The sequence below is a fragment of the Salmo salar genome, chromosome 02 (assembly GCF_965601325.2).
Source record: "Salmo salar chromosome 02, fSalSal1, whole genome shotgun sequence".
NCBI lineage: Eukaryota > Metazoa > Chordata > Actinopteri > Salmoniformes > Salmonidae > Salmo > Salmo salar.
This window is the reverse complement of record NC_138292.1, coordinates 38,595,845-38,698,242: the sequence shown is the minus strand read 5'-3', so window position 1 is coordinate 38,698,242 and position 102,398 is coordinate 38,595,845. Positions and strand designations below refer to the sequence as shown.

The 102,398-nt window shown below is 42.5% G+C and overlaps 5 protein-coding genes and 1 pseudogene across 8 annotated transcripts; 5 read left to right on the top strand and 1 right to left on the bottom strand.

The window, feature by feature from the left end:
- Nucleotides 1-456: 456 nt before the first annotated feature.
- Nucleotides 457-5,219, top strand: LOC145864102 (uncharacterized; annotated as a pseudogene).
- Nucleotides 5,220-11,828: 6,609 nt separating this feature from the next.
- Nucleotides 11,829-27,905, top strand: LOC106582304 (BAG cochaperone 6). 4 transcript variants are annotated; one of them, XM_014165262.3, is made up of 25 exons: nucleotides 11,829-12,046; nucleotides 13,270-13,363; nucleotides 13,454-13,571; nucleotides 14,086-14,303; nucleotides 14,429-14,500; nucleotides 15,837-15,959; nucleotides 16,187-16,365; nucleotides 17,988-18,117; nucleotides 20,235-20,435; nucleotides 21,125-21,356; nucleotides 21,671-21,727; nucleotides 21,869-22,224; nucleotides 22,469-22,541; nucleotides 22,709-23,025; nucleotides 23,222-23,513; nucleotides 23,722-23,891; nucleotides 24,123-24,176; nucleotides 24,326-24,428; nucleotides 24,542-24,666; nucleotides 24,886-25,023; nucleotides 25,230-25,277; nucleotides 25,390-25,584; nucleotides 25,937-26,044; nucleotides 26,335-26,481; nucleotides 27,156-27,905. In XM_014165262.3, exons 2-25 carry the CDS (start codon nucleotides 13,283-13,285, stop codon nucleotides 27,249-27,251), a joined length of 3,633 nt encoding a protein of 1,210 aa, XP_014020737.2. In that variant the 5' UTR covers nucleotides 11,829-12,046; nucleotides 13,270-13,282; the 3' UTR covers nucleotides 27,252-27,905. The 4 variants fall into 4 exon arrangements, with proteins under 4 accessions (XP_014020737.2, XP_014020752.2, XP_014020733.2 ...); XM_014165277.3 differs by having other exon boundaries at nucleotides 11,854-12,042; nucleotides 21,125-21,224; XM_014165258.3 differs by having other exon boundaries at nucleotides 11,855-12,042.
- Nucleotides 27,906-31,224: 3,319 nt separating this feature from the next.
- LOC106584540 (tetraspanin-13) lies at nucleotides 31,225-34,246 on the bottom strand. The gene is made up of 6 exons (XM_014169954.1): nucleotides 34,060-34,246; nucleotides 33,208-33,375; nucleotides 32,720-32,800; nucleotides 32,356-32,469; nucleotides 32,125-32,238; nucleotides 31,225-31,333 (listed from the first exon to the last, which is right to left on the bottom strand). Exons 1-6 carry the CDS (start codon nucleotides 34,120-34,122, stop codon nucleotides 31,259-31,261), a joined length of 615 nt encoding a protein of 204 aa, XP_014025429.1. The 5' UTR covers nucleotides 34,123-34,246; the 3' UTR covers nucleotides 31,225-31,258.
- Nucleotides 34,247-35,713: 1,467 nt separating this feature from the next.
- On the top strand, nucleotides 35,714-40,540 carry LOC106582298 (ankyrin repeat and MYND domain-containing protein 2). The gene is made up of 11 exons (XM_014165247.3): nucleotides 35,714-35,758; nucleotides 35,845-35,916; nucleotides 36,389-36,453; nucleotides 36,802-36,940; nucleotides 37,068-37,166; nucleotides 37,382-37,542; nucleotides 37,933-38,147; nucleotides 38,470-38,605; nucleotides 39,003-39,131; nucleotides 39,316-39,445; nucleotides 39,692-40,540. The coding sequence occupies exons 2-11, from the start codon at nucleotides 35,850-35,852 to the stop codon at nucleotides 39,844-39,846; spliced, it is 1,296 nt and encodes a 431-aa protein (XP_014020722.3). The 5' UTR covers nucleotides 35,714-35,758; nucleotides 35,845-35,849; the 3' UTR covers nucleotides 39,847-40,540.
- Nucleotides 40,541-45,215: 4,675 nt separating this feature from the next.
- On the top strand, nucleotides 45,216-47,638 carry LOC106582291 (sclerostin domain-containing protein 1). The gene is made up of 2 exons (XM_014165226.3): nucleotides 45,216-45,525; nucleotides 46,606-47,638. The coding sequence occupies exons 1-2, from the start codon at nucleotides 45,318-45,320 to the stop codon at nucleotides 47,052-47,054; spliced, it is 657 nt and encodes a 218-aa protein (XP_014020701.1). The 5' UTR covers nucleotides 45,216-45,317; the 3' UTR covers nucleotides 47,055-47,638.
- A 2,307-nt stretch (nucleotides 47,639-49,945) lies between these two features.
- Nucleotides 49,946-65,296, top strand: LOC106582287 (D-ribitol-5-phosphate cytidylyltransferase). The gene is made up of 8 exons (XM_045703523.2): nucleotides 49,946-50,354; nucleotides 50,875-51,124; nucleotides 52,009-52,158; nucleotides 59,265-59,369; nucleotides 59,702-59,747; nucleotides 60,459-60,556; nucleotides 64,068-64,143; nucleotides 64,315-65,296. The coding sequence occupies exons 2-8, from the start codon at nucleotides 50,930-50,932 to the stop codon at nucleotides 64,335-64,337; spliced, it is 693 nt and encodes a 230-aa protein (XP_045559479.2). The 5' UTR covers nucleotides 49,946-50,354; nucleotides 50,875-50,929; the 3' UTR covers nucleotides 64,338-65,296.
- The last annotated feature ends 37,102 nt before the right edge of the window (nucleotides 65,297-102,398 follow it).

Sequence of the window (102,398 nt, the reverse complement as noted above, 5' to 3'; positions counted from 1 at the left end):
CCACGAGGACGGGGATATTGGAAATTTAATCAAAGTTTACTGGAGGACAACTTATTTTTAACTAAGACAAAAGAATTTAGAACCTAATTTTTCCAGGATAATATAGGTTCAGCAAATCCCCTTATTGTTTGGGATACCTTTAAATGTACCTTCAGGGGTCATTCAATTCAATATTCATCAATAATAAAAAAGCAGTTTCTGGCTAAAGAAACAAGACTAACAAGGGGAAACCATGAACTAATAGTACAGGTAGATAGCAATATAAACGATACTACAGAGATACAAAATAAGTCAGAGGAAAAACAAAAAGAACTCGAGGAACTTATTCAAGAACGATCTAATGTAATCTATTACAAAAATAAAGCAAACTGGATGGAATATGGAGAAAAATGCACAAAAGCTCTCTACAATGAATTTTAATAGAAAACTTGTAAAAATAGACAAGATCCTGCAACCATGGAGAGGTAAATACCTGTCGATTTATGAATAAATTGCCCTGATTAACTCCTTAGTCATATCTCAGTTTACTCACTTACTTATGGCGCTGCCTTCTCCTGATGATTCGTTTTCAAATCATATGTGAAAAAATATTTAGCTTTATCTGGGACGCTAAACCAGACAAAATAAAACGAGCCTATCTATATAATGAATATGAATTGGGTGGGTTGAGATTATTAAACATAAAAGCACTAAACCTCTCTCTAAAAGCTTCACTCATTCAAAAGTTTTATTTGAACCCTAAATGGTTCTCAAGTAGATTAATAAGAAAAGCTCATCCATTGTTTAAAAATGGCCTTTTTGCCTTTGTGCAGATTGCCATGTCTCATTTTCGATTAATTGAAAATTATACTTTTTTCAATGTATCTGTCTCTTTCAAACAAGCACTGCAGAGCTGGCTACAATTTCAATTTCATCCCCCTGAAAAGGTATAACAAATATTACAACAAATATTATGGCTGAACTCAAATGTGCTGGTTGATAAAATAACTGTATTTATGGGAAAGATTTTTGAAAAGGGTATTTTGTTCTTAAATGATATTGTAAATTGTAATGGTAGAGTTATGTTCTTCATGGAGTTATCAGAATTGTACGGGAAGGTCTGCTCAATCCAAGAGTACAACCAATTGATTACAGCATTGCCCCAAAAATGGAGGAGGCGGGTGGCAGCAGGAGGAGGTGGGATAGCATAAATAGGAAAGTATACCAGTTTCATTTGAGGACCAGGATGTTGACAACTGTGCCATACAGATTGCAAAATAGTTGGGAAGAGATTTTTGATGTACCGATTCCATCGTATAGGGTGTATGAGTTGATATATAAAACAACGCAAGATTCAAGACTTCGTGCTTTTCAGCTAAAATTATGATATAGAATTATTGCCACCAACAAAATGTTGAATATTTGGGGCATAGAATCATCGAAGCTCTGCAGATTTTGTTGTGAGGATATAGAATCAATAGACCATTTATTTTGCTATTGCCCTCAGGTAGCCTGATTCTGGTCTCAGGTTCAGGAATGGCTGAAAATATATAGCATTGATCTAAAATTGACCCTAGAAATAGTACTGTTAGGAGATCTGGAGAGACCGAGTCAGTCAATTACTAATATACTAATACTCTTTGTAAAAGTATTTATCTTCAACACGCAATCTGTATATTCTATTCGATTAGATAGATTGAAATTGTACGTTAAACATCATAGCATAGTTGAAAGATATGTGTTGCGTAGAAACACGAAGTGGGTGGCCAGCAGAGATAGATGGGATGGGCTGAGGGAAGCTGAAGGTTGGTATGTGGAAAAGTGGGAGTGGGAGTGGAGTTGCTGTGTGAGAGAGAGAATGATGGTCAAAAGATAAAGGGAAAAAAGTCAAAATAAAACATAATAAAAGTACATTTGAATGACACTAAGTGGCAGTGATTTTACAACTAATGCCGGTTTGCCTGTTTGTTGTAACCAAGTATTGGTGCTAACCGTGTGTTATTGGATGCTAGCATGCTAGTTAGCTACGGCGTCATAGGACACGGTGCACTGGAAGAAGCTGGAAGAATACTGTACCAAGTTATCTAGCTGAATAAACTAAGTTTGAGCCTATTCCTGGAAACATTGAACCACTGTAGTTTACATCAATTATAATTTCTAAGTGGAAGTTGGAATAGTTATATTTGAGTGTTTCAGCGAATGGTTAGTGAGGGAGGCCCTGCTCTCTCGCTTCCCCAGTTGTTTAGTTAATTTTCTTTCCAATCTCCTTTGCATTAGCGTAGCCTCTCCTTTAGCCTGTCAACTATGTGTCTGTCTATCCCTGTTCTCTCCTCTCTGCACAGGCCACACAAACGCGTCACACCGCGTGGCCGCTGCCACTCTAACCTGGTGGTCCCAGCGCGCACGACCCACGTGGAGTTCCAGGTCTCCGGCAGCCTCTGGAACTGTCGGTCTGCGGCCAACAAGGCAGAGTTCATCTCAGCCTATGCTACCCTCCAGTCCCTCGACTTCTTGGCTCTGACGGAAACATGGATTACCACAGAAAACCCTGCTACTCCTACTGCTCTCTCCTCGTCTGACCACGTGTTCTCGCATACCCCGAGAGCATCTGGTCAGCGGGGTGGCGGGACTGGAATCCTCATCTCTCCCAAGTGGACATTCTCTCTTTCTCCCCTGACCCATCTGTCTATCTCCTCCTTTGAATTCCATGCTGTCACAATCACTAGCCTATTCAAGCTTAACATCCTTATCATTTATTGCCCTCCAGGTTCCCTTGGAGAGTTCTTCAATGAGCTTGACGCCTTGATAAGTTCCTTTCCTGAGGATGGCTCACCCCTCACAATTCTGGGTGACTTTAACCTCCCTACGTCTACCTTTGACTCATTTCTCTCAGCCTCCTTCTTTCCACTCCTCTCCTCTTTTGGCCTCACCCTCTCACCGTCCCCCCCTACTCACAAGGCAGGCAATACGCTTGACCTCATCTTTACTAGATGCTGTTCTTCTACCAATCTCACTGCAACTCCCCACCAAGTCTCCGACCACTACCTTGTATCCTTTTCCCTCTCGCTCTCCTCCAACACTACTCACTCTGCCCCTACTCAGATGATATTGCGCCATCGCAACCTTCGCTCTCTCTCTCCTGCTACTCTCTCCTCTTCCATCCAATCATCTCTTCCCTCTGCTCAACCTTCTCCAACCAATCTCCTGATTCTGTCTCCTCAACCCTCCTCTCCTCCCTTTCTGCATCCTTTGACTCTCTATGTCCCCTATCCTCCTGGCCGGCTCGGTCCTCCCCTCCTGCTCCGTGGCTTGACGACTCATTGCGAGCTCACAGAACAGGGCTCTGGGCAGCCGAGCGGAAATGGAGGAAAACTAGCCTCCCTGCGGACCTGGCATCTTTTCACTCCCTCCTCTCCACATTTTCTTCCTCTGTTTCTGCTGCTAAAGCCACTTTCTACCACTATAAATTCCAAGCATCTGCCTCTAACCCTAGGAAGCTCTTTAACACCTTCTCCTCCCTCCTGAATCCCTCCTCCCTCTCTGCGGACGACTTTGTCAACCATTTTGAAAAGAAGGTTGACGACATCCGATCGTCGTTTGTTAAGTCAAACGACACCGCTGGTCCTGCTCACATTGCCCTACCCTATGCTTTGACCTCTTTCTCCCCTCTCTCTCCAGATGAAATCTTGCGACTTGTGACGGCCGGCCGCCCAACAACCTGCCCGCTTGACCCTATCCCCTCCTCTCTTCTCCAGACCATTTCCGGAGACCTTCTCCCTTACCTCACCTCGCTCATCAACTCATCCTTGACTGCTGGCTACGTCCCTTCCGTCTTCAAGAGAGCAAGAGTTGCACCCCTTCTCAAAAAACCTACACTCGATCCCTCCGATGTCAACAACTACAGACCAGTATCCCTTCTTTCTTTCCTCTCCAAAACTCTTGAGCGTGCCGTCCTTGGCCAGCTCTCTTGCTATCTCTCTCAGAATGACCTTCTTGATCCAAATCAGTCAGGTTTCAAGACTGGTCATTCAACTGAGACTGCTCTTCTCTGTGTCACGGAGACTCTCCGCACTGCTAAAGCTAACTCTCTCTCCTCTGCGCTCATCCTTCTAGACCTATCTGCTGCCTTTGACACTGTGAACCATCAGATCCTCCTCTCCACCCTCTCCGAGTTGGGCATCTCCGGCGCGGCTCACTCTTGGATTGCGTCCTACCTGACAGATCGCTCCTACCAGGTGGCATGGCGAGAATCCGTCTCCGCACCACGTGCTCTCACCACTGGTGTCCCCCAGGGCTCAGTTCTAGGCCCTCTCCTATTCTCACAAGTCACTTGGCTCTGTCATATCCTCACATGGTCTCTCCTATCATTGCTACACAGACGACACACAATTAATCTTCTCCTTTCCCCCTTCTGATAACCAGGTGGCGAATCGTATCTCTGCATGTCTGGCAGACATATCAGTGTGGATGACGGATCACCAGCTCAAGCTGAACCTCGGCAAGACGGAGCTGCTCTTCCTCCCGGGGAAGGACTGCCCGTTCCATGATCTCGCCATCACGGTTGACAACTCCATTGTGTCCTCCTCCCAGAGTGCTAAGAGCCTTGGCGTGACCCTGGACAACACCCTGTCGTTCTCCGCTAACATCAAGGCGGTGACCTGATCCTGTAGGTTCATGCTCTACAACATTCGCAGAGTACGACCCTGCCTCACACAGGAAGCGGCGCAGGTCCTAATCCAGGCACTTGTCATCTCCCGTCTGGATTACTGCAACTCGCTGTTGGCGGGGCTCCCTGCCTGTGCCATCAAACCCCTACAACTCATCCAGAATGCCACAGCCCGTCTGGTGTTCAACCTTCCCAAGTTCTCTCACGTCACCCCGCTCCTCCGCACACTCCACTGGCTTCCAGTTGAAGCTCGCATCTGCTACAAGACCATGGTGCTTGCCTACGGAGCTGTGAGGGGAACGGCACCTCCGTACCTTCAGGCTCTGATCAGTCCCTACACCCAAAGAAGGGCACTGCATTCATCCACCTCTGGCCTGCTCGCCTCCCTACCTCTGCGGAAGCAGAGTTCCCGCTCAGCCCAGTCAAAACTGTTCGCTGCTCTGGCACCCCAATGGTGGAACAAGCTCCCTCACGACGCCAGGACAGCGGAGTCAATCACCACCTTCCGGAGACACCTGAAACCTCACCTCTTTAAGGAATACCTGGGAAAGGATTAAGTAATCCTTCTAACCCCCCCTACCCCCCCCCCCCAAAAAAAGATATAGATGTACTATTGTAAAGTGGTTGTTCCACTGGATATCATAAGGTAAGTCGCTCCGGATAAGAGCGTCTGCTAAATGACGTAAATGTAAAAATGTAAATGCCTGAGGCTGATGCCGTGCAGGTGTTTGTACACATGCATATAAAAAATATATATATATTTTTTAAAGCAATGCAGATGTAGAAGCACGGTGCTAGGAAAAACTCCCTAGAAAGGCAGGAATCTAGGAAGAAACCTAGAGAGGAACCAGGCTCTGAGGGGTGGCCAGTCCTCTTCTGGCTGTGCCGGGTGGAGATTATAACAGTACATGGCCAAGATGTTCAAAAGTTCATAGATAACCAGCAAGGTCAAATAATAATAATCACAGTGGTTGTAGAGGGTGCAACAGGTCAGCACCTCAGGAGTAAATGTCAGTTGGGTTTTCATAGCCAATCATTCAGAGTTAGAGACAGCAGGTGCGGTAGAGAGAGAGTCGAAAACAGCAGGTCCGGGACAAGGTAGCACGTCCGGTGAACAGGTCAGGGTTCCATAGCCGCAGGCAGAACAGTTGAAACTGGAGCAGCAGCATGACCAGGTGGACTGGGGACAGCAAGGAGTCATCAGGCCAGGTAGTCCTGAGGCATGGTCCTAGCGCTCAGGTCCTCTGAGAGAAGAGAGAAGAGAGAGAAAGAGAGAGCGTTAGAGGGAGCATACTTCAATTCACACAGGACAAGACAGGAGAAATACTCCAGATATAACAGACTGATCCTAGCCCCTGACACATAAACTATTGCAGCATAAATACTGGAGGCGGGGATGGGAGACACTGTGGCCTCATCCGACGATACCCCCGGACAGGGCCAACCAGGCAGGATATAACCCCACCCACTTTGCCAAAGCACAGCCTGCACACCACTACAGGGATATCTTCAACCACCAACTTACTACCCTGAGACAAGGCCGAGTATAGCACACGAAGATCTCAACCACGGCACGAACCCGAGGGGGGTGCCAACCCGGACAGGAAGATCACGTCAGTGACTCAACCCACACAGTGACGCACCCCTCCTAGGGACAGCATGGAAGAGCACCAGTAAGCCAGTGACTCAGCCCCCGTAATAGGGTGAGAGGCAGAGAATACCAGTGGAGAGAGGGGAACCGGCCAGGCAGAGACAACAAGGGTGGTTCGTCGCTCCAGTGTCTTTCCGTTCACCTTCAATCATAGGACCTACTGAAGAGATGAGTCTTCAATAAAGACTTAAAGGTCGAGACCGAGTCTGCATCTCTCACATGGATAGGCAGACCATTCCATAAAAATGGAGCTCTATAGGAGAATGCCCTGCATCCAGCTGTTTGCTTAGAAATTCTAGGAACAATAAGGAGGCCTGCGTATTGTGACCGTAGCGTATGTGTAGGTCTGTACGGCAGGACCAAATCGGAAAGATAGGTAGGAGCAAGCCCACATAATGCTTTGTAGGTTAGCAGTAAAACCTTGAAATCAGCCCTAGCCTTTACAGGAAGCCAGTGTAGAGAGGCTAGCACTGGAGTAATATGATCAGATTTTTGGGTTCTAGTCAAGATTCTAAACTGAAGTTTATTTAGTGCTTTATCTGGGTAACTGGAAAGTAGAGCATTGCAGTAGTCTAATCAAGAAGTGACAAAGGCATGGATACATTTTTCTGCATCATTTTTGGACAGAAAGTTTCTGATTTTTGCAATGTTGCATAGATTGAAAAATGCTGTCCTTGAAAGAGATCAGGGTCCAGAGTAACGCCGAGGTCCTTGTTACGAGAATTATGTTCTCAATGTTAACTTCAATTAAAATACTCAGTCTGTCACCCAGAATGTGTGAGATTCTGGTTGAATGAAACAGACGGAGGCCTAGCTTACAAGAATCAGAAGTGTTTATTCACGAGGGCGCTCTGAAGTCCATTGTACAAAGACATCGATTATATACCACTCCTTATTTACACACACACATACACACAAACATTAAGGCCCCAGATCTCTTAACACTGTAGATCATTACTCAGCCGACAGTTTCATTCCTCTGAGATTAGGGAAACCTTGAGGGGGACTCCCTCTTATATCTTAAACCCTCAGAGTTCAAGCTAGGGCAGGTCAACCACAGTTTAACAGTTCTTGGTGTTTACTTAAACACACAGACACACATTCTTCTCGTTCCCAGTCCAACCTTGTTAGATTTATGCTTAACCCTTTAGTTACTCATTCTACATGCTATATAGACCATATCCCTAATAGTTAAGTCTCAGGGTAGAATTATTTAATCATTACATTAAAACATATAAATCCCTTTACAGTCCTTCACAGTTTTATTTGAGACAACTGTACAACTATCAAGATTAATTGTCAGATCCAACAGCAGATCTCTTTGTTTCTTGGGACCTAGAACTAGCATCTCTGTTTTGTCCGAGTTTAAAAGTAAAACATTTGCCGCCATCCACTTCCTTATGTCTGAAACACAGGCTTCCAGGGAGGGGAATTTTGGGGCTTCACCATGTTTCACAAAATGTACAGCTGTGTATCGTCCTCATAGCAGTGAAAGTTAACAATATGTTTCCGAATGACATCACCAAGAGGTAAAATATATAGTGAAAACAATAGTGATCTAAAACGGAACCTTGAGGAACACCGAAATGTACAGTTGCTTTGTCAGAGGACAAACCGTCCACAGAGACAAACTGATATCTTTCCGACAGTTAAGCTCTAAACCAGGCTAGAACTTGTCTGTGTAGACCAATTTGGGTTTCCAATCTCTCCTAACGAATGTGGTGATCGATGGTATCAAAAGCAGCACTGAGGTCTAGGAGCACAAGGACAGATGCAGAGCCTTGGTCTGACGCCATTAAAAGGTAATTTACCACCTTCACAAGTGCAGTCTCAATGCTATGATGGGGTCTAAAACCAGACTGAAGTGTTTTGTTTACATTGTTTGTTTTCAGAAATGCAGTGAGTTGCTGCGCAACAGCTTTTTCACATTTTTTGGAGAGGAATGGGAGATTCGATATAGGCCGATAGTTATTTATATTTTCTGGGTCAAGGTTTGGCTTTTTCAAGAGGCTTTATTACTGACACTTTTAGTGAGTTTGATAAACATCCGGTGGATAGGGAGGCATATATTATGTTCAACATAGGAGGGCCAAGCACAGGAAGCAGCTCTTTCAGTAGTTTAGTTGGAATAGGATCCAGTATGCAGCTTGAAGGTTTAGAAGCCTATTTTCATCAATGTGTCAAGAGATATAGCATTAAAAAACTTGAATGTCTCCCTTGATCCTAGGTCCTGGCAGTGTTGTGCAGACTCAGGACAACTGAGCTTTGGAGAAATACGCAGATTTAAAGAGGAGTCAGTACTTTGCTTTCTAATGATCATGATGTTTTCGTTAAAGAAGTTCATGAATTTATCACTGCTGAAGTGAAAGCCATCCGCTCTTGGGGAATGCTGCTTTTTATTTCGCTTTGTGACAGTATCAAAAATAAATTTTGGATTGTTCTTATTTTCCTCAATTAAGTTGGAAAAATAGGATGATTGAGCAGCAGTGAGGGCTCTTTGATACTGCACGGTACTGTCTTTCCATACTAATCGGAAGACTTCCAGTTTGGTGTAGCGCCATTTCCATTTAAATTTTCTGGAAGCTTGCTTCAGGGCTCAGGTATTTTCTGTATACCAGGGAGCTAGTTTCTTATGACAAATGTTTTTTGTTTTTAGGGGTGCGACTGCATCTAGGGTATTACGCAAGGTTAAATTTAGTTCCTCAGTTAGGTGGTCAATCGATTTTTGTACTCTGACGTCCTTGGGTAGGCGGAGGGAGTCTGGAAGGGCATCTAGGAATCTTTGGGTTGTCCGAGAATTTATAGCACGGCTTTTGATGATCCTTGGTTGGGGTCTGAGCAGATTATTTGTTGCCATTGCAAACGTAATAAAATGGTGGTCTGATAGTCCAGGATTATGAGAAAAACATTAAGATCCACAATATTTATTCCACGGGACAGAACTATATGGCCCAGGAGGCCTGTAAACAGTAGCTATAAAAAGTGATTGAGTAGGCTGCATAGATTTCATGACTAGAAGCTCAAAAGACAAAAATGCAGTCTTTTTTTTTGTAAATTGAAATTTGCTATCGTAAATGTTAGCAACACCTTCGCCTTTGCGGGATGCGCGGGGGATATGGTCACTAGTGTAACCAGGAGGAGAGGCCTCATTTAACACAGTAAATTCATCAGGCTTAAGCCATGATTCAGTCAAGCCAATCACATCAAGATTATGATCAGTGATTAATTAGTTCATTAACTATAACTGCCTTGGAAGTGAGGGATCTAACATTAAGTAGCCCTATTTTGAGATGTGAGATATCACAATCTCTTTCAATAATGACAGGAATGGAGGTCTTTATTCAAGTGAGATTGCTAGAGCAAACACTGCCATGTTTAGTTTTTCCCAACCTAGATCGAGGCACAGACACGGTCTCAATGGGGATAGCTGAGCTGACTACACTGACTGTGCTAGTGGCAGACTCCACTAAACTGGCAGGCTGGCTATTTCATTGTGGAGCTCGAGGAGTTAGAGCCCTGTCTATGTTCATAGATAAGATGAGAGCACCCCTCCAGCTAAGATGGAGTCAGTCACTCCTCAGCAGGCCAGGCTTGGTCCTGTTTGTGGGTGAGTCCCAGAAAGAGGGCCAATTATCTACAAATTCTATATTTTGGGAGGGGCAGAAAACATTTTTCAACTAGCAGTTGAGTTGAGAGACTCTGCTGTAGAGCTCATCACCCCCCCTAACTGGGAGGGGGCCAAAGCCAATTACTCGATGCTACACATCTTTCTGATTTACACACTGAAGCCATGTTGCTTCTCAAAAGCAATCACTATTGCATGGGAAAACAGATCCTAATAATTACTACACGTGCTTATTACGTCACTTTTGTTTCGAGCCGACTTCTCCATCAGACAGAGCCGTGCACCTGGCTCACGCCCCCAAATCGAATGCCTCAATATTCCGCCGGTGTAAAACATGCCTACACGGGCGTACGCGCGAGATTAATCGAACCTCCTCAAACCAGCACCTGCGCAGATTCGTGACTCCCGTCCTATTGTTCAATTGTTGTCTAATTCAGGTGGGTTGTTTGATTTCATTGGCTGTTACCATCTGCTACAGTTCCCGCATCCCAGACAGCGCGGATGTGTGCCCTCCCCTGACAACTTTTTGGTATTGTTGTCAACCAGCCACTTTGGTGCAGGTGAAAGGATACAACCCGAGGAAGACCTGAAACTTTTGAGTAGAGATGCACTGTACTCCTTTTCAGCTGTGTGTTTTCCCCCTGCCTTTCTGAATAACGTCAAATTATTTGTAAATGTAAACTGGTTTATGAGTCTGAAGAGGTGGCTATCTGCAAAATGTCTCATTAGTTTTATTCCTAACTATGTAAAGCTAAATATCTAGCAGTTTCCACTTAAATTCAAATCATTAAGTTAGCTGGCTTGCTGAATTCGCACGTGGAAACATGGCAGACAATGACACTTTGATGTCTCGGCGGATGAAGATTTAACAGACACTGGCAGCTACACAGATGATGGGGATTCGTCATCCTGGGCAGAATTTGTCCAATAGACACTCTAGTTTTTGTTTCAAAACGTTTTCCGTTTCGAATAAACGTTTTCTGTTGCAAAACGTTTTGAAACAGAATATGTTTAATGAATACACCCCGGGTCTTAATTAACCCTCGGTGTATGTTGTACTGCCGTTGCCCAGAGGCTCAGGCTTTTTGTGGGACGCCTTGTTGCAGCTCTGATCTCTGGATGCACAAGGATGTTTTTAAATGTATGGTTCTGCACGGAGCTGGCTTGTGTGGCAGTGCCTATTAGATGCTCACCTGTGCTGTAGGAGCCACTGTTCAAGTCCCAATTTCAGCTCTCCCTCTCAACTAGTTCCTGGTAGTCATCAACCATATTACATACTAGAAAATACTCTAGTGGTTAGTCTCTTGGTTATAGTTTCTGTTCAATTAGTAAAATAAAAATGTAGGAAAGGAGATAAAGAAGCCAGGATTATTGGCATGCACACAGCAATAGGCTTTTCTCCCACAAGTGTACCATGCCCATTTTGGCTTTAGCCAAAACATGCAAACTCAGACAGCATTTATTTATCAGCAGCATTTATTTATCACATCTTTCTGCTTTCCAACCCCTACCTATCTTGCAGTTATCAAACAAGTTTCAAGAAAGGAAAAAAGGAGAACTTTGTTTCCCTTTTATAATACTGTCACCTTACAGTAATATGAACACAGGGTTGCTGGTTCAAGCCCCACTCAGTTTCGTCTTCCTCTCTCAATCACTACATAACTGTGAATTGATAATCTCAGGTCTCAGGCCTTTGTTGGAACTGGAAGCCCTGTTCACTTTGGTGGGATTCCTTTTAAAGAAAGGAAATCATGTCTCACTTTGTTAATGAGGTCTTGAACCTCTTGGTTCCCCAAATTTCCTACAGGCCTGGTTTTAACAAAAACATCCTCACATCCTCTATAACTGCACTGGGGATATTATCTAGCTGTCTAGCAGATCCATTTTTAACAGATATAAGCAAAACATGTTGAACTGACTTCATGACCACATCCCATTTGTTACTGTATGTTTGAAACGTCACAGCTGTTGTAGAATCATATGTCACGTTACTTTAACTGCAGTTGCTATCATCAAATGAGGAACTGGCTAGCTTTACATTCAACACTGAATAATCGGTGAAGAATTGGCAAATATTCTGGTGAAATCGGAAGATTTAACTTCACAGGTAGGAGCTATCAAGTAAGTAAGTAACTAGCTAGCTAACTTCATACAGCTAATGTGAACTTTAGCTCAAGGCTAGCTCGCGAACTGCTTGCTAAAAGCTAACGTAGCTGTGAGCTACCTAGCTACAAGTTTCACTGTCGTTTTTTCGTCAATATTCGTGTGCAATTTATTGGACCATCACTTTTGTAGACGTTCCATTTACAATTAATATGGATTTTCATCAAGAGAACGCTGACATGAAAAGGTTTTGTTTGACCATGTTTGCTTCAAGGCAAGGATGTTAGCCAGTCAGCTAGCTAGCTAGATAGCTATGGCAGCTTCCATGAGCGTTAACGTTAGACCACATATTATCTTTGTTTAGGCAGTAGCTAGCTAACGTTAAAGTTAGGTAGATAACGACACAATTGAAATTATATTAGCCACATTATACTATGGATATTGTTGAATACTCGTTTCTGATTGGCTTCAAGAGCATTCTAGACCGTACATTATTTTCCTATAACGCACGGTACATCAGCATGGTAGAATTCAATGGCTATTTTCTACGTTTGAGCTGCTTTTTGATAGCAAAAGTCGAATTGAAAACATTGAAGCTAGGACTGATGGCTTGGTTAGCTTAACTAGTAACTGTTTCGTTACCAAGGCAACTACTACAGCAATATAGTTATCTTGCTTGCTACTTCAGTGGATGTTGAACACATTTCTACCTGCAAATGAACACATTTCTAGCGGCAAATGTGTTAAAGGTGCACTATGCAGAAATCACTGTGCCATTTCCTGTTTGCCTAATTTAAGTTTTGACAAAACAGTTTAGAGAATCATTCTATCATCTAAACTGCTGTGAAATGTATTTTCCATAACCAAACATATTGTATTTTCAGCTGTTTGAAGCTGGTGTACTAAACCGAAAGTAAAAGATGCCAAAAAATTACTTAAGAAAGGAAGCATAGAAATAGCGCACATAGAACATTTACTGCATATACTTGCTTTCAATGAGAACGACAGATCTATAACTCAAATTTCTATGTGAAATTGGTTAGGTCGAAATGCTGTTATAACCATGGTATAAAAGAGGTAATCAACTCAGGGCTCTATGCGTTCTCAGGAAAATATTGCAACTCTGTGGAAGATTAGTTCCACTCCGCTAGCCGTAGCCCCTCATTGATTATCCCTTACATAATGCTATTCATGACAGCATTGATATGATACTCTATTCTATTGCCCCTGTTACTTGACACACAGGGTGAACGTAACCATGGAGGAACCGGGTGCTGATATAGAGGTGACTGTCAAAACTTTGGACTCCCAGAGCCGAAGTTACACTGTAGGCGGACAGGTATGTTCTCATTTCCAACGGAGCGCTTTCACAGTAGCCTTACATGTACTGGATATAAGCCTAATCTTCACACCAGTGTCTTTTTATCAGTTGACAGTGAAAGAGTTCAAGGAGCACATTGCCACTTCAGTTGGGATTCCTGTGGACAAACAGAGGCTGATCTACCAGGGCCGAGTCCTGCAGGATGAGAGGACCCTGACAGAGTACAGTGAGTAATGCTGTTGGCGGAGCGGCCTGGAATCGATACAAAACGGCCACATGCTAATAAACATGAAATTAGTCCAGACAGTTTGATCTGGAGCAGCACACAGCTGCAGCAAAGCATCTGTCAACACAGAACAGAAACACAGCCAGACATTTGTCTCAATCAAATCTATTTATAAAGCCCTTTTTTTTACATCAGCCGATGTCACAAAGTGCTATACAGAAACCCAGCCTAAAACCCCAAACCGCAAGCAATGCAGATGTAGAAGCACATTGTCTAAATGTGATATATAGAATAACTCTCTTATTCACTTATTCCATGACTTACAAGGCCAGTAATGCACAGATGTAAGCCTATTATACAACTGCACACCATCAGAACTCTTGCGTACCCATCATGTAATTGCTGTAAGCCGTTTGGCTGCTATGCACATCACCTGATAGATTGATGGAGCACCAGTGTCCTCTAACATGAATAGAGATGATGTTCCTTGCTCTCTGTTTCCTCTGTGTCTCAGACGTCGGTGGAAAAGTCATCCACCTGGTGGAGCGGGCCCCCCCTCAGCCCTCCCAGCCAGGCTCGGGTTCAGGGGTAGCGGAGGCCGGAGCGACGCCCTCCTCTACCACCTCCCAGGGAACGTCCCAAGTGCCCCCACAGGACCGCAACGCCAACAGCTATGTCATGCTGGGGACCTTCAACCTCCCGGTTAACGTCATGGACCCTCAGCAGATCCAGGTACAGCTTTTGTGTGTGTTTTGGATCAAATTTGTCTTTGTTCCATGGTTTATAATGATATCCTGAGTGCCTGGTGTGGAACAGTGCTGATATCTAGCCTGTACTGTCTACTACACTCTTCTTAGATGTCAGTCCAGCAAATGATGTCAGGCTTGGGAGAGAATGCAAGGAATGCCAGAGTCAGCACCAGCACCGGGGTAAGAAATCGAATATATGATTTATAACATAGTATGTATCCTCATTTATGGATTATCTATCTATCAATTTCTATACAGTTGAAGTCGGAAGTTTACATACACCTTAGCCAAATACATTTAAACTCAGTTTTTCACAATTCCTGACGTTTAATCATAGTAGAAATTCCCTGTTTTAGGTCAGTTAGGAATCACCACTTTATTTTAAAAATGTCAAATGTCAGAATAATAGTAGAGAGCATGATTTATTTCAGCTTTTATTTGGGTTAGAAGTTTACATACACTCAATTAGTATTTGGTAGCATTACCTTTTAAATTGTTTAACGTCAAACATTTCAGGTAGCCTTCCACAAGCTTCCCACAATAAGTTTGGTGAATTTTGGCCCATTCCTCCTGACAGAGCTGGTGTAACTGAGTCAGGTTTGTAGGCCTCCTTGCTCGCACATGCTTTTTAAGTTCTGCCCACAAATTTTCTATAGGATTGAGGTCAGGACTTTGTGATGGCCACTCCAATACCTGACTTTGTTTTGGAGCAGTGGCTTCTTCCTTGCTGAGCGGCCTTTCAGGTTATGTCGATATAGGACTCGTTTTACTGTGGATATAGATACTTTTGTACCCGTTTCCTCCAGCATCTTCACAAGGTCCTTGCCGTTCTGGGATTAATTTGCACTTTTCACACCAAAGTACGTTCATCTCTAGGAGACAGAACACGTCTCCTTCCTGAGCGGTATGATGGCTGCGTGGTCCCATGGGGTTTATACTTGCATACTAATGTTTGTACAGATGAATGTGGTACCTTCAGGCGTTTGCTCCCAAGGATGAACCAGACTTGTGGAGGTCTACACCTTTTTTTTCTGAGGTCTTGGCTGATTTCTTTTGATTTTCCCATGATGTCAAGCAAAGAGGCACTGAGTTTGAAGGTAGGCCTTTAAATACATCCACAGGTACACCTCCAATTGACTCAAATGATGTCAATTAGCCTACCAGAAGCTTCTAAAGCCATGATATCATTTTCTGGAATTTTCCAAGCTGATTAAAGGCACAGTCAACTTAGTGTATGTAAACTTCTGACCCACTGGAAATGTGATACAGTGAATTATAAGTGAAATAATCTGTCTGTAAACAATTGTTGGGAAAATTACTTGTCATGCACAAAGTAGATGTCCTAACCGACTTGCCAAAACTATAGTTTGTTAACAAGAAATGTGTGGAGTAGTTGAAAAACGAGTTTTAATGACTCCAACCTAAGTGTATGTAAACTTCTGACTTCAACTGTATGTACAAAATGCTGTGAATTAACATGTTGAGTAGCTGTCAACTAATACTCTTGCTGTCACAGAGCAATGGTTCCATGAATGTGCACATTGATATGGACCAATCGGTTCAGAGTGAGCCCAGGCTGAGACTGCTATTGGCTGAGAACTTGCTGAGGGACACCAATGCTCTCATCGAGAGGATGGAGGTGAGGTTTTAAATTATAAAGATTATAACAACTAGGATACCCACAGTATAGACCTAGTTTTTAATGAATAAACTGTCTCAACGTGAAACATAAGTATTTTGACCAAATGTTATTTGAAAATATTCTAGGCAGTCTCAGGAAGCAGGTCTATTTGAGTTCGAAGTAATTCAAATAAGATGACTGAGCAACGTTCTCCCCTTACCTGCTACCTTGTCGCTCAATCTCAGGGTCAACCAAGCGGCACCTCAGCCCAACCGGATTCTGCTGCTGCTGCACCTCCTCCCTCTTCCTCCTCCACTCCCTCTCCCTCCACCCAGCCCATGGACACGTCTCCACCTCCATCTACTTCCCCTCCATCCTTCTCTTCCTCCACTCAAACAGAGGGAGCCGCCCAAGCTGGACCCAAGTAAGACATTATTGCTAACTATCACTGTCCTGCATTTGTTTAGTTTTTTTGCTCTATACTGAATAAAAAGGATGCTGGGTGAATTAAAAATGTACCAAACTTGTTTTGGGCATTTCATGTGAAATAAGAAGAATAGGGCTTAATCCGGAACTTGAGACATGCACGCAAAATGTTGTTTCGCACAGAATTTCCCACTGACATCAACACATGAAACTTGACTTTAGACATCGTGGTTGCAGACAACACCATTCTGTATACTTCTTGCCCTTCTTTGGACACTTTAACAAACCTCCAGACAAGCTTCAATGCCATACAACACTCCTTCCGTGGCCTCCAACTGCTCTTAAATGCCAGTAAAACTAAATGCATGCTCTTCAACCGATCGCTGCCCGCACTGCATCGCAGTGCTAGCTGTGCCACCAGAGATTCTGGGTTCGAGTCCAGGCTCTGTCGCAGCCAGCCGCGACCGGGAGGCCCAGCGTCGTCCGGGTTAGGGGAGGGTTTGGCCGGCAGTGATGTCCTTGTCTCACCGCGCACTAGCGACTCCTGTGGCGGACCGGGCACAGTACACACTGACCAGGTTGCCAGGTGTACGGTGTTTCCTCCGACACATTGGTGCGGCTGGCTTCCGGGTTGGATGTGCGTTGTGTCAAGAAGCAGTGCGGCTAGGTTGGGTTGTGTTTCGGAGGACGCATGGCTCTCGACCTTCGCCTCTCCCGAGTCCGTACGGTGTTTCAGCGATGAGACAAGACTGTAACTACCAATTGGATACCACGAAATTGGTGAGAAAAAAGGGGAATAAAAAAATAAAGCATCTCCAATCCAACAGCCTCCTTCACTCATGCTGCCAAACATACCCTACGGCGATGCCATTTACAAAATAGCCCCCAACACTCTACTCAGCAAACTGGATGTAGTCTATCACAGTGCCATCCGTTTTGTCACCAAAGCCCCATATACTACCCACCACTGCGACCTGTGTGCTCTCGTTGGCTGGCCCTCGCTTCATATTCGTCACCAAACCCACTGGCTTCAGGTCATCTATACGTCTTTGCTAGGTGAAGCCAAGCCTTATCTCAGCTCACTGGTCACCATAGCAACACCCACCCGTAGCACGCACTCCAGCAGGTATATTTCACTGGTCATCCTCAAAGCCAGCACCTCCTTTGGCAGCCTTTCCTTCCAGTTCTCTGCTGCCAATGACTGGAACGAATTGCAAAAATCACTGAAGTTGGAGACTTATATCTCCCTCACTAACTTTAAGCATCAGCTGTCAGAGCAGCTCACAGATCACTGCACCTGTGCACAGCCAATCTGTAAATAGCCCACCCAACTACCTCATCCCCATATTGCTATTTATTTTTGCTCTTTTGCAGCCCAGTATTTCTACTGGCACATCTATCACTCCAGTGTTTAATTGCTAAATTGTAATTATTTCGCCACTATGGCCTATTTATTGCCTTACTCCCTAATCCTACTACATTTGCACACACTGTATATAGATTTTTTCTATTGTGTTATTGACTGTACGTTTGTTTATCCCATGTGTAACTCTGTGTAAAAAAGGTCAAATAAATAAACCTGCGATGCATGTAAATAAGGATAACTTCTCCCCTTGACAGTCACCCCAGCCCAGCAGAGCTGGTGGAGATGCTGTCAGAGCTGAGGAGGGTGGAGCAGAGACTTCAGCCATTCGTCCAGAGAACACACACTATCCTAGAGTCTGCTACTACCGCAGAATACGCCAACGCTGTAAGCTTTTCACTGCTGCATTCCTCATAACTTAGTGCTTTGTGGTTAGGTACAATTCACACAAACGTCATGGGCGTTTGCTGTATTGCCTTGAATTGCAGTCGGACTCTTACAATACTTGTCACTTTCCCCACAAGACTACCTGAATAAAATATCAAAACTAGAGGTCGACCGATTATGATTTTTCAACACCGATACCGATTATTGGAGGACCAAAAAAGCCGATACTGATTAATCTGCCGATTTATTGTTATTTTGGGGGGGGGGTAATAATGACATTTACAACAATACTGAATGAACACTTATTTTAACTTAATATAATACATCAATAAAATCAATTTAGCCTCAAATAAATAATGAAACGTTCAATTTGGTTTAAATAATGCAAAACAAAGTGTTGGAGAAGAAAGTAAAAGTGCAATATGTGCCATGTAAGAAAGCTAATGTTTAAGTGCCTTGCTCAGAACATGGGAACATATGAAAGCTGGTGGTTCTTTTTAACATGAGTCTTCAATATTCCCAGGTAAGAAGTTTTAGGTTGTAGTTATTATAAGAATTATAGGACTATTTCTCTCTCTACGATTTGTATTTCATATACCTTTGACTATTGGATGTTCTTATAGGCACTTTAGTATTGCCAGTGTAACAGTATAGCTTCCGTCCCTCTCCTCGCTCCTACCTGGGCTTGAACCAGGAACTCATCGACAACAGCCACCCTCGAAGCAGCGTTACCCATGTAGAGGAAGGGGAACAACTACTCCAAGTCTCAGAGCGAGTGACGTTTGAAACGCTATTAGCGCGCACCCGGCTAACTAGCTAGCCATTTCACATCGGTTACACCAGCCTAATCTTGGGAGTTGACAGGCTTGAAGGGGTGGGTATCATTTGTGGAACGTTCCAACAGGAATCTGTTCCAAAAAACGTAAAGTAAAAGGTTGCCAACCAACAACGCATACAAAGTAGCAACGCATACAAACCTAGCTAACTAGCTGCAGAATAGGCATCAACTCACCACGTAGCTTATTCTTAATGTTTGTCCATAGGCAAACAAACATGTGAGGAGAGACATTTTTCGGAATAAACGTGATGAGTGAAAAACGCAATGAAATAGACCACTCCCTACCCGGTATCTTATTCTGCCGCTATACAACTTTGTATGCGTTGTTTTTTAGAAACCTTGTTATTTACAAAGTTTTTGGAATAGATTCCTGTTGGAACGTTCCACAAATTATACCCACCCAGGTTGAAGTTATAAACAGCGCAATGCTTGAAGCACAGCGAAGGGCTGTTTGAATGAATGCTTACGAGCCTGCTGCTGCCTACCACCGCTCAGTCAGACTGCTCTATCAAATCAGACTTAATTATAATATAATAAACACACAAATACGAGCCTTAGGTCATTAATATGGTAGAATCCGGAAACTATCATCTCGAAAACAAAAGTTTTTTTTCTTTCAGTGACATACGGAACCGTTCCGTATTTTATCTAACGGGTGGCTAAGTCTAAATATTCCTGTTAGGCATTGATGTTTATGGTTAGGTACATTGGTGCAACGACAGTGCTTTTTTCGCAAATGCGCTTGTTAAATCAACACCCGTTTGTCGAAGTAGGCTGTGATTCAATGAAAATTAACAGGCACCGCATCGATTATATGCAACGCAGGACACGTTAGATAAACTAGTAATATCATCAACCATGTGTAGTTAACTAGTGATTATGTTAAGATTGATAGTTTTTTATAAGTCTAATGCTAGCTAGCAACTTACCTTTGCTTCTTGCTGCCCTCGCGTAACAAGTAGTCAGCCTGTTAATCCTTGTGGAGTGCGATGTAAGGCAGGTGGTTAGAGCGTTGGACTGGTAACCGAAGGTTGCAAAAACGAATCCCCCCTGAACAAGGCAGTTAACCCCCGTTTCTAGGCCGTCATTGTAAATAAGAATGTGTTCTTAATCTGACTTGCCTAGTTAAATAAAGGTGTAAAAAAAAATACTGATTACCGATTGTTATGAAAACTTGAAATCGGCCCTAATTAATCGGCCATTCCGGTTAATCGGTCGACCTCTAATCAAAACACACGTTCTCAGAAAATGTCTTAAACCCTCTTCTTGTCACACACAGGAAAGAGAGGAGGACCAGCGGATTCTCAACCTGGTGGGGGAGGCCCTCCGTCTCCTGGGCAATGCCCTGGTTGCCCTTAGCGACCTGCGCTGCAACCTGCTGAGCCCCACCCCACGCCACCTACACGTGATCCGGCCAATGTCTCACTACACCTCCCCAGTCTCCATGCCTGGAGCTGTGCACCATCACATCCCGCTACATGTTAGTTGGTGTTGTATCCCATTGTCAAACTAATTTTATTGTCACCTATCAGAAACTTAAGACCTATTACATTATTTCTGTCTTACGTACACTACCGGTCAAAAGTTTTAGAACACCTACTCATTCAAGGGTTTGTCTTTATTTTTACTATTTTGTACATTGTAGAATAATAGTGAAGACATCAAAACTATGAAATAACACATATGGAATCATGTAGTAACCAAAAAAAGTGGTAAACAAATCAAAATATATTTGAGATTCTTCAAATAGCCACCCTTAGCTTTGATGACTGCTTTGCACACTCTTGGCATTCTCTCAATTAACAGGTGTGCCTTCTTAAAAGTTAATTTGTAGAACACCTGTTCATTGAAATGCATTCCAGGTGACTACCTCATGAAGCTGCCATCAAGGCAAAGGGTGGCTATTTGAAGAATCTCAAATATAAAAAATATTTAGATTTGTTTAACACTTTTTGGTAATTACATGATTCCATATGTGTTATTTCATAATTTTGATGTCTTTACTATTATTCTACAATGTAGAAAATACTCAAAAGAAAAGAAAAACCCTTGAATGAGGTGTTCTAAAACGTTTGACCGGTAGTGTATTTAGTTACATTGGTTAGTTTAAACTTCATTTGATATCGTTTGCCAATGGAACACAAGTTACATTTTGAAACTCATCTGCAGATGAACCTGGGAGCCACGGTCACAATGGCGTCCAATGGCAGACCAGCTACAGAGGAACAGGCCCAGCCCAGTCAGGCCGCCGGCCAATCGGACCAGCCAGGTCAGGGACAGACCTCCCCCTCACAGCCTCCCCCGTCCAATCAGCAGGCTGGACAGGGACAGCCCGGCCCCCGGGTCATCAGGATCAGCCACCAGACAATGCCGGTGGTCATGATGCAGATGAACACGGACGGTGTGTTGTACCCTACCCGCCACTGATTGAATGCTTTACCACTACGTGTCCATCCGTTTCTCGTCCACAAATGGCCCATTGGAAGTGAATAGCTCTACCGTTGCATTTATTCCTTATTGCAAATGGTATTTTCTGAGAGAAAGTTTTCTTTCTTTGACCGATAGTCAAATTACTGTACTGGTCCCTGTACTGCTCAAATCGATAGGTCTCGTTCAATTTTGGAAGGGTGTTTTTCTTTTACGTGCTTGTTAAACCAAAGTCCATTTGTTTTTACACACTGTTTACAGTTCAAACATTATGTTTCGTGTGTACAGACTCTGGTGTTCCTCAGGCAGCTGGACAGCCAAACGCTGCAGGAATGGGTCAGCCAGGTGAGTGTTGGTAACACTTCATGATAATGGTTTACTACCTCTGGTTGTATAAATGGGGACTGGAGGAAAGCCCAATATACCAGAGATCCTGAATCCAATAGTCAAGGCTCAAAGAAACCTTTTCTTATCCTCTCTCCCCAGGCTTCCAGATGCCCCCCGGTGTTCAGATGAACCCAGACTTCATGCAGTCCATCGTGCAGCAGATCGCCCAGTATACAGAGGCTGTGGCTGCTGCCACCGGGGGCGCCATCCCTGGCCAACCCCTCCAGCCTACCCCCCCAGGCTCCACCGCTACCTCTTCCACCACTGGCCCTAACACACCCACCACCACTCCCACGGCCCCCCCTCCGCCTTCTCCTGGGGCACCCCAGGCCAGGGTGGTGTTCACCCGGCCCACCTTTGCCCCCAGGGTCCCTCCACCCGCCTTTGGCACGCGGGGGGCCACCATCAACCTTAGAGCTAGCGTGCCCCCCATGATGGGTCAGCAACCAGGACAGGTGAGCATGTTTGTGATAGGGGGTTTGGTGCAGGACTGAGGTTAATGGCTTGTAGAGTTTTGACAAGAAGTTGTCCGACTTGGAATTTCAGTCGGAGGCTTTCGTGTTTTGCTAGTCATTGTGGGCATTTTCCATCGACAGTACCAATTGTCTTAAGCTGTAGTGCTCTGAAAGTCTTAATGGCATAGCCACGTTTGTATTATATGCTTATAGAAACTGTTGACCTATGACCTGTCCCCCACAGCCCTTCCCTCCTGCTGCCCTCAATCAGATGATCAGTGGACTGGTGGGACAACTCCTGATGCCTGGACAGATGGGTATGCTGTCTTAGAAATACCATATACACCCCACCTCTTTAGACTGCTTTTTTTGTTGGTGGTTTTGCTTAGTTAACCATCACACTTAAAGTGAATCCTCTGTTTGAAGTGTTAAGTGTACTATAAGCCCATTGTAATTTCTTTCCTCTCTTCCTTTCCCCCCCCAGCTGGTCAAACAGCCACCTCCTCTGCCTCTCATACATTCTCCTCAGCTTCTCATACGTTCTCCTCATCCTCCTCCAACTCTTCTTCTTCCTCCTCTGGCCCTATCCCCACCCCTGCTCCTGCTCCTGGCACCACTGTTCCCCCGGGCCAGTCCGGAGCCATCCCCACCATGCCCCAGGGAGCTCCCCCTGACCTGGCCCAGCTCCTGGGCTCTCTCCTGGGGACAGCGGGGACAGTTCCTGGGGCCATGGGACCCTCCATCACTGTGGCCATGCCTGGAGTGCCTGCCTTCGTCCAGGGAGTGTCTGACTTCATGCAGGTCAGTGTCTGGATTGGAGTTTGTTCCAAGTGTATTTTGTGGATTAGGACATATAGCCGTAGTGCCTGTTAGAACCGAATGGTTGAAACCAAGATTACATCATCCTCCAGTGTTACCATAATGGGTTCTTAACTACATATCTTTCATATAATACATTTTATTTTCTACCTGTCCATCATCTCGCTCTCTATCACAGGCCTCCGGACCAGTCTTCCCACCACCCCCCAACGGTGCCCCCCAGCCCCCTGCCTCTGGCACCCCCACCCCTCCACCCGGGACCACCCCTAACCCTCCCACGGGGGACGGTGCTGGGGCCCAGGGAGAGGCCCTGAATCCGGAGTTGTTCACTGGGATTGTACAGGGGGTTCTGTCCACCATGATGGGCTCCCTGGGCTCTCCTCAGAGCAACACTGAGAGCATCGCCCAGTTCATCCAGAGGCTCTCCGAGACCAGCAACATCTTCACACCCAGCACAGGGGACGCCATGGGTAAGAGTTTCTGTCTTGTTTGCTTTTTTCTTTCTTCCCTTTTTTCTCATTTCTCTCTTTCCCTTTTTCTTGTACCTTGCTCTCTCTTTCTGTTTCTGTCTATGAAGTGTCATCTCTTTCTCCCGCGTTCCATCTTTTTCTTCCGTGCTCTCTCTTCCTCAATGTTTTTTTTTGGTTCCATGTCCACACAGTTGTCTCTCTCCCTCAGGTTTCTTTGGAGATCTACTGACCCTAGTGTGTCAGAACTTCTCCATGGTGGACCTGGTCTTGCTGCTCCACGGCCAGAACCAGCCCCTGGGCCGCATCCAGACCCAGCTATCTCAGTTCTTCACCCAGCATTACCTCAACGGGAGCGAACCCACCGACCACAATGTCGCTGTGAGTGGGCCACCGTCTATATAACCGTTTCTATCTGGGATGTTACTGTCACCTGTCATTACTGTTATGCGTCCATTACTGTCAACTGTCATTACTGTTATACGTCCATTACTGTCACCTGTCAATTAGTGTCACCTGTCATTAGTGTCACTGCACATGGGGCTAGATGAGCTACTTGATGAGTCTCATCTCTCCCTCTTTCTCTCTTTGGTTCTTTCATTGTGATCATAGGCTGCTGCTGATGGTCTCGTCAATGAACTTGAGGAGTATATTACCGAGAGCTTTGTAAGTACCGTAGTTCACTAAAGCTGCCCCCTTTATACTCAGTGCTCTTGAAATTGCTCAATATCAGTCACGTTTGAAATTCTCCCCGCGGCCAGTTGGTCAGACGTGAATCAATCCCTCCCATTTCTCTCTTTGTCTTGGTCCTTCAGTCTTCAGTGGCAGTGTTGGAGGGTGTCAACATCACTCAGACCAACCTGTCCTTCTTCAGACGGCAGTTAACGCGTATCGCCACACACATACTCCACTGCACAGGTAACATTCTGTCTTTTATTGTGCCAAATTCTTTTATTTGACGCAATTCATCAGACCTGGCCTATGAACTTCAGTGCTTTTGTCACTTATTGCTGTGTTTTCACCGCCTGCAGACAACACGTTTGGGCCGCAGCTGCTGCAGATGTGCAACCAGGGGCTGTTTGAGTGTCTGGCCCTCAACCTGTACTGTCTGAGAGGAGAGCAGAGTGCCCTCACTTCTGTCATTAACCACCGCATAGTCAGTACACACACACACACACTCAATGTTCCTTATGACATGATATACAACCTCCCACTCAATGTCTCTCCTCCTTCCCTCCCGTTTTTTCTCTCTCTCTCTGGCAGATGATTTGCAATACTCTTTCTATAGATTAGGGGGAAAAAATTGCTAAATGGATATGACTAGACTGAAATCTGGTCAGTAGGTTGTGATTGACCCCCCCCTCTCCCGTTACAGAGGACGTTGTCGACTGACATGAACCCCAGCCTGGTGAACTGGCTGACCAGTATGATGACCATGAGGCTGCAGGTCATCCTGGAGCACATCCCCGTCACAGAGGACCAGATACTGCATTATGCCGTCCACACACAGCAGGTAATTACACAGACCATCTCACAAACAGATCAGTGTGTTTTTTTAAATAAGCCTTCTAGTGCTCTAGAAGGCTTATTTACTGGACTACTATCTAACAATGCACATGGAGACCATCATTTTCTAATCAAGTGTCCGTTACGATAGCTGTCATTGATTCATTACCAGATTCCACTCAAGCAATATATGTTAAATGGTTTCTTTCCAAGGGGGAGGCTTCTAATGCACTGGAGCCTCAACGTGCCCAGATCATAGAGGTGAGCGTTTCAAATGTATTTGTAAGATTCATTTTGTTGTCCTCAATATACCTTGGTGTGTTGTCTCTTTTTAGTTCCTCACCATAACTCTCTTTTCTCCATCCCACCTTAGATGGAGGACACCCACTCCCCAGCCCCCACAGCTGAGGAAGCCATGGCGTCGTCACAGGAGACTAGGGCAGAGTCTAGGGAAACTGGAGCCACCGGAGGGGCTGCGCCATTGGGTGGCGCCATGGCAGCAGCTGAAGCCAGCAGGAGGGAGGAGCCTGGTAGAGAGACCGAAGCCTGGGCTGCTGCCGTCCCTGCTGTAAGAACACTGTTCAGCTCTCTCCCACTACTTGTCCAGTCCTTCTCTCGTCCATTTTATTTGCTTTGCCATTCTCTGTCTTCCACTCTGTCCCCATGTTTTCTCCTTTCTTTTTACATACAGGCTTCTAGTTGAATTTATACTGAATTTTTGCAAACCTGTCATTGACTTGTAGTTTGGATTCTTGGGGAAAGAAAATATGAAAGGAAATGATCCAACAACGGAAGTGTAATCGCCTAATCAGATCTGCATCCAAACCCATTCAAGTCTTAAAATCCAATGTGCAGTTATGGCTCTCGATAGTGAGTTTAACTGTCTGTCATTCTGATCATGTCTGTCTCTGTGTGATTAGGAGTGGGTACCGATCATCAGACATGACCTGATCACCCAGAGGAAGATGAAGGCCCAGCCTCCCATGTCTGACGCCTATTTACATGGGATGCCTGCCAAACGCAGGAAGGTAAATAGGTTGCCTGTGCGGCCATATGAATGAAACTTATGTACAAAAGACAAGCCCTGATCTCACTAGTCTTCCGTTATAGGAGGCATCCTGCAAGCTTTGTTGGCAGACTGATTCCAGGCTGTAGTTGACCCTCCATGGCTAAAACATGGGAGCCTTTGCTGTATCAGGGCTAACGTAAACTCTGATCACATTGTAGTATCAGCATGCTATGTTCAACATCTGAGTGCAAGGGCTTATTCTTGCACTGAAAGTTGGATTGGCCGTATGACCAGGGTGTGTGTTGTCAGACAGGACAGGGGGACGGCGCTCTTCTCTCCCTCTCCGACGCAGTGAGCAGGGCGGCAAGGACGGCCGAAGTCAGGCCGGTCACTTCCCCAGACAACCTGCAGGAGGAGCTTGACAGCCCTGAGCTCCAGGAGGCCTATGCAGAGCAGGTACAGTCCTCCACTAACACTCACTGACAGAAAAACAAGCTGTTCCATCATTCCATGGCTTCTCCTAATATTACAGATGTGTGACGGTTCTAAATGGTCATTAGGGAGCTGCTACTGACTGTTATATGCAGTGGTGGGAAAAGTACCCATTTTCTAGTCAAGATACCTTAATAGAAAATGACTTAAGTAAAAGTGAATCTCGCCCAGTAAAATACTACTTGAGTAAAAGTCTGGTTTTAAATATACTGATGTATCAAAAGTAAATGTAAATTCCTTGTATATTTGGCAAAACAGATGGCACTATGTGTTTGTTTTTCATTTGTGGATAGCCAGGGGCACTCTCCAACACCCAGACATCATTTACAAACGAAGCATGTGTTTAGTGAGTCCACCAGATCAGAGGCAATAGAGATGACCAGGGATGTTCCCTTGATAAGTGTGCGAATTGGACAATTTCTGTCCTGCTAAGCATTCAAAATCTAACGAGTACTTTTGGGTATCAGGGAAAATGCATGGAGTAAAAAGTACATTTTCTTTAGGAATGTAGCGAAATAAGTTGTTAACTATAAATAGTAAACTAAAGTATTTTGCACCACTCGTTGTGATTTACGAATATTGAACGATGATGGCTGATGCATTTTATATGTTGAACGACCCTTTGTCCTCTGTATCAGGTGAAGAAAGACATAAAGAAGCGCGTGAGAGAGGACCCTGACTTCAGCTCTCAGCAGTTCCCCAACACACACAGAGCTTTTTCATCAGACTCCTAACCTAACCACAACTTGTTTTGCAACCTGAGGAAGTTTTACACATAACCAACCTGTGCACATCCTCACCATCCTTCCCTTTTACTTGTGGATTGCTCAGTATCACAACTGAATGCAGTTAAGCCTAAATCAAATGTATTTATAAAGCCCTTCTTACATCAGCTGATATCTCAAAGTGCTGTACATAAACCCAGCATAAAACCCCAAACAGCAAGCAATGCGGGTGTAGAAGCAGTGGCTAGGGAAAAACTCCCTAGAAAAGGCCAGAACCAAGGAAAATCAGGTGCCAACCAATTTTTTTTTTTGTATCATAGACACCTTAGCATCTCCTTTTGACTAAATTACTGACCGATTTATTTTTTCCAGTGCCTATTTTTTTCCCGCCCTCCCCATAATGGAACACACCTGATTTGACATGTTCGTTTGTCCTTATTTTATGGATGACTTACATGTTACCTTACATCTGCAATGCTCCGTTTCGTTTAGTGTTATCATGTTAATATTATCCTGCCTATACATCTTACCTGTTTTGTGTTTTTCATTAGCTTCCCTGAAAATAAAAACGGCTTATTTCAAGAGTATGCTTTCATGGGATGAAAATAAATGCTGTTTTGGTACATGAATGTAAGTGTTCTGAATAAATAACTTGGTACACAATGTTGTTTAATGGTGCTTGTGGAGAAACAACAAGGACCAGCCTTTCAGTTGTTGGTGACCACTGCCCTAGACCTTTTCTGAGTCAAGATCACTTTTGTAATCAAAAAGCAAGCAGAGCTACCACTGACTCTTTTTTTTTTTTTTACATTACCCTAATAAAAACAGTTCTGTAAGAATGAGGTTTGTGCAACAGGCCTAATACATTATCACAGCATATTGGTTATATTTAACCTTATTTTAACTAGGTAAGTCAGTTAAGAACAAATTCTTATTTTACAATGACCACCTACCCCAGCCAAACCCAGACGACCCTCCCCTAAATGCCTGCCCTGCCAATATTGTTCTTCTCAGACCAGATTATTACATTTTCGAGCTTTGAATAGAAAATAGATCACCAATAGATTGGTGTAGCAGTTGGAAAGCACAGCTGAGCATAAATTGAAATAAATGGCTTTTTTATTTTACTGGGCTGATGGTACCTGCTTCTGATGGTCATGGTGCTTTCAGGTCGGAGGTTTAGAAATATGCCAGTTTGAGATATGGGGATTTTGAGTTGGATGACCGTTCTAAACGATCTTTCCCAGTCGGATCTAGATTTTTTTTTCTTCTCCTGAATTCCCAATTGTCTTGGACGCACTGAAGTCGGAGATTTCCAAGTTCCCAGTTGTTTTGAACATGGCATTAGTCTCAGCTGAGGGAGAGCGCAGCAGCTGGTGCGCCTCTCACTGTCCCTGCTCTCTCCTTCCTTTCCTCCGGTGACACTGTCACCGTCTTCCACCCGATGGCGAAACGCAGTCGCACCACATCTAACTCTAACACAAATTCGTGTTGTTCCTATGACCGGAGAAAGTTAAATATTAAAAATAGACTACCTAATAATAAAAACAAGGCTGTCGATACACTTGGCTACTCATTCATTACAGCGGGAGTGGAAGCATGGAGAAGCGCGTTTTGTTTGCAAGTGTTGAATAAAGATTGACAGTGCTGAATCAAAATGTTACATTAATTCAGTCATAAAACAGCAGCTCTTTGCTGTATTCATTGATAGTCTCTGTAGTCATGGTTTTGAACGTTATGAAATCTTACGTAGGATAGTACTCAACTGTTGCCGCTGGGGTCGTGGAAGCCCGTAAGCACCGTGATTTGAGCTATCCGATTGGCCATCACAGTAGGCAGATTCGATTTAGACCCAGATCTCCCGGTCAGGTGGAGTTTGTTTTTTCAGACAAATTAAATGGTTCAAAATTGGAATACGTTTCCTCTCGGTGCGCAGGGCTTCTGAATCAAGTGCACATACCGCCAACAGCCCTCGCTTCATATTCGTCGCCAAACCCACTGGCTCCAAGTCATCTACAAGACCCTTCTAGGTAAAGTCCCGCCTTATCTCTGCTCGCTGGTCACCATAGCGGCACCCACCAGTAGCACACGTTCCAGCAGGTATATCTCACTTGTCACTCCCAAAGCCAATTACTCCTTTGGCCGCCTCTCCTTCCAGTTCTCTGCTGCCAATGACTGGAACGAACTACAAAAAATCTCTGAAACTGGAAACACTTATCTCCCTCACTAGCTTTTAGCACCAGCTGTCAGAGCAGCTCACATATCACTGCATCTATAAATAGCCCAAACAACTACCTCTTCCCCTACTGTATTTATTTTGCTCCTTTGCAGCCCAGTATTTCTACTTTGCACACCCATCTGTCAAATCTACCATTCCATTGTTTTAATTTCTATATTGTATTTACTTCGCCACCATAGCCTATTTATTGCCTTTACCTCCCTTATCTCACCTCATTTGCTCACAATGTATATAGACTTGTTTTTCTCCATGTAACTCTGTTGTTATAAGTGTCGAACTGCTTTGCTTTATCTTGGCCAGGTCGCAGTTGTAAATTAGAACTTGTTCTCAACTTGCCTACCTGGTTAAATAAAGGTGAAATAAAAATATAAAATAAATTAAAAAAACAGCACAGCACAACACAAACAAACGGAACGCAAGCCTTTATCATTGGCTCTTCTACAGAAATGTTTGATGATCGACTATGAATGCCTTGAAGATCGACCGGTTGGTGGCCACTGGTCTAGGGGATTGACACCGGGCATTCGCATGGTGAAACATGTTACCAGTGACAGCTAGTGGTACGATACACTAGCAACACATTACTATCACAGAACAGCTCACATTTGTTCCACATGTGCTAAGTTGATCATACAAATATAAAGAGCCCATTTGTTTAGCTTTAACATTGTGTTAAGATTGATTTACGTATGGTGATGCCTCCATGAACAGGTTGGGCAGCCTATAGAAGAATGAAACAGTCGGTTCCTGGTTCCTATCCTGTTTGGAAGGCAGGAATGTAGCCTATGCGTGACTAACATGGCACTGAGTTACATATTCTTACTGGGTCATAAGACTGCATTGCAACTCACTGTGTTCTGTATCTAAAGTAGATCTTGGCCAAATGAGGCAAGGAAAGTTTCTATGCAAACCCCATTGTTCGCTGGAGAACAGTTAAACTAGTGTGAGTTGGAGGAAGCATTGAACTCACACTACCCCATTTCCAGTGGGGAAAAAAAAAATCACCTCAGTAAATTATTTTCTTCCTGAATCTCATTTTGAGAATTATATTTTTGGTTGTGACATTGTCAGAGTGTGAGTGATAATAGCCTAAACGAAATGGGTTGTAATATGAACTGATACGAAATCAGTTTGTGTAATGCTTGACACTCAGATCTCAAAATAATAGGATGATATAGCCTAACCGCTTAGAAATACAGACACAAAAGCTTAATGTTTGTATTGGTACATGTCCTGTGAAGTGATCAACTCTATCTAAACTTTAGAGTTTAATCTGAAAAAGAGGCTGAATCTGTTGGCATCCGTGTGACATCTAATACACAACACCCCCCCCCCCCACACGCAACAAAGACGGCACTGTGTAGGTACACAAAGAATGCCGGGTTTGAAACTGGGAATCCACAGACGGCTTACCATGAAACATTGCGCTCTGTCTTCACCCGATGGCTGTGCTCTATTCGCATAAGGTGTGCACAGTAAGTGTATGACATTTGATCACAACTCCAATCAGTGACCTCAGTCAAATTAAACCTTAAAGTAACTGCTCTCAATTTCAGTGTCCTTCACTCAAGATTCGAATTGATTGGAATTGTTTGTTCACTAACTTTCTCAACAAAAAAAAAACAGTCAATAGTATTAGTTATATCAACACAGTTATATTATCACAGCAATGGAAATATCTGAATAAGAAACAGTCATAGATAAGTCTCAGGATCTAAATACAAAAATCTAAATACAAATGCATGATAGTGCAAAGTTGACTTTATGAACAGGCTAGTTATAGAAATGCACCAGAGTTTGGACGGGAATCCTTCTGATTTCTGTATCTGTGTGTTAGCCACACTCCCAAGATCTGAAATTAGATGGAAAAAAAATATGGCTGAATGTGAGATTAAATGAATACTAAAGCACAATATACACAGTGTACAAAACATTAAGAACACCTTCCTAATATTGAGTTGCACCCCCTTTTGCCCTCAAAAGCCTCAATTCATTGGGGAATGGAATTTACAAGGTGTGACGTGTTCCACAGGGATGCTGGCCCATGTTGGACTCCAATGTGTCCAAACGTTGTGTCAAGTTGGCTGGATGTCCTGGTGGACCGTTCTTGATACCCATGGGAAAGTGTTGCGCATGAAAACCCCAGCACTGTTGCAGTTCTTGACATACTCAAACTGGTGAGCCTGGCACCTACCACCATACCCCATTGAAAGGCACGTAAATATTTTGTCTTGACAATTCACTCTCTGAATGGCACACAATCCATGTCTCAAGGCTTAAAAATCCTTCTTTAACCTGTCATCTACACTGAAGTGGATTTAACAAGTAACATCAATAAGGGATCATAGCTTTCACCTGGTCAGTCTGTCATGGAAAGTGCAGGTGTCCCTAATGTTTTGTACACTCAGTGTAGATAAACAGATTTGGAATTGTTGAATTCATTTCTGAAGCCAAAGTCAAAATCAAAAGTCGAAAATGTAGAGTGTGTCAATGACATAATATAAAAATGCAGACAGTAAAAGTCCCCACTACAAAGTGTTATATTTTCAGTTCCAATTTACAAAGGAATCCCACAGCCTTTTACTATGTTACACAGCAAATTATAACCAGTGCATTGCTATGAGGCTACAGCAGGTTGCTAACCTCTGTGAAGCTGAAGAAGCATCCAATCCCACCCACAAAGCGCAAAACCTCCTCAGCATGACTTTGGATGATTGGAGCACAAGGGTTGCAGGATAATGGGTTGGAGAAACAGTCCTGTAGTGTGAGGAAGCAAAGTAGACAGGACAGAATTGAAGTAATGTGGTCATCACTCAAGATACTATCTGACAAACATGTTGCTGGTTTTTACTGATAACAAGCCAGTGTCTTTACCGCATCACAGGTGCCATTATAGTTTGGATGGAAGAAGCCACAGCAGTTTAGAGTTTTCTCCACATCCTTCTGAGTGGCCTCGGACTTGTTCCAGCCCACCTCTAGGAGTTCTTTCTACAGTGGGGGAAATGGATGAAGCGGTGCAGGGAGATTTGAATTCTGTGACCAGAGCCTCATTCAGCATGTCATCAATCTCTGGAGATCAACTGGAAATCATTCACACTTTCCATTTATGTTGTGCCTTATCCATTTGTTAAATATCTAATACAGGTCACAGAAGTAAAGTATGAATGATTTCCAGTATTTAATTAAGGTGTTCTACAGATTAAGTGGTCATGAATCACATTATACATTTGTCACGTACCTGCTGCTCATTATTGATAGCCAGACATGCGGCAGACACTGACAGCTGCACCATGAACACCAGGAAAAGGATAATCATGTACTGAGGCCAACTAAGGAAGCTCACATGTGACAACCCTCTGGAAACAAACTAGGTAACATTAGGCAGTAATTTGAAAGAGAATTGTTCATAAAGTGAGAAAATAGCAGTTATTAAGAGTAGTCTGGGTACACATTGAGACTAAGATCCTCTAGTATACAACAGTCCTCTGTGTTTGTTTCGATAGGTCTTGTGTTGTAGTAGTTTGTATTCACTTAACTATGTAATGATAGGGAATAAAACACATTACAACCACACAAAACCAATCATATCACATGAAGGTGATGAAAAGTAGGATCAGCTTCCCTTCCCCAATCCTAATCTTAACCATTAGTTGAGAAAATGCAAAAAAACATGACCCAAGTTCAGTGTCTAGGGGCAACTTCACCCTACTCCTGATTGAAGGATACAAAGAACAGCAGGACCTGGTGGTGCAGCAGAGCTCCACAGAGGCCCACGAAGGCCACAAATAACAGGAAGATGCCCACGCCAATGACTCCAGCCACCAACCGAATACTGGAGACCAGGCCAAACCATTTCCCCCAAGCAGCTACTCCAATCAGCAACAAGCTCACCATCTGAAGACCAAGCACAATAAAGTGATAACAGAAGTCCACTAGGAACTGAAAAGTACTTAAAGGACACTTCATGCTGATTTCTTTGATGTGGGCAAAGTCAACACCATCTCATATTTAGGCTACAACCTTCAGGTAGATTAAAGTCTTTAGACAGATGTTAAGATGAAATAAATAATAAATATTGTATTAAATCTATGTAAGACATTTAGAAAGTATCAGAGTATTTTGATTATATTATACATTAATTGCAAGAATTGTATGACGATAATTTATCACGCTATACAGATACGGTTTTGACAAGTGGTTCCCAACCTTTTTCGGTTACTGTACCACCAACATAAATTTGCTCTGCCCCGAATAACCCTGAAGTAATCCCATAAGTACATTTTACAAGTAGGTTTATGGTATCATGAGGCTTCTTAAATACCCCCAGGGGTCCTAGTACCCCTGGTCGGGAACCAATAGTTTAGACTTTACATTAACTGAGAGACATTTTGGCAACTGTTTGGAATGTAGCCTACTATCATTTTGATAGGGGTCACAATGACTTAATTTGTATGATAGCCTTCTTGCCCTGGCTATATCATTCTTGACTAGAATCATGTTGGCTTTTGCACTTTCATTAATAGCCTATCATCAAAAACAATTCGTACCCATATGGAAACATCAATGCGTGGTACTTACAACATAAAGTATGTTCAGAGCGCATAAGGAATTCTTCGTGCAAACATATCCTCCGCAACCCATTGTCGATATTCGTTTTTTATCCTCTAAAACAAAGCAATTCTCAGACTGAAATGTATCCGAGTTGGAAAAGTAAGAAGTCTTATCATTCAATGAAAAACACTGACTGTGGCGTTTTACAGGTGTGTAGGATTCCAAGGAGGGACAAGTCCAGGGAAATAGGTTTTAAACTTACCTGATTGGTCGTCTTGAAGTGATGACATGCATATGTGTAACCGATGTGAAATGGCTAGTTAGTTAGCGGTGGTGCGCACTAATAGCGTTTCAATCTTGCGTTGCAAGGGCCGCGGATTTTGTGGCGCGATGGGTAACGATGCTTCGTGGGTGTCAGTTGTTGATGTGTGCAAGGGTCCCTGGTTCGAGCCCGGGTTGGGGCGAAGAGAGGGACGGAACTGTTACATATGCAGTTAAATACATGTGTGATAGCTGAGCCAAGTGTTACTTTAATCACCAGATACTGTGTATGTTTATTTATTCATCATTTATCATTTGTTCTTAACTTACTTTCCTAGTTAAATAAATGAACATACACAGTATCTTTATTTATTCATCATTTATTTAACTAGGAAAGTAAGTTAACAAATTCTTATTTACAATGACAGTCTACCCCGGTCAAACCCAGACGACGCTGCCCTATGGGACTTACAATCACGGCCGGTTGTGATACAGCCTGGAATCGAACCAGGGTCTGTAGTGACACCTTTAGCACTGAGACGCAGTGCCTTTTAGACCACTGCGCCACTAGGGAGTTTTACAAGGACCAGGCTGTACTGTAAGACATTTCACATAAAATATTCCCTTACGAAAAAAGATTGCAATCAAAGTGCAGTATGCTGCAAATACTGCGTCCAAAAATTGCATTTTTTTAAATAGCATTTTTTTTACTGCAGTAATTTTGCAGTGTAACTGCAGTTAGAGTGCAGTATAACTGCAGTTCAACTGCAGTAGTACACTACAGTTATTCTGAAATTAATGCTCCAAAATACCACAGGGACTGCAGTTTCTGCACTTTTACTGCAGTTTCAAAACTGCAATCTTTTTTTGTAGGGGTTTGAACCTACAATGATGAGGGAAAATACTTTTGAAACAATGGGAGCATATAATGACTGGTTATGACACTAATGTATCTTTAACCTTTATCCTCTAATTTGGACATTGATAAACAAACAACACTTGCTTTTCAATAAAACACCTTAATATTTGTTATTCAAGTTATGAAAGTGTGTTTGTGCTTATGGACAAATGTGATGAATTATACCCCACTAAAACATATTGAAGAACACTGACGGCTAGAGGAACAATGTATACAATACGTACAGTCTAAACCCTTCAACATATCAAGAATGAACTTTCTAGACTTCCGTGGAACTGCTAACAAATGTTGAAAAGGGGGTGGGATGGGCTTTGAAAGCGGTTCGTATTATGATAAATAATTAAGGTGTTGAAATTTTGTATACTGTAGTAATATCTATGCATATTATTTACTTTCTGTGTTAATGTCTTCAATGGAAGAGAAAAAGTTGAATGAATTAATATGAATTTCAATGCCCACCCCTATACTAAACACGTGGTACAGTCTGAAAACACTAGTTTAACCTCAACAGCCTGCAAGCAAGCTTCAGAGTGAAAACCAAACAACGTGATAGTCTATAATTTAGTTTCACTCATAATTATCCATATTTGTCTTATGTCATTGACTGATTTTTTTTTTACACACAATTCTAGCCAATATGTCAGCTCTGAAGAAGGGAGATCTATCTTCCACCGAGAGGGAATTATTCGTAGTTATTGCTGCAGGTAAATCCTCTTTACTTTAATGCTAATGCTAGCTAGCTAGACACTACGCTTGCTACTGTAGTCTAGATAAGATATCTGAGATTGCTGTACCATTTCACTTTTAACTAGTACTTTATGTAATGGGTTAAATTATGTTTCTAATGATGGTGGCTATATGGCTAACTTGATAGCTCAATCCAGCAAGTTGCATTGGAAGGGAACTTGCTAACTACTGTAGCTAGTTAGCCAAGTTAGTACAGATAGTTATAAAAGTCTCTAATCTGCTAACGTTAGTATTGTACTACTAGACGTTATGTTACCTAGCTAGCAAGTTCACGAAATTGCTGAAACAGTTTTCTAGACAAGACAACTGTTGGTTGTTTCAAACCTTGGTTAACTTGTGGCAGTGTTCATAACTTTTAATGCAATACAATCCCTTGAAGGTATAGCATGCATGTACAAGTAATGATTGACCTTTGATGCTTTTTCTCAGGAAATGTTCAAGAAGCCTCAAGATTATTGGGCTGCAAGGATGTCAGAGTCAACTGTTTGGATGAGGTTTGATTTTTCAACAATATTCTATTGTAACATTTAGTTTTTAGTTGATTTATGCTCTTCATAATTTGTCTGCAAACAGGACAGTAAGGAAACCACAGGCAGCATGTCTCTCTTTGTTTCATAACATTGCCTATGTCTGCTGTCAAGAGGAAGGCAGTCCAGACACTCCACAGTTTAGCAAAGTCTATTTCCCGCAATCTCATTGTCCTGTATTGTGCATTCTACAATGCTGTGCAATGGGAAATATTTTTATATAGATTTAATTCAGCATCATTTGTCTATAATAGGCTACTTAAATGATGCATATCTACAACATGCACTACTGACAGTTCTGTTTCTCCTCCTCAGAATGGGATGACTCCCCTCATGCACGCTGCATACAAGGGCAAGGCAGACATGTGCAAGCTGCTACTGCAACACGGGGCAGATGTGAACTGTAATGAACACGAGCATGGATACACGGCACTGATGTTCGCCGGGCTGTCAGGTAGGCACATTTTCTCACAGTTCATATTGCTGAGAAAGGATATCCCTGTGTAGATCAGGGTGCCCCATGGTGAATTCATTCATTTGACTGTGTGCGGTAACTCTTTTCTCCCTGCCTTGTCATCTAGGTAAGACTGATATCACCTGGATGATGTTAGATGAAGGAGCGGAGACAGATGTGGTCAACTCCGTCGGGCGAACAGCATCTCAGATGGCTGCGTTTGTCGGTAAGTACAGAGTGGATATCACACATAATAGGAAGTGTATGTGATGTCTGTGACGTAGAATAAACATGAATGACTCCATATTGGCATTGCCACCCATTATTCTGATCGTGTTCATTAGGACACATTCTGTTTGGAGCCTTATGAATGCAACCTCTGTCACAGTGAGACATCGGCACTTGTTTCTCACCCAGGTGTATCTCCTTTCCTCTCCCCAGGGCAGCACGACTGTGTGACGGTGATCAACAACTTCTTTTCGCGGGCCAAGCTGGAGTATTACACCATACGCCAGGGGCTGGAGAAGGAGCCCAAGCTGCCCCCCAAACTGGCAGGGCCCCTCCACAAGATCATCATGAGCACCAACCTTAACCCCGTCAAGGTAAATACCACCACCGCTGTCTCTGAGCCACAATATGGAATAGTGGTTTTGGAGTGAGATATTAAGTGATGCATATTTGATCAAAGCAATGTGTACACCAGACCACTCAGACCAGCAAGGATATCAGGCCAAAAAAAAAAGTAAGCAGACCTTTTCTGACTAAAGACAAATCTGTTGGAGAACTGTAAAAGGCAAAACAAAAAGACAGACCACCACCATATAACCCTATCCGTGCGTTATGTCACCTTTTTATAAAGCTTAGCTTTTTGGGGAATAGTGGGTTATGTGACCTTTGGCAATCCATCCAACATAGGGAGCTGTTATGTCACCCTTTATAGTGTATGAGAACCCCCCCCCCCCCCCCCCTCCTTCTCGCTCTGTCTCTCTCAGATGGTGCTTCTGGTGAAGGAGAACCCGGTGCTGGCTGAGGCGGAGGCCCTGGAGAAGTGCCGGCGGGTGATGGAGCTGATCTGTGAGAAGTGTGTGAAGCAGCAGGACATGAACGAGGTGCTGGCCTTGAAGATGCACTACATTAGCTGTGTGCTGCAGAAGTGTGCCTCCTTCCTCAAGGAGCGCGACGACAAGCTGGAAGGACTCATCAAGAGGTGGGCGAGGGGGGGGGGTTGGACTGTATGGGCTGGTTTCCCAGACATGCATAGAGTATACACATATGAACATGTAAATACATATGGGGCTGGTTTCCCGGACACTATTATTACTATAGATATTTTTTATTAAACTGGACTGACAGAGGATGTCAGTGCAAAAAGTTGGTAAGATAAGGAAGAAATTGCTATGAAATGTGTATATATCTGGCTGCACTGATGATGTGTAGAAATACTCTGACACACTAAATCTGTTTTTGATTGTTGTATATACTGTATTGCAATGCATACAACCCCAGATGTCATTGCTGTCCCCATACAGCTTGTTGAAGGGCCGGGACAGTGACGGCTTCCCGCTGTTCCAGGAGAAGTTCATCAGAGAAAGCATCCGCAAGTTCCCCTACTGCGACGCCACACTGCTGCAGCAGCTGGTCCGAAGTATCGCTCCTGTGGAGATTGTGAGTCAATCAGTCATCAATCAAATTGATTTATGAAGCCTCTTTTCCCATCAATATTTGTCACAAAGTGCTTTTACATTAATGCTCTCTCTCGTGATGTCTCTCTGTGTCTTTAATATAGACTCATTTTGCAACGTCAGTTTGAGTGAAGCACCACTCGTAATAGTTTCATGTTATGGGCTTAATAACCTTTTCAACGTTTATACTGTTAGGACTGATTTCCCGGACAAGTCATGGACTAAAAAGCATGCTCAATGAGGAATTCCCTTTAAAATAGCTTTTTAGTTCATGACTAGGCTTAATTTGTTACCCTTGGTGTCATTTTCAATTGTTTGTACTGTATATCTTGTGTATATTTAGAATTTTCTCTACCATTTCCCCTTTCTGTCCTGGTCAGGGTAACGATCCTACAGCCATCTCAGTTTTGACCCAGGCTATAACAGGACAGGTGGGCTTCATGGATGCAGAGTTCTGTACCACCTGTGGGGAGAAGGGAGCGGAGAAGAGGTGCTCCATCTGTAAAATGGTAGGCACAATGCGCTTTTCTACAGTAACTCATATCAATACAGTCAAATGCTATATTCATATATCCACTGTCATCATTCATTGACCATTGCTATTGCAGTTCTATCTGTCATTATGTATCCTTGCATCCGATGCATGGGCCTCTCTTCTTACCCAACACATGCAACGTTTTTGTGTTCCTATAGGTGATTTACTGTGCCCCAGCCTGTCAGAAAATGCACTGGTTCACCCATAAGAAGGTCTGCAAGCAGCTTCAGGAGCAGAGAGAAAAGCACGAGGCCGAGTCAGCCAAGTTGATGGAGCGACAGAGGAAAGGTATTGGAGAAATATTCTTGGGCCGTACATTTTCCTGTCACCTCTTGTTTCATTTGTATATGTCTCATTGTAATTTTAAGTGACCAAGGATGACATGAAACACCTACTGTACATTGGTTACAAAACGATGCTTGGTTTTGAATAGGATGCTTCAGCTTCAAAAGTGGTAGTTAGGTTAAATCGTCTTTCCATTGCGTCGTGTTACAAGGAATCATGTTAACAGTGGGCTCCTGATGTGTTTCTCAGAGCAGAGCCAGGCGGTAGATTCGGCGACAGGCTCCATGCAGGACCTCTCAGTGGGACCCAATGAAGACTCTCCGTCTTCTTCGTCAACCTCTGACAACCAAGCAGTCCCCCCTCCCCCCAGCCCTGTCTCCACCACTCCAGCCACAGAGAACTGAAGGGGGGGCCTGTAAAGGATGTCCAACACAGGTGCACAATGCCTATACACCCTGCTGTCTCCCCTACTACAGGTCTACCCTGTTGTCCTAGAAGGTCTAAGGGAGGCCTGCCATGTAAGGCCCAACAGTTAACCTGGGGATCAAGTACGCAGGAGCTTCACACAAGCTTAAGGCCTGAACCCATGGGAAAGGATCCCTTATTTATTGATGATCTGACATTGTTTTCCACCAAAGCAACGTAACACTATTGCACACGATGGAAGAAGGGTTAGGGTCACGAGTGTCTATGCTTTTTTTATTCCATGTTTTTATTTTTATTTTTTTTCATCATTCATGTCCAATGTTAAATTGTAGACTAATATAATTATGTCGGTGGTTTTTGTTCAAGAATAATGGAAAGTGCTTCAGGGAGTGTGATGTAAAGAAGTAGTAGTAGATTTAATTGGTATTCTGTTTGTTCATGTCCTTAATTTCCCTAGTTAATAGATAAAGGACATTGTTTCCAAACATACAGTAAAGTGGCTTGAATTGGCCAAGAATAAAATGTATTTTCAAGTTACTGTAACCTCCTGAAAAAGCAACTTGGCAAATCCCTCTAACAATGTGGCTTTTTTGTTGTTGTTGAATACTGATGTTTCGAAGATGTCAAATGACTGTGATTGCAATACAACAGAATAAACACCACAGTACTGTCTCTGTGCTTTTGATTGTATGACAGATTACTCACCTGGGTGTCAGTCTGTTTGTATCAGTCATGCCAAACAATGTTTCGTATGACACCGCGTTGACATGATAGCACAAACAGATCTGGGATCAGGCTAAGACTAGACTCCACTCCCATGGGAAATGTGCTTAACGTAGACCAGTGAGGATTCAGACTCCCAGAGTTCTTCCTCCAGTTCATCCTGTACTGTGTAACATTGAACTGGGGTGTCTGTTTGTTGTGTAGTAGTAATGAGAAAACTGTGATTCTATTGACTGGTATAATTCAGCTAGAGCTCCCTCTACAGGCTCATACAGCATGACACCACAGTGGTATGACCTCCAGGTGAGAATTTCAATTGTATTTCCTCACATCCTCCTCCTCTTCTCAAAGCATATTGGAGCAGAAGATCTGAGGTTCCTCCCCTGGGATATTCTCCTGCAATGCATTTTGAGAAGAAGCCAAGGAGAGAGGACATGAAGAATCAGTTAAATACAATTGAGATTCACCCCTCTTGTTTCTGGTGCAGTTATCTGAACATGACAGTGAGGATGTTGGCCCCTGGCTGGTTCCATTCCCCCAGTGGTGGAAATTGCCTTCCAGTCCACAGTGGAGAACTGCATGATGGATCTCTGCATGGCTCTGTGCACACTGGGATCTGCTATCTCACCGAATGGGCTCCTGGGCAGAGATAAGCATCCATCACAGAGAAGCACATATAAATAGACATTGAAAACGTTCAATACTTTAGCAGTCATACATTCAATTGTAACATTGCAGAATTTGTATCAAGAGATAATCACCCATATCCCTTATTTGTGACTTACTTTAAATGTCTTGAACCATAGTGAACTGCAAGTCAGATGAAAATTATCAAATTGATTGCATATTATCTCAATTTTCAAGTCAATATATTAAAAAAGCTGGTGAATTGCAATATAAGCCAAGTGTTCTTCTCCTTTGGTACAGTACAGTATTTTACCTTGAGCAAGGTGTCATCACTCCCCACAGATGCCAGTCTCTCTACTGGCAGGAGTCTCTGCCCGGCTGCCAACTGGGGGACACAATGGTGTTCTACACTAAACGGCTGTAATGAACTGTTCCTCTCATCCTGCTTCATCTCTATCAACTGGGAATCACTTTAGGTTCAACAAGGATCCCAGACTTGACACAGCAATGTATTGTAACAGTTTCACTAGTTAGTTGCTTATTTTCACATTTTTGGAATATGATTTCAATATTTGTTGACATACGTCTTCTATCCAATAACTGCACTGATGGCAAGTTATGGACCACATATTGACGATATCCGGTCTGTTGTGAGTAGCGATTCAGGGAAAAAAGCTGCAAAAAAAATGGTCAAACAAGCTTTCATCTACAATACTGTGTCAAATCTAAAGGAGGCTGGTGGGGGGAGCTATAGGAGGACAGGCTCATTGTAATGGCTGGAATGGAATTAGTGGAATGGTATCAAACACATGGAAACCACGTTTGACTCCGTTCCATTTGTTCCATTCCAACCATTAAAATGAGCCCGTCTTCTTATACCTCCACCCACCAGCCTCCACTGGTCATATCTGTTGTTCCTCATATAACCATGTCAAATGTGAGGGCCTTAGACTGTACAGTATCAGTGGAATCCCTATTCACTCACTGACAGTGTGGAGATGCTGCAAGTTCCTCAACTCAGCCACGCAGTCCTCCAGCCTCTTCATTTGGTGTTTGTGCAGAAGAAGAACCCAATGACAGGTTAGGTGTCCCAGGGCGTCTAGGAATGGAAAACATACAGTAAAGACAGTAGCCTGGGTGCCAGCCTGTTTCTGCTCTCTTAACAACTCCATGTGAAATTGTCAAGCCAAGTTTGGCATGACAATTTCACATGGACTTGGCAAGAGCACAAACAGATCTGGGAACAGTCTATAAACAGGACAGGCATGTGTGCACTTGAGGATGGAAATCACAGATCCACAACAAGACAAACTCACACAGAGAACATGCAATGCAATGTTATAGCATATGCTTAGGAAAACAAAGATGGTAATATTTACCTGAAATATATGTTATTTTATTATTTTGGAGGTCATTTTCTGTCATGCAACAGTTGAGGGAATGGTAGGAGAGTTTGGTAATTTGAAACATTTACAGAACATTATGAATTGGAAATGGGAAAATGATATTTTTCCTTTCTTGGCTATTCTGATATGATATGCCTAGTGTTTGATTGTCACACATTCCCACATTTAATATAACTGTATGCAGTATCATTATCTGTTTGTGATGTTGGCTACAGTACCTTGTTAAGTATCACAGCATGGAGAATCTTGAAAAGTCTGGAATATTGAAGAGTCCTCTATAATCAAATTGTGTTAATTTGCATTCTGTGCATTTTGTATAAGATAATACTGGCATATACTGACATGATTGGTATTTTCCAACAAATTATAATTTACAGGTCACATCACATCCACAGCCTTGCAATGAATAGGGCCTCATTTGAAATACTTAAGTTCTAGATTCCATAGTTAGAAGTTATGATTCCATACTTCAGGGGAGCATCATGAAGGCCCTGTAGGAATATGCAGTGAAATTCTAAATATCATTACATCTTCAAAATACTTGAGCAATCTTTTAGGTGAGATAAATGAAGTATAGTAATTCAGACATGTCTATCACCTATGAAGGACAAACCAAACCAACCACCCTACTAGATCTACCTGCAGCCAGGAAACCCTTGTTTTCATTTTTTGTCATAACAAACAAAGAAATCTGTTCTCTTGCCTCATCCTCAGATTGCACAGGTTTCTGAAATGTATATTTTTTTTTGGGGGGGGGGGGGGGGGGGGGGGGGGGCAGGTGTTTATAATGTGAGGCTAAATGATAACCTTCATGATATTTTTTGATTTATTGTTATTATCTTTTTAACATTCATGATATGACATTATTACTCATGCTGCAATTCAGTTCCTTCAACAATGGCAACGACTGGTCAGTAGATGGCATACTATCTCTACCTAGTGTATTGACTGTAGGGTGACAAAGGTTTCCCTGTATTGCATGCATTTATTTCATTACATTATCGTGGGCCTATTACTGAACTGTAGCCCAAGTTCACAATTCTATTCTTCACAGTAAATTGGGATATTTCACAATTTTGACATAATAATTCATATCAATTATAATATACAATTGGGAAAATGAAATCAGTACCTTGAATCTGGTGGCTAAAGGCAAACCGGGAACAGCTCTCTCTAGGGTAAGACACAAATCCATTGTCTGCATTTATACAGTGGGCTTCCTTGGGGATTCATAGTGAATTCTACTCACCCATGAACTTTTTCTCTTGGCTTTGTTCCCATGTTATGCATTTCTTTTGTCCCTCTCTAGTCCCCCCCCCCCCCCCCCCCCCCCCATTACCACATGAGGGTCCTTCCTGCTAATACACACACTCCTGTCATGTTGCTTGTCGATATGTTAATAACTCACTGTGTGTGTGTGCATATTTGTGCGTGCAGGAATGTGTGTGGGATTGTGTACCTGTCCCTTTACTTCCCACAGGATTCTGTCACCTGATCTTCTCCTACATGTCACCGTCTCCATGGTCTGGACACATACAGAGGGGCTATCTCAGCTTTCTGCTCCTTTAGATGGGAGAAACATGACAGTGGTATATCGTATGAACTTCTGCATCATTCACCCCATCACCTAAAGGACTGTAGACGGGAAAGCCATCCATGTATTACTAGTCTTCTGGGATAAAATGGTTTGATTGTCTTTATTTAGTGGCGGAAGTGAGGTAGGTGAAAGAGCTTTTTAGTGAAATATGCCTTGCATTAAAGTAAAAAGAGACAAAGCCGTTAGTTACAAAACCAACAATAGTATAAACAATATATTATGGCTTCACCTTTACATGTATTCAGGCAGATATTATATCACAAGTTACAGTCATCTGCTTTGTTTTCAATGCTTTGTGGTATTCTACACAGGAGGAAGGAGGGCCCTATATTTAAGGTTCATATGATAATGACACTGAACAAAAGTGTATCAGATTTCATTCACATGAGCAACAATTAGTGTCTATGTGTGACACTTCTTTTCAAATCTGGAAGACAAGGCAGAAGTGAATGCTCCCACGGAAGTAATTATATCTCTCCTTGCCATGAGTAGCACACACAAAGACTCCAGTTAGTCTAGGCACTCCAATCATTAGGTATAAAAATGACAAGGGATTGAGAGGAGAGGAAGAGAATGACAGAGACCGAAAGCAAATTACACAGACCGTGTCAGCTTTCATTTTTGAATTAAGAGAATAGGTGAGACTGCATGTCAGAACATGGAAGATGATTAAATGAGGGAATATTAAAAAAAATAACATTTAACAGAAGAAGAACACATTGCAGAGACCAAAAGTGGAGGTTATTCTATTATTTTTAATAGATTAAATGTGATGAATAGATTTCGATTTGAAGAAGCAAAAATGACTCAATAGCACCAAATCCCATCAATTGGAGAGACGGGAACAGGATCACTCCAGATGTTGTAGTCGCGCTGGCTCTCTAGCGCACACACAAATGGGCGTGGTTATCCAGTTACGCCCAGCCTTCAGTCAAGAGATCCCATGATGTGCACCTGAGCGGTTGCCAAAACAAGACCCGGGCAGGCCTATATAAAACAAGCTCAGAACGTAGTATCTCTGCCGCAGACATCAGAGGCACAGAATCAATTTACCTGACACGGGATCTGCTTATTCCCTAAATCCCCAGAAGCAAATATGCACTTGAGCGCATGCAAGTCGTGCCACCTTGTATTCTTGTTTTGTATTCTTGTGAGGAGTTGCCAGGCGTTCAAGAATGATGCTACGGAGATCCTATACTCGCACGTGGGTACTCCTGTGCAGGATGCCCGGAGCAATGTCTCTTTAAATCGGGCAAGAAACGGCGGGAGAGGCGCGGGAAATACTGCTGGGAACGATAGAGTTGGTGAGTATTGTTCAGTATTCTTTCTCAAAACATTGAGAAATTGTGCTTTGTTTTTAACTATTTTCCTTCTTTTTTTAAATAATTGTTTTTATTTCAAGACAAGTGCATAGACATATTTTTTTCCAGCGCAAGCAGGTTTATAGAGGCTTCTACAATTAGGTTGTTGAGATGGTGTTCTCTAAATTATATTTGAAATGTAATATACTACATTCTTAATTTGAAAATGTTACTGCTAAAATGACATATGATCAGCTCTGGTGAGTAGCTAAGTAGTGACACTCTCCAGAGACAGTATCAGATGCCCCCACTGAGTGAGACCAGGCAAAGCTTGGCACAATGATCTTCAATACACACAAACACACACATATATATATATATATATATATACACACACACACACACACACACACACACACACACACACTCCTGGCAGGCGTCCAAGCAGGGCAGCAGAGATGAGTCACCCAGGGCAGCCAGGCTAGTGTTTGGGGAGTGATCTTGTGTCAGCGCCACTGAATAGAGGTGTGTTCCTATACACAGGAAGTCTGTGATTGTGGCGCTGTTTGACTTGAGCTCTCTCAGGACCCCGAGCATGAAGGAGAGAAAGGGAGCCTCTCCTCTCTTCATTCATCAAACTCTGTCATAGAGAAGGGGGCACATTGTCACAGAGGTGTATGGCAGTCTGTGAATGGGGCCCTGGCTTGGATTACAGGGTGAGTGAGGAACTGTAGCCTGGAGCAGAACAGTGCTGATAGTCCTACCAGTTGCCCGCTGATAATCCTATAAGAAAGCCAGCTTCATTGACATAGCTCAGAACACTAAAGCCCTTCCTCTCATGCAAGAGCAATGCACCATTTCCTCTCTACAAGCCAGTAACCGGTATAGGTTTACTGTCTGTGCCAAAAACCTACAAATGAACCAAATAGATGGCTGTGCTTGTAAGGTTTTCTGATCGAAAACCCTTTATGTTACCTGCAGTAGGATTCAAAGTGAAACCAAATAATTTGTGGTCACAAAAGGACATTTTTAATCTTAAAAGTGGTTTGATTCTCATCGTTTTTCTGATTCTCTCTTTAACAGACCAGAGAACCCAAGTTGGCTGTAGAGAGCTGAGGTCCACCAAGTACATCTCTGATGGCCAATGCACAAGCATCAACCCCATAAAGGAGCTAGTATGTGCTGGCGAGTGCCTCCCCGCTCAGATGCTTCCCAACTGGATCGGCGGCAGCTACGGCAGAAAGTTCTGGAGCCGGAGGAACAGTCAAGACTGGCGCTGCGTCAACGACAAGACGCGCACCCAACGCATCCAGCTGCAGTGCCAGGACGGCAGTACAAGAACGTACAAAATCACCGTGGTCACCTCATGCAAGTGTAAGAGGTACTCCCGGCAACACAACGAGTCGAGCCATATGAAGTTTGAGGAGCCTGCCTTGTCTCGGCCCCAGCTTCTCCACAAACACAAAGCCAAAGCCAAAAGGAGGCTAGGGAAGATTAAGCTAAACGAGAATTGGCATGAAGCAGAGCCCTAAGGCAGGACTGCAGAATGCCTCAGTGACTGTGGTCTTGGATGATCTCTTTATTGGGACTGGCTTGTTGTGAGGAGGACAACAAAGTGACTTTGTAAAAGCGAATGGCATTGGTTGCTTGCTACATCTGAGGACCAATGGGCACCATTGAGTCATTATCTAATAAGATGAAATGAACCTAAATGGGGTCATCATGACCAATAGAACTGTCTGGAACTTTAAGATAACTCGCATCATTTAAGTTCTTGTATGACAATGTAAACCTGCTCTTAACTCCATTATACAAACAGTTTTACAGCCAATATAATGAAATAAAATAAGCTCTGCATGAAAAGGGATTCCCAACACAAAAGCACCACAAATACACAACACAATGTAAATATGTGTACATATATAATATGATATCACATGTCCTCTGAAGTATGATAACATATGTATAAACGATTTCTATAAGATGTATATGATGTAATATATATGTTGTATTGCTATTCATTTGATAAACCTTTTTAATATGCATCACACATATTTTGCAAAAATCTGTAATTTCTCATGCTTTCAGTTGAATAAATAAAAAATGTTAACACAAATCTCTCCTTATTGTATGTTGATTCTTACTTTTGAGACCTAATTTACCACTTTTAAAATAGACTATTACCCAGTATAATTTTTTGCATACTTTATTGATGTTCCCCCTGCAATTATTTTATGTCCTGGGGCCATTTTCAAGTTCTTGTTTCATTGATGTAAATCCATGTCCTGTGGCAGGCTACTTACACATAGTAATTTAGTTTTAAACATATCTTGGGTGGCAGCGCATGTCGACCACCTACAAATATGTAGGCCTACCCCAAATTGTTCTATGGAACACTAGATGGCATTTCAATGTTGAAGCATGTACAGTTGAAGTCGGAAGTTTACATACACCTCAGCCAAATACATTTAAACTGAGTTTTTCACAATTCCTGACATTTTATCCTAGTAAAAATTCCCTGTCTTAGGTCAGTTAGGATAACCACTTTATTTTAAGAATGTGAAATGTCAGAATAATAGTTGAGAGAATGATTTATTTCAGCTTTTATTTCTTTCACCACATTCCCAATGGGTCAGAAGTTTACATACACTCAATTAGTATTTGGTAGCATTGCCTTTAAATTGTTTAACTTGGGTCAAATATTTTGGGTAGCCTTCCACAAGCTTCCCACAATAAGTTGGGTGAATTTTGGCCCATTCCTCCTGACAGAGCTGGTGTAACTGACTCAGGTTTGTAGGCCTCCTTGCTCGCACATGCTTTTTCAGTTCGGCCCACACATTTTCTATAGGATTGAGGTCAGGGCTTTGTGATGGCCACTCCAATACCTTGACTTTGTTGTCCTTAAGCCATTTTGCCACGACTTTGGAAGTATGCTTGGGGTCATTGTCCATTTGGAAGACCCATTTGCGACCAAGCTTTAACTTCCTGACTGATGTCTTGAGATGTTGCTTCAATATATCCACATAATTGTCCTCCTCATGATGCCATCTATTTTGTGAAGTGCACCAGTCCCTCCTGCAGCAAAGCACCCCCACAACATGATGCTGCCACCCCATGCGTCACGGTTGGGAGGTGGTCTTCGGCTTGCAAGCCTCCCTCTTTTTCCTCCAAACATAACAATGGTCATTATGGCCAAACAGTTCTATTTTTGTTTCCTCAGACCAGAGGACATTTCTCCAAAAAGTACAATCTTTGTCCCCATGTGCAGTTGCAAACCGTTGTCTGGCTTTTTTTATGGTGGATTTGGAGCAGTGGTTTCTTCCTTGCTGAGCGGCCTTTCAGGTTATGTCAATATGGGACTCATTTTACTGTGGATATAGATACTTTTGTACCTGTTTCTTCCAGCATCTTCACAAGGTCCTTTGCTGTTGTTCTGAGATTGATTTGCACTTTTCGCACCAAAGTACGATCATCTCTTGGAGACAGAACATGTCTCCTTCCTGACCAGTTTGACAGCTGCATGGTCCCATGGTGTTTATACTTATGTACTATTGTTTGTACAGATGAACGTGATATCTTCAGGCGTTTGGAAATTTCTCCCAAGGATGAACCAGACTTGTGGAGGGCAACAATTTTTTTCTGAGGTCTTGGCTGATTTCTTTAGATTTTCCCATGATGTCAAGCAAAGAGGCACTGAGTTTGAAGGTAGGCCTTGAAATACATCCACAGGTACACCACCAATTGACTCAAATGATGTCAATTAGCCTATCAGAAGCTTCTAAAGCCATGACATAATTTTCTGGAATTTTCCAAGCTGTTTAAATGCACAGTCAACTTAGTGTATGTAAACTTCTGTCCCACTGGAATTGTGATACAGAGAATTATAAGTGAAATAATCTATCTGTAAACAATTGTTGGAAAAATTACTTGTGTCCTAACCGACTTTCCAAAACTAGTTTGTTAACAAGAAATGTGTGGAGTAGTTGAAATCGAGTTTTAATGACTCCAACCTAAGTGTATGTAAACTTCTGACTTCAACTGTAGTTCACCTACAGTTGAAGTCAGAAGTTTACATACACTTAGGTTGGAGTCATTAAAACTCGATTATAGTATAGGCCTACACATACAATTATCATATCATACTAGCTATACATTTGCACCAGATCAAGCAAGCTTGAATAAATAAATATGCGGCAGGTAGCCTGGCAGTTAAGAGTGTTGGGCCAGTAACTGAAAGGTTGCTGATTCAAAACCCTGAGCTGACTAGGTGAAAAAACTGTCAATGTGCCCTTGAGCAAGACACTTAACCCTAATTGCTCCTGTAAATCGCTCTGGATAAGAGCATCTACTAAATGACTAAAATGTAAATGTATGCTCAATTGCATCAAGCAGTCAAAATAAAAAGGCATGAAAGGGGTTCCTTGACAAGCGCAGCGCAGTGGCTACAGTGTAGCAGGATACATATCGAATCAATCACTCGTCTACGCCCATAAAGGAATGAATGAAACGGTACACGGGGATACCGGTAGGATATATTCGTGACATCAATGTTAGTCCGTTTTAACTTCAAATGAATCAATTGGCCTGAAGCATGCAAGACGAAACGGGCGACATGACCAGTAACTGGCCAGGCCTGTTGAACCAGGGCATTTCTCAACATGCGAAGCCCGGTTGGACAAGCACATTGCGGGACTTTGCAGTGTCGATTTCCCGGTAGCTGTGGTTCTTCCAGCCGGTGGCAGTGGAGAAAGAACGGGGCTATTGACACCTAAACAGTTCTGCACATTTCTCAACAGACCTCTGATAAGCTACACAATTCAAACTTTCGAGAGGTAACACTTGAAGTGTCGAATGTTTGCATGCGAAAACATATCTGTCCCGTTTGTAATACTGTAGTTTTATGGCCCTGCCCCTTAATCTTGTCACTGCACAAGACAGTAGCCACATGTAAACAAACCATTTCACTGGGGTGTCAAGCTCTTTTATGTTATCGCTGAATAAATGTGAGGTTTTGTAATGTCTCAAATTATCCCATTCAACAGATCTTTTCTGAATCCATCAGGTCATACATTACAATTTTGAGTCTTTCTACAACTTCCAACAACTTTCTACAACGTCCAAAATAGCCTACTTGTTCTTGATACTACCATGTATTTTTGTTTCAATGTGACCATTTCAGTGGAATTCTGTTGAAATAATGTATGCAAATAATTGCACCCGAATGTGTTATGTATGGTAATATAACAAGTCATGACACAAGTAATGAAACAAATATACTCAACAAGAATGATATGTTCTAACCACAGTGCGAAAGCTGTTGACTTATGACTAGACACACTGTTTCTTTGACAGAGTGCCATGGATCCAAAGCATCGTTGTAGTGGTTGCCAAGGAGAGCTTAGATTTGATGATGGACATTATCCACCGCTTCCACCACAGAAATGTCCTAGTGGTACATGGCGGATCTACTCGCCACAGATCTATATTCAATGGGGTCCGGGCCCTCAGTGAGGGAGAGGGTGGTACGGCCCGCGTCAAACCAAAGGTGGTCGTCATTCATGATGCAGTGCGGCCCTTTGTGGAAGAGGACTTCCTCCTGAAGGTAACAATGGCTGCCAAAGAGCAAAGGGTTTGTACATATTCAAAGTCCTCCATCTCTTCCACCGCGACACAGTCAGTGGAACTCAGACGGAGCGATTCATTGCTCTCAACTGTAGCCATGTATACCTACTGTAAGCCAGGACAAATGTAAACCACATTGGCTGATATTAGTGGCTAAGGAAGACACCGATATGTTTAGATGGCGATTCATATTTACATTTTACTAGCTGTGACATGATATTTTTGAAGGCTGGTCACAAAAGTGAGAAGTGAGAGCAGGAGCTCTTTGACATTGGGGCTGACATTTACTGTGTGTGTGTGTGTGTGTGTGTGTGTGTGTGTGTGTGTGTGTGTGTGTGTGTGTGTGTGTGTGTGTGTGTGTGTGTGTGTGTGTGTGTGTGTGTGTGTGTGTGTGGTGTGTGTGTGACTGACTCTCAAAGCCAGCAGTCTGGTCTTCATTAACTTGCCAGTATCCCCGATCATGATTAAATGTCAGTCTCCTCCGAAGAGCATGAGATTAATTTTGATTTTAACAACATGTGTAACACACATAACACATGTTTGCTTTCATTCCATTTGCAAGTAATTTTGCCCCCACTATCTCATTGACCATACTTGTTCTTGGCACAATGGGGATTTTCATCCTCAATCATGTCATGGTCACAAGAAAATTGGATCTCAGGAATGTTGTTTAAAAAGCATTGTGAGCACAAGCTGTTGTTTAGCTAGTATTTATTGTTGTTATCCAGCCATGGCTAGAACAATTGTGGTAAGCCTCAAGACACAATAGCATCGGAACCATTTGATACATTTTGGATTGATATGTGTGTTTGCCATAAAGAGTAAGGAAGAATGACATATTCTGTTCCGTTTATTATTTTGCAGGCTGCTGGGGCTATCCAACCTCTGGTTTCCACAGTGATTGCTACCACATTGGAGGGCTACCTGGACCATTCTCTGGAGAGAACCAAGTATAGAGCCAGTGAGATGGCCCAGGGATTCATCTATGATGTCATCTACCAGGCTTATCAGAGGGTAGGTACTTCTAGGCAGCTCTTGTACACAAAACATCACTTGTAGTCTACCCAAAGTCCAGTTAATAAAAACTGGTAGCCCGGGTTTGGGGCTATGTAAAAAATACATAGCCCCGTGAACCCAGCCTGATCTCACGATAACTCACATTTTGTTTCAGTTAAACAGAAAGTAAATGCACCAGTCAGTCTGTTTGACCTGGCTGAAAATTACTATGTTTACCGTGCACATTTGAATTAGAGATGTGACTGATAAAACAACAAACTATTGAATGATTTTCTTAAATGGAAATATGCCAACAAGGATGCATCTTGAAACAAAGTCCAAACCACGCCTTGTACAGTAGTTAGTTCTCACGTTTAGATTAATGTTTTTGTGAAGTTGTCTCCACTTCTGGTCAGGGAAATAGAGAACCTTGGATGTCTGCAAAACCTTTTTCCAAATCGAGCACTGGTCATGTCCTGCAGGTTTTGAATTTTCCCTCTCAATGTCAAATAATTGCTTTAAAAGGTCCCTTAAATCACATAAAATGACAGTCTGAGAGAGATTTATGCTTAAGAAATAATTAATCCCAGCAATGCGACTAGATGACAAAAGACTTTATGATTCTCATACATCACACCAAGTCTTTACAGTCGTCTATTGTTCACCAGATGTGCTCGAACCTGCAGGGTTTCAAGCTGAAGAGTTTGTGGTGTGGGTGCCATCATTTTCACTATGGCATGGTTATTTCTGGGAAAGAAATGACACATTAATATACTTTGGCACTGTGCAGCGTATCACTCTGTCGAACAACAGAAAAGACCTCTTGGCTTGGTAAAGGTAACGTAAAAATAACATTGAAGTAACATGGTTACTACAGGTCTAACCGTCTGTGATTTTTTTTTTATTTACATGTGAGAAGATTTGAACATCCAAGAATACTTGCGAAATAATAATGGAAATAATTTCACCTTTGGGTGATATCTCACAAAACTAGAACAAAAAAAAACATGATTTTGGGGATTTTCACAACATTTAATCACAGAAGGGTCCTTTGGAGGAAGGTTTGTTGACATATATTTGACATTTTTTAAGTATAATTCATATGAAGCTTTACCTCTTGCTCTGTACTGTAGTATTTTGATTTCAATAACAATTTTCTAACAATAATTAATGAAAATTAAGAAATATAAACATGAACAGTGTGTTTGGATTCGTTACATGGAAAAACACTATTACATATAATCTATTACATATTACTCTTTATTTGGCTTTTTTTACGCTATCCATTCAGCACGAAGCTATAGGCCTGTCAGATGATCGAAGGTGTAGATTTTCCTTTGGTACTTTTTGCGTTGTTTCGTCGATTTCGTTTGACTTAAATACTGTAGGTCTTTGATGATAAGTAATCCCTTTGATTGTATGCCTTTTATTTCAATGCATTATTATGTGTAGGATTTATTTGACATAGTTTGCATTTGCGCGGCGGTCAGTTAAATGCGCGGGTTATTTGAATTTTGAGGTCGGCGTTTGAAGTCGGCCTTGTTGTGACTTGATAGCCGGTATTTAATGGCTTTAATATGTAGGCTATGAATCTTTTCGTAAAGCTGCCAGAATGTTTTTGGACAATATTCCTTTGATGTGTTAGATTTATCAAGACATAATTTCGTTTTGATAAAAGGCACTTTTTTGAATTGCGTTTGTCAGATTTCGATTGTTTATATGGAAATTGTATTAGAACATATTAAATATGTATGTTTTATCGTAATGAGTATAAATGTCTCTTTCACACATATTTGTGGAACAATTCCATATAGGGTGAGTATTGGTTAAATGGGACACAGAGAAAAGTGGGACTCTTAAGCTTTGTAATAGATATCTTTAAATATGTGCAATACCATAATCAACAATCAATACCTATGTGTTAGTGAGGAAGCATTTGATGATAAACAATGGGTTCAATGGGTATGACATCATCATTGTGGGTGTGGCATCCCGTGGAATAACAGAGGCATAATGGTAAGTAAAATTACAGTGTTCTGAGGTAAATAATGTTAAGGTTATAAAACATGAAGGAAGGATATTCACTGTCTCAATGCAACATATTTTGTAATGGGATGTAATTGAGAATGACTGTAAGTGGTTTTTGTACTACAGTACTCTCACCATTTTAAAATATTACAATTTTGGCAGTGTCCCATTATTTTTACAACAATTATTTTATCAGGTAAGTTGACTGAGAACACATTGTCATTTATAGCAACAACCTGGGGAATAGTTACAGGGTATGAATGAGCCAATTGGAAGCCGGGGATGTTTAGGTGGCCATGACGAGGTCCAGATTGGAAATTTAGCCAGGATGCCGAGGGTTAACACCCCTACTCTTACGATGAGTGCCATGGGATCTTTAGTGACCACAGAGAGTCAGGACACCTGTTTAACGTCCCATCCAAAAGACGGCACCCTACACAGGGCAATGTCCCCAATCACTGCCCTGGGGCATTGGGATATTTTTTTTAGACCAGTGTAAAGAGTGCCTTGTACTGGCCCTCCAACAGAGCTTCCAGCATAATCTGGTCTCCCATCCAGGGACCAACCAGGACCAACCCTGCGTAGCTTCAGAGGCAAGCCAGCAGTGGGATTCAGGGTGGTATGCTGCTGCCAATTGCCTACTGTCAAACTGGGAGACCCAGTTACTTTCAAACTGACACTCCCCTAGGTCATTTCAATGGAGAAATACCATTTTGAAATACATGTTTCCTTAACAGATATCCATTTTCTTAATAGGATCAAATGTTCCATTTCATTTTCCTTAAATCTGCTATCGGCTAGCTTGCTAGCGAAAGCTAGCATAGCTTCATTTTACTTGGAAAGATATGACCTCACCAACATTAAAAACCCTAGCTATCTATGTTCATAACCTTACAAGAACAGTTCCTTCAGAAAGTGTTCACACCCCTTGACCCTTTTAAAAAAAAATTGTGTCACTGGCCAAGGCAATACCTCATATTGTCAAAGTGGAATACTGTTTTTTGAATTGTTTACAAATAAATAGAAAATAAAAAGCTGAAATGTCTTTTCAATAAGTATTCAACCCCTTTGTCATGGCAAGCCTAAATAAGTTCATAAGTAAAAATGTGAATAATACATGGACTCACTCTGTGTGCAATAATAGTGTTTAACAATTTTCTGTACGGTCCCTCAGTCTAGCAGTGAATTTCAAACACAGATTCAACCTCAAAGACCACAGAGGTTTTCCAATGCCTTGCAAAGAAGGGCACCTATTGGAAGATGGGTAATTTTATTATAAAAAGCGGACATTGAATATCCCTCTGAGCATGGTGAAGTTATTAACTTACGCTTTGGAGGGTGTATCAATACGCCCAGTCACGACACAGATACAGGCGTCCTTCCTAGCTCAAAAACAAAATGTTTAGCTCAGTTGCCGGAGAGGAAGGAAACTGCTCGGGGATTTCAACATGAGGCCAGTGGTGACTTTAAAACAGTTACATAGTTTAATGGTTGTGATAGGAGAAAACTGAGGATGGATCAACAACATTCTCCATCTCTTCATTCAAAGACTCAGTCATGGACACGCTTACTGACAGTTGTGGCTACTTTGCGTGATGTATTGTTGTCTCTACCCTCTTGCCTTTGTGCTGTTGTCTGTACCCAATATTGTATGTACCCTGTTTTGTACTGCTACCATGTTGTGCTTCTACCATGTTGTTGTCATGTGGTGTTGCTACCATGCTGTGTTGTCATGTGTTGCTGCCATGCTATGTTGTTGTCTTAGGTCTCTCTTTATGTAGTGTTGTGGTATCTTTTCTTGTTGTGATGTGTGTTTTGTCCTTTTTTTATCCCAGCCCCCATCCCCACAGGAGGCCTTTCGCCTTTTGGTAGGTAGTCATTGTAAATAAGAATTTGTTTTTAACTGACTTTCTTAGTTAAATAAAGGTTAAAAAATACATATAAAATAATAATAATTGTAATTACTCCACAATACTAACCTAATTGACAGAGTGAAAATGAGGAAGCCTGTACAGAATAAAAAATATTCCAAAACATGCATCATGTTTAAAACAAGGTACTAAATTTAATGTGGCAAAGCAAATCACTTTTTGTCCTGAATACAAAGTGTTATGTTTGGGGAAAATCCAAAACAACATATTACTGAGTACCACTTTCTATATTTCCAAGCATAGTGGTGGCTGCATCATGTTATGGGTATGCTTGTAATCTTTAAGGACTGGGGAGTTTTTCAGGATAAAATAAATACGTAATGGAGCTAAGCACAGGCAAAATCCTGGAGGAAAACCTTGTTCAGTATACTTTCCACCAGACACCGGGAGATAAATTCACCTTTCAGCAGGACACTAACCTAAAACACAAGGCCAAATCTACACTGGAGTCAAGAAGACAGTAAATGTTCTTGAGTGGTCGTTTTAAATCTGCTTGAAAATAAATGGCAAGACTTGAAAATGGTTGTCTAGCAATGATCATCAACCAATTTGACAGAGCTTGAAGAATTTTGATAAGAATAATGGGCAAAAGTTGCACAACCCAGGTGTTGAAAGCTCTTCGAGACTTAGGCAAAAAAACTCACAGCTGTAATCGATGCCAAAGGGGATTCTAACGTATTGACTCATGGGGTTGAGTACTTATTTAATCAAGATATATTAGTGTTTTATTTTTCATATTTCCTTTTACAAATGTTAGATTTTTTTTCCACTTTGACATTGCAGATTATTTCATGTAGATCATTAATTATTAATGTTCCACAAAAATACCTAAAGTGTTTTTAATACATTTAATTTATCACAAATATATATTATTCATGTACACTCTCAATTATCCTTCTTTACAATAAATAATTAAGTGTCCAGCTTTGCCAATCAAGGTGGCCCAATTTGCCAGTATCGGATGCGTTACTTGAAAAAGTAACTAATAGTATTACAATATTTGAACACAGTAACTTGTTATATTATTCCATTACTGATACAAGTAATACATTACTGTAATGCGGTACTTTTGTAACGCATTACCCCCAACACTGAAAATGTTTTGATTTGCTACATTTTTCAATATATTGTTGAACATAATATACTCTTTGGGCATTTCAAAGTTCCAGAGTGGGATCTCTTCTACTGTTAGAGTTATGATCCAATTTGTAAGCATTACAAACAGTGATTGTGAAAATCGATTCAAAACAGTTGCCCTCTGCTGGTGATTTGCAGGATGTGCAATGATACAAGTAAAAGGAGGGCTGTGATTGGTTACATTCTCTGTATAAAATTGTCCATAACATTAAAACTAGCAGAGATCCCACTTTGGAACTTTGATATGCCTGTAGAGTATACTATGTTCAACAATATATTGAAACATTTGCCAAATCAAAAAGGGTATGTTTTCAATATTCATGTTTCTATTTTTAAATATTCATACATTAATGAAAGAAAATCATTATTGAAATCAAAATGTTACTCATATTACAGAGCAAGTGGCAAAGCTTCATATGAAACACATTTTTCTTTGTAGCACCTACCGATGAAACATTATAAAGTCTTAAAGGAGGCCTGGGTAAGGCCATAATGTCACAAAGGTTCCAACTTCAGTTCATTATTTCTCAATTGGGCTTTAAGATACAAATGTAAAATATGTCAATAATCCTTCCTCCATTGGACCCTTCTATGGATTAAATGTTGGGAAAATCTCCCAAATCATTTTTTCTTCTAGATTTGTGAGGAATCGCCCCTTTGACCAAAATCATAAATGTGTGGATTCTTATACATTTACATTTTAGTCATTTAGCAGATGCTCTTATCCAGAGCGACTTACAGTAGTGAATGCATACATTTCATTTCGTGCATTTTTTTTTGTACTGGCCCCCCATGGGAATCGAACCCACAACCCTGGCATTGCACACACCATGCTGGCATTGCAAACACCATGCTCTACCAACTGAGCCATGTAGGCGTATAACTTTTACATTGTAAAATTTTCTGTCTATCACAAATCCGTCACTGCAAAAATTCACCATATTTATTTTTCAACCATCCCAGATACTTCAGAGCTCTGCTATTTGAACCTTGGGTCGATTTAGATGGTGATGCAGATACCAGTGTTTTGAAGGACGTAGGAAGCCCTGACTAAGAGCCGAAGTATGGGTCCAATTGGAGCCCCATTTGTCTGCAGTTATTTTGGTTCCTGGCACATACGAATTTTAGATTACCAGGAAGCCCTGTTGGTTTTGGCTTTGACTCTGAAAATGAGAGCACATTTACTATGCAAGTGAAGTGAAGTGTCAAGGCCAGTCAAGTAGCATTTCACTGACAATTAAGACAAATTTGATGTGATGTAAGTGTATTTGTGAGAACGAGGGACTCTGGCGCGATGGGGAGTGCCCCACCCCCTCTCCGCTTGTGTCCATCGAAGTTGGGGAAGTGTAAGGTGTCTGTCAAGTTAGCACTGTAGGACATATTCTAAAATATCTGCGTGAGCCTCACATTTGTAGTTTGACATGCATTGAGGCTGGCAGAACTCTGGGCTGAAAAGACAAAGGGGAGACACGCTATCCTGTCCCCAGTGCACGCCTTTGTACTGGGAGAAAATTCTACAGGTTCAATTACCACAGGACGCAGTCATATTTCTCCTTCAGTTCCAGGGTCCTGAGAAAAAGGCCCTCTCTTTTATAACTCTGATAAAATATTGCCCGCATATTATCTCAGGTAGCATGAGTTTACACACAGTATCTTAAAAGCCATGAGCTCATCGCTTATGTCACTTTTTCAATGCAATGCGATCTACAGCGACGGCAATCTGATTCCAATGTGTTCTCACTGCACTGGACCAAAGGGTTATGAACTCAACTTTCCTCTGATTTGGGGTGGCAGGTAGCCTAGTGGTTAACAGCGTTGGGCCAATAACTGAAAGGTCGCTGGTTAGAATCCCTGAGCCGACTAGGTGAAAAATCTGTTTAGATGTAACTATGGTCGATGTGAATTTGTGAGCTATCCTCTTTTGTTTGTCCCTAGAAGACTTTCTCAACTCTGTTTATGAAATAGGAACTAACTCAGTTTGTTATGCATCATCAACAATACCACGTCTCTTGTGTCCTGTCCTCATAGTGCAGCGAGTCGGACTTTGAGTTTGGCACCGAGTGCCTTCATCTGGCTCTGCAGTACTGTGGCACCAATGTCAAGCTCATCGAGGGCCTGCCAACCCTGTGGAAGGTGAGCAAGCCTGGGACACTGGAACTCAGTTTGGGACAATGCCTTTAAGCCTAAATTAGGCAATTGTCGTAGCTCTAGCTGTATTCTTATTACTAGTTTGTTATACAGGGATAAGTACATATCTGAATTTATACGTTGTGTATTGTATTTAATACTACTTGATATGATGACTGAAAGTAAACTTTTTTTTAAATGGTTTTGATAGCATTGAAATAAGCCAGTAATGGGCTAAAGGCCTATGAATCTAAATATATTTGCACTAAAATTAACAATGCTTTTTAGAACAGGTTTGATGCTAACATGTTGTTAAACTAAGTTTATTTCTACTGTAGGTGACCTACAAAGGAGATTTGGCTGCAGCAGAGTCCATTGTCAAAGGTATGACTGTGTATCTGTATACATTTTTATACACAACTTTAACATTGTACTGTTTTTAAGTGCAATATTTCCATGATCGTTGTTTATCTCGACAGTAAAACCACGTACTTTATAGACCTAATGTACGTTAGCACTATTTTCTATACCATGTAAGTGACGTAAAGGTGTTTTGTCCTGTGTGAGACAATGCCCGTTTAGAATGGAATAGAGTGTAGATGAGAAATAGAATAGTCTTTTATTGCCCTCCCAGCAAGATATTCTACGAAGTCTTGTTTTTAAGTTTGTCAGAAAGTAAGGGAGAGTGTTTGCAGTCTGTGATGTGAATGCCATCTATACAAGTCAGGGCAGGGTAGAGCCATCATGTTCTCTACACAGTCAGGGAAATATTCATAAAGTCATCAGTCCTACTCTTTACCTCTGTATGCACCTGGGCCGTCCAACTGGATTATGACATATTGAGCATAGTAATTATACCACGAGAGCTTTGTGTGTGAATGAATTCATTGTTCGTGTGTGTTGGGAGCATATGCAAGAATACATATTCATTCATGTGTGTGCGTGTGTCTTTGGCACATCACTTTCCCACGTAAATCAAGTTGAATTCCGAGTGCTGCTGATTTCAATGAATTCTCGCTATGTTTAAAGATGATTAGCATTGCTAAGTAATGGAGATTTGCAGCAAAAGTGGTCAAAGTACACTTTCTTTTTCAGAGACTTTCTCCCAGTCGGCCTGTGTTGTCACAGGTGGGTCTGCACAGGCTACAGAGCTGGCCAACGCTCTGCAGAGGAGCATGAGCGCTTTGGACATGGTATGGTGATGATTATGATGATGATTACAATTACAATGTTTGTGAGATTTTACATTCGATCATCACATTGATGTTTCTTCCACCCCTTCAACCCCCCCCCACCCCCCACCCCCCCTCCCAGACCATGTGAGCTCCACTTGGGTGGGCCCCGGTTAGACTTGCCATCTGCTGTTAGACCTATAATGGAGCTTGTCTGAAGGCTTCCAAACCCTCCTCCCTCCATCCCCCCTCTGCCTCTCCACCTCTCCACCTCCCCGGCATGACGGAAAGCAGATGGCAGTCATATAGTTCATGCCATGGGAATTATCTGATTAATTGAGTGTTCAGCGATGACTCTTCACTACTGCCCTTCGCCCATCATGTTGAAGGGCAACCAGTGTCCCCATACCGTCCCCGTATGACATATCTCCCGTTCATTCTCAGTCATGGTGAAGGGCTCACAGGTTGCCATATCGTCCCCACAAATCACATTGCACTTCTCCATTCTCATGAATTATATAACAGACGCCCCCGGCCTCTTACCATACCGTCCCCACATTGCCGTCGAGAGTCTCTTCCTTCCTGCGCATATCGAAAAGTATATACATCCTCCCTCGGTAGTTGACAGCAGAGGGGGGAAATGCATGGCGGATGAAGTGTTTTGGTGATACAGGGAGAGCACAGACACACCGACAGCTCATCCTCCTGTGAAGCAGTGCCAAGCCCTTCATCAGGCAGTACGCGTCACACAGGCAGCGGATCTAGCTGTCGTGGTGCTAGGCAGACCCCTGAGACGTATGGGATCCTAGGAACCTAAGGCTTTGGCTCTGATTGGAACCATGGTTCCTTGCACTCGGGTGCCCGGTGGGGTCGTGTTGCGGTGCACGCGTCTGGGACCAGATACATCCTTCCCAGGGGGTTCGAGGGAGATGAAAGGCGAGGAAACGGAGGAGTTAGCGTTGTGATCAGTGCCATTAATGACTTTAATACAGGGGATAAGGGAGGTAGAGCCTGAGCTGAGCTGGAGCTTGGAGGCGAGCACACAGTGTGGTGTGTGTGCAGGTGGAGGATTTGGCAGCATGTGTGTTATTGTGGGGAGAATATGATTAGGGGATTCTCATAGAAGGATGAATATGGACGTGATCCCATAATCATAGTGGAAGATACATAATAAACATTAAGTTGTATTAATATGCAATATATTGTCACGTCCTGGCCAGTATAAGGGTTAATTGTCATTGTAGTTTGGTCAGGACGTGGCAGAGGGTATTTGGTTTATGTGGTTCCTGGTGGTGTTTTTGTAGTAAGGGCATTTGATTTATTATTCCGGGTTTTTTTGGGCACTGTTTGAGATTCATGTATTCTATGTTTAGTCTAGGTAGTCTGTTTCTATGTAGAGTTAATTGGTTGTGGACTTCCAATTGAAGGCAGCTGTGTGGTGTTGCCTTTGATTGGAAGTCCAATATTAGTTGGGTGTGTTTGTCTGTGTGTTTGTGGGAGATTGTTCCGTGTATAGCGTCAAGCCTTACAGGACTGTTTATTGTCGGTGTGTTTCTTTTTGTATACGTGTTTATTTTGGATTTGCCTTCTTTCCTTATAATAAAGAAGATGAGTATACACATACCTGCTGCGTTTTGGTCCTCCATTACCAACGACAACCGTGACATATATTATAAACAATGTTCTTGTTAGCACTTTTATTTCTTGTTCTGTACATAATGTTGGTCAAATATTTTTTGGGGGGGGTTTTATTTATTTTTTAGTTGCCACAATAACCCCAGATCACTTGTCCTTTAACAGTATTGTCCTTTATTTAATAAGTAAACCTATTAGTGCCACATTTATTTCAGTGTCTTGAGACAAAGGAATTGAAATTTTGCCACAAAAACATAATTCTAATATTACAGTAGAGCTGCAACTGAAACATTTGCATGTTTTTTTGTTTTTAATTTAGGCTCTGAGTCAATTTGTGTCGGAGCCCAATCTGACAGCCATTAGTGTCATGATAGGAAGGGAGGATCTGATGAAGGGAGAACACCTCCAACCCCTCCTTATCTTTAACATTTTGAGCTTGGCATAAAGTAGTATTTCATATTCAGTCAAGACTAAGTACAATCTTGGAACACGTGAATTATATCCCTCCTTTTTCAAAAATATTAACCTTGACCTACTAGATATTTAGTCATGGACACAGCCAGATAGAGGAACAGCTAGAGCTAGGCCGGGACAAAGCTCACTGAACTACACTTTGAGCACTATATTCAAATCATGTCTATCCTTTCTCTTTGTCTGAGTTTCTCAGCATTTCAAACAAGCAACTCATAGCTTGAAAAAGTAATAGGTAACGCTTTATTTTATAGCCTGCTTTAAGCTGGGACTTGGTATTTCTATGGTCTTTAATAGGAAACAATGCGGTAACATCTTACCACTTTCTGAATTGAAACACTACCCATAGTTTGGGGCAGTTCTCTTTTTTCCTCTGGCAGACTGGAACTTGATTTCTGCCTTCGGTCACGGACTCTGGTGTGTCCTGTAGTTGGTCCTTGACCTCCTGTCTCCTTGGCTCTCCCAGACAGACTTCTTGAACAAACATCCCATTTCAGAATTTCATGCCCAACTAACCTTGTTTAAATCATGTCAGAAAATGTAATCTCGCAAATCTACATTTCTGACTGATACTTTTCCCTCAGAACCCACAAGCAACTTATCTTTCTGGATCAAATAACCCTCCACATGTTTCCCGTAACCATTTCATATTTCTAATTGTCGTTGTTATTCTAAACGGTTAAAATCGTACAAGTCCCAGTCAGTGACAAACACAGAGCGTGGATGTTTGTTTCTGTGTTTATTTCCTCTTGTGTATGAAATGTTAGACAGGACCAGGGAAGAATTACTGGGGAAACAGAAGAGATGAACATGAAATGAACACACTTGACTGTAGCATGTTGTACAGCTTAATTCCATTTGTATTCAAGGGCTAAATTCGTTGAAAGATACTCAGTTAAAATGTGGTTACAATTACAGTGAACAAAAATGCTTTTACTATTTTGGACTGTACTGAATTTTGATTCGATTTACAGTGTAATGTAATTTAACTTGGCTCATCCACAATTCTGTCCCCAGGCTTCTTTGTACGCTTTATCATTCTGCCAGCTCAGAGAGACAAAGAGAGCCCAGCAGTACTTCCCTGTCTCTTTCATTTGTTCTAATGAGCAATCCAGCCATGGAGAGAATTTAGCTTAAGATCAATGGTGTTCAACTCCAGTCCTGGAGCTACGTAATGTATGCTGGTTTAATCAGGGACTAATTTATTATTGGGTAACCAGGTGTGTGGACTGAGACTCTGCGGTTGAAATGAATTGATTAAGTGCCAGGGAGAAATGAATACCTGCATGGAAAACCCTCTTGGACTGTAGTTGAGCTCCCCTGCATTCCAATATAATTGAACAGCATTAACTAACATCATCATTTGGTTTATTTCACATTTTAATAAAGTATTTCTGTGAAATGTTTCTTTGTATCTTTCTTCAAGGAGGTGGATGTGATCTCAGACTTGATAGGAGACAATGCCAAATCTCTGTCAAGAGTGGAACTTTATTCAAGTTTCTGTAAGTTCACACTTCAGGAGTTTAGGAAAACAGAATATAAGTAAGCCTGTTTCAACACTATGAAAATTGTTTATGTTATTGCCAATATGTTTATTTTTTTTGCTGTTCAGATAGCCAACTCAACAATACTCCACTCTTTTCTGACAATTGCTTTTAATTTGTATCCTGTAGGTGAACAGTTCTTGCTTGTCTGAAGTTGGAGAAACGCTGAGTGCGTTGGAGGAGGCAGACTGAGCACTCCTGCATCCAGTTGTCATTATTTGGGTGCGTTGAGTTCACATGGGGATAAATGTGTGAATAGAGCCTCATATGAATTCCCAGTTGCCTTACCAACACTCTTGTTCTGGCACTGGAAATTAGACTCTTCAGTTCTCTATGCTTGGGGCTCTTTGCACCTTACTGTTCACTTTGCTTGACGTGAGTTGGCCCTGTTGCTTTAAGGATGGACTGTAAGCTTGCGAAGGCCATGGAACCCTCTGATGTTTGGGTATCCCAGTATCAATCACACACATTCAGAACAAGGTGAGTTAGCAGAGTTAACAGAGAACATTGTGTATATGGGTGTTGTCTGTGCTTAGTGGACTTAGTGGACGTTATCATGTCTCAGTCAGGTTTCCCACACTGTGAATGAACTTGTGTTGGGTGTTTTCTAAAGCACACGTCTGGCCCGGCTAGGCTCTAGTTTCCTCCAGGTACATGTACTACATGGCCAGCCAACCTTTTTCCGCTTGTAAAATGTTCACTTTGCAGTCTACCTCTGGTCCCTCCGACGAAAAGATGTTGCTGTTTAGGAACCCTACATCCCCCCCTTGAGAGCACTTCACTCCTTTCACTTACCGTTTGGCTCGGTTCAGATGTTAATATCAACCACAGAGCAACATTAACTCATGACAGCTCAAGTAGAACCCCCCTGCGAATTGATCTAGTTGGAACCCAAAAATAAATATTTACGGTATGAAGGTCCTGTTGACTTTTTGTGATTTTACCTTTTCACCCCGGCAACAGCACAACTGCCAAAACAAAGTGAGGGGAAAAAGGTGCAGTGGGCTTGGGGAAGTTGCATTCTGTTTTTTCTCTAAGTGAGTCTTTACGTCTTCAAAACAACTCAGTTTTAATCATTGCAAATGCCATACAGGATAACTTGATTAAACCGCCTGCCTTGATTTGTGTTGTAAGGCCTTGTTAAGTCTTCAGTGAACCTCTGTGCACGCAAGTACTCACTCACACACACACACACACACACACACACACACACACACACACACACACACACACACACACACACACACACAGCTCCTCTCCGGTGGTGTGGAGCTAGGTTCCAGGCTGCATTAGGGTGGGTGCAACGCTCTCCACCACACCAGAGTAAATGCATCTGTGTCTTAGGTTTCCCCACAGCTCTTACTGTGGACCAGATGCTCCTTTCACAGGTAGAAAACCCTAGGACCCCCTAGATCCAGCACCTTATTAAAAAAATATTTACCACGGTCCTAAGTTGATTTCATGGCAGCTTAAGGATGTCCTACATTTAACATCAGCATCATGGGAAGGCTTAATTCCAAACAGAGTTTTAGCGAGGTGGGAGCCTGAATTCAAAGCAAGAGTTGGCTCACAGAGCGATCTCAGAATTTCCCCGTCTTAAGCGCGGACGCAAAATCTCAACAGTGAGGGATATATAGGTGGCATTAGATGGCACACGCTGTTCTTTTTTGACAACTTAGTCCAGCGTTTCCCAAACTCGCTTCTCGAGAACCCAAGGGGTGCACATTTTGGTTTTTACCCTAACACTAAACAGCTGATTCAAATGATCAAAAGCGGATGATTAGTTGATTATTTGAATCAGCTGTGTTGTGCTAGGGCAATAAAACAAAACGTGCACCTCTTGGGGTCCAGAGGACCGAGTTTGGGAAACCCCGGCTTAGTCTGTAGCGTTAAACAATGACCTAGCAATCAGAGTGGGAGATAATCGAGTTTCACAGAGAGAGTGCGTGGTAATCGATTCAGTATGTGCCTGGTAATGATCTCGTCTAGACTTAAGCCAAACTGGCACCTTCTACAGCAGCAAAACAAATCAATAATATCACTTATTTGAATTGAAACAGATGTTGATAAACGACAAGTGACTTACTTGACTTATTCAAGAAATACTTGACTTATAGTCATATAATGATGTATAATAGGTTTATAACAGATTAATTAACACATTTGACATTGAGCTTACAACACAAATCCTGTATAAGAAGACATAATTGGAGTGAATTCACCCTGTCGAGCATCAGTCAACAGCCCAATTAGAAATAGACGTTTGGCCGCAGCTGCAGCGTAGACTCACATGCTTTCTCATCCCATGCATGACACACTAAGTGACTCATCAGTGCTGGTTTATGCTGTCTTAATGTGGGCCCATCTATCTAAATAAACACCATGAGGCCTTTCCACCTGAACCAGAGGGATTACTACCCCCAGAGTCCTATCCGACGTGTGTTTACCCCGAACACTACAACACACTCCTCCAACCTCCCTCCCAAACGAGGACCTTTAAATAAGCATGCTTGTTCAGTCGCAGCACGTCTCTCTTCCGAGTGTTTGAACAATGTGCTTTAATTGATCCAAGGTATAATCATTCTCTAAGTCTCTGTAAGAGATTGTCATTATTGGCAGGAGATGCATGTCTGACTGGGTGTGGCTGGGCTTCTTCTGATAGGTGTATTTGAACGTGTCGGAGGACGATTCGTCCGCGCAGCGAGCCGATGGGAGGAGAGCCGGCGGCCATGATGGAGCTCGCCACAGGAGCCAAGCTCGGAAATATTTTAGTCTATGGCATCCAGCTTCATCACTCAAAGGTATGCCCCTTTATATATGCCTGGTCTTACGTCCTCCTGGATTTAGAGTCCCCCTGGAATGCACTTTTCAAAAAAACAAACGAAACACAATGAGAACTGTGCAAGTCCTTGTTCCAGAGTCTTGTCTCCTCATGCATTTGGTCTTGAGGATAATTGTGCTGTCTGTGTTAGATGTTGTGTGTGTGTGTGTGTGCGCGCGTGTGCTTACATGTGTGTGTGGGTGGAATATAACCTTTTAACCTTTCCATCCAGACACGGATGTTGTGTTTTGTTTTTAATAAAAGAAACATGCAGAGGATAAAGATGTCCTCCAAGTGTGAAAAAGCCATGTTACACTTACACACACATTGGTTCAAGTGTTTGCCCTACCGCATACATACCTCAGCTGTGTCTCATGGGGAGGCTCTGCTCTGGATGGTGTTTGAGGTTCCCCATTGGTCTGTCAAAAGTTCACTGCAGTTGTCAGGGTTGATGTGGTTGACGTGAAATGTGTTTCTGTCGGCATTTACATGATTATATAAATGTGAAACCCTCCTAACACTGGATTAGAGATGGCGGGATATGTGTTACTGAAGTGATTGGATTACTGCTGGCTAGTGGCTATGTTGCGCTCACCCACAACAGTAGGTCGCAATAGCTGGAAAGGATATAGAAAAGCCAGATGTTCTCCCAATAGAAAAGCCCCCCCCCCCCCCCCCCCCCAAAAAATAATATATATATATATAATGGTTGTAATATTGTTTGTGCAACAATTGATATACATGCCAGTGAGCTTTGTGTTTGTGATACATTGAGCTATTTGGACAAATGACAGCTTCAATTTCTTGGCAGCAATAACACATCACAAACCAATGGCAGTACCGCACTGTTCGGGGCAGATCGAGAGAGGTTTCAACCATCTCTTTTGATTTTAGCCTCGTCAGCATTAGCTAGGAGGAATTGAACCTGAGTAATGGAGTGAAGATGGCTTTCCATTTTCTGGAGTGTCGACAACATGCGGCAGTCATTCTTTAACGTCAACGTGTCATCTAATTAAAACAAGGTGCTCTGTATTCTTTACGGGGAAGCGTGTGGTGCACCTACTTCACATGTGAGTTTGATTGTGCTATCGGATGTTGGGTCTTTGGTCCGCAATTCCCAGCATGCCAGAGTGACTGACCTATGGAGAGTGATGTGCTTAATTAGTCATTCCTGTTCCAGTTTTATGAGAAAATGCTTATCCTTATCAGATAGTGGAATAGCCGACTAAGACCTTGCATAAATCACTGTGATAGGTTTTCTGTTATAATGAGGATAATTCTTCCCAGATGGGCTTATTCATACTTGTCAAAACTCCCTATTTCAGTCCTCCTGGCCTCCAGATATGTACAAATATATCCATGTTAATGCACATCCACAACTTAAACTCATTGCATCTGTGTTATTTCATTTTCATATCACCCAAATGGCTGGACAGTATTTAATGAATTGTAATTTAATACAATATCCCAAAGATACTTAAGGCCCTGTTCAATCAAACATTGTAACTCCGTGACTGGGAAACCTAACCAAGATTGCATGTAGAGTTCCTATACTGTACATGACATAGTGCAAAGAGCAAACCTTAGGTTACCATTGTGTGAAAACAAATTGAAATGCATCGACCTATGACTATGTTAGCCAAGCACTCACTGACACACATTGACACTGTAATTATAACAAAAATTGAAAGTCAGTGATTGTTTTGTTGTGTGTTTTTCTCTCCAAACGAAATGTTAAATAGCAATATTGTTTTTGGTATGGTAGAATTTCCATGTTGTTTAGAGATGGAATTCTTTACTTAGTCATGTAGAGGGATTCTTGTTGTAAGAACTCGATAAGGATCAGTAAACCCACTCTGGAAAATACAGTCTCAAATATCATATTGAAAACAGTTGTTCTTATTGTTGGAGACTTGTCTGATTTCCCCTTTGACATCTGTAAGTATAGATTTTGTCATGTATCATTTCCTCATATGCCAAGACATTTGGCCATTCTATGGGATTGCTGCAATAATTCCACTGTGGAGAACCTGGGGTGAAATGTCACCCAAGAATCTAATTTAATGTGAGGAGATTTGTTATTTTAAACCTTCACTGACTGGAATGAAACACATTATCTTACTAATGATATACACTACCGGTCAAAAGGTTTAGAACTCCTACTCATTCAAGGGTTATTTTCTACATTGTAGAATAATAGTGAAGACATCAAAACTATGAAATAACACATATGGAATCATGTAGTAACCAAAAAAAGTGTTAAACAAATCAAAATATTTTTTATATTTGAGATTATTCAAATAGCCACCCTTAGCTTTGCACACTCTTGGCATTCTCTCAACCAGTTTCACCTGGAATGCTTTTCCAACAGTCTTGAAGGAGTTCTCACATGCTGAGCACTTCCTTCACTCTGCGGTCCGACTCATCCCAAACCATCTCAATTTGGTTGAGGTCGGTTCATCTGATGCAGCACTCCGTCACTCTCCTTCTTGGTAAAATAGCCCTTACACAGCCTGGAGGTGTGTTGGGTCATTGTCCTGTTGAAAAACAAATGATAGTCCCACTAAGCCCAAACAAGATGAGATATCGTATCACTGCAGAATGCTGTGGTAGCCATGCTGGTTAAGTGTGCCTTGAATTCTAAATAAATCACAGACAGCGTCCCCAGCAAAGCACCCCCACACCATAACGCCACATTCTCCATGCTTTACGGTGGAAAATACACGTGCGAAGATCATCCGTTCACCCACATCGAACCAAAAATCTCAAATTGGACTCCAGACCAAAGGACAAATTTCCACCAGTCTAATGTCCATTGCTCGTGTTTCTTGGCCCAAGCAAGTCTCTTCTTCTTATTGGTGTCCTTTAGTAGTGATTTCTTTGCAGCAATTTCACCACAAAGACCTGATTCACACAGTCTGCTCTGAACAGTTGATGTTGAAATGTGTATGTTACTTGAACTCTGTGAAGCATTTATTTGGGCTGCAATTTCTGAGGTGCAGTTAACTCTAATGAACTTATTCTCTGCAGCAGAAGTAACTCTGGGTCTTCCTTTCCTGTGGCGGTCCTCATGAGAGCCAGTTTCATCATAGCGCTTAATGGTTTTTGCGACTGCACTTTAAGAAACTTTCAAAGTTCTTGAATTTTTCCATATTGACTGACCTTCATGTCTTAAAGTAATGATGGACTATCGTTTCTCTTTGCTTATTTGAGCTGTTCTTGCCAATATGGACTTGGTCTCATATGCATTAACAAGGAAAGACATTCCACAAATGAACTTTTAAGAAGGCACACCTGTTAATTGAAATGCATTCCAGGTGACTACCTCATGAAGCTGGTTGAGAGAATGCCAAGAGTGTGCAAAGCTCTCATCAAGGTTTGGATTTTTATAACGGTATTTGAATGTTTGGTTTGTTAAATATGATACGCCGTGTGTAACGTCCATTTGTATAGTTTACTTGAGTCATCCCTCCACTCTCTCACTCTCCATGCTGCATTCCACACAGACCTGGTCCCACCCAGTCACACAAGGAGCGCATTTGTTGTTGCTTGACCACGAGACACTTTCGTTCAGTCTGCATGGTCAATGCCGCACATGCAACAATGTTGCTGACAATGATGTTGTTTCCACTTTGATCTTAATATAAATCCACAAGCGTTCTATAATTACAATATAAGTTTGTGTTTCTTACATCTGCAAACAACTAGTTTGTATTTTCTTAGCAAGTTAAGCTAAATCGTGTTAGCCACTAATGCTAATCGCTAGTTAGGTGGCTAGCTAACTAGCTAATAAAAGTACTGAGTCAGAGCAAACGTAGCTAGCTAATACAGCCTGATACCAGTGCTGGTGGAGGCCTAAATCAGCATGTTGTTTGTGCAACAGTATCTTCTAAATCAAAGAGGAATAGGCTAAGCATAAATATGTTGGCTACATGAATAAAGATTTAATATAGCCAAAGATTATAGGGTCCCCTAGGAAACACTGAACATCACTTTGGTTCTTACCCTGTCACAATAACTCTTCCGTGGTATTTTCATTCGTTGTCATGTCAAACAACACTGTATTCAAAGTGCCCACCATTATTTATATTCTAACTATAGAATTAGAATAAGCATTCTATTTCCATGATTCCAAAAGTTCACCCAAGTGTTTTGATCTAAATCGCAATTGCAACATTTGGTTAAAAATACAGCCTAGTCATTTTGCCCATATCGTGGCAGTGTGGAAATTATCTGAAATGAGTGTAGGAAATGCAGAAATTGATGGAAATACACAAAATTATTTTAGGTTGAAGTTGAATTGAACAGTAAAAAACAATCAGACTGGAGAAAAACCCTTTGAAATAATGTGGAATATATGTGTTGCCACCATAGGATCACGCACTACTCTTAAAGCAAATGTAGAACTTTTATTCATCAAAAACATCAAATACCGTCAAAAATGTGAAAAATACCCTGATATGATATTTTGGCCATATCGCCCAGCCCTAGTCTGTGCATGAGTTAATGTGACCCCCAAATGACCTGCTTAACAGCATACAGCTCTTGTTCCTCCTTAAATGTTTTCACTTTTGGTGTTAAATGAATGGTTGTTGTCAACCACAGTAAGTAGGGATAGAGAAGAACAATAATGGAGATAATTGAAATGCTTCTGTTATGTATCATACTGGGGGAGTACAAGACACACCCTGACGTCTGTACAGGATAATGGTGAACTGAATGTCTGCGGTTTGAGTTATATTTATCTACAGTGGAATGGATTGCCACATAAGTACACTTTTGCACATATTAATGGCAACTTTAGTAGTATTTTAGCTTTAAAGATGAATAAATGCATGCCATTTTAATTTGAAAAAAAATAGGAATTTCTTCATCCCCCAACTCATTGGCCTTCAGAAAATGTATTTTTGGACCCAAAGCTGATCTACTGAAAGGAGCAATGACTGTGGTTTCATGTTATTCAAGGCAACACCCACAGCTGGAACGCAGCGTGGCAGAACCATTCCTATGTTTACCTAAGGTAAAGATTTCTCCCAAGCTGAACAAATGGAGTCATGGACAATGAACTGCCGCCTTTGTGGAAAGATCTGTGATCAAAGCACCTCCACAGACCTGTTGCGGTGGTGTTATTCAACCTGACCAAAGATGCACACCTGACATGTGTGCCATGATGTGTGAACACTGAACACTCAGACCATTTAAGCCGTTGGCTGAAGTTGTCGGTGGTGAGAGTTGGGAGACGCTCTAGTGCAGTAAACCGATCTGACGGTGTGAAAACTATGATCGTATCCCCTATCAATGGCTGCCGCGGCGATAGGAAGTGTCACCGGATCCCCCCCAGTCCAGGGTCCTGGCAACCTGTCACCGCATGAAAAGAGGGATGTCACAGTGATATATGGGCGCTCTAATTCCTGCAGTGAGAGCCCTGATGTTTACCCACTCCGCGTTTCCTTCTCCTCAAACCAGACCAGGAATACCTTAAACCTGAGAAGAGATTAGCCTCTGGAAAAGAAGAAAAAAAGAAAGAGAAAAACGAGAGTAAGAAAAAGGGAAGGCTTTATAGTTCTATTCTCTTCCCTGTTTAGGTCCACCGTCCGCATGGCAGGCAGGCGAAACTGTACACCCTTCTCATAGTCTTACCTGGACGTGCACCCACGCCGAGGTCACAGGGGATCATGGGAGAGCAGGGACGACCTCCGCCACTGCGGTCTCGGGCACGCTCCCAATCACTCTCAGCCACAGCTCAACAGTTGTCCTGGGCTAAGATGCCACGTGTATTTGTGTTAACTAAGATAGGTTATAGACCTTGAGTAGCGCACCCTTCAAGAGTACTTCCATATGAGGTGGCAGGTAGCCGATCTGATAAGGTGAAAAATCTGTCGATCTGCCCTTGAGCAAGGCACTTAATTGCTTCACACCCAAATTGCTCCAGGGTCACCATGAATAATTGCTGAACCCTGGCCGTGACCCCACTTCCATTTCAAACCTCACACTTGTACTGGTTACCTACTTGTACATGCAGTGAAACAGGACAAATGTAAGCACTATTTTACCTTTGTTAGAAAAGGACCCACACTGACATGGTGAGAATGCAAGGAATAAGGACAACTGTAATTAAAACAGTAATTAAAATACATGTGATTAGTTCGCTTTGTTGATTTGAAATCTGTCATGTACCAGGGTTTGGAAAAAGTGTACTGTATAATTTGAGGCACTGCATAGGAAAAGTGCATGGCTGAACGAACCATAGATAAAGTGAATCAAGTGCTTGCAAAAACTCAACCCCAATGTGAAAGCTGTTTTGTGTTACTTCAATAACATATCCGACAGCGCTGACAGATTTGGCCAGTCTTCTGTAGATCTTCTAATGTTTAGCATCACATTTATGTTCCAATATGCAGCTGCTCGTTCACACACTATTTTCCCCTGTCATAAGTCTAATTAGTTCTCTTTGTTTTCTCATAATGATGCCTGTTAGTCTTATGGTGGAGCCCTGTGGAAACCGAGATAAGAAACCCCCTGGTTGAGTCTCAAATGGCACCCTTTCCTCTATGTAGTGCACTACTTTTGAACCAGGGCCCATAGGGCCTTGGGTAGATGTGGACCCAGGCGACTTGCAGGATATCAAGCCTGATCTTTTGTGCCCAGAGTGCACCAGATGTGTGTTGGTATGTGTGAAACTCAACCGCAGGAGTTTGGCTAGGGAGGACTTAGACATACCAAAAGCACTGTTTACTCAGCTTTGATTTGGTCGATTAAAAAGACCAGCAATGGGTTCTCTCACTCTCAGTGATAAGACTTGACTTAGACTCTACACGTCCCAATCGGGGAAACGGCATTCCAACTACGGGAACTATTACAAACAAAAGGATATGTTCTTATAATGGATTAATACATTCCAGGTCTCTCTAAATGAGTTTGTAAACATATACTCAGGCAAAGAACTCCAAAGTGTATTCATATGTGAATTTATTTTACCGCTCTGTGTACTGTGACCACCCACAGTATTGACCACCCATGGTATTGACCACCCACAGTATTGACCACCCACAGACTTGACCACCCACGGTATTGACCACCCACGGTATTGACCACCCACGGTATTGACCACCCATCGGTATTGACCACCCACGGTATTGACCACCCACGGTATTGACCACCCACAGTATTGACCACCCACAGTATTGACCACCCACAGTATTGACCACCCACGGTATTGGCGGGTAGAGTTAACACGTCTTTATTTTTATTGGACCTTTATTTAACCTGGTAGGCCAGTTGAGAACAAGTTCTCATTTACAACTGCGACCTGGCCAAGATAAAGCAAAGCAGTGCGACAAAAACAACAACACAGTTACACATGGGACAAACAAACGTACACTCAATAACATAATAGAAAAATCTGTATACAGTGTGTGCAAATAAAGTAAGGAGTTAAGGCAATAAATAGGCCAATAGTGGCGAAGTAATTACAATTTAGCAATTTACACTGGAGTGATATATGTGCAGATGATGATGTGCCAGTAGAAATACTGGTGTGCAAAAGAGCAGAAAAACAAAAACAATATGGGGATGTGGTAGGTAGTTGGTTGGATGGGCTATTTACAGATGGGCTGTGTACAGCTGCAGCGATCGGTAAGTTGTTCTGACAGCTGACGCTTAAAGTTAGTGAGGGAGATATAAGTCTCCAACTTCAGTGATTTTTGCAATTCGTTCCAGTCATTGGCAGCAGAGAACTGGAAGGAACGGCGGCCAAAGGAGGTGTTGGCTTTGGGGATGACCAGTGAGCTGAGATAAGGCGGAGCTATACCTAGCAAAGACTTAAGATGACCTGGAGCCAGTGGGTTTGGCGACGAGTATGTAGCGAGGACCAGCCAACGAGAGCATACAGGTCGCAGTGGTGGGTAGTATATGGGGCTTTGGTGACAAAACGGATGGCACTGTGATAGACTACATCCAATTTGCTGAGTAGAGTGTTGGAGGCTAATTTGTAAATGACATCGCCGAAGTCGAGGATCGGTAGGATAGTCCGTTTTACGAGGGTAAGTTTGGCAGCATGAGTGAAGGAGGCTTTGTTGCGAAGTAGGAAGCCAATTCTAGATTTAACTTTGGATTGGAGATGCTTAATATGAGTCTGGAAGGAGAGTTTACAGTCTAGCCAGACACCTAGGTATTATAGTTTATAATGTTATAAGAGACATAGTACTGGAAGGATTACGCTTTTGCTTACAGGCTCTTTTTAAGGCTACTTTGAGTAGTGTTAACCCTTCAGATGTGTGCCTGTGTCTACATTGGGGGGGAAGGCCTCACTGTGATATGGTATAGTGTGTTTTGGGCTGTGGAAAATCCTCACAGTAAACCTTGAGTGTGATTACAATGTTAGAACATCATTACCTACAGATACAATTATTGGTATTTTTAGTGAAGTGTTTTGATATCAATTGCACGGCCCATTGCTTGCCCACTCAGTCTCACGCTCATCGTCTGGTAGGCCGCACGGCCTGCATATCCCCTCGTTGTTTAGTCTGTGAGATGCGGTTGTTTTGACAGAAGTGTAGAAACACATTGTTGCACCGGTGTTTGTATGCCTGGCTTATGGGAGATATGTCTGCGATTACATTCTACCTCCGTGTTTGGAGTGGAAGTGAGGACACTAAGCCGTGACCAGGATGTACTGGGTTTAAGTCCAGGGTGTGTCATGTCTGGGATGTCTGGGGTTGTCAGTGAGCAAAATACCAGTACCTGTCTTTGACCTGAGATGTCCTACGATACAGACTGTGTCATGTTTATCTGTAATGTGTGGACTCTACTATGATAACTAAATGAGGTGTGTGTGTGTGTGTGTGTGTGTGTGTGTGTGTGTGTGTGTGTGTGTGTGTGTGTGTGTGTGTGTGTGTGTGTGTGTGTGTGTGTGTGTGTGTGTGAGTTTCGTATGTCCCAGTGCGTACGTCCTCCCCATGTCTTCATGCCTCTATGACTGAAGAGTCATTGTCCTGGTTACTGTTAGAGGTATGTCTGCCGGTGGGCCAAATTCAAGTCATCACTCACTAGAGCTTGTTGAAATAACACAGCATTCATTCTGAAAAGACCCTCTGGAAACACAAACTTCCTTTATTTTCTTTGCTGAAATGCTCTGTGTCCCATTTTGACTGGGTTTGTTGTTTGGTTAGTCAAAGGGAAGTCTATACATGCTGTAGTTGTCAGGATATTTTGGAAACTCACTTTGAAAGGGGTTTCTCACTGTACTGTGAGCGGTTTGTGCAACAACAATTGTCGTGTCAATGGGGTCTAAGAAGCAGCTATGTATCAATACAAGTGCGGTTTTCCTTGGCTGGAAAGTCTGAGGAGACTCACAAAAGTTCCACACAAATGGAGGAGGATAAACATCGGCACACTTAAGCATTCTCATACGATACGTGTCCTTTTCAAATGAAGTGCAGCAGAATGGGAGGGACAAGGTCATCCCAAATACAGACATTCTGGCACCTTGCCAAGTTCAACGCCTCACCCTAAAATCATTGACCAGCGGCCTGTCACATTTTCTCACTTCCAGACCCTTTGGCCTGAACCCCTAATCCCAAGTCAATGCTTTAACTGTTGGGTCCTCCTAACTTAGCATGGCCCAAGCAGTAGCCTTGTAGGCTGTACTTTGGATAAAGTTACCCCAAATCTTGGGTGTTAGGTTTGGGCTCATATCAAGTCTCTGAACCGGACATTAACCAGACCTGCTATCCCCCTCTGTCTGTTTGGCCCCTAGTGACCGCCTCCCCCTAGAATGAGAGTGGTGGGGGCCGTAGGTCCTCAATACCCACAAAAGTACATGCTGGCAGTAGGCTGAAACACAATCCTTTTAAACCAATGGGACTCACCTCATCGGTCATTTGGGGAGAGCTTCTTTTACTACTTTTTCTTATTTCAGCCTACTACTTTAGACCATAATAAAAAATAAGCTAATTTTCAGCGGTTTTTTAGCAAGGAGGGAGCCGCTCATGGAAGAGTTTGAAACTGCCCACAGAAACTGATACTGCCCTCGTGGCTAACGGTACATGTAGAGAAAAAGAATGACAGTACGTCCCAAACATTTGTCGTACATTTGTCTCAATAGGCCGTTTGACCGATTTCTCTGCTGGGTAGTGTGATTCTAACAGCTCTTTGCAGTGCACTTGGCCCGGCGCTACTGAAAGCTTTTCCATGAGCTGTTTTTACTGAGGACTCCAGCTCCATTGGCAATCCATGAAGGGAACAGAAGTGGGAGCCCTCGGTAGCTAGTCCTCAGGGCTTGAGATCTCAAAATGACAGAGGCGTGCAAATTGTCACTGTTAAAACTCCTAATTGCTAAAAACCCAAAGCTTCAAAGAGCCCCTTCATGTATGGCGGTGGACTGCTATACACAGCTCTGCTTCCATGATGGAAAGGTTGATCCCATCTGTGGCATTTAAAAGTAAAGTTAGCTAGTATGCAGAGGATTGCTTATTGTGTGGTCTGCTGATGTTTTCTCCTCTTTCAAAGACATATAGTTTTACTCCTGTCAAAATCCTCCTCTTAAACGGTATGCAAAAATAGACTCTGTAATGATTTGAAGTTCCATTCTGGAAACGTGTGGTTTCAGTTTGGAATAACGAGGCTAGTGTGTGCGTGCGAGAGAGCATTTGTGTTTATCCCATATGTCACTAACTTTTGATACCTATTCTAAGTTCATTTGTCGATGCACTTTTAAGTGAACACATCCATGTAGAAAGGGCGTGTATTGGGTACTAAAATATGAGATGTGGATGATTGATGTAGAGGAGTAACTTCTATATGCGTATAACTGTGTGTTCTGCTCTTGGATTACATATGGCATATGCTGTATGACTTGTGACACTTTTCCCACTAATATGTACAAATGATGGACTTTTGTCAGGGAGATTTTCTAGATGAAAGGCGATGAGAAAATGATCAAATGGAAAGTGAGGTTACCCCGTGTCTAATATTGGTGAAATATATTCCATTATCAAAGTGTTCTGTGGTTTTAGTCTAGTGCTGCATTTGTCAAGCTCATTTGGGTTCATTTCATATTTCTAAGTTAATATGATATGTCCCAAAAATGCACCTACCCTTGTTGTGAGAGCACCAGGTCTCAGATACATGTGTAGGGACTTTTTTCATTGTATCCCACAACACAGGTGGGCACTATACCTGGTGTGTATACATATTTATTGATACACATATTTAGAGCAGGCATTTGACAAGCATCGATTACAATGCAATCATTACATTTATGCTGTTTCAGCCAATCAGCATCCAGAATCCAAACTACCTGTTTTATAATACTTACTTTTACTCCAAGTCAGGTGTTTTTCTATTCCACATGTCTCAGCACTCCTCTATGCCTCAGAGACACTGTAGGCCTCTTTGTGTGTGGTGTTGCACACCAACCAACTGTTTTCCCTATCCATATTAAACCTCTGGAAGACATGGTGAGACTGAGAGCCAATGGAAAACCACCTCGGCCCTGGAGGACATGTTATTGGGTCTGACTAGACTACTTGGTGCTAGAGACATGGAGAAATGAAAATCCTCCCTCGTTTCAGATTCCTTCTATCTCAGCAAGTGAATCAAATCAAATGTTATTCGTCTCATGCTTCGTAAACAACAGGTGTAGACTAACAGTGAAATGCTTCCTTACTGACCCTTCCGAATAGAAATAGTGACACAAGGAATAAATACACAGTGAATAGCAATTACGAGTAAAAATAACATGGCTATATACAGGGAGCAGAAAATAACATGGCTACATACAAGGAGTAGAAAATAACATGGCTATATACAGGGAGTAGATAATAACATGGCTATACACAGGGAGTAGAAAATAACATGGCTATATACAGGGAGTAGATAATAACATGGCTATACACAGGGAGTAGAAAATAACATGGCTATATACAGGGAGTAGATAATAACATGGCTATACACAGGGAGTAGATAATAACATGGCTATACACAGGGAGTAGAAATAACATGGCTATATACAGGGAGTAGAAAATAACATGGCTATACACAGGGAGTAGATAATAACATGGCTATACACAGGGAGTAGAAAATTACATGGCTATACACAGGGAGTAGATAATAACATGGCTATACACAGGGAGTAGATAATAACATGGCTATACACAGGGAGTAGAAAATAACATGGCTATACACAGGGAGTAGAAAATAACATGGCTATACACAGGGAGTAGATAATAACATGGCTATACACAGGGAGTAGAAAATAACATGGCTATACACAGGGAGTAGAAAATAACATGGCTATACACAGGGAGTAGATAATAACATGGCTATACACAGGGAGTAGAAAATAACATGGCTATACACAGGGAGTAGAAAATAACATGGCTATATACAGGGAGTAGATAATAACATGGCTATACACAGGGAGTAGATACTAACATGGCTATATACAGGGAGTAGAAAATAACATGGCTATACACAGGGAGTAGATAATAACATGGCTATACACAGGGAGTAGATAATAACATGGCTATAGACAGGGAGTAGATAATAACATGGCTATACACAGGGAGTAGAAAACAACATGGCTATATACAGGGAGTAGGAAATAACATGGCTATACACAGGGAGTAGATAATAACATGGCTATATAAAGGGAGTAGAAAATAACATGGCTATATACAGGGAGTAGATAATAACATGGCTATACACAGGGAGTAGATAATAACATGGCTATACACAGGGAGTAGAAAATAACATGACTATACACAGGGAGTAGAAAATAACATGGCTATATACAGGGAGTAGGAAATAACATGGCTATATACAGGGAGTAGATAATAACATGGCTATATACAGGGAGTAGATAATAACATGGCTATACACCGGGAGTAGAAAATAGCATGGCTATATACAGGGAGTAGGAAATAACATGGCTATATACAGGGAGTAGATACTAACATGGCTATACACAGGGAGTAGAAAATAACATGGCTATACACAGGGAGTAGATAATAACATGGCTATACACAGGGAGTAGAAAATAACATGGCTATACACAGGGAGTAGAAAATAACATGGCTATACACAGGGAGTAGATCATAACATGGCTATATACAGGGAGTAGAAAATAACATGGCTATACACAGGGAGTAGATAATAACATGGCTATATACAGGGAGTAGGAAATAACATGGCTATATACAAGGAGTAGATAATAACATGGCTATACACAGGGAGTAGAAAATAACATGGCTATACACAGGGAGTAGATAATAACATGGCTATACACAGGGAGTAGATAATAACATGGCTATACACAGGGAGTAGAAAATAACATGGCTATACACAGGGAGTAGGAAATAACATGGCTATACACAGGGAGTAGATAATAACATGGCTATACACAGGGAGTAGAAAATAACATGGCTATACACAGGGAATAGAAAATAACATGGCTATACACAAGTAGAAAATAACATGGCTATATACAGGGAGTATATAATAACATGGCTATACACAGGGAGTAGATAATAACATGGCTATATACAGGAAGTAGAAAATAACATGGCTATACACAGGGAGTAGAAAATAACATGGCTATACACAGGGAGTAGAAAATAACATGGCTATATACAGGGAGTAGGAAATAACATGGCTATATACAGGGAGTAGATAATAACATGGCTATACACAGGGAGTAGATAATAACATGGCTATACACAGGGAGTAGAAAATTACATGGCTATACACAGGGAGTAGATAATAACATGGCTATATACAGGGAGTAGATAATAACATGGCTATACACAGGGAGTAGAAAATAACATGGCTATACACAGGGAGTAGAAAATAACATGGCTATACACAGGGAGTAGAAAATTACATGGCTATACACAGGGAGTAGATAATAACATGGCTATACACAGGGAGTAGATAATAACATGGCTATACACAAGTAGAAAATAACATGGCTATACACAGGGAGTAGAAAACAACATGGCTATATACAGGGAGTAGGAAATAACATGGCTATACACAAGTAGAAAATAACATGGCTATACACAGGGACTAACTGGTGAGTGTGCGTGTGTGTCTTGAGTGCATGTGTTCGTAACAATGGGCCAGATAGGGCCTCATTAGTGAGAGGAGTTTATGGATCCTGGAGCACCAGCAGTGGAAAGAAGAGAAGAGGGGAGCACTGAACAGACAGAGACTCTGCCAATGACAGAAAAGTTTAGTGGGTGAGCTAGGGTCAGGAGAGGTACCCGCCATGTCTGTCAAGCCCATCCAGAGTAATTTGAGTGAGCTGCGGTTCCTTGAGTGAACTGACATTATTTATGCCTCGGTTTCCTCTTTCTGTCATCGGATAGGCCTAGATTTCAATTTGAAACCATTTAAACAGTGCATTCAGAAAGTATTCAGACCCCTTCACTTTTTCCACATGTTGTTACGTTACAGCCTTATTCTAAAATGGATTAAATAGTTTTTTTCCCCTCATCAATCTACAGACAATACCTCATAATGACAAAGCAAAAACAGGTTTTTAGACTTTTTTGCAAATTTATTACAAATAAAATCTGAAATAAAACATTTACTAAAGTATTCAGACCCTTTACTCAGTACTTTGTTGAAGCACCTTTGGCAGCGATTACAGTCTCGAGTCTCCTTGGGTATGACGCTACAAGCTTGGCACACCTGTATTTGGGGAGTTTCTCCCATTCTTCTCTGCAGATCCTCTCAAGCTCTGTCAGGTTGGATGGGGAGTATCGCTGCACAGCTATTTTCAGGTCTCTCCAGACATGTTAGATCGGGTTCAAGTCCGGGCTCTGGCTTGGCCACTCAAGGACATTCAGAGACTTGTCCCGAAGCCACTCCTGCGTTGTCTTGACTGTGTGTTTAGGGTTGTTGTCCTGTTGGAAGGTGAACCTTCCCCCCCAGTCTGAGGTCCTGGGCCCTCTGGAGCAGGTTTTCATCAAGGATCTCTCTATACTTTGCTCCATTCATCTTTCACTCGGTCTAGTCTGGTCTCCCAGTCCCTGCCGCTGAAAAACATCCCCACAGCATGATGCTGCCCCCACCATGCTTCACCGTAGGGATGGTGCCAGGTTTCCTCCAGACGTGACGCTTGGCATTCAGGCCAAAGAGTTAAATATTGGTTTCATCAGACCAGAGAACCTTGTTTCTCATGGTCTGAGAGTCCTTTAGGTGCGTTTTGGCAAACTCCAAGCGGGCTGTCGTGCCTTTTACTGAGGAGTGGCTTTCGTCTGGCCATTCTACCATAAAGGCCTGATTGGTGGAGTGCTGCAGAGATGGTTATCCTCCTGGAAGGTACTCCCATCTCCACAGAGGAACTCTGGAACTCCGAGTGACCATCGAGCCAGGTTGACCATCGGGTTCTTGGTCACCTCCCTGACCAGGCCCTTCTCCCCCGATTGCTCAAGTTGGCGACAGCCAGCAATCGTTGTGTCCACTCAAAGCTGTAGTGACTTCAAAGGGACTCAATTCTTGCTCATGTACCAGAGAGCGACTAGTTGATTTAATAATGCGTTGTTATGAAGTATGATTCATATTTTAAAGGCATGTATTTTCCAAGTGGAAATAATTCAACGCAAAGGCTTAGACGGGGCTTAAAACGTTGATCCTCCTTGGTGATCTCCAGTTGCTTTCTCTCGATTCCTCTCTTTTTATTCCTTTCTTTTTTATTTTCCAGCCGTTAGGCTTGTCATGCTGCGCTCATAACCAAACAGACCTCGTTAAGGGGAGTGATCATTAGCTTGGTGGTTAGGAGGGCTGAGATTGTAGCTGTCTCAAATGAGCCCAAGACATGGCCCTATACTCTTAAAGCTTTCCCAGACTTTCCCTTAGACAATGCACTTGGGTGGTAAATAATGGACGAATGAACATGTTCATAACATTTATCATCCTCATAGTTCACTAATGCCTCAAACACATGGAACATTCTGGAATCGATTCCGTGTGATGAACTGATTGCCATGGCCTTTGTCAATAAGTTATTTTTCTGAATTAGATTGAAGACAGTATGCAAGAGAGAAAAAAGAAAGAATGTATTGGTCATTACTTATGGTGCAAATAAAGGGGACGAGTTGCAATCAGATTTCCTAGAATGCTTTGATTTCTCGCAAAGCTTTGCCTCCCAGCCTCTGACAAACCAACGTGTATTTCTGTAATGGAGGAATATCCAGTCAACGTTAGGGTAAAAGAGTGCATTTGCTGCCATATTCTGTTGACTGTTCACAGATGTATTGGCCCCCATCCTCATTGCCCAACCTGGTCTCAGAGCATTTCATATTATTCTGTATGTAATTCTGAGACACTCCATTTAGTATGTTATGTTATGTTTCGTATGGTATGAATTAATTGGTAGATGTCCATCATCCATTTCGTATGGTATGTCACGAATTACAATTCGTATTATATATTACACATTTTTCTAAATGTACAATAGGTTACGAATTTGCAAAACGTATGATATGTTACGAATTCTAACTAGGTGGCTACTGTAGCTAGCTGGCTAACTTTGGATAGATAGGCTAGGGGTTAGGGTTAAGTTTAGGAGTTAGGTTAAAGGGTTAAGGTTAGGGTTAGGGGAAGGGTTAAAAGGGTTAAGCTTAGGGAAAGAATTAGCTAAAATGGTTAGGGGAAGGGTTAGCTAACATGCTAATTAGTAGCTAAAATGATGAGATTCGGACTCCCAACTTTTGGGTTGCTAGGCGTTCGCGTTATATCCCCCATCCTCCCTGACCAACCACCCTACTTTAGCTTTTGCCTTAAGTAACCATCTGTCTTATGTAACCATACCAAACGTAACATATCTTACGAATTTGAGTCCCACGGAACTACGTTTACTATGTTACGTCTAGTCTATGATACTAGTCTGCATTGTCAAGTACTAGTAATTAAAGGGGTACTTCAGGATTTGGGCAATGAAGCCCTTTATCTACTTCCCCAGAGTCAGATCAACTCATGGATACCATTTTTATGTCTGCATGCATTTTGATGGAAGTTGCTAACTAGCGTTAGCGTAATGATTGGTCGTCTATGGTAACTGCTAGCATGCTAGTAGATACCATAGACCTCCAGTCATTGCGCAAATGCTAGTTAGCATTGGCGTGCGAAATTGCCTCCAACTTCCTTCATACTGGAAGCAGAGACATAAAAATGGTATCCATGAGTTCATCTGACTCTGGGGAAGTAGATAAAGTGCTTAATTGCCAAAATCCCGAAGTATCCCTTTAAGTAAAAGAACAATGACGTTGGTACATCTTAAAGAAAAACAGGAGAGACACATTTTTTTCCATTCCCTGAGCTTTTCTGATTTCTTAAAACCAGGGCCAAATGTAAATAGAAAAACATAATAGGCAAACACAGGAAAAGCTGAAATGAAATACTCCTGGAGCCTGCTCAAAGCTACCATATTTTGACTCCATTTTGACTTTGTGTTGCTTTAATCAATAGATTATTGCTGATCCGTCTAGCAGCAGTTGTAGCCTTGGATCCCCCCTTGGTGTGGAAAATGCTTGTCATCTGGCTCCCCAACACTGGTTCTGATTAGGGAGTTACTCCAGGAGTTCTGGATCCCAGTGCTCAGTCACATTTACCACGGTCAGGCCTGATTCCACGCTCACCGCTCTGAACGCTCTCACACCTTAGGTCTGGTCACTGATAACGTTTCATCTGAATAATAGCCAGGAGGGGCTGAATTAGAAATGTTTCTATTATAATTTTACACAATGAAATTAAGCAGCAATCCAATTACACGTCATTCCACTGGGAGATGAGTGTAAAGACTAACTCCTTGTGACTCTGAGGCTGTCCTAATATGGACACCGTAGCAATAGATTAAGCACTATAGGTTCACAAACGAGTAGTCACTCTAACAATCATTCAAATAAATTCAAACGTGGAGAACGTCTTTAATGAAATCTCATTTCATCACAGTTTCCAATGCTTCGTGACTAGGCTGATATTCAAACCCATGAGGTCCAATGTGAAATTGACCAGGCTGAGAATAGAGTAGAGTACATGTCAAGAGATCCCCTCAGATCTCAGATCAGTGGTGGAACAGGACGGCAGCACCATAGTTTTCTAAACACTGCTGTGTCTGAAAGACAGAAACCAGCCCTATCCCAATGCTGAGGACTCATCAAGCAAGTACTAACCCAAACCGGGAGTCACTCACTGATGTCAGGAATGGAGAAGGGAGTGAAACAATGATTATGAAAGGCATTCGCAGCCTGGAAAAAACACACAAGGCACAGAGGAATCACGAAAGCAAACGACCACAACAGTAGAGTCTGCCTTTAAAAGCAGTGGGACCCTAGCCTGTTAGATCAGACACACACACACACACACATTCCGTCTGTAGTTGAACGTGTGGTTTGCTGCAGATCTGTCCAATATCATGCACTGTAAACTGTAAAGAATGCCCTCGCTCGGGCTTACGACTGCAGCGGGACCTGTGATTCACAAACGCACATTTGAAAAAAATCATATAGAGGTTTAATTTTGAAGTTCTCCCATTTCAAATTGCTTCCGTCTGTTGATTGAACTCGCTATCGAATCACATGTGGGCAACGATCATTTCCCCACCCCCCCTGCAAATGGGAATTCTTAGCAAAATTCGATTTAGGAGAATTCAGATGCTTGTTTGGCTGATTTTACGGACATGCGCTAGGCATTACAACACCGGAGAACGTGAGAAGGGCTGCTTTTCCAGGGAGGAATTCTCCTAAGAGACAATGGACTCGACATGGGAGGTTCTGTGTAAGACACGGTATCTGTCAATCACAAGGCTTCTGGTGTGATCCCAGCAGGTTGTGTGCGTGTGTCTGAACATCGATGGGTATACTCGGTGGATTGTACTGTTTTTGTCTGTTCTAAAGGAGCTCAAAGAGCTGTGTATTGTATTTGAACAGTCAAATGTGTGCGAAGGAGATCCTCCCCACTGTGATTGGTCTGATAGATCAGGATATGCAGCAGCACAGTATGTCTGTCTGTGGATCAGATTATGCAGACGATCCAAACATCATCTCTCTGTGTGTCTGTATGCACTGAGGATCCTAACAGTGTCTCTCTGTATGTATGTGCATGCTGCAGGAAGCTACACTTTGAGGGCGGTCAGTGGAGAGGGTGGCCCAGATGTTATGTGCTCTGATCCGGGACAGAAGCCCCGCCCTTACAGGACAGCTGCTCCAGGCGTGAGCCAACCCGGAAGAGCAGACCACTTCGTCCAGCCTTGCCTTGGACCACCCTTATCACTACCCACCTACGGCTTTGCCACAAGGTGTGTGTTTGAGAAACACTGCGAGCCTTCAAACTCTGTGTATGACATGAACTGCACTAGAAAAAGGAACAGTGTGATGGATAGGGAAGAGTTTAACATGAGACAGGGGTGTATATATGGAGACAGTTCGCTTTGCAAGTGTGTGAGACTGTCTATAGTCCTATGGTCTGAGACTTCAAACAGTACTGTGTTTCATTCACACGAAGAAATACTACAGTTTACTATAGAATACTACAGTACTTACTAAATAATTCTGTAGTAAACTGTAGTTTAATATACTACACACTAGTATCCCTCAATCATGTGATGTACTTACTGTAGAATGTTGCAGAATACTATAGTAAATACTACAGTAATGTCCGCAAAAACACAACAGTAAATACTACAGTATACTACTATCTTCAAAAACATTACATTAATTACTATAATATATACTCGTTTTCTATTACTACAGTATTTATACTATAGTTAACTGTAAATACTACAGATTCCAACAGTATACTACAGTAAACACTACAGTAAAGTCTGCAAAAACACTACACTTAATACTATAGTATATATAACATAATATGCTATAGTTTTTTTTATGTGGAATGGTGTCTAGATCACTGGATAAAGGTGCTGCTGAATGGAGGAGAGGAGTTGACATTACTGTATACATGTGTGATTTTGTACTGCCATGTTTGAGTGGAGGTATAAAATGAGTGGCACATTGAAATGTTATTAAAATATTGCTTTCAATAAAATGACTTTTCTTTTCATTGTAGCCATCACATAAATTGTCTTTGTTTTGATTATGCTATGACCGCAACATTGTGGGGTTCGCAGACCACCTCGGACATCTCCCGTCGGTTTCAGTACTGTATTGACCGTTTTGTAGAGAATCTCCCTATGGCATTACAATGACACAATCCCGACGGTTACATATTCCATTCAAACGGATACAGTAGCACAGACCTTACATCAGTGTTCCTGGTAAATATACAGAACATGATAGGGACAAGTGTAATTGCTTTGTCTGAGACCCCACACATCAGTTGAGCCCATAATGAAGCAGCTTAGTCCTATTGAAGCTCCAGCTTCCTCACAGTAACTCCCTGGAGCTGTATGGACTAATCATACACAGTAAGAGGGAGCCCAGGGCAATAGTCTATCATCCTACTGTAAGTCTTTAAGTGAGGCATAGTACAAAGGTATACAGAACCCAGGTTAGTAGTGTAACTTTGTTTATCCCTCCCCTCAGTCAGCCATCACTCACACCTGTGTGTGTGTGTGCGTGTGCGTGTGCGTGTGTGTGTGTGTGTGGGCTACACGTTGGCTACAGTATGTGTGTGTGCTTGTGAGAATGTGTGTGTGAGTTGTAAGTGTGTTTGTGATAACGTGTGTGTTTGTGAAAGAGAGAGAATCCCAGAGAGAGAACAAGGATTCCCTCAGGTTAATGTTTTTCTCACAGGAGTGGAAGAAAGTCTCAACATCAATGGGTTTTTTACTCTTGATCCCGGCACATTCCACAGCAACCGTTTCGAGGTGGAGAGCGATTGGTTTTGTTGTTGCTTTGTATATGCCATTTACACTTCCAGGGCGGATCCGATTTCCAACGTTTTACATCCTCCAAAATGTAGTGGAATACCGACTGTTGAAGGAAGCTGCCTCAGGGAGAGTCAGGATCACTCCACTCTGCATGCTTCTAGACATGAGAGGAAATGACATAAAAAATGTTTTTACCTTGTTTCAGTTTTCAGAGGGAAGGTTTTATCAGAATATGATGACATTTCTTTGTGTTCAAACATTTTCTATATGTGATTTGCTTGTCTTTCAGTTCATTAGTTGATTGTCTGAGGACTAGACACTAATCAAGAAAATTGGTGTACTTAGAATTACATTATCGTTCATCTCTGACCATATAGGGACACCTGCTGGATAATCATGGTACAGCACGAGCTCTTTAGAGTTGTAGTTTGTTCATTCTCCACAAGGGACTCTCATTGAGCCACTTCCATGGTGATATTTGCTGTAGCACAGCTCTTCCCAACCCTGGTCCTTGAATACACCCAACAGTACACATTTTCATTGTAGCCCTGGACAAACGCACCTCATTCAGTTCATTGAGGCTTGATGATTAGTTGACAAGTTGAATCAGGTGTGCTTGTCCAGGGTTACAATAAAAATGTGTACTGTTCTCATCACGCTCTAGTGACTCCTTGTGGCGGGCCGGGCGGCTGCAGGCTGACTTCGGCCGTCAGTTAAACGGTGTTTCCTCCGACACATTGGTGCAGCTGGGATCTGGGTGGGTGTTAACAAGCACGACTTGGTGGGTCATGTTTCGGAGAACGCATGACTCGACATTCGCCTCTTCCAGAGCCCGTTGGGGAGTTGCAGTGATAAGACAAGCTCGTAATCACAAAATTGGGGAGAAAAAGGGGGTTAAAATGGACACGTTCAAACTTGCACACTATTGATAGACTTAAAGGGGCAATCTGTAGTTTCTACATCTATTTTTGGATTTATAAATTATATATACAGGACCAGTCAAAAGTTTGGACACATCTACTAAGTTTGGACACACCCACCAATTCAAGGATTTCTCTTTATTTTTACTATTTTCTACATCGTAGAATAATAGTGAAGACATCAAAACTATGAAATAACACATAAGGAATCATGTAGTAACCAAAAAAGTGTTAAACACTGTTATATTTTAGATTCTTCAAAGTAGCTACCCTTTTCCTTGATGAAAGCTTTGCACACTCTTGGCAAAGCATGCCATTCCATGAGCGCAGCATTTATTTTTCAACTCGAATCAATGAGCCAAATCAGTCCTCCATGACAACAAAATCATAAAGAACAGAGTAGGGCTGGCTAATAAGTCCTTAGTTTTGGGGTCATGCTCAGGTAAAATAATTTGGCTAATCTATACCTCCATATTTCCAAGTCCTATTCTTGAAGATCAAGGGGTATAACATTTATTGCAATGACTGGAATTCTGATAGACTTTGGTTTTTAATGTAAAGATATATAATTTAATGGTATTATTTGTAGTAGAAAGCGATGGGTTAGAAGAAGCCTACATAACCAACCCATAAAGTAAAATTGAACATCATATATGGCCAGCTATGTCAACTTTAACATTGATTTATCCTACAATAGATGTCATTCAATTGGTAACATACATTTTTGTCTTCTTCTAATGCCTCTTAAGGGGAAAGTAATCGAAAAGTAACGGAATGTAATCAGGTTACCTTACTGAGTTTGGGTGATCCAAAAGTCATGTTACTGATTACAATTTTGGATTTGTAACTTTTAACGGATTACATTTAGAAAGTAACCTATGCAACCCTGCTCATGGTCTACCAGAGTGCATCTGACTGAAACCACTGTCATAGACATTTGTTGTCTGAGCAGAGTTTTACTCTAGCCAGATATGGAGACCGTGGCCACCACATCGCAGAGCTAGGCCAATTTTTCACTGTTATTCACTGTTTTACAGAGCTGAATAGGAGAACTAACACAGTTCCAACTAAATGGGGGTCTGTTGATCTGCCAGGCCCAGACAGCCAGTCATCACCCTCACCAGACAGGTGTGATTATGGCCTTGGCGCTTCCCTGGAGGCCCCGAGGGGTGCGCTCGTATGCGCGCGTGTGTGTGTGTGAGAGCGCGTGTGAGAAAGAGTGTGTGTGTGAGTTTCCTCTAAACTTGGATCACTACTTGGATCACTAAGTTTAGGAACTCTGGGCCAAAGGGTCCCTTAGAACACAAAGCAGCAGAGAATACACCCACAGACCACAAGAAAACCGTTCTTCCTGGATACTGAAAAACAAATATATCAAGGGGCAAAAGAGCAGTCAAAGCGTAGAGGATACCGTATACAGACGGGATACACAGGTCAGGGTGTGGAGGAGATATTGTGCCAAGTACAACAGTGTTATTTACAGTCAGGAGGTGAGGTATTTAGTGAGCTGAACCCAGGTCAGTTCTGTTGAGTGCCTCTTATGATGTCATTCCAGATCTAGATCGTCACTAAAGCTATTGTGAGAGGTACAAAGCATAGCTACGGGAAGTAGGGGTGCTGAGGGTGCTGAAAAATCAGAATCCAAAATATATATATTAATAAAATATACTAGTTCTGTATTAGCGAACCAATATAACCATCAAAATACACCACAAATTCATCAGGGTCAGCAGTTTTGCCTTCTAGTGGAGTGAAGTGCGTGAATTTTAATTGAGGAGATTGAGGTAGTTTATTCGATTGGTTATAATTACAGCAATCACCAGCCCTTGGGCCAACCAATGCAAACAGTATCTGTCATCCTTCAGTACCAGTGCATGGTTGTTGTCTCAGGGTTGGTTTTATCCACACAATGACCACAGTTATGGGATCAACTATATTGGTGTATAAAAGACTGACATAGAGGGTTACGTTTTCCAGTATACAGCACATTCATCAAAATCAACCAGATAAAGGAGAACATTATTGAGGTGAGATGAACTGAGTACTGAGGATGTAAATGGTTAACACAAACAGCAGACAGAGTAACACAGCTTACAGTGGGTAAAACGCTCCAGTTTTGTCTTATGCTCATTTGCAGCTAGAGAGAATATTTTGAACATAGATGTAAGAAGAGATACAGAGAATCGCGACGTGTGTGTGTGTGTGTGTGAGGGAGGGAGATGCTCACACACACTACATCTAGAATGTAGACATTCACACCCTGTGGACCATTACCTTTCGCTCATACAGCCATGTGTTTTACAGCGACACACACATCCGGTGTGCTCACCATGCTCTCAGCCCTCTACACATATTGCACTTAAGCCACTCTTCCTCCAACACCTCCTCAAAACGCTCCTTTCCACTTCTCACTTCTCCAAACTCTGTTGATAACACTCCTTTGTCTCACCCCTCTGTGTGGCTCTCTAAATAAATGTTGAATAATATTTTTCTTCAGTGATTGTTCTGTCCCTTTTAAAGCATTGCCTTTTCTTTCTTTCCTTCCTTCCTTCCCTCACTCCCTCCCTCCCTCCTTCCCTCACTCCTTCCCTCACTCCCTCCATCCCTCACTCCCTCCATCCCTCACTCTCTCCCTTAAGTCCTATATGGTCTCTGCTTTTCACCACATAAATTCATTCCACATTCTCTCTCGCAGAGCTGTCACTGGTCCACACATGCAGTGAGCTTTATAGATGAGAATCAGCAGGGTATCAGCTCTCTGATGGGTTCCTATGAAACTGGAGGAAACAGAGACTCGGGCAGACATTGTTGAAGTACTGTCTGACATCAGCCCCAGTCCTGGCCTGTCCCATTCCCCACTGTGCTCAACACACATGGCCTTGGGTAGGTCCAGGAGTTTTACCTGACCACATGACATGACCAGGAAAGATTCTTGGCCCTAGTTATAGCCTGGCCTCAGTGGAGGCTGCTGAAGGGAGGACGGCTCATAATAATGGCTGGAATGGAGTGAATGGAATGGCATCAAACACATGGAAACCATTTGTTTGGTGTATTTGATACCATTACACCTACTCCACTCATTACCACGAGCCCATCCTCCCCAATTAAGGTGCCACCAACCTCCTGTGCCTGGCCTGCATGTCCCATCCCCCACTGTGTTCAATTCACATGGCCATGTGTGTAAAGCCAGGTGTGAACTGACAAAGAAAGATTATGGTCCCCAGTTACAGCCTAAACCAGTGTTTCCCAGCTTCTTGAGTACCCCGTGGCAGTTCCACTTATTTTATTTATTCCAGTAATAGCACACCTGATTCAAATAGTCAACTAATCATCAAGCCCATCATTAGCTGAATCAGGTGTGCTATTGCTGGATTACATCAAACATGTGGAACTAGCTTGGGGTACTCGAGGAGAGGTTTGGGAAACAAACCCGATCCAAACACATCCAGAAGACTCCATCAGCAGGAACGAGGTCCAAATCCAGCCGACATAGCAGCCCCATGCCAAGATCCTAGGGTGGGCTTGGTTCAGTAGAACAAAGTGGTCTAAATTGGGCTCTGTGATTATCCGCCACTACGATTACCTCCGCAGGCCGGCCCTATCGCTCATCATGGCTGATTATTTGTATTTGGAAGGGTAGAAGTGCTCTGTCGTAGGTGGAGAGTGTGAGTCGTGTGTGGAGGGGGGATGTGGTGATGAACTTTACAAATGGGGATGTCCCTCTTATGTAAACTAAACAGCTGAGAAACCAAACAGAGGGAAGAGGTCTAGGAGTTAGACTGGGATTAGGATGGAGCTCTACAGTTATTTCACTCTAGTGTGCTGTGTGTCATGGACTCCAGACTAAACCACTCAGTTTCAAATGGTCTTGCAGTAACTGCTATTCATATATATGGGGTAGTAGGAGCGTCTAATTGGATTGAATGTCTGGTAAAGTACATCACTTAGAAACGATTACATTTTTTACTGAATCCCATTTTGATGTGCGGTGTGATCTGTGCAATGATGTGAGTGTGTGTGTGGGGAGGACAGAAAGAGAAAGCAGGGACAGGGAGAGAAAGAGAGAGCAGGGACGGAGAGAGAAAGAGAGAGCAGGGATGGAGAGAGAAAGGGAGAGCAGGGACGGAGAGAGAAAGAGAGAGAGCAGGGACGGAGAGAGGAAGAGAGAGAGCAGGGATGGAGAGAGGAAGAGAGAGCTGTTAGTTGGAAGCAGCTGTGGACCTGGCACTGGTTTCACCTGTGAGCTTTCTTTCACGGCAGGAGCTCCATCGCTCTGACGGCCATGTTGAAAATCTGTATGCAATACAGAGGATGGAATATCAACATATTTCAAGGTATATTCCCTCCTCCGCCAGAAGAAGCAGTCAAATTTGTTTCTTTCCTCCTCAACTCCTTGGATGCCTTTCAATCGAGGACACCTTCAGTGAGTGTCGAGTTAACACACACACCTACGCAAACTCCCAGTCACACTTTTAATTCCCATCGGTACAGAACTGAAAACACGAGAGCAGAACATGCCTCAGGGCCTGAGCATATTCCCGCTGCAGTGTTGTGAAAGATTGCAACCATTCCCCAGATGAAACCCTCAAGCCTAAAGCGACGTACTTTGTTATCATATCATAGCGTCATGATTTGAATTGTTTTGGGAAGAAATGACTAGTAACACAGTTTCAGCCATCCACCCAGCCACCACGCTGTGCAGCGGAACGTCTTCGAAAGAGCTCCTCTCTCAGTAGTCTACATGGAAAACACTCTCCCTTTGGCAGCTCCCAGCGTCTCCCCGAGATGATTTACGACTCCGAAATCAGTCGTACTGTTCACTTCCCCTGAGGGGAGTCTCCAGACGTCGCTCTGACTTTCCCTCTGCTGTCACGTCCCGTTTAGATAGACAGCTCTGGGGTGGATTGAATGTATGCCTGTTGGTGCATGTGTCTCACTGCGTGAATGTTTTGTATCGTTTAAACCCACAAGAGTTACCAATGAATCAACTTCAAGCAGTTGAAGATCCATTCATATTTATTATCTTTTCTATCTAGCTTTTGAATGATGTATTTGAGCAATTTCGAGATATATTGTAGAGCCGTGACTTCTCATGCTTATTCTAGGAGTTTGGCCCCTTGCTATATGCAATGTATCATTCCATAATGACTCCGTGTTGTTTTTCTTGCTGGGTAGACAACTTCAGATAATTCCATAACCTGCGCAAGACGAGAGTTCCAGCGGCTGTACTTCAGAGACTTCAGTACGCATCGGGACCGACTGCCTCTTTCCTCCTCTTTCCATTATTCCTTACAAATGAAGTCTGGGCCTCTGAGTAGCAGCGCCATGCTCGAGTGAAATGTATTGATCTGCAACAGTCCCTGCGCATCTAATTGGCTGTTTTGGAGTTGACCCGGGTAGTGATGGTTCTCTCAGCTGCGGCCCAAATGTCTTCCCGGCCACAGCAGCGCAGCCTGTGGTGCTTTTGGTCGGGTGTGCGCTTTTCATAGAACCCGACCGTAAATCTCAATTGCTCTCGCACTTTTAACATCTCCATTACCCTGGCTGTTTTGTCAGCACACCATTGGGTGTAACAGAATCCTGTCTAACCGACATTTAAGTCATTTCCTACCCTTAAGACCAGATATTACGGTTCCGCGGCCGGCGAAGGTACTGTAGCGGGTTGGCAGATTGGAGGATGGAGCCCAGGCAGCAGAATGGCAAAATGGGGACCCGGTTATAATCTAATTAAAGAGAGAGAGGGAAAGAGGCCCCAGAGGCACACAGGCCTGGCCAGCGCCAGGAGTGTTCCCCCAAACCGCAAAATACAATGTGGTAATGTCTCAAGGCCTAATTCTTCCGGAGGAGAGAAAAAAGGACCCTTTCCTGCTGCAGATGCTGACGGCCACATCCCACGCTCTGACATCAGAGAGGGAGAGAGAGGGAGCGAGAGAGAGAGAGAGGGAAAGAGAGAGAAGGAAGAGAGACAGAGCGAGCGAGAGAGAGGGAAAGAGAGAGAAGGAGAGAGAAGGAAGAGAGACAGAGCGAGCGAGAGAGAGAGGGGGAAAGAGAGAGAGAGAGAAGGAAGAGAGACAGAGGGAGAGCGAAATAGGGAGAGAGAAAAAGAAGGACAGAAATAGAGGGAGAGGGACCAGAAATGATTTATGCCCTGCTGTGCAGACACCAAAATAAATCAGGGGACATACACAGACAGGCAGGCCATAAAGAACAGGATCAGTTCAGACGTTTTCATTTTTTAAACCCCAAATGAGCTAACTTCTCCTCCGTCGACGTCAAAGCTAAGGGTTTTGCTTTATGTCACTAGAGACATTTTATGATATTGTTTCCATTCTGGGGGGGGGGGGGGGACTTTATAGTTGGATGATATATGGGACTCCTTACTCTCCTGGAGCTCATCTGGGGAGCTCCACAGTTAATTATTAGGTCTGCCGTCGTGAGAACTTTGTTAACAGTGTGTGGGCAGGCTCGTTAAAAATGCTACTAATTTGAGGGGTAGAAGTTATCGCATCACGCCTCTTTGCCATCAGATTACATTAGCCCACGGGTTAGATGTCAGTCGCCACTCACACATGCGCACACACACACACACACACACATGCATACACATTCGCACGTACACACACATGCGTGTACACATGCACGTGTGCACACATGCTAAGACACACACACACTTGCATGCAGGTCTTTCACGTGCACACATGGACTTCCAGGAGGCAAAGGGCTATGATACACTTCACTCATTCAGTTCACGCCGAGATCAATTTCACTGTGGTGATTCCACTTGCATGTGTCTGGTGTGCACCTTTTAGAAGGGAGAGGGATCAGTTTCCGTCACTGCTAGAAACGCCAGCTTCCTCCCCTCTCCTTTTAGTGAACCTGATGTTGACTGTTAAAATGACCGTGAACTGTGACCTTTGATAGCTGCAGCGAACACGTGTGCAGACGAGGAACCACTTTACATGGGCACAAAGGGTTGTGGTCAATTCCATTTCATGAATTGAACATTGCCTGTTGTTTTCTATGTGTACATTGAATTTCAATTCAAGAGATGAATTGGCTGAATTAGAAATGGAATTGACCCCAACCCTGCATAAATAAGCATAAATGTCCATTGAAAATGAGTGATATTTGTGAAGTAAAGTATCAACACAGCCTTTCAGTACACACAGAGGAGGGCCTATGAGACTCCCTCTCCAGTTGACCCAAACCTCGCCTCCTCCTTACCTTTCCTACATTTCTGACTAATTTCCCCCCGTGTGATTAAAGCCACCAGATGCTCTGGCGAGACTCGTAAATGGCCAAACCCATAAACTCACAGCTCTATTTCTCCAACAGCTCTTTCTTGTGGAGAGCGCCAAGAGTGTCAGACGGCATGTCCCTTCAGCACGGGATGCCACAAATACGAATTTTGAACAAAGTGTTTACAGCAGAATGCTACGCTGATGTGATCTAGATGTACTTCCTGTTTACTCTACCAGCGCTGCTGGAGCATTTGATAGTCAGAATTCTGATCATATTGATTATCACACGCCACCGCAAAATGGAGCCCACATGTAAACCGCTGGAGCAGTGTGTGTGTGTACCAGCCTCTGTGTGAAAACCAGGGTTTGTGTCTGTGTTCAAGCCTGTGTGTTTGCATGTACGAGTCTATGTGTGTATTCCAGCCTGTGTGCGTACTGTGTTTGCCTGCTGTGTGTTCTGACTCCAACCCTCTGTGTAGTGCAATTAGCATGTAGTAATCAGCTCTATAAAATGGCAATCTGGTTTAAGGTAAACAGATGGGGTTGTATGATACAGTCGATTAAGAAAGAAAATGGTGCTTGGTGCAGTGTTTGATCAGCAGGCCCTCAGCAGAACACAGTTATTTACACGACTTACCACAACTATGGCAGTGTCGCTGAGTGTTAGGCATTTAAATACCAGGAGGCCATCTTTTAATAGGGTTTATTTATCGAGGAGAAAGGGAAATGATGTGTTGATTGCTGAACAACAAGACTGACGTGCGTGAACATGAGTGATGTGTGAGAATGTTCCTGTAAATGCTTGGTGTTCTTTCATCTTGAATTGAGAGATGTGTGTTACCTCAATATCTACACTGGGGGACATTGTACATGTGGGAAAAGTAGTTCTATGTCTGTAAAACGTGTTTAGAGGATGTCAAAGCTCATGCTTTGTAAAATACCATAGATATACAATGTATACGTTGTATAAATACATATATTCAAATGATGCTGAAGTTAAAGCAGTTACTAGTGACATTGAGACAGTATGTATAAAAGCCGTATAGGCCTAAAGGAGCTAACAAGTGCAGGGGGACAGATATAAACATTACAACCCACAGTCCGTCTTCATACTGGCCAACGGTGATGACTGAATTAGGGGGATTTTTTCCCCACTTGATCTGGGACTTCTCTGGCAATGCATGGTGCTTTGGTGCGTCAGCGTGGGTCATTCAATATCAACAACTATAATTAGTAAACGTAAACAGCTGGGGAAGACACTGAGGAAGCACTGAGTCAAAACTAGTCGAAGGAGAGGAGTTTATTTCTTCAAAGAGGTGTGAGGAATTTGTTAAGACAATGTGTGATTCAGGAACAGTCAGCGACAGGGCCGGCTCTAGGCATAAGCAACATATGCGGTCGCTTAGGGACCCCGGCCGCTAGAGGGCCCCTGACTCAACTTACTGTTGACAGTTAGAACTGTAGAACACACAAGGTGCAAGTTTGAAATTTGGTTGTGCATCAGCGGTTTTTCTCTTGTTTTTTCAGTCATTAGTCTCAGCGGGGACATCAACAACCGGATGTTCCAGTTTTCAGGGGAAACAGAAGAGAGAGCTTGAGTGAGAGTGACTAACAAAATCAATGGGTGCCCCCTGGAGGTCAGGGCCCCTTGGCACGTGCCCTGCATGCCCGGTCATATTCGGCCATGATTACTACAACGTTTTTGTACATTAAAAATGCGTGACTCCATCTTAACTCCTCCTCCGCATTTACTGGATTGGTTGGGCAGTACAAAAGAGAATCTCTCCCTACAGTTTTGAAAATTCTCGTCAAGACCATACATAATGTGGGGGGGATCTAATTTCAGACATTTATTTTACGCCTGCTACGTTAGGTTAGTCTGTCACTGACAGTCACTCAATTAGCTGTGTCAGCTAACAATTTTTAGAATGGTAATTTAGTCTAGCCAGTTAGTCTAGCATGGAGGGCACGTGTCCAGGGGCACTGACCTCCAGGGGGCCCCACTCTCACTCAGATATCATTAACATGGCATACATAAGTCATGGCAAAATGTGTAGAACTGCAGAAAACTTGCTTTAAAATTGCAAAAATGTCTCACTGCCTCCCTGGAAAAATTAGTAGAATTGCATGAAATTTGTCAAAACATTATATTATAATTTCTCTCCGCACCATGGCACAATGTGTAGAATTGCAGAAAATGTACTTTAAAATGAAATGTTATCTCGCCACATACATAGATACTCACTTAGGGCCCCTAAAAGACTAGAGCCAACCCTGGTCAGGGATATACTAACCAAAAAAGTTTTAAAAACATGAAACATTTTCACATTTATGAACTAAATGTTTTTTATTCATTGCTTACAGTATGAATGATTGATTTACCATTGTTTTCAAATAGCCCCATACAAACAAATAATGGAGAACTAATGTGGGTATTAATTCATAGGTAAACAAACTATGGTATGGCTACAATGTTTTTACATTTTGCAGAGGAGAAACACACTTTCAAAAGATTAGTCTCAAATCCAATACTGTCCCATCCCACGCTTCTTCCTGAGTGAAGTTCTGTCCTCTCTCCCAAATTGACAACATCCCTATTGTTTCCTTTTGGATGACTAATAGCTGCAGCTTTCACGCTACAGGGAGTTTTCAATTCCTTCTTGAGTCTGTCCAACTCCCCCACTCATTTTCTTTAAATCTGCACACCCTGTCTTTCTGTTCCAGCTTCGAACTTCCTGCACTCCCCATCGCTCTTTACTTATACTTTTGTTCTCTCTCTCTCTCTCTGTCTCTCTCTCTCCTTCCTCAGTCTCAATTTTCCATCACAGTCTTGCTGTGACATTGGTTCCTTCGCAGGTCTCCCTCAGTGCTTCTGTTTGTGCAGATAGATTATTTGTCCTCCTCCTTCTCTGTCTTATAATGAAGCCCCAGGGAGGTCTGGAAAGCCCTGGAACTGATGCTGTTCTCCTTCCTGTACAAACCTCATCCTCCCCTTCGCTCTTCAGTCCCAACGAGCTAGCCCGATTAAACCCCCAACCGCCCACCCAGCTCCTGCACACTGCACTGTCACCTGACGACCAAAAACAAAAGACAGGATATAGGGCCATGTCTTGCTGTACATTTATCTTCAACATTTGTCATGGTGATGCATTTGATTTCACATGTTGAATGACATGTAGGAATTTGTATTTAATGTTCAACTAATACAGAAAAAACATGTTTTATTTCCAGGGTTAATTAAGCTACTGTATGATCTAAATTATTCACATACATGTAGACGCAGGACAATAATGTGTTTTCTCGAATACCAAATCACAAAACAATAAAACATCAGTATTTTACAATCTGAGACTGTGTTGGACGATTTCCCAACGAGCCTCCATAACATCACCTATACTCTCTAAGCCAGTAGTTCTCAAATCTCTGCTTGGGGACCCCCTGACGTATCACAATTTGGTTGCAGCTCTGAACTAGCTCACCTGATTCACCTATTCAAGGGATTCATGTGTGTTGACAAGGTGAATCAGGTGTGCTAGCTCTAGAATAGATTAAATACATGGAACGACTGGGGGTCCCCGAGGAAAGGTTTGAGTACCACTGCTCTAAGCCCTTGCTATCAGAGTTAGGGGCGATTTAATTTCAGACACTCTTACAGTATGTCTCAATATCCTCCTATTGTCCCAGACGGCTGATCATGCGTCATCTCCACACCGTGTGGACTCAGTAAACGGGTGAAGCCAGCTACTAGATGCTCCTGATTGGGAAGACATGGGATTGTTCTGGAGGAAAGAAGGGAAATGCTTGGGAACTCCACTTCCCAGCGTGAGAGGAGACAGAGAAGATAATGGCTCCCCGGGGACCAGCCAATGACCTCACTGAGTGCAAAATATGCGGAGGTCACAGAGTTCCTATTGGGCCGCTGCTAAATCTGACTGACACCGGGCAGCAATAACCCTTGACTTCAGATCTGCTCTGCACACACTAATAATAGATGAATAAATGTCAAGAAAATATGTCTGAACTTTAAAAATGTTTCACTTGGCATCATGGTCTCATCAGATTATGTGAGAATATGGATATTTAACCATTGTAATTATGTCATTTTCAGCTTCACAGGTGACATACTACAGTATGGTTAATACAGTATGTCAACATTATGAAATAATTCTATTGACAATCTGTAGTTGTAGCCATTTTTTTTCAAATGTTTTGGAGTCATCAATCTAATGATTGCTGATAAGGGATGGGTAAAAAAAAACTCTGATACTTTCCCATCTGGTACGTTGTACAGTATATGATAATTACCATAAATACAAACTATAATGATGATTGGGATTACCATCTCTGATTGCTATTAGTATCGTATTCCTCTCCAGATGCTTGTGTAATGGAAGTGAGATCAGCATAACCCCATCGGCACCAGAGGTCAAGTATGCGTTAGCATTACTCATAGCTATAGGTCAGTTGGGATCACTTGAAGCATGACTGTAGGTATATTCTCTCTCCCCCCCCCCCCCCCCCCCCCTTCAACACTTACCAGTAGAGGTCAGTGTTCACATAGCATAGCATACCTCCCCACCGTGAGCGAGTTGAGAGTCCTAGGCCATTGTTTAAACCACTTGGAAACACCTTCACCGATCACTAACAATTCAATAGATTTGATAGTTGCATTGGACCTGCCACTGACAGGGTGGTATGGTGTGGCAACGCCCTGAGAGCAGATCAATGGTGGAGACTGGAGAGCTGGAATAAGGTGCTAGGTCTAGCTAATGAAGTTCTACGAACACTTTGACACGTTGAGTGTTAGTCAGAGCTTTGAGTCAGTGACTAGCGGGAGAATCTAGTGCTCTGGGAATATGCCAGAAACCCCAGGAACCTAAAGAGAGAAGGAAGCCGTTAAATCATGAAACGTTGACTTCACTCTTCTGAATTATTTGTTTTATTGGAACAGCATGTTATACTGGACGATCAGAGGGATGCTGAAGTGATGGAAATGGCCCAACGCTGTTTCCAAGCTGCTGGAGTGAATGAGATTTGTGGGGGTCAGTAACAAATTGTGAAACAAGCCAAGGGTGAGACAATCGCAAAAACACTAAGGCCTAACGGCACTGAAGGCATCGTTCACAGATTGGAGTCTGGACCAACTCAATGCCTTCTGGCACCCATTCACATCTGAAGTATGGAACCTTCCAGGGCTCACTAAGTGTGGGGGGCAACATGGTGGAGGGCATTTACAAATGTAGCTAGGAGGAAAGAGGCTTAGCGCTGTAGTAATGCGTATGGAACCCACCAACCTGGGACTTTGGGTGTTTTTAAAAAATTTAACATTTATTTCACCTTTATTTAACCAGGTAGGCTAGTTGAGAACAAGTTCTCATTTACAACTGCGACCTGGCCAAGATAAAGCGAAGCAGTTCGACACATACAACAACACAGAGTTACACATGGAATAAACAAACATACAGTCAATAATACAGTAGAAAAAGTCTATGTACAGTGTGTGCAAATGAGGTAAGATATTAGGTTGTACCAGGTCCAGATCTAAATGGAGTTTTAGTGGGTGACCCTGAGCTGTTTGAGGTGTGGTCTGCCAGGTGCTAGGCCCTGCTCAGTACCACACGAGTCTGCAGCCGTGCAGCCAGCCAGGCTCTGTCGCCCTGTTCTGAGAACCTAGCAGGACCCTCACGTTATCCACAGCTCCAAGCAGCATCGTCGGTGGTGATGTCACCCCTGCTGTCTATAATTGTTCAATCGATAGACAATGGCCACCTCACTATTACCGCCTTCATTTCTCTGTAGTACAGGGATATAGGCATGAATCAGAATTTGTTAGCTGAATTTTGATTTCCATGCATTTTAAATGTTAATTATAGCTTCTGAAAAACGATATGAATTAAACTAAAACCAGGATCTCTAGCAGATAGAGAGGTAAGCTACAATGAATTTGTATAAAAACATTAGAAGATTTGTTGGATTTATTAAGCGATTATTATCTTGGTGGCAGGTATAAAAAAATCAGTCATCATAGTCTTCATAGTCTTCATAGTCTTCATAGTCCTCATAGTCCTCATAGTCATCATAGTCATCATAGTCATCATAGTCATCATAGTCATCATAGTTTTCATAGTCCTCATAGTTATTGTAGTCATCATAGTTATCATAGTCATCAGTCATCATAGTTATCATAGTTATCATAGTCATCAGTCATCATAGTTATCATAGTTATCAGTCATCATAGTTATCATAGTTATAGTCATCATAGTTATCATAGTCATCAGTCATCATAGTTATCATAGTCATCAGTCATCATAGTTATCATAGTTATCAGTCATCATAGTTATCATAGTTATCATAGTCATCATAGTTATCATAGTCATCATAGTTATCATAGTCATCAG

What these genes read in the sequence shown, in the direction of transcription:
- LOC106584540 (XM_014169954.1), bottom strand. Translation starts at nt 34,122, where the DNA reads ATGGGTTGCGGAGGATATGTTTGCACGAAGAATTCCTTATGCGCTCTG. An exon ending in CTATCAATAATGAGCAGCAG is followed by an intron (nt 32,470 to 32,719) that starts GTACGTGACAAA and finishes CCCCCACTGTAG; the next exon opens with AAAGAACTCCTAGAGGTGGG. An exon ending in GCTTCTTCAGCTTCACAGAG is followed by an intron (nt 31,334 to 32,124) that starts GTTAGCAACCTG and finishes ATCTAATTTCAG; the next exon opens with ATCTTGGGAGTGTGGCTAAC.
- LOC106582291 (XM_014165226.3), top strand. Translation starts at nt 45,318, where the DNA reads ATGCACTTGAGCGCATGCAAGTCGTGCCACCTTGTATTCTTGTTTTGT. An exon ending in TGCTGGGAACGATAGAGTTG is followed by an intron (nt 45,526 to 46,605) that starts GTGAGTATTGTT and finishes TCTCTTTAACAG; the next exon opens with ACCAGAGAACCCAAGTTGGC.
- LOC106582298 (XM_014165247.3), top strand. Translation starts at nt 35,850, where the DNA reads ATGTCAGCTCTGAAGAAGGGAGATCTATCTTCCACCGAGAGGGAATTA. An exon ending in GAGTCAACTGTTTGGATGAG is followed by an intron (nt 36,454 to 36,801) that starts GTTTGATTTTTC and finishes TCTCCTCCTCAG; the next exon opens with AATGGGATGACTCCCCTCAT. An exon ending in GGTGCTCCATCTGTAAAATG is followed by an intron (nt 39,132 to 39,315) that starts GTAGGCACAATG and finishes GTGTTCCTATAG; the next exon opens with GTGATTTACTGTGCCCCAGC.
- LOC106582304 (XM_014165262.3), top strand. Translation starts at nt 13,283, where the DNA reads ATGGAGGAACCGGGTGCTGATATAGAGGTGACTGTCAAAACTTTGGAC. An exon ending in ACCATCACATCCCGCTACAT is followed by an intron (nt 20,436 to 21,124) that starts GTTAGTTGGTGT and finishes ACTCATCTGCAG; the next exon opens with ATGAACCTGGGAGCCACGGT. An exon ending in TGCAGGAATGGGTCAGCCAG is followed by an intron (nt 21,728 to 21,868) that starts GTGAGTGTTGGT and finishes CTCTCTCCCCAG; the next exon opens with GCTTCCAGATGCCCCCCGGT.
- LOC106582287 (XM_045703523.2), top strand. Translation starts at nt 50,930, where the DNA reads ATGATGGACATTATCCACCGCTTCCACCACAGAAATGTCCTAGTGGTA. An exon ending in TCTACCAGGCTTATCAGAGG is followed by an intron (nt 52,159 to 59,264) that starts GTAGGTACTTCT and finishes CTGTCCTCATAG; the next exon opens with TGCAGCGAGTCGGACTTTGA. An exon ending in GCATGAGCGCTTTGGACATG is followed by an intron (nt 60,557 to 64,067) that starts GTATGGTGATGA and finishes TCTTTCTTCAAG; the next exon opens with GAGGTGGATGTGATCTCAGA.